General features: G+C 44.8%; 2 pseudogenes; one reads left to right on the top strand and one right to left on the bottom strand.

Annotated features, from left to right (window-relative positions):
- Nucleotides 1-10,497: 10,497 nt before the first annotated feature.
- On the bottom strand, nt 10,498-110,821 carry LOC148474238 (uncharacterized; annotated as a pseudogene).
- On the top strand, nt 36,559-36,677 carry LOC148474239 (5S ribosomal RNA; annotated as a pseudogene).
- Nucleotides 110,822-111,054: the final 233 nt, after the last annotated feature.

Genomic DNA, 111,054 nt, shown 5'->3' with positions numbered 1-111,054 from the left:
AATGTACAAACTGTACATGTGTAAGGATAATTCCAGCAGTTTTCATATTTCCCAAAATTCTCAGTGGAATGAAAAAATAAGCAGAAATAGGAAAATGAAACATACAAATCCATAGCTCCTATTAGTATTAAAAAATAAGTTTTTATAATTACAAAGAGTGTCAATTATAGATAGCTAGATAGATAGATGTTTATTAAACATAATAATTTTCTAATCTGAATTTATTTTACTTATTTTATTTTTCTCCTGAATGAACTTTTGCAAGTAATATAGCATGTTGTAGTCCAAATTCACTGTTTACTAAGAGAGAAACTCTAGAGGTCAATAGAAAAAATATGTCAGTTTCTTAAAGTATTGATCAACTTATACATTTATTCAACAGTTATATTGATAGAACTGCCCGAAGTAGTGTATCTGGTCTTTATATTATTGCTTTTCCATCATTTTTGTATATTCATTTAAATGTGCTGTGCTACTGTTTACTGTTTATGTTACAGGAGTACAGAGAAACCTAATTACCTTGTTGTTTAATTGATTCTTTTTATTGTATTCTTTAACGATATGCTTTAAAACATGTGCTTATTTCCCAGCATTTAAAAAAAAACATAATAAAATAAATTATATATATACATAATGTATGTGTTGTTGATTGACTGTTTAGAAGCACAGCTAATGTTTTTACATAAGAACACTTTTATATCTCCAGAGCGGTATACTTCTCTGCTAAACGTAATAATGAGAACATTCATAGGTGTGCAGACTGCATGGCTCATAGAAAGTAGTCATCTTTTTATTCCTACACCCGCTGTGAAATCAGATCTGCATTGTTTATTTTGTAGCCCGCCACATTCAGTTAATGTACTGTACACAGTTAATGTCTTTTTTTTTAAGTCAGCAATTTGTATACTATACCTCTAGGTTATATTGTCCATAATATGCCAAGTCTAGTAGCCTAAAAGCAAAGTATTATGATAATAGCCACAAAAAAATACTGAATATTATAATAGTAATACCGAATATAATAATAATATGCAGCTACAGTCAGGTGCATAAATATTGGGACATTTACAGAATTTTCATATTTTGGCCTCTATTCTCCACCACAATGGTTTTGAAATGAAACAAACAAGATGTGCTTTAACTGCAGACTTTCAGATTTCATTTGAGGGTAATTACATCCAAATCATGTGAACGGTGTAGGAATTACAACGGTTTCTATATGTGCCTCCCACTTTTTAAGGAGCCAAAAGTAATGGGACTATCAACTCAAAAGCTATTTCATGGACAGGTGTGGGCTATTCCCTCATTATTTAATTATCAATTAAGCAGGTAAAGGGTCTGGAGTTGATTCTAGGTGTGACATTTGCATTTGGAATCAGTTGCTGTCGACTCTCAATATGAGATCCAAAGAGCTGTCACTATCAGTGCAGCAAGCCATCATTAGGCTGAAAAATCAAAACAAACCCATCAGAGAGATAGCAAAAACATTAGGTGTGGCCAAATCAACTGTTTGGAACATTCTTAAAAAGAAAGCACGCACCAGAGAGCTCAGCAACACCAAAAGACCCAGATGACCACGGATGACAGAAGAATTATTTCCCTGGTGAAGAAAAACCCCTTCACAACAGTTGGCCAAACCAAGAACACTCTCCAGGAGGTAGGTGTATATGTGTCAAAGTCAACAATCAAGAGAAGACTTCACAAGAGTGAATATAGAGGGTTCACTACAAGATGTAAACCATTGGTGAGCCACAAAAACAGGAAGACCAGATTAGAGTTTGCCAAACAACATCTAAAAAAGCCATTACAGTTCTGGAACAACATCCTATGGACAGATGAGACAAAGATCAACTTGTGCCAGAGTGATGGGAAGAGAATGGAGAAGGAAAGGAACTGCTCATGATCCAAAACATACCACCTCATCAGTAAAGGATGGTGGTGGTAATGTCATGGCGTGGGCATGTATGGCTGCCAATGGAACTGGTTCCCTTGTATTTATTGATGATGTGACTGCTGACAAAAGCAGCAGAATGAATTCTGAAGTATTTCAGGCAATATTATATGCTCATATTCAGTCAAATGCTTCAGAACTCATTGGACGGCACTTCACAGTGCAGATGGACAATGACCCGAAGCATACTGCAAAAGCAACCAAAGAGTTTTTTAAGGCTAAAAAGTGGAATGTTATGCAATGGCCAAGTCAATCCCCTGACCTGAAACCGATTGAGCATGCATTTCACTTGATGAAGACAAAACTGAAGGGAAAATGCCCCAAGAACAAGCAGGAACTGAAGACATTTGCAGTAGAGGCCTGGCAGAGCATCACCAGGGATGAAACCCAGTGTCTGGTGATGTCTATGTGTTCCAGACTTCAGGCTGTAATTGCCTGCAAAGGATTTGGAACAAAGTATTAAAAAGTGAAAGTTAGATTTAGGATTGTTTAGTTTGTCCCATTACTTTTGACCCCTTAAAAAGTGGGAGGCACATATAGAAACCATTGTAATTCCTACACCATTCATCTGATTTGGATGTAATTACCCTCAAATTAAATCTGAAAGTCTGCAGTTTGTTTCATTTCAAAGCCATTGTGGTGGTGAGTAGAGGCCAAAATATGAAAATTATGTCCCAATATTTATGCACCTGACTGTATAACAGGGAATATAACATTTTATGCTGTGCAGAATATTTTCCAAATTACACAATTCTGCATATTAGATTGAAAATACAATCATTCAGGTATACAGTAGCGGCCTATTCATCATAACTAAAATGGCCTTTTAACCATGTGGAAGCGCTAGTTTCCGCATATTTAAGTTAACGGGCCATTCATCATCATATTCAGCAAACTCCAAAAACTTAACGTTTTCGGAGTTTGCCTGCGAGGACAAGCGTCAGATGGCGTTTCCTATGGGAAGGGGTTCTGGGGATGCGAAGAGGGATCTGAGCAGAGCCCTCCTCCTCCTCAGGTGACCTCAGGTCACACATGCGCAGAAGCCGGTGACGGGCACAGGTAAGTACCGCTGCTACTTCTTTAGTTCTTTAGCTGTGCTGGTAAAGCTGCTTTTCAAAATGGCTGTCCCTGCATTATGAATTGATCTGGTGATAACTATCTGTCAGATTGCAGCCTAGGATCAGCTGTTACCTCAGCACCGGCTTTCCCTGACCTCTTGAGCGGTTAGACGCCATGTACAGCTGCGAGTGACGCACTGAGGATCTGGGATCTGCTAGGATGTCCATGTGCTCGCTCCATGATTTGGTTCCTGCAGTTACCGTCATGGGTGCAACCATGACAGTCTACATCACCTGATTGCCTTTTACCCAACAGTAGCATTGGTTGCTGTCAGCTGACCCTATCCTCCAATGGACTGCAACCGTAGGAAATTGCCTGTACAACATTGTTACTTCCAGTGTATACTTGCTGTTGTAGCATTCCAGGTTCCCTTCTTCCAGTGATACTCTCCTAGTGTTACCAGGGCCGGCCCAAGCCTAATTTTTTTGGCAAGCGGATATAGATTTTGGCGCCCCTTGTTGAAATAAAGCCTCATATTTCGGTGTGTGATATATCGGGAGTGCATGTAATAATGTAACAATGACAAAATGGAAACTATACATCAAAATACCAGCTTTATATACACATGGCTATAAGTTAATACTATACTCAGTGGCATCACTAAGAGTGGTGTAACCAAGTGTTGTAACTAATGGTGTCAGCCCACATGGACCTCCTCCTGCATCAGAAAATACAGAGGGCCTGATTCAGAGCCGCTCGTAAGCGGCCGCTCGTTCGCTCTGAGCGATGTTCGCACAACTGCGCATGCGTATGGGTCGTAATGCGCATGCGCAAACCAGTCATTGTGGTCGGAAATCATGCACTCGCAAAACAGCGAGGGGCTGCTAATGTGATTGACAGAATGTAACGTTTGTGGGTGGTAACAGGGAAGGTGCTTGAAAACTGGGGAGTGGAGATCCGAATGCAGGCGTGCCAAACGGTCAAAAGGGCGTTTAATGAGAGTGCATAATTAGTAAAGGAGTGTCATCGACCACGTCACTGTTAGCCTGAACTTCTCGCAGTGATAGCGGTAAGAAAAACCTACCACAAGCACTGCGAGCAGTTCAGATGCCTTTCGATGTACCCGATTAATCTAATAAATACCGGAGATGACGTGTGTTGCGAACGGCAAAGGGGCGTCTTTACAAAATAGCGAGCGCATTTTTCGTTCACTCGCTCAGATATAGAGGCGTCAACAAACCGCAAAGAGCGAGCGCTCAATTTAAATAGCCGGCCCCTATTTTGGAACGACCATCCGCAAATAGCGTCCGGCTCAGAATCAGGCCCAGAATCCTTAGTGATAATATACAATAGACCCAAAAGAGGGAAAAAAAACACACACATTAACCTCCACTGTGTGGGGCCCCACGTGATAAATAAAAAACACATACATAGGCTTTGCATGATAAAAACACATACATAGGCCCCCACATGAAATTAATAAAGCGCATAGGCTCCACATTAAAAAAAAATCAAAACACATTCTGCCCCACGTAAAAATAAAACAGATATCGCTTTGCAGAAAAAAAACGCACATAAATCCCCACATGAGAAAACACCACACACATTAGCATCCACATAAAAGTAATAAAACATTTAGGATTTGCATGAAAAAAAACACACATAGGCCCCAACATGAAAATAATTAAACACACACATAGACACACACACACATAGACCGCCAGATAAAAAAAAACACACACATAGGCCCCTACATGAAAATAATTAAACACACACATAGACACATACACAGACCGCCACATAAAAATGTATGAAGTGTTAAAGGGCCCCTATACAGCAGGGCCATCCTGGATGTTAAGCTACAAATACACTCTAAGAAACATATTCAGGGAGAGGGAGACAGCCAGTGAGTGACAGGGAGAGGGTGATAGCACTAGGTGACAGGGAGAGGGTGACAGGAAGAAGGTGACAGGGAGAGAATGATGACAGGGTGAGGGTGACGGAGAGAATGACGACAGGGTGAGGGGGCGACAGCACTAGGTGACAGACAGAGGGTGACAGGGAAAAAGTGATGACAGGGAGAGAGTAAAAGCACTAGGTGACAGGGAGAGGGTGACAACAGGGAAAGAGTGACGACAGGGAAAGAGTGACAGCACTGGGTGACGGAGAGAGGGTGACAAACGGTGACAGGGAGAGGGTGACAGCAATGGGTGATGCCAAGAGACAGTGAAAGCAGTGGGTGACAGGAAGAAAATGAACAATGGGTGAAAGCACTAGGTGACAGAGGGTGATGACAGAGAGGGTGACAGCACTAGGTGACAGGGGGAGGGTGACAGCACTAGGTGACAGAGGGTGACAGCACTATATGACAGAGGGTGACGACAGGGAGAGGGTGACAGGGAGAGGGTGACGACAGGGAGAGGGTGGCAGTACTAGGTGACAGGGAGAGGGTGACGCCAGGAGACAGTGACAGCTGTTGGTGACAGGGAAAGAAAGAATGACCAATGGGTGACAGTGACAGGGTGATGACAGGAAGAGGGTGACGGCCAGTGCATGATAAATACCAAAGAAATTAAATTGTCTTACCTGGGACTGCAGCACCTGGATGGCTCCTCCTAACCTTGGAATTCACGCCGGGGATGGTCACGAGTTTGTGACATCAGATCCCCAGCGTCCAAGCAGCATCACAGCCAGAGGAAGCTGGGGTTGGAGGGGAGGAGCGGGGAGGAGAGGGGAGAGCGTGGCCCCTTCTTCTCTTCCAGCCGGGCACAGACTCTTAAGCTGTGTCACTCTGAGGGGGAGGAGCTCTGGAGAGGGGAGGAGAAGAGAACGGCCACTCCTCCCCCTCCAGCCGTGCCCTCCCTGCCTGCTGTCAATCACAAAGTATGGGCCGATGTTCCGGCAGCGGCTGTGGCTGGCTGCCGCTGCGCAGTGGTATATGAGTCAGTGTGACTCATTGTAACTCCGGCGGCTTTGGGGGACAACAGGACAGCGGCAGGACAGATGATGCCCTTACAACTTGGCGCCGTACGCGGCTGCGTACTTGGCATAATGGGCCGGCCGGCCCTGAGTGTTACCCACGGTGTGTGTGTACTCAGTACGTCATCCGAGTACTATCTCCGAAGTGTCATCATCCTGTGCCAGTTCTGCATCTGGAACCACAGTGTTTGTACTTAGTACGTCATCTGAGTACAAACTCCTAGTGCCATTCTCCTGTGCCAGTTCTGCTTCTGAAGCCAAAGCGTGTGTACTTAATACATCATCCAAGTACAATCTCCTAGTGCCATTCTCCTGCGTCACCCCTGTGCCTGGATCAACAAGTTGTTTACCAAGTACATTACCCAAGTGCACCAGTATCATTCTCCTGTGCTTTCCCTGTGATAGTGTTCTTCCATCTCCCACTTGTGCAGAATACCTGACCAAAGGGCCGCAAACTGCTTGTTGGGTGCATTTTAAGCCCAAATCCCACTTGGAGGGATCACTGATGAACACCTCCCAGTAAGTTAGACTCCGTGCCTTTGGTCAGGTCTAGCCAACATTCGGTACTTGTAGATTTGAAAGGCATTTATCCAGGCCCCTCGCTTCAGATTATTTTCTCAACCAGGGTCCACATCTTCTAATCCCTCTACAGGGGACCACCATAGCCCGAACGTGACAGTATCCCCCGCTACGAGGTGGTTACTTAATACGGCCCCCGATGATGAATAAGCCCCAAAATCATCTGAGAAGTTTTGGGCAATCTGATAGCTTTCAGGAGTTTCACAAGCAGCCCCTGACGCCTCCAAAGTTTTCCACAGCTTACATTTTACTAAACACAACATTAGTGTTAACTGATTCTCTTGGTGTCCAATAGAGATCACAATCACTTGGGAAATGCTTGCCCTAAAATAATATGCATACAGGAAAATCCCATCTTTTATAACTGGAATTGGACTGGATTTAGCCCCACTCCATAATCTAAAGGTGCCCACACACATAGTGATATTTTACCCGATCTGGCCGATTCCGACGCATTGGAACGACAGATTGTGTAAAATATGCCAAAATCGTGAGGAAATCGTGAGTCCCCACTCACAGTCACGATGTGATGCGTGTCCCTGCTGGTCGCACATCGCATCGTCAGATCTGCCATGCTGTAGGGCAGATATGACAATCTAGGATACAATACACAGTGAAAAGTCTGCATGCAGGAGAGATCGTTTGAAGACTGGACACCAAATTGTGTGCAGATCGTGTGCAGATCGTGTGCAGATCGTGTGCAGAGCTTCCGGGGAGAGTTTCAAGGAAATCGTTCATAAATCGTACACATCGGCTGATCGTGTGAACATCGGTATGTGTGTGGGCACCTTTAATGGTGCATACGCACGGTCAGATATGTCAGATGAACGACTGAATGACTGAATGATTTGCAAACGATTTGCAAACGACTGAACGATTTTTGACTGCATTAAAATTAATGGAAATCGTCCAAAACTGACTGCAAACACATCAGATGTCAGATATTGTTATCTGACAAACCGGAACGCGCATCGTTCATCGTTGCACAAATGTCAGATTTTTTTTTTCAGATACGAATGATTGAACGATTTTTAAAATCATTATCGTTCAGATCTGAAGAAAAATTTGATCGTGTGTATACACCATAAAAGTAGCACATGTTCTCAATCATTTAACCCCTGCATGCCACTACTCAATTCCACCTCCTGCAACCTCTCCTGGGGTCATTTCATAATGTCAATTATCGGGGACCCTGATAATTAACATTTCATCTCAAGCGCCTGAGCAATTTATCATTGCTCTGGTGCGGTGACAGCTGATCTGAAAATAATCTGTTTCCACTGATCTTTTCACTGCTCCTTTCAGGTCACGCATGCACACAAGAGCCCCGATGTCCGGCAGAAGGAGCCGGACAGGGGCGTAAGGATCCAAAAGGATCCCTCTTCGCAACCCTGATATACTTCCCATTGGGAAGAAACGGGTTGCTCACAGCGAGCAGGAACAAACGCCATCTGAAGATGGTGAATGTTCCCGCAGTCAAGCTCCAAAAATATTGTATTTTCGGAGCTTGATGAATTTCTGTCCCCATACCAGTGTATGGGGACAACAGGCCATTCTGCTAGAGAAAGGTAAGCAGGAGATATCTGTGATATCTCCTGTTTTACTTTCTTGATGAATGGTCCGATAACTTAATTTCTACAACTGCAGGTGAAAATGTTTATTTTCACCTGCTTTTGTAGAAATTAAGTGATGATGAATAGGCCCCCAGGTGCTTGATACATGGTTTCCACATGGACTATTATTATTATTACTGCATTCTGTCTTCACACATTGTGAATCCATTATATTAATCCATTTTACCTTGTACTTCTATGCGCAATCTGGAATATAGCAAATAGACCGGCGGACACAATGCCACCGGTCTAAATCCCGACACTACCTGCCCGACACGGGACTTAAGATAGGCGTCGAAGTACTGATGCCTATCTTAATCTCGACACCATCCCGATCGCCGTGTGCCGGGTAAGTATAACACTTAGCCTGGGGATTGGGGGGGGTTAGAGTTAGGCACCCACCCGGGGAAAGTTAGGGTTAGGCTAGGGGAAGGGGGGGTTAGGGTCAGGCACCAATGGTGGGGGGAGGGGGAGATTAGGTTTAGGCACCCTCCGGGAGGGTTACATTTAGGGTTCGGTGGAGAAGGGGTTAGGTTCAGGCACCCCTGGGGGAGGTTAGAGTTAGGCACTAGGGGGAAGATTAGGGTTAGGCACCCCTAAGGAATGGTTAGGAAAATTATTAGCGGGCGTCTGGATCTCCTACTGTTGGCCTTCCACTGTCGACCAGGGTTTCGCAGCGTGGAGGTTTGCGGTTCTTACCGGTGAGGGTGCTGTGGTGCGGTCCTTCTGGCAAGGGAGCTAGCGCATGGAGATGGGAAGTGGGTATGTGCAGGTGTCTGCCAGCATTGGGGCATCTCGCAAGGGTAAGTCTAGCTGCGTCTCAGCACCACAGGTACATGGGCGCGGCCATCTTGCCTCAGGTCATGTGACATAGTGGGCCTATCTGGATGCGTCAAGTGATCTCTCAAGCCACTTACGTTCTGCTGCTGGGTACTTAAGGGGGTTTAGAGTAGAGATGTGCGCCGACTCCTGTGTTTTGGTTTTGGATCTGGATCTCACCTGGTTTTGGATCTGGATTGGTTTTGCCAAAACCTCACCTCCGTGTTTTGTTTTCGTGTTTTGGTTTTGGATTTGGACTTTTTCTTAAAAAATAAAAAAACAGCTAAAATCACATAAAATGGGCCTTTTTTGTTTCTACAGTATTAATAACCTCAATAACATTTATTTCCACTCGTTTCCAGTCAATTTTGACCACCTCACAGCTCACAATTTTGATTTGTTCATCTAGATTAGGCCCAAAATTTGCACCAAGATAGCTGGCTGACTAAACTAAGCTGCAGCAGTGGCACAACCAGATGGCAGTTCAACTTCAAACATGGCACATCAGGAAACACTTTTATTATTCAAGAGAGGCCTGAGGGAGTTGGAGTATATATGTAGTTGAAGGTAAGGCAGGGACAGGAAGGGTTTATTGGTAGTAAATTTAATTTTGTTTTTTGATTCCAAAGAAAATTTATGAGGGATAAGGGGAGGGGAGGAGGCATTTACAAAAAAATGTGATACAGTACATTTACAGTTACATCAGTCCTTGCCACAGAAGAATCCTTGAGCATGGCTGCTGCTGCTGGGATTTGGATTTTCTCATTCCAGAAGGGGACCAGGAAGAGTGCTTTCCAAAAAAAACTAAACAATTGACTTAAATAATGCTTTGCAAACCTTCTATAAAGGAATTTCCCAATCTGTACAGGGACATAAAAAAAACATAGTTAGTGGCTTTGAAGTGCCACTTAACCAGCAGAGACATATGGACAAGCATAAGATCTATGATTTAAGGGCAGGGGTAGCAAACCCTGGACCTCGAGAGCTACTAACAGTGCATGTTTTCCAGATCTCCTCGCAGAATCAAAACTATAGTTATTAACTCCACCTGTGGATCTTTCTAAATGTTTTGGTGAGTAATGAATACACGTGTGCACCAGCTCGGTCATCTGGAAAACGTGAGCTCTCGAGGACCAAGGATGGCTACCCCTGATTTAAGGCCTTATGTTGTGTCTTTCTTGAGAATCCTGTGCCTGATTCTGCGGCTAGGAGTGGATTTTCATCCCAGAAGGGGAACATTAAGAGTGCTTCCAAAAAACAATTGACTTAAATACATCTTTGCAAACCTTCTGTAAAGGCAATTTCCAACCTATACAGGGACATTAAAAAAAACAGATTTAGTTAGTGGCCTTCAAATTGACATTGTTCCCACTGTCAACTTCTTAGATATGTGAATATGATGTTAGAAATGAATGTAGAAGGCCACAAATTGGGTGAACCACACATGGCTGATTGATCAACCATTGCGACTGGATTAGTGTCATAAGGAAGAGGAGGCTACAAACTGGGTGACATGTTATGAGTTGGCCATATGGGGTATGTTGCTGTTAAGTTATCAGGCTGGTTATCATTATCAGTGTACACATTAATATTGTTATAGTTGTTGTTGTTTTGGGTTGCCATCTTCTGAAGGGTGTTTACCAACAGACAGAGACTACCTATCAGCTCAGGCATAGACACTTCCTGAGGAACAGAGCTCTGTTCTCTGGATGGAAGCTAAATAGGTGGGAGCCCCTGTTCCAACATCTGAAGCTCTTATCTCTCCACATCATCTATTATAGATGAAAAAATATGTCATCGGGGACATCTAGCTCCTCTTTCTGTACCCTCTCACACTTTTGTACAGGAAGTCCAGGATGGATGGTTTGGAAGAAGAAGGCCTAGCAACAGATGGGGATGGTCATTATCAAGACCTGGTCCCCCCAGTGGGTGTAGTCTGGGAGGTATTGGTTGGCATGCAGGCAGCGGAATAACAAAGGCCTCCATGTTGTCTGTGCTTACTATTCCGTTTTTCAGTTTGCGATTCAGGTAGGAATAAAGTTGGCTACAGAACACAGTGACAGAATCACTGGATGTATTAGTGCATTCAGGCCAAATACGATCCATGAATTCCCAGACAGATTCCGGACAGATGAATCCTTTGCTTGTAATAATCTTTGGTAATACCTGGCAAAGGTGGGTGTTATAGCCAGACACTTTGAAGGGTGTAACTTTGAACTGCTTTATAGAAAACATGTGAATAAAACCTTTCCACACTGCAGAACATGATGGAGAAATCCCTTGAAGTTAAGCACCTAGAGCATCTTTTTTCATGTTCTCTGAGGCCTCTCCCAACTGTGAAGAAAGATTATCCACACTGTAGTCTTCCATTGTGACTTTTTAATGGTGATTTCAATGTTGTCCACTGGCTGAGATTCATCTCATCTGAGGGTTGGATTTTCCCCATGCAAAAGAGACAATTCACATCCAGAAGGTGACTCTTATGTTTAGCCAAGGTGTCAGTCTCTTTTTTGGCAGAATTTGCACAATCTTGGTTTTGGGGCCACCATGATGAATCAGACAGATCCTCCAGGGTAAACATCTGATCTGGTGTTGTATCTATTTGTATTAAACCTTTGTGTGTGAGTTTAGTCATCTGCCGCTTGTGGTGGAGATCTTTTTCTGCTTTCTAAATGATCTCCAGACACAACGTAAAACTTAAACCTTAAAATGAAATGTTGCATTTAATGCTGTGCCCGCTTGCTCTAATAACACACTATAACACACTAGACTTATAATATTTGCTTTTGTTTACATTTTTGAATAGAACAGTTTTAGTATTTAGGATGTCTACTCTATATAGGTTTGTAAATAAATATAGGCTTTAGTTTTTTAGAGCATATAACATTATAAGCTGTTAGGATAGCATTTCTGCTATGTTTAAGATTAAATAAAAAAGTTTTTGTAACCCAATAACTTAAAAAAAGTGTTCATTGCAATATTCATTTAGCCCCTTGACAGAGAGCAGCACAACCCCCCTGCACAGCTACGCTGATGACAGGTGTGGCTAACATGCACACAATAAAAATTGTTTATTTATTATTTTGGGCAGCAGCCCCTCAACAGACAGGAGCACAGCACCCCTGCGCACCTATGCCGATGACAGTGACAGCCAGGTGTTACTGACATGCACACAATAAAAATTGTTTACTCATTATTTTGGGCAGCAGCCCCTCGACAGATAGGAGCACAGCACCCCTGCGCAACTACGCTGATGGCAGTGACAGCCAGGTGTAGTTGACACGCTTTCAATAAAAATTGATTATTATTTTGGGCAACAGCCCCTTGACAGACAGGAGCACTGCACCCCTGCGCACCTATGCCGAAGACAGTGACAGCCAGATGTGGCTGACATGCACACAATAAAAATTTGACAAAAAAAAGACAATTGATTTTTTTTTTCAGCTCCAGAACTTGGGCCCAGAGCACAGATTGATCACGACTGGAGCTGGGCAGCACTAGGTTGCCACTTGCATTGCTGGCTGGATCTTGAGCGGTTAAGCCTAAACGCATGCACACACACATACAGTAAAAGATTAAAAAAAAGACAATTGATTTTAATTTTTTCAGCTCCAGAACTTGAGCCCAGAGCACAGATTGATCACGACTGGAGTTGGGCAGCACTAGGTTGCCACTTGCATTGCTGGCTGGATCTTGAGCGGTTAAGCCTAAACGCATGCACACACACAGACAGCAAAAGATCAAAACAAAGACAATTCATTTTTATTTTTTTTCAGCTCCAGAACTTGAGCCCAGAGCACCGATTGATCACGACTGGAGTCGGGCAGCACTAGGTTGCAACTTGCATTGCTGGCTGGATCTTGTGTGGTTAAGCCTAAACACAGAAAATAATTACACAAAAAGACACTTTTATTGTTTTGTTTTGACTATTTTTTTTTGTGTTTGTTTGAGTCCAGAACTTGGACCCAGATGGATGCAGCAGAGCCCAGATGTATTCTGCACGAGCCCAGATGGACACAGTAAACAGCACAGCAGCACTACCAGCCCAGAACACAGCAGACAGCACCAGCCCAGAATGGATCAGCAGTGCACCAGCCCAGGACACAGCACAACACCAAACAACACCAGCAACTCTCCCAACCCTACACTACCCACCCTCCCTGTTCAGTCTCCACAACTGGAGTGAAATGGCGTCCGCCGCGTGGTCCCTATATAGTACATTGATCATAGAGACATAAGCTCGCGAACTGCAAGATTTTCAACTCTATGGTTTTGCCTCGGTTTTGAGATCTGAGTCAGGCGGGAAACTCTGAGTCGGCTTGGATCCGACTCGGATCTGCTAAATTCGGGTGGGTTCGGATCTCTGACATCCGAACCCGCTCATCTCTAGTTTAGAGCTCCCTGTAATTGCCAGTGCAACGTGTTTCAGCATCAGCTATGAGAGAGTTCTCTGCACTCCTGAACCAGACATTAGCTCCGGTGTTGCCTCAGCTCCTTGTCGGTCCCTGGCTCCCTGCAAACCTGCACGACTCTTTCCTGCCTTGCTCCCTGCTGTGGATCAAGTCCTGCTCCTTCTACCTACTCCTCCCTGAACCTGAAGTTCCCAAACCTACCCATTCCTTCCTGAACCTGTAGTTCCATTTACCTACTCCAGCCTGCACCTGAGTTTTCAGCAACTATTACAGCATTTCCGGATTACCCTATTTAGCCAACATCTCAGCATTACCTGCTTTCCCTTTCAGCAACTATTACAGCACTTCTGGATAACCCTGTTCAGCCATCGTCTCAGCATTACCCAATTTCCCTTTCAACTATTATAACAGTATTCCCGGATTCCCTACCCTGCTATTACCACTGACTTACTGGACTTTTCCTTCAGCTCCACAGTTACCTTAGTTAACCAAGACTTTATTTTAGTTCTGTCACGATCTGGACATTCATTCATTGCATCACTATTGTTCCTTCTGTCACAGATGTTAATCAGTATTATTCTTGTACATGTCTACTAGTACTTACATTAAACAACCTACTTTTCACTTTAAATCTGTTCTGGTGTCTGCTCCTGTCACCTCCCTGGGTCCACAACAAACACAGATTCTTACACTACACCTATTGTGCTAAACTTATTGCATTATTAGTTGTTGCATGAATTGCTGGATTTGAGGGATTGGGAGTCCCTACAGTATGTCTATATTTTGGATGGAGTCCGATGTTGTAGTCGGTACAGTATATGTATGTTTGTATATACTGTACAGCGGCCAGAAGGTGCAAAGCTTACCGCATTTGATATATATATTTTTTTACAATATATTTATTTGATATGATGTTTTTCTTGTTTTATACCTACCGAATATATGCAGTTTAGTGTGTGTGTACAGTGCAGGTAATAGCAGGGAGCATACACTGTGATGGGTATGGGATGCCAGTGCTTGGGATCCCGGCGGTCAGAATCCTGATGTCGGCATCCTGACAGGGTTAGGATACCGACACGTACCCTAACCCTCCCTTCCTGGTACCTGAACCTAACCTCCCAATGCAGTGCCTAAAACTAACCTCCCCCTTCCCATACCCTAAACCTAACTCTAACCCTCTTCCTAGTGCCTAACCCCTCCCCTGACCCCGCTACTTACCCTCGGGATACTGGCAGTTGGGATGCTGGATGTTAGGTGTCTTTCTGATAGCCGGAATCGTCACAATTAGGATCCTGCGAGCCATTCTCATGGCGAATTCATGATGGTCTCTGTAGTCCTAGAGCGTGGTTTAGAGTACTGAGCAATAAGCTCCTAAGCCTACGCCAAACTACAACTCCCGGCAGCACGCGGGTAACTGTCCTCATCCTCTTCTGGTGCTGGTTTGATAAATTGTCTGCACAGGGACGTGCTTTTGGCTGCATGTGTTCCTGGATCTGCGCGGTAGTGCTGTGTTGGTGTTGTGTCTGTGAGTGAGGAGACTGTGGGGCCTATTCATCAACACTAAAATAACAGTTTTAAGGACATTTTTCCTTAATTACTGTTATTTTAGTATTCATTAACACACACTTAACACAGGAGATATCACTGATATCTCCTGGTTAAGTGCATCTGAATTATTAGGCTATTCATCAAATTCCGAAAATTATGTATTTTCGGTATTTGATGGTGTTACTAGACGCCACTCTCAGGTGGCGTACAGCGGGATATACTTACCTGTTTTCAGCTGGGCAGGTCCTCATCCGGGTCGCTCCTGGTCCCTTCTCAGGCTCCGGCTATGTGTTCTCCCTGTAATGCTGTTTCTGCTGCCAGTTAGCATCTCCCCTCTGTTCCCAGGTGACACTGGTAAGTGCTTCTTCAATTAACTGCACCTACAAGTGCCACCGGGGAATGGAGGGGAGACGCTTCCCGGCAGCGGCAACAGCATTGCGGCAGGGAGTACAAAGTTTTTGTAAAGTTTACATTTAAAAAAAAAAAAATCTACAACCCCCCCTGCCTGGCCGTCCTGTCTCCTTGTAGCCGCTGCAGACCGAGGTGCAGCGTTTGACAGCTGGCCAGGTAGGTCGGGGCAGGGGGGGATCTAAGATTTTTTCTATATTCAATTACCGCAGTTGTAATAAGTGCTACGCATGTTCCGCTTCTGTGAAAGGGACGGTGCATGCACAGCACTGATTCCAGCTGCGATAAGGTAGGAATAGAAATGGAATAGTATCTATGTCCTGAAAAGCTGTCATCGCAAAAATGACAGCTTTTCGGAATAGATACTTATTGAGAGGAGGAATGATGAATTCCTCCAGTAATTAGGTAGAACTCCATGCGAGTTCTACACCTAATTACCTCCAATGATATTTAAGTATTAATGAATAGGCCCCTGGGCATACTTGCCGACTATCTGGCTGCTCCTTCCGGGAGGGAGCAGCCAGATCGTCATGGTAGGGGGTGTGGCCGGCAAAAGGGGGAGAGACCTGGCAGGTGTCATTTTGCAGGCGTGGCGGGGCATGGCGGGGCGCGGCCACGCAATTGCATCATTTTGGCCCCACCCCCGCAACACAATGCCAATAAAACAGGTATTGTGAAGCAGGGGACGGGGCCAAATGACGTGATTCAGCATGAATCACGTCACCTCCCCCCCGCTGTGGGGGTTTAACAGGTATTTGCGGCGGGGGGGCGTGGGGACCGGTGGCAGTTGGGAGGCTTGCCTGCCTTTCTGGGGAGGCCGGGAGCTGCACCCATTTATCGGGAGGTTCCCGGCCGAATCGGGAGAGTAGGCAACGCTGCCTCTGGGAGAGAGCAGTGATGTCCACATACAGAGGCCAAATCATCAGAAGTAAGACATCTCAGACTTATGGGGCCTATCCATTAGCAGATCTTTTCAAAAGATGAAAGACAAAAGATTTATCTTTTGAAAATTCCTTGGTCTGCTGTAACCCTGGTTAGGGTTATGAAGATATATTACATATAAATATAATTCATATATACAATTGAAACAGGTATATATTTTCATTCATCTATTTACAGCAAAATGCCATTTATGAGGTAAATGTTAAATATACTATAGGGATATATGTGATGTGATGTAAATATAAGTAAATATGTGGAAATGTATGTACCCTGTGCATGTTAGATATCTATGATGTCAGTGGACTTTAGTGCTTCATGCTGCAGATATACATTTCACAGACATTGGTGATAGTTGCAGAGGGGGGCGGAGTAATATAGATGGGAGTGAATCGATTCCTGCCAGGAAAATAGGATCCGGTGAGGGGGAGGATATATAACAGCTGTTAGCAGCAGCTGAGAGGCAGTCTGCTGATCCCTCCCTCCAGTGCCTGCCCTCCTGTGACCTGGGCAGCCGGTGAGCAGCGATGAACTGCCAGGCGCAGGGGGGCAGAGCCGGAGAGGGAGCCCAGCTGGAGCTGGGGAAGCAGGTACTCACCCTGCCTTATTGGTGAAGCGGAAGAAGCTTACCGCTGATAAGAGGCAGTGGAGCAGCAGGGGTGGTCCCGGCAGCGGAGCAGAGCAGCAGTTACCATAGGCATTTCCTGTGGGAGGAGGTAACTGCAGTGAGTAACTAACCCACTCTGTACCACCACACAATAACTGGTCAGCTACTACAGTACATAGAAAACAGGAGGGCACATAGAGCTCTAAGGGATCTGTCAGTTGGGACGGATATAAAATACCCCTGCATTACAATGTACTGTCATCAGGATACAGCTATAATTGAAGCTTGGGAGAGCATGTTCTATATTTTTTGTAGTAACAGAGGAGCAAAAGCTAAAAAGTAACTTATGTCAGCTGCAGCCAGATAGGGAATATTCTATGCTATGTCAAAGTTTACAGCCTTATACTCTGGCTTCTGCGTGGCTGAACATAAGAGGCATCGTTAGCGTCCAGCTCTTAGGCTATTAATCCTTAATGAACTTTTAGCTACATAAGTGGTAACCTATATGAGAGGGATACTTTGAGTGTTCACCTTGGACACTATTCATACAGGAGATACAGCGAATTGACGACTTGGACCAAATGTATTTAAGTTGTTAGGAGTGGTATATTCCAGCACAGTTGAAGGCATATTTACCACCATATAGTATAACGGAAAAAGAACATTTTATTCTTCCGGATTCCAAGCATAACTTAATTTATGGCGATAAACTGTGCATCTGCTTAAAACTGTACAATTTGCTACAATGTTCAGTTAATATTTATGTATACTTATATGTATATGAAACTGTGTATGATTTCATCTCTGAGTGTAAAGGAAGTATTTATTGCCATATTATATTGTTGACACATAAAGATGTTAAAGCTATAATTATAGTGAATTTTATTCCTGGAGGAGTCTGTCAGTCCATGGGTCTACGTGAACGAAGAAGAACAGGTCATATATATAGATATGTATGTGATGTTACACTGTAATATTATATGTCATTTCAATCTTCATACACAAACATCACATTACACTATCAGGACCTTATTAATACTATAGTGTATCACATAGCTTACCCAGGCAAGCCTTATTTAATTAGCTTGGGTGGAGGCACTGGATTAATGATAATATAAAAGGTACACCACCTAGAGAGGTTAAGGGTGGGTGCATTATACAACATAGGAGTAACAAAGGTGCTAGTAACCTGGTGACCCTTTAATGGTAAAAAGGGGGGTTACAGCTGCTGTGACAGATATCTGTCATGTACATGACAGATTTTTTCAAATGATGAACGATTTTGCATGACATCATTCTGGGAGTGGATTTTTTTTTCTGTTTCTATTCATTTGCATTAAAAAATCGTTCGTCGTTCGTCATTCATCGTTTACCGCGACAGATATTTCCAATATCTATCAACGATAAACGATAATTGACCAACATGTTGGAGAGACAAAAGACCAAATTTGTTGGCCCACGGTACTGCGCATTTTGATTGCTCAGAGCCTATCCATTAGCAGATAAATTGAATGACTGAATGATAAATTGTTAATCGTTCAAATTTATCTGCTAATGGATAGGCCCCTTTAATGATCTCTGTCATCAGCTAGATAGTGTGGAGGTTTACTCCAGATGCCCATGAGGGCATGATTTAGGGGCTCCAAAATTAAATTATTTCTTGTCCCCCCCAGCCTACAAATGTTGTGGCGCCCCTGATTTCAGGCATTGCATATTCTCCCCACTGTAATCTTATGTAGTGCACTTAAAATGGCTGCCCACATGGATCCTTCATGGGTAAGATGAATAATCCTTGGAACTGTTGACCCAAAATGGCTGCCAGACCTTTGTATTATATTGATGGTTTCTGTATGTCATGCAAATCTAAACCCCTGTATTATGCTCATGGTTTCTGTAATCTAAACCTCTGTATTGTGCTCATAAGATCTAAAAAGATTCTAAAAATCATAGCAATAATTCTGTTGAAATTCTTATTCAGTGTCCACACTGACAATTTTGAAATTCTGTAAACTTTAATTGAGTAAACAGCAGGACTGATACCATATTAAAAATAAAATATATTTTTTTTCTTCTTTTCGTGATCTTTCCAAGTGCAAAAAAAACCTCAAATCCTGAAAAAATCAGCGTAAAAAAGCATCCACGTGCACACTGACTTTGTGTCAACATGGACAATACATGAAGGCATTATTTAATTGCTAGGATTGAAGGAAGCTTTTCAATCATTTAATGAAACCAATACTTCAGCTTGTTCCATGGAACATTTTAACATGATTAAGTTTCTCCTCATTTATCTCATCCTGGTGAAGTTGTTTTCTGCTCCAATTGCCCAAAGTACAAGTACAACAGCTACATCGTATTGAAATTGATTGCTTAAATATTAGATGATTACTTTTCTTGACAGTCATGTTTTGGGTATACATTTATAACACCCTTTTCCCCCTGTTTCAGCATAATTTTGTATTATAGTTAATATCTATATAATAATTGTCTATAAACGTTTTCTCATCTCTGTCGTTTGTGGTGGGAGCTGGAGATGTGCATCCCCACCTTTCCCCCCTTACCAATGGCCAGGCCCGAAGAGAGCTTTTTGAGGGGTGGCATAACTGTGGGAGGCGTGGCCACATCACCCTTAAATTAAAAAAAGGGGGGTGCTGTGAGCCCCTCAGTCAGGGGCAAATCCGGGGGGGGCGCAATCAGTGTGATTGCTCCTCCCCGTACAGGCAGAGGAGACTGTGTCTCAGGGGCAACAGTCTCTCTGGCCCCACTGCAGCTCAGCACACAGCAGCATGTAATGGGCTGGGGAGAGAAGCTGCTGCTGACAGGTAAGAGGAAGGGGGGAAGGTGGTGGACCCGGGTCTCTTCAACAAGGCAGGACTTGGGTAATTGGTACCCGCTCCCCCCCTCTCCTCAGAGACCTTGTCAATAATGTCTCCCACTGCAGTGATGGGATGGGACAGGCCACGCTATCATCATTGTTCATCTGAAAAAACAAAAACAAAGCCACCCGTACACACAGGGGGGGTTTCTGAGTACCCAGAAGTGCCCCCTGATGGACCAAATTTGTTTTTCAGAGATGGAGACAGTCTTGTCTCCATGTCTGCACTGGATGCGGGTGCAACGCAGCTGTCGCGGCTCCACAGACAGTGGCAGTGCGGCTCTGCTCTCCCATCCTGACCTGCTCCTGGTCTGCCTCTGATTGGTTCCAGCCGGCAACATGATCCTGCCTCCTTCTCCAGCAGCTCAGACTGCCCTCCTGAGCTACCCTACCGGTACTTACCTTAAGGTCCTGCACTGCCTCTGCTGTCTCCAATGGTCACTGCTGCCTCCCTCTGGCTCTGCTCCTGGGGCTGGAGCTGTTAAAGTGCTGGGAGTCCGAGACCTCCTGCTCCTCCCCCGGGTCCTCTGTCTGCCGGAGTCGGGCTGACCCTGGGGTGTGAGTCCTCTCATTGATATCTGTTGTGAACTTGGCCCTCTCCACCGACCACCTCACAACTGTTCCCTTTATGAGGTATCTTCACACAGACTCCCTGGGCCTCTCCCGGTAACAGTAAAATATGTCTGTTAAGCTCTGGACAAATTGTACTCTGTGTGTGTGTATGCTGTACAGTATATGTGTGTATCTATCTATCCTGTGTGTATATTTATATGTATGCTGTTTGCAAGTATTTATATATGTATGTATGCTGTGTGTGTATGTAAAGTATGAATGTATGCTGTGTGTAAGTAATCTTGAGTGTGTATGAACCTATGTATGTATGCATGCCATGTGTAAGTACAGTATGATTATGTGTGTATGTAAGTATGCCTGTGTGTCTGGGTGTGTCTGTGTGTATGCTATGCATAAGCATGCTTATAAATTATGTTTGTGTGCATATATGTGTATGTTTATAACCCCCCCCCTCCCCCCTTAAAAATCCCCCAGCACTCAGAATGTTATCAGCAAAGAGATTTGAAAAACTATATGGTGGTAGATAATACAGATCTTAGTTGCATATATTTGCAAAAATATGTGTAAACCTCCAGGCCACGTCACGGCATCTCTGAAACTGGAGGTTTGTAATTCTGAGTCAAAGTCTGGGGTGCGGAACCCCAAAAAGCCAACAAAGGCCAGCCACCCCAGGTTGTACTGCAGAGACAGTGAAAAGTTGTACTGCAGAGACAGTGAATACTGCAGAGACAGTGAATAGTTGTACTGCAGAGACAGTGAATAGTTGTACTGCAGAGACAGTGAATAGTTGTACTGCAGAGACAGTGAATAGTTGTACTGCAGAGTCAGTGAATAGTTGTACTGCAGAGACAGTGAATAGTTGTACTGCAGAGTCAGTGAATAGTTGTACTGCAGAGACAGTGAAGGCTGGGACTATGGGCCTGATTCAGCAAGGATCACAACTGTGATTACGCACGCAGTCGGCTGATTGTTGCGTTTGGGGCATGCGTATGCTTTGCAGTGCGCGTGGACACGGCCTTCTGCACATGCGCAGAGGGACTTCTGGGTGTTAAACCTGGAAGTCCCTCTGACCGGAGCCATCCCAAAGGACAGCTCTTATCGGGAGAGCTGTCCTTTGCGATATCCTAGGTACATACCGCGGTAATGGACACCAGTATGTACCCGAAGTCAGGTGGGATGTACCGGATCGCGGATACGATGCTTAGCACTTCCCACCCAGAATCTTATTGGTTGGAACTTTATCTTTCTCCACTTTATCTCTCTCCAAGATTTAATAAATATTCTCCTATTACTATTATATTAGAATGACTATTATTATTATATTATACTGCACACTGGGGGCCTTGTTTAGAGGTGCAGGCTAAAGCCACCGTGGTTATGATATTTTAGGGGGGTCACAGCAGTGGTAATACTGTATGTAAATGCTGACTTTCCCCTTGTGTACTAGTGGGTGCCGGACAGTGCAAACCCTGAAATGCTTTCAGTGCTCGTGGACAGTGCAAATTGCCAGTGGTTCCAAACACTACACCATCGGTGCGCCATCTCATCCACTATCAACACTTGTATCAATTTATGGCTGAGCAGTGCCTCAACTCCGGCTAAACATGGCTCTAAGGCTGCAGCTCTGCTTTTGGGAACATGGTCGCAGTCTCTGATACGCCCGAGACATTCACATAACATGTCCATAAGATGCACTTTTTTTCTGCACACTTCAGGCCACCTCCCAGAAATCGCCTAGGAACGCCCATGGCTTTGTCTCACCGGTTCTAATGCCAGCGCCTCCGTACGCAATAGCAAACTATGCATACACTTAGAGGACGCATGCGCCATAGAGCTCTTCAGGATTTTATGAGCATGAGCAGTAGCAAATAATCACTCAGCTGCACAAACACCGGCATTGCGTCCAGTTCTGAATCAGGCCCTGTGTGAGCAATATAGAAAAAGTAAGAAGTTCATTATCCTATACAATATGCATTACTGCATAGTATAGTTATGGGCTTAGCATTACTGCATAGTATAGTTATGGGCCCAGCATTACTGCATAGTATAGTTATGGGCCCAGCATTACTGCATAGTATAGTTATGGGCCCAGCATTACTGCATAGTATAGCTATGGGCCCAGCATTACTGCATAGTATAGTTATGGGCTCAGCATTACTGCATAGTATAGTTATGGGCTCAGCATTACTGCATAGTATAGTAATGGGCTCAGCATTACTGCATAGTATAGTAATGGGCTCAGCATTACTGCATAGTATAGTTATGGGCTCAGCATTGCTGCATAGTATAGTAATGGACTCAGCATTGCTGCATAACTGCATAGTACAGTTATGGGCTCAGCATTACTGCATAGTATAGTAATGGGCTCAGCATTACTGCATAGTATAGTAATGGGCTCAGCATTACTGCATAGTATAGTAATGGGCTCAGCATTACTGCATAGTATAGTAATGGGCTCAGCATTACTGCATAGTATAGTTATGGGCCCAGCTTTACTGCATAGTATAGTTATGGGCTCAGCATTACTGCATAGTATAGTTATGGGCTCAGCATTACTGCATAGTATAGTTATGGGCTCAGCATTACTGCATAGTATAGTAATGGGCTCAGCATTACTGCATAGTATAGTTATGGGCTCAGCATTACTGCATAGTATAGTAATGGGCTCAGCATTACTGCATAGTATAGTTATGGGCTCAGCATTACTGCATAGTATAGTTATGGGCCCAGCATTACTGCATAGTATAGTAATGGGCCCAGCATTGCTGCATAGTATAGTTATGGGCCCAGCATTGCTGCATAGTATAGTAATGGGCCCAGCATTGCTGCATAGTATAGTAATGGGCCCAGCATTGCTGCATAGTATAGTAATGGGCCCAGCATTGCTGCATAGTATAGTAATGGGCCCAGCATTGCTGCATAGTATAGTTATGGGCTCAGCATTGCTGCATAGTATAGTTATGGGCTCAGCATTGCTGCATAGTATAGTTATGGGCCCAGCATTGCTGCATAGTATAGTTATGGGCTCAGCATTGCTGCATAGTATAGTAATGGGCTCAGCATTGCTGCATAGTATAGTTATGGGCTCAGCATTGCTGCATAGTATAGTTATGGGCTCAGCATTACTGCATAGTATAGTAATGGGCTCAGCATTACTGCATAGTATAGTTATGGGCTCAGCATTACTGCATAGTATAGTTATGGGCTCAGCATTACTGCATAGTATAGTTATGGGCTCAGCATTACTGCATAGTATAGTAATGGGCTCAGCATTACTGCATAGTATAGTTATGGGCTCAGCATTACTGCATAGTATAGTTATGGGCTCAGCATTACTGCATAGTATAGTTATGGGCCCGGCATTACTGCATAGTATAGTTATGGGCTCGGCATTACTGCATAGTATAGTTATGGGCTCGGCATTACTGCATAGTATAGTTATGGGCTCAGCATTACTGCATAGTATAGTTATGGGCTCAGCATTACTGCATAGTATAGTAATGGGCTCAGCATTACTGCATAGTATAGTAATGGGCTCAGCATTACTGCATAGTATAGTAATGGGCTCAGCATTACTGCATAGTATAGTTATGGGCTCAGCATTACTGCATAGTATAGTAATGCGCTCAGCATTACTGCATAGTATAGTTATGGGTTCAGCATTACTGCATAGTATAGTAATGGGCTCAGCATTACTGCATAGTATAGTTATGGGCTTAGCATTACTGCATAGTATAGTTATGGGCTCAGCATTACTGCATAGTATAGTTATGGGCTCAGCATTACTGCATAGTATAGTAATGGGCTCAGCATTACTGCATAGTATAGTAATGGGCTCAGCATTGCTGCATAGTATAGTTATGGGGTCAGCATTACTGCATAGTATAGTAATGGGCTCAGCATTGCTGCATAGTATAGTTATGGGCTCAGCATGTGTATATTTGAAATATAAACTTGTCATTTTCCATTATTAATGTATCTGTTACAAATGTTGTTTGATTACTATTTATTATGATGGTAGTGATAGCATTTACAAAACGTATCAGTTTGATTCAGCTAATATAAAGATGACTTTAAAAGCAGTAAACGTAATCAGGTATTTCTATTTGGAGTCATTTAGCTTGAGAAATTGAGAAAACTGTTTGACCAATGAAATCTAGATACTGCAGGAGCAAGACAGTGGGTATATAAAGGCTCTGTGACTGGCTTCTAACTACTCTTTGAAAAAGCTCCCACTACATACTGTATGAGCAAAACGCTTTCGTAAGGAGCCTGTTACCCATATATTGCCAGTGGAGGACCCCATATGTTCTCCAATTTCCGATTGAGAGCTATTTGCCATTTGGAGGAGACTGGACCCCAGCTGCGCAGTGAATACTCCATCAGCCAGGAGAGTGGTGAATTAGTCTGCTAACAGTAGACGGCGCACACTTTGCTAGCGGTGTGCAGTGGGAAAGCGATCAGTGGTGTGTTGCCGCAGCTGCCTAACAGACCTCATTTGGCACTGGCACATTGGAAAAAAAAGGTGCCTAGTCATCCGGGAGCATAAAAAATATATGGTCACACACAGAGTTAACACCATTCAAGTTGGGCATTTCACAAAGGAGGGGTAAGACACCCATATGAAAGACACATGCATGTGTAATATTAAAGGTGACTTTACTTCTCTCTACGGTGTTAATACACTAATACCCCCTTTACACCAGAGCAAAAACCTGGCTTTTTGCTGGGTCTACCCAGGTCGCAGCTCAGTGTAAAAGGGTCCCTGAAAAATAACCCAGGTCAAGCGAAACCAGGTAGCTACTAGGGTCGGACCCAGGATGGACCTGGGTAATAGTGCAGTGTAAACGGCGCAACCTGGGTTATCCGACCTGGTCATGCCTAAAATTAGCTGATTGGTGGGTGTGGAGCAGTCACCTCCCACTTTTTATGACCTCACAAGTTTAGCAGGACAGACCCAGGTTCAGTGAACGGGGCTGACCTGAGAATAACCCAAATCGATGGTGCTGTATAAACGGTGTCTGATCTGGGTTGGAACCATGTCTGAAAACCCAGGTCGGACTGGGGTTTTTGGTGGAAAAGAGGTATAAGTAACGTTGTAACACAATACATAGAAATACCGGAAGGAGTGGTGTGGTTTTAAGCATTGGTTCAACTAATACCCCCTTTCCACCCAAATTCCGGGTCTGACCCGAAGTTGGAACATGGTTCCTATCCGGATCAGACCCGGAATTTAGCCGGCGCCGACTCGGGATATTCCCAAGTCGGCGCCGCTCACACCCCAGTCGGGTCTGCATAGACCCGGCTTTTCCGGCGTGAAAGTGGACGCTTGGAGATGACGTCATCTCCAAGCGCCACTGAAGCAGGACCAATCGGCCGGCTTGTGGCGCACTGCAGGTCATCAAGACCCAGAGTGAGCCGTACACACAGCAGGGTTTCACGGGCTATGCCTGTGTTAAACCCTGCTATTTACCTGTGTTGGATTGCCGGGTCACTCGACCCGGCGATCCAACCCTCACCCCTTTTACACCAAGGAGCTTCCCGGGTTAACCCTGCAATAACCCAGGTTTTAGCTCCGGTGTAAAAGGGGTATAACTATAGATCACAGGTTCTCAAAATCGGTCGTCAGGACCCCAAACAGTGCATGTTTTCCAAGTCTCCTCACAGAGTCACACCTGCTGGGTGACCTGGAAAAAGTGAACTGTGTGGGGTCCTGAGGACCGAGTTTGAGAACCTCTGCTATAGATTGTAAGCATGGCCTTCCTACCTTCAGTATATATCTATCTGCTGTTACCAAGTTTTGTTCTATTAATGTCTCCAATTGTAAAGTGCAACGGAATATGCTGTGCTATATAAGAAACTGTTAATAAATAAACTAACAGATATTTACAGCATTTTAGCATTATCTGTTATGTATGTTGTATAATTGATTTTGGTTAATTATATTCATATACATTTTTATTGTGTCTATATACAGCAACTGGTTGCTATGTAGTATGAGGAATCAATAAATTGTAATTCACATATCAGACTCGGTTGTATATTAGCGCACAATCAAATAGCTTTTTATATTTGAAATCTGACTAAAATGACTAGTGTTGTTAAACATAAAAAAACCACTGTTGAATATTGCTGCAGTTATTACAAAAAAAAGAATAATAAAAATAATCTGGCCCTTTAAATGTATCAGCCTTCAGTACTCAGCCCCTGAGCTGCTGCACAGTATATGGCTCTGTGCACAGTAACCTGCATATCTCACTTCTATTCCCCCCACAGAGAGGGAGGAAGGCAAAGCGATGGGTCCTACATAGACGTACACTGTCTGCTGCGGTCGTCACCAGCATCCTGCATTAATTGCTGCATTACTACTCATCCCTCTCAACTCTCTCCTGTGCTCTCTGCTCATTCTCCCGGAGTGCTACATTTATCAACTTCTATTCAGGACACCCTAGAGCCAGAGCACATGAAATAATATCCATTCATACAGAGCATAAAAAATAACAAGGAAGGAAAAAGCATCCAGGAAGAAGACATCCATCCAGGGCATTGAAGCACCTTTAAAGGGAATATCACAGATTGCTAGAAATTTGGATCTGTGCAGCCCAAGAGGAAGGTCATCCGCATTGTTCTGCAATCTGAGTACTTTCCTCTGTACATAAAAGTTTTGCTGGCTCCGGCTTCTGGAAGATCCAGGACTGCAGGGATCATGAGTGGCAGCTGCTCTAGGAGGTGTAAGCATGGGCTCTTCCGTTGTTTCCAGACCCTTTATAAGCTCCTGACAGGTACTCTCCATAAAGGTAAGACAACGTGTCTTCTATTCTAGTTTGCTGGTTTTGGAGCTATACAGAAAGCAGGTACTGTTGCTGTGATTGGGTATTCAGGAGACTACTATTGTATATGTACAGTATATGTATGTATATATGTGTGTGTGCATGTGTATACACTATATATGGGCACGTGGTGCAGTCCAGGATCTGTGGCAGTGAACGTTGTGATATGTATCAGTTTTGTCATATCTGGTGCAATGTTGCCCTGCACCAACCATGCTTTGATGAAGAATTACTCAGGTGTGTACTATTGTAAGACATAAATCTCTGAGGCTGTTACTATTGAATTTTAAGTCACAGAAAGCAGATGCACAGCCTGTGCTGTGGGCTATAACATTTGTGCTGAAATTAATGGTTGGAGTGCTGTTAGAAGCATTGGGACATCTTTGCATCTATCACTGATACAGTATTTATTTTACAAGGAATACAGAGACATTGTATCGGATAGTGATTGAAGTTGTGCCTGTCCTTGCTGACCTGTGATTTTATGGTTAGCTCTGACTTCAGTTTTTGGGTCCTTCTTGTGATGGCTGTTTAAGGTTAACGATTAGTTTGCTGCTGTGTCTAGTTAATTGCATTTTATAGGTACTGTGGTGTCTAGTGTACTGTACAGCATGAGAAAGTGCACATAATTTATGGAATTGTTCTACAGACTGTGTAATGAGTAGCATTCTGCAATAATTCTGATTGCACATTATTGGTTTTATTATTATATTAATAATATAATATGTCTCTTATCTGCTTCGCTTTGTCTTGTATGTTGAAATGAATTATATGGCACTACACCACCAATAACTATGCTAACCAGATTAATTGTACTGTATATGAATAGTATACTGTTATAAATTGTCACAACATCCGGTTCAATCTTATAGCTTAATGTCATTTAAAGCATAATCATAATTGAAACAAAGTACATGTTCATTTACACTGATAGCTTATTAAAGTCTGCTAGCAGAGGTATAAAGTGATAACTATGTGCAGGGGAAGACTATTGTTTTGAAAATAGTTTTCAAGTTTTAGAGAAGTTTTCCTTTCCTATTACACACCAGTGTCATCATTTTATGTTTTAGTGTTTTTTTTTCTGTAGAGCAATCCAAGGCAGTTCTGACTACACATAATAAATGAGTACAGTTGAATTTTCCCCATCAAGATTATTCTTGTCTTGAAATTGAGCTCCACTTTGGTGTTCATCCCCTTAATAATCAATATTTATCAATTGGCTTCAGATTCCGTCTAGACAGTATACTTCTATATAATACAAAATGAGACATACTTGCTGAATAATCTTGGGCCTCATAACCACTGGGTTTTAAGTTTTTTTTTTCAAATGTGTTTTACATTTTATTTTTACATTTGGCCACAGGCATTTGGCCTGCATTTTTGTTAATGCTAATACAAGTAAAATGCATCTAAAACCTAAACATGCTGAATATCTATTTGATATGGATTTTACTAGCATTAAACTTTCCAATGTCTTGAGATGCTGCAGCACATGGAAATGGAACAAGTAGCATTCCAAAAAATGTTATCCCGGAGCAATGTACTGTATAGCAACAGTATGCAATGCAAGCATAACTGCCATTGGGTATAAGCAAAACACATTTACATGCCTTTTACACATGCTGAAAATGCAACTTAGCACAGTGGTTAGCATTGCAACCGTACAGCACTGGGGACAATTTGATAACAACCTGTGGCTTATTCCAACCAGGTCCCTCTCTGTGTGGAGTTTGTATGTGCTCCATGTGCTTGTGTGGGTTTCTTCCGGCTGTTCTGGTTTTCTCCCACAATGCAAAAACCGGTAGGAATGTTGGCTTCTGGTAAATAGTGTGTCTGTGTCTATGTGGTAGGGAATATAGATTGTAAGCTCCACTGGAGCAGGGACTGAAGTGAACAACTAATATTCTCAGTAAAGTGCTGTTTGTAGTGTTATAATAACCATTAGCGGTTTCACTTGCATTGTCATTGTGCCCCAATGGAATGCTACTTTGTCCATTTCTGTGCCCTCTGGTGCTCTAAGTAAAAGGAAAGTCTACTAACACTAGTTAAAATGCATTTCAAATGCAAACTAAATGCATTTGTATTTCAGATGGGTTTATTTAAAAATACCAATTCTTTATTTACTGTATTTATGAGAGGATCAGTAAACCTAAAAATAGACATGAAAAGCAATTTAATAAAATTCATAAATGTAGTAAATTAAAAGTGTCTTTGATATTGACAGCTCTATCTTTGATATCAGTCATTTTGGGATAATATATACATATGTGTCCACATAAAGTTAGCTTAAATTGCGCTAAATACCTCCGTTTGGTACGCCACGGAAAATATGATTTAAGCTGGGAAAACACTAGACCAGTGGTTCCCAAACTTTTTTGAATCACGGCGCCCTAGTGTATCAGCACTGTTTTCACGGCACCCCTAAGCCAAAAGTTTGTTATAGAGAAATTCTGATAAAATGTAGTAAAGTGAAATAAATTGGACTTACCTGTCATCCTTAGGTTCAGTTATGTGGTGGAGGACAGGTTTGTTCGACAGTTTGTCCACATTTTTACATTACATTGACCATAGATAATTTGATTTGGTGCTGGACCACCAGCCTGAGGCACCCCTGCAAGTGTCCCAAGGCACCCCAGGGTGCCACAGTGCATAGTTTGGGAACCACTGCGCTAGACAATATATTCAACGCAGGCCAATCTGAAAATCCAGTGGCTGACATCATGGTTCTGGTTGTGGCGGGGGAGTGACATACTGGGTGGTCGTACACCAAATCGTGCAGTGTGTACGGACCACCGATATCTGCCGTCACTGGGTACACATATCGTGTACCCAGCATAAGCTGCGCCATGTGTCTTTTTTGGTCAATATTTCACTCAATTACGGCGGGATTTACTATGCATCGCATTGTGTATGCGGTACATCCCACCCCTTATTGGGTACATAGCGGCATTGTTAACACCGGTATGTACCTAGAATTGCGATTAAAATCACAAAGCACATCTCTACCGAAAAGAGCCGTCCTTTACGAAGGGGGGATTTCTGGGCTTATGACCCAGAAGCCCCTCTGCACATGCGTCAAATGATGCACATGCTGCAGAGGATATTGGGAGGGATCTGATTGGGTCTCTCTTTAGCATAATACGAAAAGAAGACCATAAATTTCAACTGGGAGCGTTTCCCACAGGGTTCAAGCTCCAGAAATTAACAAATTCCGGAGTTTGGTACATATGGGAATGTAGTCAAACTCAGAATACTGCAATGTTCTGAGTTCTGGCGCATTTTCCCCTTAGTACATCCCTTCCTTTGGGGTATATTTACTAAAGTGAGAGTTTTTGAAGTGGAGATGTTGCCCATAGCAACCAATCAGATTCTAGCAATTATCTTCTAGAAGGTGCTAGTTAAATATTAAGTAGAATCTGATTGGTTGCTATGGGCAACATCTCCATTTCTAAACACTCTTACTTTAGTAAATATACCCCTTAGTGACTATTAAGAACTACTAATGAGATGTACCAACCAGTCAGCTTCTGTCATGTTAGAGACTGTGCTTGAAAAAAGCACAAGATATAGGTTCCCTGTACACTAGTAGTGGATTTGCGTGCTATAACAGTACAAAAAAGATGCTAATCTGAGAAAAAAGACAAGAGATTGGGGACCAATATGACTGAGCCGCCACATGCATCTCGCCATACAGTACATGCTTTTATATTCGTGCAAATCTGAAGTCTCCAGTACACTACAAGTCTGCTGGAACGCGACTGCGGTGGGAAAAGGATGCTATGTGGTGTGAAAAAGATACAAATGTGCAAAAGTACAATGTTGGATATCCGTTACACGCCGTCTAAGTCATGCCAAGCATCTTACGCCTTGTAGCACAAAAAGGCTAAGTGAATGTGTACCCATCTGCAGGTTGAGAGCAATGCCCTTCAATGGACATCCGGTGCAGTGCCTAGGTAAACGTCTGTACCATGATGAAGGGTGTACCTCAAATGTCATTTGACATTTCCAAGTTTTATGATATAAATAAACTTTCATTATAGTAAACATCTGTTATGTGGATACCTTTCATTCCAAAATTGTAGGCTATTGCCAAGAGTCAATTAATACTGTACCACAATGTTTAATTGTTCCTACTCTGGCACTTTGTGATTGATGCAGTACAAAAACACAGGGAATTTGTAGACTATTTAGAACGTGTGAGTGGTAACTCAGACACGCAGGCCATTACTGTTCAGTAGTGAGTAAATGTTGAGTTTAAAACAAACCTATATTAATTAATTGTCTAATACTAAGCTTAACTGATTTTGATATAGGGAAAATCTCATTTTTTAGAGTATATCTGCAGTGTGTAATCTAGGCTTCCTTCAGTAGGACGTCTCTAGGATAATCAATATGCCCCATTATGAGTTTGCTGAAACAGGACTATGGCACATCGGAGTCAGCTGTAATGATAGGTTTCTATAATACGTATTAGTCAGCAGTGATGACAGGGTTCTGTAGTGTAGTAGACCAGAGGTAAGTGCTTACATTGCACACAGAACCATTGTGCAGATAATGGAGAAACAGTGCTGATATCAATGAACCATCTATCCTTATCACAATACAACCCATGGCTAGGAACGGAAGTCAATGTGATGGACAGAAGATTTATTTATTTATTTTTAATTAATGCAGTAGGAAAATACTGCAAATACATCTTTCATTTCTGTAGATCAATTGCAAAGACATTTTGTAGTTATTGATATACAGGGGTCTATTCAGCAAGAGTAACGATGTTGCCCAGAATATTATAGGGCGACATCGTCACAAGTTTTTATCAATTATGATAAAATATGGCTGCTATTCAGCAATATTTTGTGCAGGGACAGCGGTTGCGGTAACACGCTGTCCATGCGATGTCACAGAAGGCATTGTTTACGGGTTGGTAACATGCTGTCCATGCGATGTCACAGAAGGCATTGTTTTCGGGATGGTAACATGCTGTCCCTGCGATGTCACAGAAGGCATTGTTTTCGGGATGGTAACATGCTGTCCCTGCGATGTCACAGAAGGCATTGTTTTCGGGATGGTAACACGCTGTCCCTGCGATGTCACAGAAGGCATTGTTTTCGGGATGGTAACATGCTGTCCCTGCGATGTCACAGAAGCAGTGTCGGACTGGAGCATGAGGGGCCCACTGGGATAATCAGTGGTAAGGGCCCATGCTTAAGGGGTATGGTCATCCACCAGAGGGAGTGTGGCCTGCCACCACAGATGCTTGGCTAACCATTAGGCAAAACTTGGTGTAGTTTCTATAGAAGTGAACCAAGCCCCCTTGTTAATCAGTGGTCCTGCTCCACCAGGTAAATGACTGTCTAATAGTGTAACAATTTAAAATTTGGGGTCTGAAACCTGACACCTAGAGGAGGGGATGGACCCACAGGCAGTGGGGCCCACTGGGGATTCCCCTATTCCCCTGTGGGCCAGTCCAACTTTGCACAGAAGGCATTGTTTTCGGGATGGTAACATGCTGTCCCTGCGATGTCACAGAAGGCATTGTTTTCGGGATGGTAACATGCTGTCCCTGCGATGTCACAGAAGGCATTGTTTTCGGGTTGGTAACATGCTGTCCCTGCGATGTCACAGAAGGCATTGTTTTCTGGTTGGTAACATGCTGTCCCTGCGATGTCACAGAAGGCATTGTTTTCGGGATGGTAACATGCTGTCCCTGCGATGTCACAGAAGGCATTGTTTTCGGGTTGGTAACATGCTGTCCCTGCGATGTCACAGAAGGAATTGTTTTCGGGATGGTAACATGCTGTCCCTGCGATGTCACAGAAGGAATTGTTTTCGGGATGGTAACATGCTGTCCCTGCGATGTCACAGTAGGCATTGTTTTCAGGATGGTAACATGCTGTCCCTGCGATGTCACAGAAGGCATTGTTTTCGGGATGGTAACATGCTGTCCCTGCGATGTCACAGAAAGCATTGTTTTTGGGATGGTAACATGCTGTCCCTGCGATGTCACAGAAGGTATTTGTTTTCGGGATTCTGGAAACAATCCCTTCTGTTTGTTCCTCTGCGCCTGCTCAGTCATGCGCTCGGGAACAGTCTCCGTCCCTGCTTGCGGTGACCGCCGGCAGGGTAAGTACAGCTCTAGCTTGCCAAAATTGATTGAGATGTGTATACAGGCTTTATACTAGCTTGTATACATGTATACAATATAGCTATTGTGGTCATGATTTCTTCCGCTGGCCTCGAGGTGGGTTTCTGCTGGGCAACTGGAAACTCCCCTGCATTTGCCTATTTTAGGGGCTGCAAGGATAATATTTTAACTTTGTGTTCCAAGCCTACACATGTCCTTCTAATAATTCTCTGAAAGAAAGTAAATTAATGCTCAGGGAACAACATAGGTCTATGGGGGTATGGATTAACAGATAGACAGTAAAAAGGTGGACAATGTCTAGATAGACACCATACTGTATGTTAGACAGTCAATAGGTCGACTGGGACAAAAGGTCGACAGGGTCAAAATGTTGACACACTGAAGGTCAACATGTTAGAAGGTACAAATCGCTGACATGGTCAAAGGTTGACATGAAAATTTTTGACACAAAATGGTTGACACATGTTATGTTTTTTAGCCCTAACACTCCCTCCTGGTGCCTAACCTTAACCATCGGGTAGGTGCCTGACCCTCCGATAAGTACCTATCCTTCTCTCTAACCCTAATAAACAAAAAATAATAATCTTGACTATGTGTCGACCATTTTCACATCAACCTTTTGACCCTTTCCACCATTTGTACCTGTTGACCTTTAGTGTGTCGACCTTTTGTCCTTGTCAACCTTTTGTCCAATTTGACATATTGACTGTCTAACATCTGGTGTCTACCTTTCTCCTGTATATCTATAGTCCGACACCCGGTCTATGGATGGTGAGCAGTGAGAAAGCAATCATGAGTGCTTCCTCCAGCAGTTAATGTACTAACAGGGAAGTGACTGGCAGGCAGAGTAAGGAGCTAGAGTGATGGGAGGATAATTCCTTTCACCCTCTCTGTTACCTTTACTGATCAATGCTAACAGCTACAAGGGGACCAATAGTAAAAATAATTCCTATTGGGTAAGGTCAGTACTGCAAATGCTTAGGTGGCAAAAGGAGAAGGAAATGCCCCTGACAGCAGTTATTGGTCTGTGTCAGCCATTTTGCTGGCTGAATATGTATTAAAGAAAATGAAGGCTATTCATTCCCTAGGATCCAGTCAGCACTGAGAGATCTCTTTATGAATATATATGAGATATGAATGAATAACAAATACTATTTTACATATCTAAATATAATATATATATACTCAATACATCTTAAACCTGGTTGTATTCTGCTGCTATATCTATTTCTAGGTAGTGCAATTCCATACAACAGTCATTTTAATAGTGTGATTTGCAAAGGAGAAGATCACCTCATTTTATTTCTTTATTACTACTCTTCATAACTGTGTTATTTTGTGAAACTAAAAATCGCGTAGTCAGTGGGCATTTTATAACACACTGCTGATTTGTTGACAAGTTCCTCCACATTTCCTGCAGGAAAAAAAAAAACATTTCCAGTTGAGCTGGCAGCTGACTGCAATGATCAATCGGTCGCAAATTAATGACCCGTTGGCTAAGTCTACTCTTCAGAGAAACAGTGCATTGCATCATTTCACATGATTCTAATTTAGGGATATGGGATGGAGTTTTGTGATGTTCTAGAACGCGGTTGGGAACCTTTTGTTTCTGCCGAGGGCCATTTTGATATATATAATATTATTTGTGAACCTGGTGCAGGCCACGCCCCCTCCTTGTGATGTCACAAAGGGGTGGGGCACAATCGCCGGCGATTGCAGCAATGCCTGTAGCACACTGAGGATGCTCCAGGGAGCTGTAAGTACAGCGATGTGACCATCCGAAATGTCCTAAGGACGCTCCAGACGGCACTGCTGCAAAGATTCTAGCTGCAGGGTGCCATTCTAGGCACCCTGCTAGCCAGATGAGGCTAGCAGAAAAAAGCTCAGAGGGCCAGAACAAATTATTCCTGGTGCCTTATACGGCCCCTGGGCCTGAGGTTCCCCATCCCTGTTCTAGAAGAACCCAAGAATAACTATCTAACATCTGGTGTCTAGAAGAACCTGCTATACCTATTTTTTAGCCATCAAAATTACTTTTGTTTTTCAGTACTTTATTTTTTGCAGTAATATGCACTTGTGCATAAGCGTTTTGGATAAGGGATCTCCTGAGGCAGCAGCTGTCAGTTCTTGCCTATGGCTGACAATTCTACATGTACCAGTAGTGTTACTATGGAATTAATTACTTTTATCTGGAAAATGAAAAATTAAAGACTCAGGGGTCTATTCATAAACACTAAAATAAAGTTTTTAAGGCCATTTTCCTTAATTAACGTTATTTTAGTATTCATGAAGAGACTTAACACAGGAGATATCACTGATATCTCCTGGTTAAGTCCCCCTGCGTTAATTTCCACACTCCTCATACATTAGTATGGGGATATGGAAATTATGGTATTCATCAAATTCCGAAAATTGTGTATTTTCGGAATTTGATTGAGTTACTACTCACCACTGTGAGGTGGCGAATAGCAGGTCACACTTACTTGTTTCCAGCGTGTGCAGGTCCCCCGGCATCTCCCTCCGGCGCTCTGGTCCGTCCTCTGGCTCCGGGAGGCTGGTCTGACAAGTGTTCTCCCAGCAGAACACAATAAAGTTTAGAAAAAAAAAACTTTTTTTTTTCTAAACTACTGTGGTCAGCTGGGAGAACACGTGTCAGACCAGCCTCAGGAGCTAGAGGCGCTGCAGCAGGGGGTTTAGTGTGAATGGTCTCGGCGACTGGTTTTGACAAGGCTTCCTTATTTGACTTATAACAAAATAAGAAAATGCAAAACACTAAATTACACATATAAGTGTCTGCTCTGACCACAGTAAGTTGGTAATGGCTAATTACCACATAAAAACACATGAATCAGTGAAGATGGTAGGTGAGCAACAATAGTGCTTATACACTGTATCAAAAAAAGGTGTATATAAAATTGGTATATAAAGTGTCTAGTGCATATGTGCAAAATAAATGTGAAATAGATAGTATTCAATACAATTTTAGAATAACTATTCTTGGAGTACTGGATGGACCTGACTAGTACTCGGAAGGGAAAATTCCGGGGAAGCTCAGGTTATGTAGTCTAGCTACAGCGAATAATATTCATCTAAATATTAAGAACTTTCTAACAAGAAATACAAGGGACACTGGAATTAAAAACTTTACCAAGATTCAAGATCTTTTGAAAGTTTCCACTAAGGGTTAAATAGCCTGGAGGTGAAACAGTGTCTAATATGATATCTACATTCATACCATCCGTAAAAGACCCAATCTCGTCTGATCTTGGAACTAAAGTTTGGATGAGCTTGGTTAGTACCTGGATGGGAGACCTCCTGGGAATACCAGGTTCTGTAGATTAATATTTGAGATACACTGAATATAACCCCTTTGTGGAACATTGGTGAAAAGATGGACTATTTCTATTTTTGATCAGAGGACAAATATCTATTTCCAGTGGAACCCCTCTTAACCTTTCCCTTTCCTTTTTGGCATACAAAAAATAAGAGACTGAGACTGGACATTTAACATTAAAAACAACGAATTAAAGATCTATTGTCCAACTTGTGACAAGAAATATACCATGTATACATGGTTGTAGGAGCATTAAACAAAATCCCCATTAGATGATTTTGTTGGAGCACCAAGATGGCGACCATAACAGAAAACCTATGACTATTTGGATCATATGGGAGTACCAAGTTGGCCACCGGCACATACAAAGATGACGTAATCCATAACACGGAGTGAAAATGTGGAAGTACAGTCGCCGAGTCCATTCACACTACATATATATATATATATATATATATATACTCAACATCCTAAAGCTATATATATATATATATATATATATATATATAATAAACTACACATTAGGCAAGCAACACACACCTTAGATACAAAGGGTAGGAATGCCATAAATGTTGAATGTGTATACACATAAGAAGCAGTCAGCACATCCAAAATAGAAAAGAGTTTATATCCAATAAGTGTCCATAATAGTAAACATGATCATGTCTCAATCCACAATGCAAGGGAGGCATTCAATAGCTCATCAAAAGAAGCAGAGTAAAGGTGCCCACACACATACCGACTTTTCATCCAATTTGGCCGATTTCGACGAATCGTGACGACAGATCATGTAAAAAATGGCCAAATCATGAGTTTCTACTCTTGATCACGATGCCGATGCGCGTCCCCGCTCGTCGTACCTCGCATCTTCAGATCTGCTGTGCTGTAGGGCAGATTAGCCAATCTGGGATACAATGCATTGGCTGCAAGATAGATCTTTAGTCAGATTGGACATTTTTAACTCCAAATCGTGACCAAGACTGCCTGGGGAGAGTTCAGGGGAAATCGTGTACATCGGCTGATTGGGAGCAAGTCGGTATGTGTGTGGGCACCTTAAGCATGATAGGTATACTCATCGTGACTGCTTAGCAGCAGGCTTCTTCCCTTGTAGTAGCCAGCCCAACAGCCGTTTCAGTGGTCAGTTACCACCTTCATCAGGAGCACAGCTGTACTGCCGGCTGGACAACATATATATATACCCCAAGACCCTAAGAGGCAATCCCGCTCACCTGAAAGAAGTCAGCCCGAGTGTGCCATCACACACACGCTCGTGGAAACCGAAGGTGACGCGACGACCATCCCGTGCTGCCGGAAGTGGTTTGCGAGTCACCACGGAAACCAGGGGCGTGAACAAGCCAATCTACATAGATCACCATAGGACACACAGTCGCCGCCAAGCAGCGGCAGACTCGCGTAGCCATAGCAACCATACAGACGCTGTTCCGGGCAACATACCCAGAACACCATGACAACTATATACAATAGCCCTACCTAAAACTAATGTTGCCCAGGGAATAGTGCTAAGCACATGATAGAGTATAAAAGCTATCATAGTCATATACATGGTGTCTCGAGATAAAAACAAAAGGATATAATAGACTGGATCAGGTATATAAATGCACCGGCCCAAAAGTAAAAAAGAAATAAACCTAACTGAAAAGAAAAATGTCAAAACCAATAACAGACATAGAACGATAATCAGATATACAAAAAGACATTATAGGTATATCAAGCTCATATGTCCTTATTTAAATAATCCAAACAAGGACAGAAGGCTACACCCTTATATATTATATATGCTCAACATCATAAAGGTTGTTTACATCAAGTTCTGACCCTACCATCTGTAGGTCACAGCAGAAATCAAGTTTCGTTATACCAGGTGACTTTTTCCAGTCTGCAGCTGCCCAGATTTGGTGATCCTGTGCCCACTGTAGCTGACAGGAGTGTAACCTGGTGCGGTCTTCTACTGTTGCAGAGCTTCCACATCAAGGGGACGACATGCTGTCTAATCACAGATGATCTTCTGCCTTCCAGTCAGAACCATTCTGGAAAGTCTTCTCTGACCTTTCTCAATAACAAGGCATTTTTCGCCCAGACACTGACACTCACAAGCCCTTTTTTGTTCTGTTTACCATTCCCTATAAATTCTAGAGACTGTTGTGTCTGAAAATCCCATGTACTCAGCTGACCCAGTCGACCATTTGTACCTGTCGCCCTTCTTACATGTCGACCTTTAGGGTGTCGATGTTTCGTCCCAGTCATCCTATTGACTATCTAGACATTGTCAATCTTTTTACTGTCTATCTATAGTCCGGAACCTTACTTCTTATACCTCCATGTCTATATTAACATTATTTCATAATTGTGAAACTAAATCTTAAAAATTTAAATGGGTTTTCCTTTAATGTATATGATAACCAAAGAAAGCGAGCAGATAATATTCCGTCCATACACACCGTGCAGGCATCCATGTTGTATGCAGCGCAGCCTATCTAACATTCATGAGGCCTGACTTACATTTATAAGGTATAAGGGTAAAGTTACTAACAAACGTGTTGGTTTGAATTTGCCTGTACGGGTGTGTTTAGTAATTTTTTCCTACACTGGATTTACTATGCCAAAAACAGGAGTATTTCCGAGCTAATCACAGCTGATTTCACAGTTAAAATTTACCCGAAAATACAAATAGAAATGAATACAAAATCGTCGCAACACAGCAGTACAGGTTGAGTCTCCCATATCCAAAATGCTTGGGACCAGGGGTATTTTGGATAACGGAATATTCCGTATTTTGGAATATTTGCATTTCATAATGAAATATCTTGGGAATAGGACCCAAATATACACACAGAATGCATTTATGTGTTATATACACCTTATACACACAGCCTGCAGGTCATTTTATACATTATTTTCAATAATTTTGTGGCGCAAGCAAAGTTTGTGTACAGAAATGAAATTCACTTATGTTTCATATACACCTTATACACACAGCCTGAACGTAATTTTATACAATATTTTTAATAATTTGTGCCTTAGACAAAGTTTGTGTACATTGAACCATCAAAAATCAAAGGTTTCATTATGGTTTCATTATCTCAGTCATGCCAAAATAATTCCGTATTGCAGAGTATTTGGATATGAGAGACTCAAATTTACTGTATTTTCCCTAGACAGGAATACAACACAGGAACTTACCACAAATCGTGATTATAATCACGGGTGTAATAGAAGCAAACATGGTATCCAAATAGAACTTTCAAATAGCCCCCCCCCCACCCCCCTGAGCAGCGTGTCTAGCAGAAACATACACAGATCCATGCGATCTGTGCATATTTCTGCCTTTTGTGTATTAAATAAGTGGTTAATTCAGAGGTTCCAAAACATTTTTGAATCATGGTGCCCTAGAGTATCAGCATTGTTATCACGGCACCCCCAAGAAAAAAATTTAGTGAAGTAGTACAGTGAAGTAAATTGTGCTTAACTGGCCGGTGGGTGGGTGCGTACAGGGGAAATAGTGGGAAAATGATTGTTTTTTACAGTGGAACTACAGGTGCCTGCGTGCCTGCCCTTTGGCACTTGTGGAACTACACCCAGCACCCATACCCCCACTGTAAAAAAAAAAATTGTAAAAAAAACACAATACACACACACCGTAGATTTTACAAATTTATAACGCACCTAACACACTCACACATATTTACCTACTGCCGGATATTCACGTCACCTTCTCCAGATAGAAATCCCATGGTTTATCTGTGAAAAAAAAATCCAATACTCACCTACAGTACCTCCTGGCGTAGAGTCTGTCCTTTTTTCCTGTAGTGTCCATGGGCCTTGGCAAAACAAAAAAATAACTACCCCGTACCAGCTCGAACATGTATAGGTGTATGTCTGATAACATACACCTATACATCGCGGAATGACAGAAAACGCGAGTCTTCTGAATTCTCACAATCTGCCAGCTAATCAGAGGCCGCTCTACATTTAGCAGCCGCTGATTGGCTGTGACCCTCATGCCTGTCACCAAACAGCACTAGGGTCACAGCCAATCAGCGGCCGATAAATGTAGAGCGGACTCTTGATTGGCTTTTTCTGATTTATTTTATCTTACTTGTTACTTGTGAGTATTTTTTAACAATGTTTAAGATCTTTTTTTCACCCCAAGGATTGATTGAATGTATGTATAGTTAAGTATTTTCCTTCACGTAATCTTAAAATAGTTCATAGTAAATATATCACTTTACTTTTATTCTGCTTAACATATACTGTAGGTACTACTGTGTATTGACCTCTGCAGCGTTTAACTCAATTCCCAACAATGTGTCTTCATTTTAGTACCATTTATCTTTTTAACTAGAATGAGTATTGATTTTCTAGTCATACAAACACTGAGGTGTTAGAAATTATATTGTCTTGTTTAAAATAAAACTCACATCATAGTTAGCCATAAAAATGGATAGCTACAATCAATTTTGCTCTCCCAGAGCTACATTCGACCTTATAAAAGAAATTTGCAATGATGCAATGATCACAATATTGTAAATAAATAACACATCTATCTATCTATCTAGTATGCAGTCGGGAAGCCGGCTGACGTAAGCCCGACAGCCGGCTTCCCGACTGCTTTATCCCGGAGAGGGTTAAATGACAGGCGCCCGGCAACCCGATCGAAGTGATGCCGGGAGCCGCTGCAGACAGCCGCGATGGGGGGGAGGGTTAGGTTTAGGGCTACCGGGGGGGACTTGGGGTTAGGCATCACCCCGGGAGGTTAGGGTTAGGTTACGGGGGAGGGAGGGTTAGGGTTAGGCACCCCCGGGGGGGAACTTAGGGTTAGGCACCCCCCTGGGGGACTTAGGTTTAGGCATCGGGGAAGGGGGGATTAGGGTTAGGCACTGGGGGGAAGGTTAGGGTTAGGCACCCCTAAGGAGAGAGAGGGTTAGGGGGGGTTAGGTTAGTTTATACTTACCTGGGGACGATCGGGATTTTCAGCCGTGTCGGCCAGCCGCTGTCAGGATTTGAACCGCCGGGCTTGTGTCCGACGGTAATTCGTATGTATTCCATCTATCTATCTCATATCTATCTATCTTATATCTATCTATCGTACGAGCGAACTCCTCTACCGAGCGGGTCTGAATCAGGTCCTATGTCTGTTGTGGTTGTGCCATCGAACAGGGCACCACAGGTCAGGGGGCGCTGTTTGGGCCTGTCTGAAGTCTGAACCACCCCACCAGGGGCAGCACCACACCTTTCCAGGTAATTTTGTTATGTTGCAAGGTTGAGTTGAATACCCCTTTTTAGTTGTGTGTTGTAAGCACCCATATGGCGGACTCCGCTTACAATTCATGTTTTGTGTTTGCGTTGGTGCATTGCAGGACTGCGTTGATAATTGCCCGTCCTTTCTTGTCACCATGCACTCTGTTATTTGTGATCTCTTCAATAAATAGATAACCTTTTTTTTTTGCCATTCCTGTCTCTGTGTCATTATATTATATAAGCACAAAACATACGTCACTGTTAGGGGGTTTAATAAAAGCAGGTAAAAATTAACATTTTCACCTTTTGTAGAAATGTAAGTTTTGGGGCCATTCTGAAAAAAGATAATGCAGGAGATATCTGTGATATCTCCTGCTTAACTTTCTCTTGCGATGTGGCCTGCTCTCCCCATACACTAGTATGGGGACAGAAATTCATCAAGCTCCAAAAATACAATATTTTCGGAGCTTGACTGTGGGAGCATCTTCACTGGTGTGGTGCTTGCTTTCGGTCACGGTGCACACCCCGATCCTTCCATATGGGAAGGATTCCCGGGTTGTAAAGAGAATTCTTTCGGATCCCTCCGCCCCTGTCCAGCTCCTTACGCTGGACGCTGGGGCTTTTGTGCCTGCGTGAACGCAGGTGCACTAGCACTGCCGAGTCAGACTCAGCAGTGCTAACTTTCACTGCTCTGAAAGGAGCAGTGAGATTGTTCGGGGAGACAGCTAGTTTTCGGATCAGCTGTCTCTGCGCTGAAGTATTCTTTTAGAGACGTACTATATTTATTAACTTTTACTGTCCAGTCATGAAAATGAACCTTCCTTATCTCAACATGTCGCAGTGATTTGGAATGTTTTTTATTCCTACTGTGCCTATGAAAGGCTAGATAATGGCACATGATCACTTGAGTAGATAATCTGCATGCCACTTACGGGTCAGAATTTTGAACCATGTCTAAAATTTTCAAAAGTAAAAATAGCCCCTTAAGTACTGTCTAATATCCCATTTGGACCAAACCTTTTATTCATTTAAATGATTGCTTTTTTTTCCTCCAAAAGACCTCAAATTTTACCACCTTTGTTTATTGCAATGGATCAAGGTACCTTTATTTATGTTTATAATTACACTGGTTTATGTGCATGCTCTTTTTTTCGGAATGTACCTTATTGTACCTGAGAAAACTAGAGAAGGCACAATAATATGTGGCCTAGCAAAATTACATCTTGTGCATTATCACATCACTTCACACGTGTTATATCACCAATACAGAGCATTCTGACATGACATGTTCAACAGATCATCCACCTTCAGCCCATGTTGTAGCGCTAATCAGTGCATAACTATGTAATAACAGACAAATGATAGGAACATGTCAGAAAGCAGGAACAGCTTTACCACTACAACACACATTTTTCCCCACAATTGTTAATGACTAAGTACTCACGGCGCTTAATTACACACAAAGTACAAATTTGTGTTTAATTCTTAAGTATAGCATATAATTATGATAAGTAATGTCTGTACAAACTAATGCTTTTTTGTAATCACTTACATATTTACTGTCATTTTGGTACGGTGTTAGTGCTTGCCTGATGCAAGGATACATAAATGGAATGTGATTACTACACTGCTGATTAACACTCCCAGTGTGCGATGCAAGGCAGCACAGCAGAGCAGCATCGCTGAATTAATTATGTTCGGTGCACAAAAAGGAATCCTGCATATGTACAATCTTGTTCTTCTACCTTCATTTTAAGATGCTGTTGGGATAGTTAGGAGGGCTGGAGTAAGAGGAAAAGGGAAGTTTTGATAAAATACAATTCGACTCAGATTACACAGAAGCTAGAGGGGGAGGGGATATAGTCACCATCACGTCGGTCGGGATGCCGGCGCTCAGAATACAGGCGCCAAAATCACTACTACAGTAGGAATCCCGGCTCCAGAGTCCCGACAGCAGGTATGCCGATGGTAAGTATTAGAGTTAGGATTAGGAACCAGGGGGAGGTTTAGGGTTAGCCTGCAGGGGGGGAGGGTTGGGGCTATGCAGTGGGTGGGGAGGGATATGGTTAGGCTGCGGGAAAGGTGGGTTAGGGTTAGGTGGATGGTTAGAGTTAAACAAAAAATGTATAGATGTAGTCGTTAGTGTCTAACGACTACTATCCTTGCGCTAGGTTCATCTACCTAGGCTGCTGAAAGCCCAAATGGTCAGCTACCAGCTGACCCAAATAGGAGCACACCCAAAAAATTAAAACACATATGTACATGGATAAACATATACACACATGTACACATATACACCTGTACATATATATAGGACTGAGCCAAGGTGGTGAATATATACATCAAAAAAATGTTTGCGTGGATGTAAAGGTATAGGTTGACTGATAACTTAATATAACAAGACTTCCCTCAATAAGAGAATAATATATTTAATATCAACATAATACATATATAAAAAACACACACAAAAAAATAATACAATCCAATTGTTAAATATATGCAATGGGATAAAAATTATTGCTGGTACCACTTGTGGTTCAGTGTGCATAAGTGGAATGATAATCCTTATTAGTCCAAGAAACCTTTTGATCCTTTAATTATGAGAGTCTCTCATAATTAAAGATATAAAAGTAACACAAAGTTTCCAATCTGCTCATCAGACGAGGTAGCCAAACAGTATTGTTCTCTTACCCGTAAGTATACTTGTGAGTCTGTTGTATGGTGGGCTGATGCAGCCTGTGTGTACTCCGCACTGGGTAACCCGAGCTGGCTTTATATCATATGCTCCGTGCTCCCGTGGGCTGTGCGTCCTCTGACTATGTCAAAAACCTCTTGCACCCAGTCGCCTTGCTACAGACCTTGTATATCCTATTGGCATGCAGACACCAGGCAAGAATACCGCTTCTAGCTTAACACTGCACAGGGCCTCACCAACTCAGCTCCATCGAAGAAGGTATGCAGCATGCAAGGGAGGGGTATGTGGGACTCTTTCCGTAATCTTTACCTGGCCCCGCTCATTGGTCTTGCAGCTGCGATCACAAGCCACAGCTCACACCCATTGCCTGGGGGCCCGCCCCACATCACTATTGGAGACATGTGATGGAGCTGTCCTTAACCTCTAGCAGCTCCACTTTACTTGGAAGGAGAAGTTTGAGGAAGGGGAGGAATGGTCATGGTGGTCGGCTGATCCGCATGGCTCAAGAAGATGGCCGGCCACTAATAGACTACAGCCGGGGCCGGTGAGCATACAGGCGCACAGCTATGGTGAATGCCAGCTGTCCCAAACCATTCAATTCTGGACCGGTCTAGCCCGTCCCTTGTCAGCAACCCTCAAATCTGGCACCTGTGGCATGTGCCCCCTAGTGCCCAAAAGTTGCAGCCCTGCCTAAAGGGTTACAGTAATATGTGCATGTGTGGATGAGGGCTGCGAATGCTCATAGAGATTTAACCCAGGGGCAGTCCAGTGTAACGCACCATTCTGAGATGGGATTAGCTAGTGGCACAAAGTTAGGCTTTTAAGTTGACTAATGCCCCAGTCTCAATATGCACTTTCATCTGAAGGGTAGGTTATTGTGCCTTCTCGGTAAGGCAATGCTGGAAAGCGCTATAAATAAAATAGTGAAGTTTTTTTTTATAAAATAGGTTGGAACTGTGCGGCTGTGAGTTCTTAACGTGCAGGTGGTCCCAGGGGATGTAGCTGTCCCTGGAGTAGGACCGAAGGAGCCTGGGGTGGAGCACATAGGGGAACCAGCTGACCTATGCACACCATCTACTCAGATGTCCCCTCCAGATAAATGTAAGAGAGAGGGGCGGGCGCACTTGTCTTCTCAGTGTGTGCGGTACCTAATAAAAGAATGGAATGGATCTCAGAGATCAGTTCCTGCCGTCACTTGGTGCCACCCGAAATAGACCCTTATGGTACAGGTTCCTAACATCTGGTCTAGAAGAAGGATGTCTCTTTCAGAAAAATCCTTAATTCTTCTCCAAGGCATCCTCATAGGGCCGCTCCCTCAGGTGCTGGTGCCCTTAGGCAGCTGCCTAAATCTGCCTAATGGAATTGTCGGCCCTGCCTTAGTTAGACAGTAATAGGAATCTTGCAAGTATCTGCTTCTCCTCCTCTTGTTTTTCATTGTATCTGCTCTAGCCCAGGTGAGACCTGTTTGTATGGGTGTAACTAAGGCAACACGTTTCACGCAAAACTCTTTTTCAAGCTCAACACTTGCACGTAATTTACTCAATTTAGAGATTAAACTGGAATGGGAACAACTATGTAACATTTCTCCTTGCAACCTTAAGGCTCATACACACTAGACGATATGCTCCATGAGCGATATCGTCAGTGTTTGCCCCTGAACTGCCGGTCAAACAACATAGTGCATATACACAAAGGTTATCGCTAACGATAATGTTCAGTGATGTCATCCTGCCATATCACCGAACAGCCAGTTCCTGACGATATCAGCAGACTGACCTGCATGTTCGGACGACAGAAAACATCGTTATCATCCTGCAGGAGCGCGCAGTGTTGGTCGTTATCGTTTATATCGTTCACTTTTATCATCTAATGTGTACACGGCATTCGAGTAACTAAATGAACAGTAATAACATCTCAGGTTCTTGTATACTGCAAATCCAACCCCAGGTCATACTTGAAACACGGAAGTTACAGGTGAAATGTCTGGAGCCTTCTAGCTATGGGTCCTGGGCTACCATCGCAAACAACCCTAGTTTAATCCACTACTGGGTATGGACATGTTACAACATGGTGCTTTCTGCAATATGTCATTACATGATAACATCTCTCCTGTCTGACGCTGTATGCTCGCCCTTCACTGGGTACAATCTCAGGGCAGGATGCATCAATGCCAAAAATGCGGTCAAACTTCCAAACATGCAGTTTTGGGGGTTTGACCGTACTTCACTTTCCGGAGCTTGGACCCAATGCCTAGTAGAAGCATATGGCCTTCTTTTTGGGAGACCTCCCAGAGAGGTATCCAAAAGGATCTCTCCCAGGGTCACCCGCGGCTCGCCCATGCACTGGCCGATGACTGCACATGAGCAGAGGGACTCCTGGGTTATGAACACGGAAGCCCCCACACCGCAAAGGACAAACCCTTATTGAAGGAGCTTTGCTTAAATATTCATGGATACAGTGTTGCTAATCACCAGTATGCATCCGAAGATTGGCAGGATGTATTGCATCCAAAATGCAATGTGCTTGATCCATCCCGCCCTCAGGGTGCTGAGCTGCTATCTCTCTTTCTCCCCAAAACTCACCTCCACTTGCACTCCAAGATATGTACAGCGAGTTACCCTTGTCTGTGTCCTCCCCAGTTTTTCCATTTATTACCCATTGGTGTTCCAAAGATACTATATGTTAGCCTATATTTACTGCACCATTTGATATGTCAGTTTCTCTGCTACATGCATATTCACTATATGGCAATGCAGAAACTATATGGCACTTTAAAAATAAAAGGTAATAATAATAATAATAATCTCAGTACTCCGACAAAGAGACAAAGGGTTGTAGAGCAGCCAGTAGAAAGCTGCCTTTGACATAGGAAATCATATTGGCTGTAATACTCTTCTCAAAGTTGTCATTGAAGTTACTGGTATAAGTCTCAGCTACACATTCAAGTTGATTTGAAACATACTTGCTGACAATCTGGCTGCCCCCCTCCGGGAGAAGACAGCAAGTTCGGCACAGCGGGAGACGTGGCAAGGGGCGTTCTGCGAGTTTGAGGACGGAACTGGGGCGTGACTGCATGATAGCTTCATCGGGGGCCCACTACAAAATGCAGAGATTACTTCATTGTGCAGCACGCGGTGAGGGCGTCATGATCCTCTGCTTCTCCCTGAACCCCTCACTGGTATTGTATAAGTGGGCAGCTCTGCTGGTGTATGCAGGCAGGTGGCAGCCGACCGGGAGACTTGCCCACTGTTCTGGGTGGCCAGGAGCGTCACCTGATTTCCGGGACCCTCCCGGGCCATCCTAGGACAGTAGGCAAGTATGACTGAAAACAGAAAGACATATAGGGGAGTTATGTAATAGTTTCTAAGATTATAGAACAGGCGTGATTTCGGCACATTCGCCAATTTATAGTGGCCAACGGTTAAAGGCTGGTTTTACCTGATTGGCACTTTAAATTTAGCAGCAAACTCATCAAACCAGAGGCGTTTCTAGAGAGGAGGGGGCCCGTGTGCAGGCTCCGACACGGGCCCCCTCCTCTCTGTCCGGCAGCCGGCAGCTCACTGAGCTGTGCGCAGTCAGCGTTGGAGTTATAGATTCTGGGCACTAGAGTGCACCCAAATTCTATAGAGTATGCGCAGGTCACCGGGAAAATGGCCGCGCGGCCATTTTCCCATTACTGCGCATGCACAAATGATGGGAAAATGGCAGCGGCTGCCATTTTCCTGTCGTTTTTTTTCAGCGCCGGACCCCCGCACCGACGTGGGACTCCGGAGAGGTAAGTAATACTATTCGTGTAGGGTGTGCAGCGCGGGGCTCCCCTGGACCCAGGGGCCCGTGTGCCCCGCACACCCTGCACCAATTATAGATACGCCCCTGCATCAAACTCACGTCCGTGATCTTGTAATCATCTATACATAACCCACGATAATTTGTCTGCGGATCAAGTCTTAAGAGGTTGTGTCAAAAATAATTCTACATGCTATAAGCCTCATATGTTTAAAAATGATAAAATAAAATATAATACAAAAATAAATGTAAAATGTTGATAGACCTGCACATATACACTGACTGCTATCTGAGCAAATCTTTGCCTTTAAACCTTTGCAACTTGCCAGTAAAGCTAGCTGTGTTTAAAACCTTGTAGGTGTATTTCAACGTCTTTCAAGTCTGTTGGAAAACATTAATTATACATGATTTTCACAACTGGTTGTCTTCCAAGCTTTACTGCATTAAATGTTGCTAAACTTTGAGCATATAATACACATGGAATAATTACTACTGTTGATGTAATCGCATAAGGTTCAGAAATAAAATGAATGAGAAGAAATGTTTCCACTACACAGGAGATGATTAGTGACTTTTACTTTATGCAAACTGCAAGCAATTTATGTGGTTTCCTTAGTGAACGCAACAGTGCCTCATGCTGCGTTAATTCAATTTAAATTTATATCAAAGCAAAGTTTACAAAGTCTTTTAAAAGTGGATAATTGTACCCCATGCTTTACACATCAGCATACTGTTAAGTTCAATAGTAATGCAAACTTTTTTCATTTCAGTTACTCCAATTTATTTACTAATACCGATTTTATACCAAAGTCCCGGGTCTGACCCGGAATTCCTAACACGTTTTCCAACCCGGATCAGACCCGGGACAGACCCCTTTTACATCACGGGCACCGTTCACACCAGAGCCGGGTCAGCACTGATCCTGCTCTCCGGCACAGGGGAGCAGCGCTTCTTCCCCTCCCTCCCCTTCCGCGACCCTCTTACCTCTCTCCGCAGCAATCCGGATGCAGGGAGGGTGGGTGAGGTGCGCTGCTCTATTCTGGTCAGTCATCTCCAAGCGGCACTGAAGCAGGCCAATCGTGCGACAGGCCGATGACCCAGGTCGCACCATCTACACTGCAGGATGACACGGGAACAACCCGTGCTCGACCCTGCAAGCTAGGGTTGATCAGTTTACACTGACAAAAATCCCGGGTTCACGTATGTGGTCACAATGATTCTATACCAGAGATTACCACACTCTGGCCCTCATTCAGAGCCGTACGCTCTGAGCAGAGCGCACGATCTGAATGAGTGCCGCCCTCCATGAAAATGGAGCGTCCTCCTGGTCGCTCGTATAGCTGTGGGTCACCACCCACAGGCTATACGAGCGTGCAGTTTGATGGCCGCGATGGTCTTGACCATCGCGACCATCGAAACTGCGTACAAAAGCCTGTGGTTGAGTTTTTCAACCACAAGGCTCGGAGTGATTTTGGCTCTATCAGTGGGCCGGCTTCTGACGAGAGGCATTCCCGTGGGAACGCCCCCATCAGGGAGGCACGCCCACCAAAGGGGGCGTGCTGTCAGTCCACATCGACAGCACGCCACCTTTGAAGAGACACTACGAGCGAAGGAAAATCCTTTGCTCGTTGCGTCTGGCGCATGTGCACGACGGAGCTCCCTCCGTCGTGCGCATGCTCAGTGCAGAACATCGACCCACTTGCGAGCGAACAGCCGCTCGCGAGTGGGTCTGAATCAGGCCCTCTGTCCCTAAAGCACCCTAACGGTCCAGGTTTTCAGGACAGGGCTGTCTTAACAGCAGTGCAGGCCCCTAGGCAAAGCACTGCAATGGGCCCCTTATTAAACAATCTTCTGCCGGGGATGGGATGCTATTGGTGGAGGCTGTGCTAGAGGAGGAGTGGGATTTTCTATCCGTAGAAATACAGAAGTCATTTACAGGGAAAAAACACAAGTCACAGTCTGAACATGTACAGTACAACAAATTTCCTATGCAGTGCCCCCAGAAGTGGTCCCCCTTATGCAGTGCCCCCAGAAGTGGTCCCCCCCTATGCAGTGACCCCAGTAGTAGTCCCCCCTATGCAGTGACCCCAGTAGTAGTCCCCCCTATGCATTGCCCCCAGTAGTAGTCCCCCCTATGCATTGCCCCCAGTAGTAGTCCCCCCTATGCAGTGCCCCCAGTACTAGTCCCCATATGCATTGCCTCCAGTAGTAGTCCCCCCTATGCAGTGGCCCCAGTAGTAGTCCTCCCAATGCAGTGGCCTCAGTAGTAATCCCCATATGCATTGCCCCCAGTAGTAGTCCCACTATGCAGAGCCCCCAGTAGTAATCCCTCCTATGCATTGCCCCCAGTAGTAGTCCCCTCCATACAGTGCCCCCAGTAGCGGCCACCCTCCCCATACAGTGCCCGCAGTAGCGGCCCCTTATATAGTGCCCCTAGTAGCACCTCCCCCTATACAATGCCCCCAGTAGCGGCCACCATCCCCATACAGTGCCCCCAGTAGTGGCCCACCCTATGCTCTGCGAGTCCCTGTGCCCCCTTACACACACACACACATAAAACTTACCTGATCTCCGCTCCTCACGACGACTGCCCCTGTCCACTCCTTCAGGCCCGCTCTCGCTCTGCACTGTGGGATGGGAGTGACGCCATGACGTCTCTCCCATTACCCGCTGCGGGGGGAGCCGGAAAGGCGGAGCTCATGACTGGGCTCCAGCCGGCTCTCTCCGTGGACGACGCAGCAGCCAATGAGTCTGTCTGACTCTCATTCTCTGCTATAACAAACACACAGCCGCCGCTGGCGGCTGTTTGTAAACTGTGTAGGGCAGACTGCTCTCACTGCGGTGTGCCCTACACTTGGGGCCCGGGAGACACTAGCGGGGGTGCAGCGGCGTCTATGGGCCCCTGCACCACAACAGGCCCCGGTGCAATGCACCAGCTGCACCGCTGCTAGTTCCCCCTGAGCCGGTAGCTGCCTCTGTCTCCTCCCCATGCAGGACTATCAGCGGTGGCAGCTACGCGATGGGTGGTAGGGGTGCTATCGACCATGGGCCCTTGGAATCCTGGGGCCCTTGGGCAACTGCCCATTTAGCCTATAGGTAGAGATGGGCCCTGCTTCAGGATATCCATGGTTGAGCACATATGGTTAAATCAAATTGACTGAGGTTCCCAAGCATGGTCATCCTTCAGACCTGAACCATTAGGGTGCCTTGATGATAATTTGGAAACCTCTGTACTATACAATACTAAATATATGTATGTTTTATACATAGTGCATAGGTTCCCAAACTCTGGCCCTGATTCAGAGCCGGACGCTCTGACAGAGCGCTCGCTCTGAATCAGGGCCTCCTTCTTCATTTTTAGAGCGGCCTCCTGGCCGCTTGTATAGCTGTGAGTGATCACCCACAGCTATAGCGAGCAGCTAGGAAGATGGTCACGATTGGCAAGACCATCCTGACCATCGGGCTTGCGACGAGACCCTTGTGGTAGGGTCTTGTTGCCGCAAGCCCTAGAGTGCTTTCGGCTCTATCAGAGCCGAGAGCACTCCTACCGACATCACTTGTGATATCAGTGGGGACGGCCCCAGACGGTAGGCGTTCCCATGGGAACGCCTCCGTCTGGGCAGCCACTCCCCGGGCACGCCCACCAAAGGGGGCGTGCTGTCACTCAACATTGACAGCACGCCCCCTTTGTAGTGAGACCTGGAGCGACGGCTTGCCCGTCGCTATACGGGTCTCGCGCATGCGCACGTTGGAGCCGCCTCCGTCGTGCACATACGCACTGGGCCAACATCGACCCGCTTGCAAGCGGGTCTGAATTAGGCCCTCTGTCCTCAAGGCATCCTAACAGTCCAGGTATTAAGAATATCCATGTTTGACCACAGGTGACTTAGGGCCTTATTCAGAGCCGGACGCTCTGACCAGAGCGCTCGCTCTGAATCAGGGCCCTCCTCCATTAAAATGGAGCGTCCTCCTGGACGCTCGTATAGCTGTGGGTGACACCCACAGCATATACGAGCGTCCAAAAAGATGGTCGCGATGGTCTTGACCATCGCGACCATCGGACTTGCGACGGAAACCCTACGGTAGGGTTTCCCAGCCACAAGCCCTAGAGTTATTTTGGCTCTATCAGAGCCAAAATCACTCCCACTGATATCACTAGTGATGTCAGTGGGGCCGGCTTCAGACGGTAGGCGTTCCCATGGGAACGCCTCCGTCTGGAAGGCACGCCCCCAGCACGCCCACCAAAAGGGGCGTGCTGTCAGTCACCATCGACAGCACGCCCCCTTTGGTGCGAGACCCGGAGCGACAACTTGGCTGTCGCAGTCCGGGTCTCGCGCATGCGCACGACGGAGCTCCCTCCCCTTAATTGGTACCTTAGTTAATTTGATTTAAGCACCTGTACTCAATCATGGATAGCGCTAAAATCTGAAATTACCCCAACATTTCAGGTTTTAGAGCTATCCATGATTGAGCACAGGTGCTTAAATCACCAGCACCAGCAATTAGGTGCTGAAATGTTGGGGTGCTTTGAGGACTGAGATAGTGTATATTTTAGTAACAATTTAAAGGCAACATGGGTGTCAGAATCCATTCATTGGGTGTCAAACAGTTTTGCTTACTCCCAAAATTATTTCTAATTTGATATGTTATCTTATTTATTCACATTACTAATTTATTTACAGAGAGCATTATACTGTATTTGTGGAGTATTGCATGTTTTTATTTTTATGGTTCTGCACATATATACTCCATAGATGAAGTTTCTGATCCATATGTGAATTTAACATGTACTGTATGATTATTACAGTTTGGACATTAGAGGATATATTTACAAATGAGCTGCATGAAATAGTCTGGAAAAAATCCAGGACCCCAAGTGACAACTTCGATAGCATAAGGAAAGTACTGGAGGTCTTTAAACAGTGTCAAATGACTGATTTGTGCATTATTTTAAAAAAATACAAGTGATAAAAAGCAAACTTTTTTCTTTTGATCACCAATGAATTAAGAGCTTGATTAAGAGCCGAATGCAAATGTCATTGCAGTTGCTATTTCTCACAGAATGCAATTGCGAAAATATGCTAATGACCCACTCACCATCCAGGACTTAAAGACGCCCACTGAGTGCATCTGACATACGCCACTCAGGCACCAAACCGGAAACCTCGTAAGCACTGAACGCAGATCATGCAGCCATCAGATTTCTGAGTAATACTGCTTTTACACCTATATCCTGAGTCTGACCCGAGATTTGGAACACAGTTCCGAAACGGGTCAGACCCAGGACAGACCTTTTCTACTGCAGCGCCGATCCGGATTATTCCCGGATCAGCACCATTCACACTGCACACGGGTGTAGTGGAATACTTCTCCCGGCGCTTGGAGATGACATCATCTCCAAGCGCCGAGAAACCCAGAAGTCTCCATCCTGTAAACGGGACCCGGGTCGAATGTCCCGGGGTACTTGTTTACACTGCAGGGTTTCACGGGTTGTTCCCATGTAAAACCCTGCAAGTTACCTGGGTTGTATTGCTGGGTCACTCCACCCGGGAATCCAACCCTGGCCCCTTTTACACCTAGGAGCAACCCGGATTAACCCTTCAATAAGTCAGGTTTTAGCTCTGGTGTAAAAGGGGTAAAAGTCTAACATTCCGCAGACACAGTGTGTCTCTAGATATGCCGAGGGCTCTCCTGCTGCGAGCAAGAATGCAGTGGCTAAATTATGAGCACCATGAAAACCGTATTTAAATGGTCTAACATGCCTAACCACCCCTCGTTATTTCCCCAAAACGATAACTGCCTGTCACTCACTTTGCGCAAGTGATTCTTATTTGTGGACGTGATCGCAAAACAATTGCATGTGTGCAGTGCAACTTACACACATGCACAATGGCTAACAATCACTCAAACTGTGTAAATACTGTATTAACATTGCGTGAAAATCTAAATCAGGCCATAAATTAAAAAAGAAAAAAAAATTGTAAAAAATTACATTTTATAGTAATTTGAGGCCACTTGAAGTCTTTTCAAATTTTTTTTTTTTAAATGATAAAAAGCAAAAAAAAGCAATTATGTTTAATTTTTAAAAAATACTTTAATTACATTTGGGATTCCTAAACAAACAAAAAAGTTAATTTTGGGGTAATTTAAAAAAACTTTTTTTAACACCCAAAAATGACATGGAATTATTGGGCCAATTAAGCGAACTGAAAACTTCCAAATGCCTAATTAGTCATTAGGAACAGGGCTGTCCAAGGGGTTCTGCACTGTGTCCCACATTTTTAACTTAAAATAAAGCTTTTCTCTACCCTTTTAGACACTCAGGGGGGTGCGCACAAGAAAAATGCAAATTTCCTCTGGAAAAGCAATACGAGTTCAGATTTGGATTGGAACTGTAATTTTGCAGTGCGAGTTTGCCGTTAAAACAGTTGGCAAAAGCCAACTAGCACCTACTGTAATTGGATTGATCACTTAGGCCCCTATTTACTACAATCCGCATTTCAAATGTGAATTGTAGTGTAATCATTTCACCTAAATTCGCATTGAGAATTTAGGAAATATTAAGACAATGGGGGATATGCATCAACAGTTTTTTGCATTAAAAAAGTGATAAAAATGGTTTTCGTGTGTTTTTCACTAGAGATAAGTAATAGTTGAGGAAATGTATCAATGTCTTTCGCATATTTTTTCGAACTTTTTTTTCACCAAAATATGCTTTTCATATTTTTATGTTATCGTTATTTTTGTTGTAAATGAAATCAATAAGAGCCTTATGTATCATCATTTTATCGTTTTTTTTAAGTGAAAATTATCACATACTTTGGCTGGCGATGATTGTATTCCAGTACCACTGATGTTGAAATAAGCTATGTTAGTTATTGCTATTTAGATGAAACTTATGAAATTTAAATAATCAGTATTGCTTGTAATATATATATACATATATATATATATATATATATATATATATATATTAACATTTGTTAAATCTTCTAAAGGTGTTACAGTCCTGATTGGTTGCATGTATTTACAGGCAGTTTCCATCTTGTCAGCCCAGGGTCTGGATCTAGTCAGCCATGTAGGAAAACGTGCCCAATTTTTCTTAGTGAATAATTACTTAAACATTTTGTTACACAATACAGTATATAGCACTTTCTGGGGGTCCAAACAGGATCTCCTGGCTGGCTCGCCAAATGTTTCAGGTGGGTTCAAACTAAGAGATCCCAGATGGGTGGATTCCCAGAAATGATACTTAAACAAACAAATTGAATATAAAAGTGTAAATTTATTATAATACTTAGCTACAATTGTCGATTAATTCAGTAGATACAGCAATCACATCAGCAAATCCAGGAACCCTTCTCTCAGCAGCTAGAGACTGGATTATGTTCAAACGTCTTAGCACTTCTGCAGTCAGTGCTGTTCCAGGAATAAGGCTAATTCTATACTGACACATTACAGCTTATATAGGATGTTTCTGAGAGAAAAACTCCTGAGTAGGCATTTTAACAGGTATAAAGGTCATTTATTAAAACATACATAAATATTAACAGACAGTAGGGGGCACTGTTGCCTCAATTATGAATATTGGAATTAATCTCAATAACAACATTTATGGTGTTTATTTTGTATTAGTTGAAGATAACACAATGTTTACTTAGGTGATAAGGTGCCAGCAAATCCGCTCCTAACTGTCATCTCACAGGCTATGTTTGAAAAATGACAGTAGGGAGCTGACTGGCTCACACCTTATCACTTTTCACTCTGTCTTCTAACACTGCTTAGTAAATAGACTCCTAAGTATGTCTGGTCACATACCTATACATTTGCAATAGCTAACTAGTAAGCATTCTAAAACATATTGACATATACTGGACTTTGTCACTATCTGTATATGATGCAAAACCGACTGAGAGCACCGAAGATCAAAAATGGCTTGAAACTCCATTTTGGTCACTCCTGATACATAAATATTATAATTATCATTTTTTTTTATGCTTTCAGAAATAACATTTTATTTTCAGAAATAACAAGCAACTACCCACCAGTGAGCCCTACATCAGTAGTAGGGAAATTGATGGAAACACTTTAAAAAGAAAGAGTCAAATTTATCTCAAATCCAGCAATTTGCAGGATCCCAAACAGCATGGATTACTGGGGGGACATCATGTCAAACAAATCTTATTTACTTTTTTGACTGGGTGACTAAGGAAATAGATAAAGGGGGTTCCATAGATATAGCTTATCTAGATTTTAGTCAGGCTTTTGACACTGTTCTACATCGCAGACTGTTAAATAAACTGGAAAGCATGGGATTGGATACAAAGATAGTTGAATGGATAAAATCATGGTTGCAGGATAGGAAACAGAGAGTTGTAGTAAACGGAGTGCAGTCTCAAGAGGGAAATGTTACTAGTGGAGTACCTCAGGGATCTGTGCTTGGACCAGTGCTTTTTAATATCTTTATTTGTGACATTGCAAATGGTATTGAAGGGAAACTAAGCCTTTTTGCAGATGACACAAAGGTATGCAACAGGTTAGACACACCAGGAGGGGTAAAACAAATGATTGATGATCTATGTATACTAGAGGAATGGTCAAGAACATGGCAACTACAGTTTAATCCCAAAAAATATCATGCACTTGGGTCTCTAAAATCCAAAGGCTAAATATAGTATTAATTAGGGGTGAGCGGGTTCGGATTTCTGAAATCCGAACCCCCCCGAGCCCACCCGATCCGAGGCCGATCGGAGTCAGGCTTGACTTTTCCCGCCTGACTCGGATCTGAAATCAAGGCAAAACGTCATCATCCCGCCTTCCGGGTCTCGCGGGTTTTGGATTCTATATAAGGTACCCGCGTCGGCACCATTTTCTCACTCGGCTGTGGACAGTGAAGAGGGAGGGTGGGAGTTAGGGCTGGCTGGGCTGTGTAGTGTAGTACAGTGTAGTGTTGTGCTGTGCTGCGCTGTGCTGCTGTTGTCCATAGGGGCTGTGTCCACTTCTCCAAAGTCCATAGGGGCTGGATGTGTTGTGTTGTGCTGCTGTTGTCCATAGGGGCTGTGTCCACTCCTCCAAAGTCCATAGGGGCTGGCTGTACTGTGTTGTGCAGTCAGTTGTCCATAGGAGCTGTGTCCACTCCAAAGTCCTGTGCAGTGTCCCAGTCCTAAAGAGGTGCTGTAGTGTTGTCCAGTGGGTGCTCTGTCCATCAGGGGTGCTCCCCCAGAGTGCAAAAAAATAAATATTTTTTCTGTGTTTGTGAATTGTGTGCGCAGTAGCCGCACGTGCATCAACAAAGTAGCGCCAAGCATGCGCCTGTGTCATAAGTAAAGGGTCAGCTGGCTTGACCATTAAAGGGTGCTGTAACCCCCAAAGTGCACTCCAAACCAAATAAAAAAATATTTTCTGTGTTTGTGATTTGTGTGCACTGTGGCTGCACGTGCATCAACAAAGGAGCAGCGCCAAGCGTTTGCCTGTATCCCATAAGTAAAGGTCCGGCTGGCTTGTCCGTTAAAGGGTGGTGTAACCCTCAAAGTGCCCTCCACAAAAAATAAAAATTCTCCATTTTTTTCTGTCTTTGTGAATTGTGTGGGCTGTAGCTGCACCTGCATCCTCAAAGCAGCAGCGACAAGCGTGCGTCTGTCTGTTAAAGGGTGGTGTACCCCTCGAAGTGCACTCCAACAAAAATAAAATATTTTCTTCTGTGTTTGTGAATTGTCTGCACTGTACGTGCATCCTCAAAGTAGCAGCGCCAAGCGTGCGTCTGTCTGTTAAAGGGTGGTGTAACCCTCAAAGTGCACTCCACAAAGAATTAAAAATTCTTCTTTTTTTTTCTGTCTTTGTGAATTGTGTGCACTGTGGCTGCACGTGCATCAACAAAGGAGCAGCGCCAAGCGTGCGCCTGTGTCCCATAACTAAAGAGCCGGCTGGCTCATTTCTTAAAGGGTGGTGTAACCCACAAAATGCACTAGTCTCCAACAAAAAAAAATATATATTTTCTGTGTTTGTGTGCGCCTTAGCCGCACGTATATATCAATATAACATAAATGGAGGTCCAAACTTTCTCCGATAAAAATAAAATAGGGAAAGATCAAGAACCACTTCCTCCTAGTGCTGTAGCTGCTGCCACTAGTCATGACATAGATGATAACATGCCATCAGCGTCGTCTGCCAAGGCCGATGCCCAATGTCATAGTAGAGGGCACATACAATCCCAAATGACAAAGTTCAGGAAAATTACCTTAAAAAAACCAATTAAATCATGTGAGGAGAAACGTAAACTTGCCAATATGCCATTTACGACACGGAGTGGCAAGGAACGGCTAAGGTCTTTCCCTATGTTCATGATTAGTGGTTCAGCTTCACATGACGATGGAAGCCCTCCTCCCGCTAAAAAAATCAAACGAGTTAAGCTGGCAAAAGCACAGCAAAGAACTGTGCGTTCTAAGAAGATATCACAAATCCCCAAGGAGAGTCCAAGTGTGGTGGCGGTTGCGATGCCTGACCTTCCCAGCACTGGACGGGAAGAGGTGGCTCTTTCCACCATTTGCACGCCCCCTGCAAGTGCTGAAAGGAGCACCCACAGTCCACTTGCTGATATGCAAATTGAAGATATCACTGTTGAAGTACAACAGGATGAGGATACTGGTGTAGCTGGCGCTGAGGAGGAAGTTGGCGAGGAGGATTCTGATGGTGATGTGGTTTGTTTAAATCAGGCTCCTGGGGAGACAGTTGTTGTCCGTGGGATGAAAAAGCCCATCACGGTCATGCCTGGACAGAAGACCAAACATTCGACCTCTTTGGTCTGGCAATATTTCTATCCAAATCCGGACAACAACTGTCTTGCCATATGTACCATATGTAAAGGTGAAATAAGTAGGGGTAGGGACGATAACCACCTAGGAACATCCTCCCTTATACGGCAACTGCAGCGCGTTCATAAAAAGTTACTGTCAAGTTCAGAAACTTTGGCTAAGACCGTAAGCAGTCCAGGGACACCTAAATCCCGTTGTCCTGTTGTATCCAAGCGCCTGCAAACCACACCGTCAACTCCCTCCTCGTCAATTTCCTCCTTAGTCAGGATCTTGCCTCCGTAGAGCCAGTTTGTGCAGGGACAGATTAATTGCCAGCTTGTTTTTTGGGGGCCCAAACGAACCAATCATTTCAGCCACATTTGTGTGGCAGACCCTGGCGCTGAAATGATTGGTTTGTTAAAGTGTGCATGTCCTGTTTATACAACATAAGGGTGGGTGGGAGGGCCCAAGGACAATTCCATTTTGCGCCTCTTTTATTTCTTTGCATTATGTACACTTTGGGGCCTAGTTTTTCCAGCTGCCATCCTGTCTGCCACTGCAGTATCACTCCTAGATGGGTCACCTGTTTGTGCCGCCCACTCGTGTCGCTTAGCATAGTCATCCAGCTACCTCGGTGCAACCTTTTGGACATAAAAACACTATTGTGAGGTGTGAGGTGTTCAGAATAGACTGGAAATGAGTGGAAATTAAGGTTATTGAGGTTACTAATAGCATAGGAGCAGAAAAACTCACAAATTCTGTGATTTTAGCTGTTTTTATGCTTTTTTAAAAAAAAATACAGATCCAAAACACAAAACCCAGAGCCCAAAACACGGAAGGGTGCTTTTGGCAAAACCAATCCAGATCCAAAACACGAAGAAAGATCCAGATCCAAAACCAAAACGCAAAACACAAAAAGTGGCCGGTGCACACCCCTAATTACTATAAATAAGTGATAATTAGGGGTTGGAGTACAATTTTACGAATTCTACTCCAATTGCCCTATAGTAACTGTAGGTGATACTAAAATAATGTGAAAAGGGTGTGAAAACAACCTTTTTCACTTTATTTTAGTAAAAATAATGTTAATAAATAGAGCACCTCTGTCCCTTTTACCAAGGTGTGCTTCTCCCCATGTTTGCCTCTGCCTCCATGCCATGTCCGTGCTGTATTCCACACCACATACAGGGCTCTATTTACTACAATCCGCATTGGTAATGAAGATTGTAGTGTGATATTACCGAGTGAATTCGCATTGCGAATTCAGGCAATATCACAGGGATTTACTACAAATCCCTTGCAGGGACAGAGCTTGCGATAAAGCTCTGTCCCTGCTAATCCCCTTCGGAGCCTTATCACGATATTTTCGCAAAAAATACCGTGATTAAGTGCCCGCGCATGTGCCGACCGTTCGCCGCAGCTACCCCCTCCGGTGCAAAGCCCCGACCCCGGCGCTAAGCCCCTCTCCCCGCGATCGCGAACCCCCCGCAACCCCCCCTCCCTTACTTACACTTACCTGCATGCTCCAGGCCTCCGGTGATGTTCTCCATTCCTCCGGTCAGGTATTCTCCCATACTGCACTGGGGCCCGATCACCTGATGACCGGGCAGCAGTGCAATGTGGGAGACCAGCTGACCGGAGGGGAGTCATCACCGGAGGCCCGATCACCGGTCCCTGGAGTCAGGTAAGTAATTTTTCTTTTTTACTTTTTTTTTTTTTCTTTTTTTTTACAGTAATCAGCTTGCTGTCTGTTTAGACCACACAGCTGATCACTGGGACCGACTCCCGGGTCTGATCTCCCCGTTAGAGCAGGGCAGGAGTCCGGTAACCGGGGGAGACCCTGGATAATGCCACCTCCAGGTGGCGTTATTATCACAGGGCTTTCCCCGGTATTTTTTTCACATTTATTTTTAGTAACTATGGTCAGATCACATTTCCCATTACAGTTATGGGAAATGCGCTCTGCTTACTAAAAATAAGTGATACTTAGGAGTTGGAGTAGAATTTTACGAATTCTACTCCAATTGCCCTGTAATAACTATAGGTGATACAAAAATAATGTGAAAAGGGTGTGAAAACACCCTTTTTCACATTATTTTAGTAAAAATACTGTTGATAAATATAGCCCGCTGTAACAACCTCTGGATGGCAGGTAACTACAGTTTTCTATTGTAAATAATTAGGCTTTTCTCATTTAAAAAAAAAATAAAAAATAATTTATTCCTTTTCAATCTTTAAAGGCAAATACTCAAATTTTTTTTAAAATCTACTGATATATATATATGTATATACACACACGTGTACCCCCCCCCCAGGGCTCATCCCCACACCTTTACATCCACAAGGCCTTTGGGGGGGGTGGTAAGAACCAAGGGGGTGGGTAAGAACCAAGGAGGTGGGGGGCCCTGCTTTTTCATTGGGCCCCATGATTTTTGATGGCAGCCCTGATTATCTGGGTCCATTCAGACCCCGATAATTAACATAATAAATAGAGCCCTTAGTGTTTAATAAGGGAGTTGAACATATCATAATAAAACCTGCATCTGGTTCACCTTTTATGATCCATACTTAGTTACATTTTGCAAATATTAATTTCAAACCTTTAAAGAATTAAGGTAACTTTTATCAAAAAGACAATTAATCCCTTGTAAAGTGGGTTCTGAATGCTGATGGCAAAGACATTTATATAACAATACAATAAAAAATTGTTGTCCTGACTGGGTATTTGAAAAAAAATGGAAAGATATTAAGTACTCAAGTGAAAATAGTACAGTATCTTAATATATAGGTCTACTCTACCAATCATCGGAGCAGGCCATGTACTCACACTGGGCCTCATGTAGAGTTAAGAGAAAATCCAACTAAAGGGAGCACATTAGCATTCTGACAAACCATAGTGTGATGTACGGGGTTCATTTCTCATTGCTTTTCCATGAAGTGAAAAAACTACTTTACATGCGGTTTACATACCTGTATATATACTCTAGGCAGTTTTACTTTTATCAATGTTCTGGTGCTGACACAACACTTTAACACACATAATAAAAATACAGGTTGAGTCTCCCATATCCAAATATTCCGAAATACGCAATATTCCGAAATACGGAATAATTTTGGCATGACTGAGATAATGAAACTTTTGATGGTTAAATGTACACAAATTTTGTCTAAGGCACAAATTGATAAAAATATTCTATAAAATTACCTTCAGGCAGTGTGTATAAGGTGTATATGAAACAAATTAATTTCATATATGTACACAAACTTTGCTTGAGCCATAAAATTATTCAATATATTGTATAAAATGACCTACAGGCTGTGTGTATAAGGTGTATATAGAACATAAATGCATTCTGTGTGTATATTGGGGTCCCATTCCCAAGATATTTCATAATGATATGCAAATATTCCAAAATATGGAATATTCCGTTATCCAAAATACCCCTGGTCCCAAGAATTTTGGCTATGGGAGACTCAACCTGTAACATAGATACAAATTATATATATATATATATATATATATATACTATGGGTGAGCGTGTTCGGATTTCTGAAATCCGAACCCCCCCGAGCCCCCCCGATCCGAGGCAGATCCGAGTCAGGCTCGACTTTTCCCACCTGACTCGGATCTGAAATCGAGGCAAAACGTCATCATCCCGCCTTCCGAGTCTCGCGGGTTTTGGAACCTATATAATGTACGCGCGTCGGCGCCATTTTCTCATTCGGCTGTGGACAGTGAAGAGGGAGGGTGGGAGTTAGGGCTTGCTGGGCTGTGTAGTGTAGTGTAGTGTAGTGCAGAGTAGTGTTGTGCTGTGCTGTGCTGCGCTGTGCTGCTGTTGTCCACTACTTCAAAGTCCATAGGGCCTGGCTGTGTTGTGCTGTGCTGCTGTTGTCCATACTAGCTATGTCCACTCCTCCAAAGTCCATAGGGGCTGGCTGGACTGTGTTGTGCAGTCAGTTGTCCATAGGGGCTGTGTCCACTCCAAAGTCCTGTGCAGAGTCCCAGTCCTAAAGGAGTGCTGTAGTGTTGCCCAGGGGATGCTCTGTCCATCAGGGGTGCTCCCCCCAAGTGCTAAAAAAATTATATTTTTTGTGTGTTTGTGAATTGTGTGCGCAGTAGCCGCACGTGCATCAACAAAGTAGTGCCAAGCGTGCGCCTGTGTCATAAGTAAAGGGCCGGCTGGCTTGACCGTTAAAGGGTGCTGTAACCCCCAAAGTACACTCCAGTCCAAACAAAAAAAAAAATTATTTTCTGTGTTTGTGAATTGTATGCGCAGTAGCCGCACGTGCATCAACAAAGTAGTGCCAAGCGTGCACCTGTGTCATAAGTAAAGGGCCGGCTGGCTTGACCGTTAAAGGGTGCTGTAACCCCCAAAGTACACTCCAGTCCAAACCAAAAAAAAAATATTTTCTGTGTTTGTGAATTGTGTGCGCAGTAGCCACACATGCATCAACAAAGTAGTGCCAAGCGTGCGCCTGTGTCATAAGTAAAGGGCCGGCTGGCTTGACCGTTAAAGGGTGCTGTAACCCCCAAAGTACACTCCAGTCCAAACCAAAAAAAAATTATTTTCTGTGTTTATGAATTGTATGCGCAGTAGCCGCACGTGCATCAACAAAGTAGTGCCAAGCGTGCGGCTGTGTCATAAGTAAAGGGCCGGCTGGCTTGACCGTTAAAGGGTGCTGTAACCCCCAAAGTACACTCCAGTCCAAATCAAAAAAAAAATTATTTTCTGTGTTTGTGAATTGTGTGCGCAGTAGCCGCACGTGCATCAACAAAGTAGTGCCAAGCGTGCGCCTGTGTCATAAGTAAAGGGCCGGCTGGCTTGACCATTAAAGGGTACTGTAACCCCCAAAGTACACTCCAGTCCAAACCAAAAAAATATATATTTTCTGTGTTTGTGAATTGTGTGCGCAGTAGCCGCACTTGCATCAACAAAGTAGTGCCAAGCGTGCGCCTGTGTCATAAGTAAAGGGCCGGCTGGCTTGACCGTTAAAGGGTGCTGTAACCCCCAAAGTACACTCCAAACCAAATAAAAATATATTTTCTGTGTTTGTGAATTGTGTGCGCAGTAGCCGCACGTGCATCAACAAAGTAGTGCCAAGCGTGCGCCTGTGTCATAAGTAAAGGGCCGGCTGGCTTGACCGTTAAAGGGTGCTGTAACCCCCAAAGTACACTCCAGTCCAAACCAAAAAAAAAAATATTTTCTGTGTTTGTGAATTGTGTGCGCAGTAGCCACACGTGCATCAACAAAGTAGTGCCAAGCGTGCGCCTGTGTCATAAGTAAAGGGCCAGCTGGCTTGAGCGTTAAAGGGTGCTGTAACCCCCAAAGTACACTCCAAACCAAAAAAATAATATTTTCTGTGTTTGTGACTTGTGTGCACTGTGGCTGCACGTGCATCAACAAAGGAGCAGCGCCAAGCGTGCACCTGTGTCCCATAAGTAAAGAGCCGGCTGGCTCATTTCTTAAAGGGTGGTGTAACCCACAAAGTGCACTACTCTCCAGCATATTTTCTGTGTTTGTGTGCGCTTTAGCCGCACGTATATATCAATATAACATAAATGGAGGACCAAACTTTCTCCGATAAAAATAAAATAGGGAAAGATCAAGAACCACTTCCTCCTAGTGCTATTGCTGCTGCTGCTGGGAGTTGTTCATCATCCCAGAGAGGAAGTAGGAACATCACTACTTTAACTAAACAATTGACCCTCCAATAGTTCCTAGCGATGAGGATGAAGTACGACAGCAGTCATCCTGAAGCAAAACGTATAACTGAGGCCTTGACTGCTATGTTGGTGTTAGACGTGTGTCCGGTATCCACCATTAGTGCAGTGGGATTTAGACAATTGATGGAGGTAGTGTGTCCCCGGTTCCAAATCCCGTCTAGATTCCACCTGCATCCTCAAAGCAGCAGCGACAAGCGTGCATCTGTCTGTTAAAGGGTGGTGACACCCTCAAAGTGTGCTACACAAACAATAAAAATATTGTTCTTTTTTTTTCTGTCTTTGTGAATTGTGTGGGCTGTAGCCGCACTTGCATCCTCAAAGCAGCAGCGACAAGCGTGCGTCTGTCTGTTAAAGGGTGGTGACACCCTCAAAGTGTGCTACACAAACAATAAAAATATTGTTCTTTTTTTTTCTGTCTTTGTGAATTGTGTGGGCAGTAGCCGCACTTGCATCCTCAAAGCAGCAGCGACAAGCGTGCGTCTGTCTGTTAAAGGGTGGTGACACCCTCAAAGTGTGCTACACAAACAATAAAAATATTGTTCTTTTTTTTCTGTCTTTGTGAATTGTGTGGGCTGTAGCCGCACTTGCATCCTCAAAGCAGCAGCGACAAGCATGTTTGTTAAAGGGTGGTGTAACCCTCAAAGTGCTCCAAAAAATAAAAAGCTATTTTTTTAATGTGTTTGTGACTTGTGTGCGATGTAGCCGCACGTGCATCAACATAGTAGCAGCGCCAAGCGTGCGCCTGTGTCATAAGTCAAGTGCTGGTTTGGACATCTGGTCCGGACTGAAGGACGTGCCAACAATTTCTGACAAGTCTACTGTCACTGCATATGATACTGTCCTCAAAGCAGCAGCGACAAGCGTGCGTCTGTCTGTTAAAGGGTGGTGACACCCTCAAAGTGTGCTACACAAACAATAAAAATATTGTTCTTTTTTTTTCTGTCTTTGTGAATTGTGTGGGCTGTAGCCGCACTTGCATCCTCAAAGCAGCAGCGACAAGCGTGCGTCTGTCTGTTAAAGGGTGGTGTAACTCTCAGAGTGCTCCAAAAAATAAAAAACTATTTTTTTTATGTGTTTGTGACTTGTGTGCGATGTAGCCGCACTTGCATCCTCAAAGCAGCAGCGACAAGCGTGCGTCTGTCTGTTAAAGGGTGGTGACACCCTCAAAGTGTGCTACACAAACAATAAAAATATTCTTCTTCTTTTTTCTGTCTTTGTGAATTGTGTGGGCTGTAGCCGCACCTGCATCCTTAAAGCAGCAGCGACAAGCGTGCGTCAGTCTGTAAAAAGGGTGGTGACACCCTCAAAGTGTGCTACACAAACAATTAAAATATTGTTCTTTTTTTTCGGTCTTTGTGAAATGTGTGGGCTGTAGCCGCACTTGCATCCATAAAGCAGCAGCGACAAGCGTGCGTCTGTCTGTTAAAGGGTGGTGACACCCTCAAAGTGTGCTACACAAACAATAGAAATATTCTTCTTCTTTTTTCTGTCTTTGTGAATTGTGTGGGCTGTAGCCACACTTGCATCCTCAAAGCAGCAGCGACAAGCGTGCGTCTGTCTGTTAAAGGGTGGTGTAACCCTCAAAGTGCGCTCCACAAACAATAAAAATATTCTTTTTTTTTTTTCTGTCTTTGTGAATTGTGTGGGCTGTAGCCGCACTTGCATCCTCAAAGCAGCAGCGACAAGCGTGCGTCTGTCTGTTAAAGGATTACATCGGTGACAGCATCCAAGTAGGCATGTCAGACAGTCCGTACCTGTACTGGCAGGAAAAAGAAGCAATTTGGAGGTCCCTGTACAAACTGGCTCTATTTTACCTGAGTTGCCCCCCCTCCAGTGTGTACTCCGAAAGAGTGTTTAGTGCAGCCGGGAACCTTGTCAGCGAAAGGCGTAGGAGGTTGCTTCCACAAAATGTGGAGAAGATGATATTCATAAAATTAATTATCAACTCTTCCAGGGAGACCAGCCTCCATAACGTACAGAGGGACCTGTGGTTGTGGATTCCAGCGGGGAATTAATACTCTGTGAGGATGAAGATGTACACACTGAAGAGGGTGAGGAATCGGTGGATGAGGAGGATGAGGATGACATCTTGCCTCCGTAGAGCCAGTTTCCATCTTGCACCTCTTTTTTTTCTTTGCATTATGTACAGTTTGGGGCCTAGTTTTTCAAACTGCCATCCTGTCTGCCACTGCAGTTTCACGCCTAGATGGGTCACGTGTTTGTGCCGCCCACTCGTGTCGCTTAGCATAGTCATCCAGCTACCTCGGTGCAACCTTTTGGACATAAAACACTATTGTGAGGTGTGAGGTGTTCAAAATAGACTGGAAATGAGTGGAAATTAAGGTTATTGAGGTTAATAATAGCATAGGAGCAGAAAAACCTACACATTCTGTGATTTTAGCTGTTTTTATGCTTTTTTTAAAAAAAATACAGATCCAAAACACAAAACCCAGAACCCAAAACACGGAAGGGTGGTTTTGGCAAAACCAATCCAGATCCAAAACACGAAGAAAGATCCAAAACCAAAACACAAAACACGAAAAGTGGCCGGTGCACACTCCTAATATATATGTATATATATATATATATATATATATATATATATATATATATATATATATTTGGCACAGATGGACCGGTACTCCCAAAAACTTATTGAAGCTGCTCCTTTGCCCTCAGTGGTGTTGTAAACAAGCTTGCGATGAGTGGCAGAACTGAGAGTCTTAAATATATCCAAAAAAGCTTTTACTCCAACATTTCAGGGCTACTACACCCTTTTGTCAAGGTTACACTAAGTCTCAGTGCTGCAGCTCATCATCGCGCATATATATATGTATATATATATATATATATATATATATATAAAATAAAATTTATATCTATCCACATAGGTCCTGCACTCACATTTCCAAAGAATCAACTTGGGAGTGCTTGCCAAGATCAGTTCATGATCCCTATTATATCATCCTGGTATCCAGAAGTGTGGAAGGAAGCACTCACCACATTTTTTATTTGTTTAAATATTCATTCAATAATTATAATCATCCAAAGTCGGCGTTTCGGTTCTGCATGATAACCTTTCTCAAGACAGGTGTGTTAAGCAATCATAAAAGACAATAGATAACATCTGGTCAGCAAGTCAGAAAGCCATAAGGAGTACGTCCATGCTAGCCGCACCAGGCTAACATGGACGTACACACTTTGTCAGTTTATTCCCAGGTGCTTATTAAATGATATGCCTGGGTGTGGTTCTGGTTCTTTAAGCCAGGATCAAGCATAATTTGTATTTAAAACCTGTGTGCTCATATTTTTGAGAGTAAGTGTAGGGAGTGGGACTGGCCAAATGGGAAGACCTTGAGGTGGTTGACCAGCTGGACAAATTATTGCAGTATTTTGGAACGAACAGTCCCTGTATTTAAAGGAATTACAGTTTGAAAAGTAAGTGTGCCAAGCTTATATATATATATATATATATATATATATGTATATATGTATGTATATGTGTGTGTATGTATGTATGTATGTGTATATGTATATATATATATATATATATATATATATATATATATATATTAGGGGTGTGCATCGGCCACTTTTCGTGTTTTGGTTTTGGATCTGGATCTTTCTTCGTGTTTTGGATCTGGATTGGTTTTGCCAAAACCACCCTTCCGTGTTTTGGGTTCTGGGTTTTGGATCTGTATTTTTTTGAAAAAAAGCATAAAAACAGCTTAAATCACAGAATTTGTGGGTTTTTCTGCTCCTATGCAATTAATAACCTCAATAACCTTCATTTCCACTCATTTCCAGTCTATTCTGAACACCTCACACCTCCCAATATTGTTTTTATGGCCAAAAGATTGCACCGAGGTAGCTGGATGACTATGCTAAGCGACACGAGTGGGCGGCACAAACACGTGGCCCATCTAGGAGTGACACTGCAGTGGCAGACAGGATGGCAGTTTGAAAAACTAGGCCCCAAACTGTACATACTGCAAAGAAAAAAAAGAGGTGCAAGATGGAATTGTCCTTAGGCCCTCCCACCCACCCTTATTTTGTATAAACAGGACATGCACACTTTAACAAACCAATGATTTCAGCGCCAGGGTCTGCCACACAACTGTGGCTGAAATAATTGGTTCGTTTGGGCCCCCACAAAACAAGCTGGCAATTAATGTGTCCCTGCACAAACTGGCTCTACGGAGGCAAGATGTCGTCCTCATCCTCCTCATCCACCGATTCCTTGGATAAAACAGGAAAAAGGGATTTAGGTGTCCCTGGACTGCTTACGGTCTTAGCCAAAGTTTTTGAACTTGACAGTAACTTTTTATGAACGCGCTGCAGGTGCCGTATAAGGGAGGATGTTCCTAGGTGGTTAACGTCCCTGCCCCTACTTATTTCACCTTTACATATGGTACATATGGCAAGACAGTTGTTGTCCGGATTTGGATAGAAATATTGCCAGACCAAAGAGGTGGAATGTTTGGTCTTCTGCCCAGGCATGACCGCAATGGGCTTTTTCATCCCACGGACAACAACTGTCTCCCCCGGAGCCTGATTTAAACAAACCACATCACCATCAGAATCCTCCTCGCCAACTTCCTCCTCAGCGCCAGCTACACCAGTATCCTCATCCTGTTGTACTTCAACAGTGACATCTTCAATTTGCATATCAGCAAGTGGACTGTGGGTGCTCCTTTCAGCACTTGCAGGGGGCGTGCAAATGGTGGAAAGAGCCACCTCTTCTCGTCCAGTGCTGGGAAGGTCAGGCATCGCAACCGCCACCACACTTGGACTCTCCTTGGGGATTCGTGATATCTTCTTAGAACGCACAGTTCTTTGCTGTGCTTTTGCCAGCTTAACTCGTTTGATTTTTTTAGTGGGAGGAGGGCTTCCATCGTCATGTGAAGCTGAACCACTAGTCATGAACATAGGGAAAGACCTTAGCCATTCCTTGCCACTCCGTGTCGTAAATGGCATATTGGCAAGTTTACATTTCTCTTCAGATGATTTCAATGTTTTTTTCAAGGTCATTTTCCTGAACTTTGTCATTTGGGATTGTATGTGCCCTCTACTATGACATTGGGCATCGGCCTTGGCAGACGACGTTGATGGCATGTTATCGTCTATGTCATGACTAGTGGCAGCAGCTTCAGCACTAGGAGGAAGTGGTTCTTGATCTTTCCCTATTTTATTTTTATCGGAGAAAGTTTGGTCCTCCATTTATGTTATATTGATATATACGTGCGGCTAAGGCGCACACAAACACAGAAAATAATTTTTTATTTTTGTTGGAGACTAGTGCACTTTGTGGGTTACACCACCCTTTAAGAAATGAGCCAGCCGGCCCTTTACTTATGGGACACAGGCGCACGCTTGGTGCTGCTCCTTTGTTGATGCACGTGCAGCCACAGTGCACATAATTCACAAACACAGAAAATTTATTTTATTTTGTTTGGAGTGCCCTTTGGGGGTTACAGCACCCTTTAGCAGTCAATCCAGCCGGACCTTTATTTATGGGACACAGGCGTACGCTTGGCACTACTTTGTTGATGCACGTGCGGCTACTGCGCACACAATTCACAAACACAAAAAAATATATATTTTTATTTTGTTTGGAGTGCCCTTTGGGGGTTACAGCACCCTTTAATGGACAAGCCAGCCGGCCTTTTACTTATGGGACACAGGCGCATGCTTGGCGCTGCTCCTTCGTTGATGCACGTGCAGCCACAGTACACACAATTCACAAACACAGAAAATATATATTTTTTTTTAGCACTTCGGGGGAGCACCCCTGATGGACAGAGCACACCCTGGACAACACTACAGCACCCCTTTAGGACTGGGACACTGCACAGGACTTTGGAGTGGACAATGCAGTATCCTATGGGGTAAGTGTGTGTACCAATGCAGTATCCTATGGGGTAAGTGTGTGTACTAATGCAGTATCCTTTGGGGTAAGTGTGTGTACCAATGCAGTATCCTATAGGGTAAGTACCAATGCAGTATCCTATGGGGTTAGTGTGTGTGTACCTATGCAGTATCCTATGGGGTTAGTGTGTGTGTGTGTGTGTGTACCAATACAGTATCCTATGGGGTTAGTGTGTGTGTACCAATACAGTATCCTATGGGGTTAGTGTGTGTGTGTACCAATGCAGTATCCTATGGGGTTAGTGTGTGTGTGTGTGTGTGTGTGTGTGTGTGTGTGTGTGTGTGTGTGTGTGTGTGTGTGTACCAATGCAGTATCCTATGGGGTAAGTGTGTGTACCAATGCAGTATCCTATGGGGTAAGTGTGTGTACTAATGCAGTATCCTATGGGGTAAGTGTGTACAATGCAGTATCCTATGGGGTAAGTGTGTGTACCAGTTCAGTATCCTATCTGGTAAGTGTGTGTACAAATTTAAAACAGGCAAAAATCCAGAGAAGGAGTAAGTTTCTCATGGGAAACAAATGCTTCAGTTCTCTGAAAGTCTGACTTGCTGTATCTTTATCCTAGGAATCCTATTGAGAAAGACCGTTGTTGCTGGGAGACGATCGCTGTTAAGAACAGATTGCAGCCATTCCATTAGTGGATCAATGTGAAAATCTCTCCCTCAGGCGGCCACGTTACCTGTAACTACCTCCTTCCATCCACCAGAGGACAGCGGGACGTTTACTATCTGCATAGAAAACAGTTATACCTGTGGATATGTAACTGCAGGAGCTATTTTGTAAGGAACATTGATGCCGGATATTTGAGTTCCAGATTAAATATTGTGCATTTTGAGATATTCGCCCTACCTCAGCTGTCTTTTTTTATACTTTGCTGCTGGATCCATAATTATTAAGAGGATCCCAATATTGTACTTTGCTGCTGCAGTGAGTGACTGCTTTTATCTTATTCTTTTTAAATGAGATTTTATAGATTTACAATACATTTACATACCTCCCAACATTCTGCATATGACAGTTTAGACCCCCGCGCGCCTATGGTGGTCTTATGGTGAAAGGGGCATGGCCTTGTGGCACGCTCCCATTTTCATCACTCTGGGGGCGAGCCCAGCAATCCCGGAGATGCTGGGCTGCCCCCTGTCTCTCCCTGCAGTGCTCACACATGGGAGGGGGTATTTATCAAAGCTGGGAGAGCGATAAAATTGTGAGAGATAAAGTAGTAACCAATCAGCTTCCAATTTACATTTTGCAGGCTGTTTCTAAAATGACAGTTAGGAGCTGATTGGTTGGTTATTTTCTTTTACAAATATATCTCTCTCCCAGCTTTAATAAATACGCCCCATGAAGAGATGTTGTGCACATTCACAGTGATTTTCTCCGACTTCCCCCACAGTGGGTGGGGCGGTCCCTGAATAGCAGGACAGTTGGGAGGTATGCATTCATACTATTTCAGATGTGTGGCTACTATATTTTCCATATTGGAATATATGATTGTATAACGCAGATTAATTAGTTCTTTATAACTGTGGAGTAATGTGATGCCTTATGGATCGCTAACAATAATCATAATTTTAATGATGATTTTATATTATATATATTTGCAATATATTTCAGTATTTTAAATCAGTGTTTTAAGAATAGCAATACTGCTTGTTTGTTACATGCATATTTATATAATCTCACTATAATTCTTCTAATTGTAATTTGTCCTTTCAGTATTCCTCAACACATACTTGCCTACTTTTGCATGTTCCTCTCCGGAAGAAGCTTAGAGGGGAGATGCAGCTAAATACTTTGGGGGCAGAGCTGTACACAAACCATAAAATGGTTTGGAATGGAAATTTTAGCCCTGCTCACTCCCTACAGACTAGCAAATCCTGATATTAACTCCTCATCCTGCCTACTTTACTAGGAAGTGGGCAAGATAAGGCAGATCCACCCACTCTTCTGGAGGTCCGGGCGACTACCTGAAAGATTGGGAGTCTCCCGCACCTTCTGGGAGAGTGGGTAAGTAACCCTAAATTTAAAGTGTGTCCCCATGTTCTGAAAATTCGCTTATTTAAATTTCTCCTGCCTTCACGAACTCTATTAATAGGTTTAGCATAATGCATATATACCATACTCCAATATTTTGCTAAAGATCTCTGGGAGATTTTGTAGAATGGGCATAGGTAGGAATGTGGAGGGTATAGAGTGGTGAAGTATATCACCAAGCTCTTAAGCCGCCCTCTTCCCATGGATGAATTAAGATTCATTAGGTGACCCTATCAGGAGTCCAGGAGAGATACCAGAAATGTGGGAGTCTTCTGGACATACCTGGAGAGTAGACAATTATAATATATACTGTACTGTAAATCAATCAAATACATACTCTCTGTATTAAATACTGCTAACTAAAATGAATTCTGTGTGTACTGTTTAGATGTCTCGAGTGGTCTCTGCATTGCATATAGGTCAGTAGAATAGGCTCTGCATTGCATATAGGTCAGTAGAATAGGCTTTGCATTGCATATAGGTCAGTAGAATAGGCTCTGCATTGCATAGATTTTATGATTGTCGAAGATCCTGTCCATTAGACACACAAGAAGGTCTGGTGCTACCAATAGGCAACTTTATGCAGTTGCCTAGGGCACTGGGATCTTTATTTAGCAGCAAAAGTTTATATTGACAGGCAGTGAATTAATTTCACACAAACACACAGATAATGCCGGAGGAGGTGAGGGATCCGAACTGACCCATCTTTGCATTCCAGACCCCCTTACAAGTGGAAGAAGCTGGGCTGCAGGCTCTGACAGCATTCATAATGAATGTTGGGCAGCCACAACAAGACTCCAATAATGAATGGGCTGCTCACATAAAACAACCTTTTACTAATGTATACCATACCGAATAACTTTAATTAATAGTCCCCTTTATGAAATATTCTTTCTCCATTTCATGTTGAAATAGCATGACACTTAGGGCCCTATTTACTATAATCCGCATTTCAAATGCGGTTGTAGATATCACAGGAATTTATAAAAAAATCCCTTGCAGGGACAGAGCTTGCGATAAAGCTCTGTCCCTGTGAATCACCTCCGCAGTCTTTTCACTGAATTTTTAGCAAAATATACAGTTAGAAGGTGTCCGCGCATGCACCACCAGTTCACCAACCCCCCCCCCCGTGACCGCTCACCTGCGACCGTAGATGTCCAGCGCGCCCCCCTAAGCCAGCCACGCCCCCTGCTTTGCTGATCCGGCTGCTCCCTCTTGGAAGGGGCAGCCAGAATATCAACAAGCATGATTAAGTTATATATATTTAAATTAGGGGTGAGCGGGTTCGGATTTCTGAAATCCGAGCCCCCCCGATCCGAATTCAGATCCGAGTCAGGCGGGAAAAGTCGAGCCTGACTCTGATCTGAAATCGAGGCAAAATGTCATCATCCCGCCTTCTGGGTCTCGTGGGTTTTGGATCCTATATAAGGTACCCGCGTCGGCGCCATTTTCTCACTCGGCTGTGGACAGTGAAGAGGGAGGGTGGGAGTTAGGGCTGGCTGGGCTGTGTAGTGTAGTGTAGTGCAGAGTAGTGTTGTGCTGTGCTGTGCTGCGCTGTGCTGCTGTTGTCCATAGGGGCTGTGTCCACTACTTCAAAGTCCATAGGGGCTGGCTGTGTTGTGCTGTGCTGCTGTTGTCAACAGGGGCTATGTCCACTACTTCAAAGTCCATAGGGGCTGGCTGGACTGTGTTGTGCAGTCAGTTGTCCATAGGGGCTGTGTCCACTCCAAAGTTCTGTGCAGTGTCCCAGTCCTAAAGGGGTGCTGTAGTGTTGTCCAGGGGGTGCTATGTCCGTCAGGGGTGCTCCCCCCAAGTGCTAAAAAAAAAAATATATTTTCTGTGTTTGTGAATTGTGTGCGCAGTAGCCGCACGTGCATCAACAAAGTAGTGCCAAGCGTGCGCCTGTGTCATAAGTAAAGGGCCGGCTGGCTTGACCGTTAAAGGGTGCTGTAACCCCCAAAGTACACTCCAAACCAAATAAAAAAATATTTTCTGTGTTTGTGAATTGTGTGCGCAGTAGCCGCACGTGCATCAACAAAGAAGCAGCACCAAGCGTGCGCCTGTGTCCCATAAGTAAAGGGCCGGCTGGCTTGTCCATTAAAGGGTGCTGTAACCCCCAAAGGGCACTCCAAACAAAATAAAAAAATATATTTTTTTGTGTTTTGTGAATTGTGTGCGCAGTAGCCGCACGTGCATCAACAAAGGAGCAGAGCCAAGCGTGCGCCTGTGTCCCATAAGTAAAGGGCCAGCTGGCTCATTTCTTAAAGGGTGGTGTAATCCACAAAGTGCACTAGTCTCCAACAAAAATAAAAAATTATTTTTTGTGTTTGTGTGTTCTTTAGCCGCACGTATATATCATATCGATATAACATAAATGGAGGACCAAACTTTCTCCGATAAAAATAAAATAGGGAAAGATCAAGAACCACTTCCTCCTAGTGCTGAAGCTGCTGCCACTAGTCATGACATAGACGATAACATGCCATCAACGTCGTCTGCCAAGGCCGATGCCCAATGTCATAGTAGAGGGCACATACAATCCCAAATGACAAAGTTCAGGAAAATGACCTTGAAAAAAACATTTAAATCATCTGAAGAGAAACGTAAACTTGCCAATATGCCATGTACGACACGGAGTGGCAAGGAACGGCTAAGGTCTTTCCCTATGTTCATGACTAGTGGTTCAGCTTCACATGACGATGGAAGCCCTCCTCCCGCTAAAAAAATCATACGAGTTAAGCTGGCAAAAGCACAGCGAAGAACTGTGCATTCTAAGAAGATATCACAAATCCCCAAGGAGAGTCCAAGTGTGGTGGCGGTTGCGATGCCTGACCTTCCCAGCACTGGACGGGAAGAGGTGGCTCTTTCCACCATTTGCACGCCCCCTGCAAGTGCTGAAAGGAGCACCCACAGTCCACTTGTTGATATGCAAATTGAAGATGTCACTGTTGAAGTACAACAGGATGAGGATACTGGTGTAGCTGGCACTGAGGAGGAAGTTGGCGAGGAGGATTCTGATGGTGATGTGGTTTGTTTAAATCAGGCTCCGGGGGAGACAGTTGTTGTCCGTGGGATGAAAAAGCCCATCACGGTCATGCCTGGGCAGAAGACCAAACATTCCACCTCTTTGGTCTGGCAATATTTCTATCCAAATCCGGACAACAACTGTCTTGCCATATGTACCATATGTAAAGGTGAAATAAGTAGGGGTAGGGACGTTAACCACCTAACAACATCCTCCCTTATACGACACCTGCAGCGCGTTCATAAAAAGTTACTGTCAAGTTCAGAAACTTTGGCTAAGACCGTAAGCAGTCCAGGGACACCTAAATCCCTTTTTCCTGTTTTATCCAAGGAATCGGTGGATGAGGAGGATGAGGACGACATCTTGCCTCCGTAGAGCCAGTTTGTGCAGGGACACATTAATTGCCAGCTTGTTTTGTGGGGGCCCAAACGAACCAATCATTTCAGCCACAGTCATGTGGCAGACCCTGGCGCTGAAATGATTGGTTTGTTAAAGTGTGCATGTCCTATTTATACAACATAAGGGTGGGTGGGAGGGCCCAAGGACAATTCCATCTTGCACCTCTTTTTTTTCTTTGCAGTATGTACTGTTTGGGGCCTAGTTTTTCAAACTGCCATCCTGTCTGCCACTGCAGTGTCACTCCTAGATGGGCCACGTGTTTGTGCCGCCCACTCGTGTCGCTTAGCATAGTCATCCAGCTACCTCGGTGCAATCTTTTGGCCATAAAAACAATATTGTGAGGTGTGAGGTGTTCAGAATAGATTGGAAATGAGTGGTAATGAAGGTTATTGAGGTTAATAATTGCATAGGAGCAGAAAAACCCACAAATTCTGTGATTTAAGCTGTTTTTATGCTTTTTTAAAAATATATACAGATCCAAAACACAAAACCCAGAACCCAAAACACGGAAGGGTGGTTTTGGCAAAATCAATCCAGATCCAAAACACGAAGAAAGATCCAGAACCAAAACCAAAACACGAAAAGTGTCCGGTGCACACCCCTAATTTAAATATAACTATGTATGTACTGTTATCATGTGGCACAACAGTATGCAATTATATGAGTGCATGCTATTATCATGTAGCGTTAGGGATGCTGGTACAGATCATCCTTGCCGTGTCCTGGCGCGGATTCCATGAATTTGCAGATGTATGCAACAAAGATCTCTGAATCTCTGTTATCATGTAGTGTTCAAGACTTTTTGCAGTGTGCTGGAGGGAACATTTTTTTCATCTTTTTCTAGCCTTGAGTAAACTCCTCCCCTTACAAGCACCTGTGAAAAACTATTAAGTTGATCACGAGCAAGCACTATTTTTGTATAGTAGCACCACACTTGCAAGCTTTTAATTTTTCCTCTCCAGGATAGGAGAAATGCAGCTGCGCCAGTGCAGATCGAGCTCCAGACGCCTGCTCCGGCCAGGGGCGCCGTCCGGGTAAAATTATTATTTTTTTTCCCATCACCAGTGGTATAATTAGGGCGGGGCATGTGCTCTGTGCGCCAGCAAATTGGGGACGCTGGTGCGGGGGCATGGTTTGGCGGGACATTGCAGCAGGAGCAATAACGTGCCCACCAGCAGAGCAACAGGGAGATCTCTGGTAGAACATGTTGAAGACTGACAGCCGGACAATCAGGTTAGTAGTAGCCAGGTGCAGGAGGGTGGGGACAGGGTTGAGGCAGGGAGTTGCTTCTCCTCAGTGTACTATCCCTTAACTGGACAGACCAGTCAGTATGAAAGGTGGCGTGGCCATATGTGTTGGACCAGCTCTTGATGGGTGTTCGGTGCGGGTAGGAAATGACAGTGGGGACCAGAACATGTGAGGGACGCTCTAGGCAGTGAGCAAGGGACACCTGCCCCTCGGGTCAGTATAATTTTGGGGTGTGTGTATGTACATGCTGGGAGACAGAGGATGGTTTTGGATGCTCCCGATTGTGTTATAACCACAATGAGGGCAGCCAGGCAGCATCCTCTTGCTGTCTCCCAGTTGCCAGTCAAAATGCCACCTCCATACATCATGCAGCCAGTGAGCACTGTCACAGGATATGACAACCCCTAGTTATGGCTACTAGAATCTTGATAGGTGAATGGTTCTGGCCATTCACTAATCAGAGTGGTGGGAAGTTTCCACACACTGATTGCTGGATGGCTCGAGCTTTCCACTACTCAGAACTGTCTGTAAGGGCTCTGTTTACTACAATCCGCATTTGTAATGCAGATTGTAGTGTGATATTATCGACTGAATTCACATTGAGAATTCAGGCAATATCACAGGGATCTACTACAAATCCCTTGCAGGGACAGAGCTTGCGAGAAAGCTCTGTCTCTGCGAATCCCGTCTGCACTCTAGTCATGAAATTTTCGCAAAAAAATACCGTGACTAGTGCCCCGCGCATGTGCCGACCGGCCGCCACTGCTACCCCCCGGGGCTCAGCCCCGCCCCGACTCTAAGCACCGCCCCACGCGAACGCGGACCCCCCCTCCCTTAAAAGCACTTACCTGCAGTCATCGGTGCTCCGTTGATGTCTTCCATGCCCCCGGTCAGCTGATATCCCATACTGCACTGGGACCCGATCACCTGATGACCGGGCCGCAGTGCAGCATGGGAGACCAGCTGACCAGAGGGGAGTCATCACCGGAACCCCGATCACCGGTCCCTGGAGTCAGGTAAGTGAATTTTCTTTTGAATATTTTTTTTTTGCAGTGTATCAGCTTGCGGTCTGTTTAGACTACACAGCTGATCACTAGGACCGGCTTCGGGCTCTGCTCTGCCTTTTAGAGCAGAGTAGGAGTCCGGTAACCGGGGGAGACCCTGGATAATGCCACCACCAGGTGGCGTTATTATCACAGAGCTTTCCCCGGTATTTTTTTACAGTTTATTTTAGTAACTTTGGCCAGATCACATTTCCCATTACAATTATGGGAAATGCGATCTGCTTACTAAAAATAAGTGATACTTAGGGGTTGGAGTCGAATTTTACGAATTCTACTCCAATTGCCCTGTAATAACTATAGGTGATACTAAAATAATGTGAAAAGGGTGTGAAAACACCCTTTTTCACTTTATTTTAGTAAAAATAATGTTAATAAATAGAGCCCTGTGTATCTGTCGCCAACCTTGTTAGTCTTTCTGTCACTAACCTGTATGTGATGTGAATCTGTCTCTCTGACCCCCATGTGAGCGTCTCCATGTCCCCCTCTTTTTTTTTTTTCTACCCACTCTCCACTTGCCACACACCTTCTTCTCTTCCCTCGACTTCCACTAGATGCCTAGGTGGCCACTGGTCCCCGTCCATTCACTTAAAATTTCCATTCAACAACAGTGTGAATGTTGTGTGCATTGCTGTCCTATAGATGCTTCCCTAATTTGTGTTTCCAGTGTGTATTTATTTGAATAAAAATATATAGTTTTAAAGAAAAGCTTCCCTAGTTACACCTCTGCCTCTCCCAGCCACTACAGACCATCATGGACTATTTCCTCCTAACTCCATCCCTCCTCCTTCTGCTCCATTCTGCCTTTCCCCTGGCTCCATCCTTCCTCCCCTCTGCTCTGTTCCACTGTCCCCCTGGCTTCATACTTCCTCCCTTCTGCTCTGTTCCACTGTCCCACTGGCTCTATCACTCCTTCTGCTCCGTCCCTCCTTTTTTTGCTCCTTTCCGTCTTTCCCCTAGCTTTGTCCCTCCTCCCTTCTGCTCTGTTCCGCCTCCCCCTGCCAGCCAGTAGCAGGCAATGGCTGGACTGGTGAATGGAGAGTAGAATGGAGAGTAGAATAGAATGGACAGAATTGATGTCCATATTGTGCAGCAGTTCTGTGTGGCTCGCAGGAGGCAGCGGGACCCCGGAAGAAATGCATTCATGGTAATTGTTTGTAGTGATACCCTAGCAGTGGGTACATGGGAGTTGGGGGTGTACTGCATGCTCAGTGGAGGAGGACTGGGCTGACTGTGCTCAGTAAAGGAGGGGTGCCTCTCCAGTGTGCATACCACAGGTTGCAGCACACACATGGGGGATGGGGTGTAAGTGTGCCTGGTACACATGCACAGTGATGGACGGGTGTGCACAGTAGAGGGGGGTGACGTTGTGTGTACAGTAGGAGTGAGAAATAAGTGTGCCCGGTAGGAGTGGGAAGTAAGTGTGACCAGTGTGGGGGAGGGGGGGTGCCGTAGCAAGTGCTTGCCCTGGGCACCATGGATCCACGCTACACCTCTGAGCTGATCACTACTGATTAGTCCATGCAGTGGGTCCATGAAGAAGGGTCAATTCTGAGAATAGTATCATCCACCTGTCCCGCCCATTTTACTAGGAGGGTGAATTAATCTCCAGGAGTCTGTGGGACTCCCCAATATTCCAGAAACCCTTGGATGTTCCAGGAGAGTTGGCAAGTATGAGCAGCAGCTGGAGGTCATGGAGTCCTGGGCAGACTGGAAGCACAAGCAGCTGTACAACGTGGAGAGAATTGATTTGCATAAGCTTGTGTGGAGATTGGATGCAGAATGGGCATCATGTGTAGCTGGAGGCCAGTACAGACCGACCTGGAGTCAGCAGTGAGGTTGAGAATATATTTGGGATATGAACCCAAAGTATGGAGAGCAGTGGGAGAAGGATCTGGAGAGCCCTGAGCCCTCAGACAGTCATGCTGCTGAAGTCTGAGAACAGGCTTCTCCAGGGATCTCCTCTTCAGGATCTGGGGACACCAGCTGTGGTCAACATAAAGATCGCACCATTAGGCCTGCTCCTGAAGAGTTAATGGAAGGCTGCAGGCTCACTGGCTGTGAATCTGATATCTCACTGTTAAGTGATTACACAGTGCAGGTGGCTGTTGCATATCCTGCAAATAATTTTGGGGCAAGTTTGAAGAAAAGTGGTGGGAAACAGAGGCATGTATGACAAAAGCTGTTGGACAGTGTAGGGACGTGTACAAAATACTGGTGCACAGGGATATATAAGAGAAAAACTGCTGGGGAGAAGGCAATGTGAGAGAAAAGCTGGTGAGGAGAGGGACATGTGAGAGAAAAACTGGTAAGGAGAAGGACATGTGAGGGAAAAGCTTGTGAGGAGAGGGGCATGTGACAGAAAATAAGGAGAAGGGCATGTGAGGGAAAAGCTTGTGAGAAGAGGGGCATATGAGATTCAATTTACGCCACACAATAGCACAATCTTATTCACATTACACAGCACATAGTGCCTCTGATTCACATAACACTACATAGTAGTGTCCCTTATTCATGTTATGAAACACAGCAGTGCCCCTTATACACAATGCCCACAGTACTAGTGCCCCAATGCACATATTGCCCACAGTAGTGCCCCTTATACATGCCCACAGCAGCAGTGCCCCTTACACATAATGCTACAGCAGTAGTGCCCATTATGCAGTGCCCCCAGTAGTGGTGCCCCTTTTGCAGTGCCCCCAGTAGTGGTGCCCCATTTGCAGTGCCCCCAGCAGTGGTGCCCCTTTTGCAGTGCCCAAAGCAGTGCCCCTTACACATAATGCTACAGCAGTAGTGCCCCTTATGCAGTGCCCCCAGTAGTGGTGCCCCTTTTGCAGTGCCCCCAGCAGTGGTGCCCCTTATGCAGTGCCCACAATGGTAGTGCCCTTTATACAGTGCCCACAGTAGTGCCCCTTATGCAGAGCCCACAGTAGTGGTGCCCCTTATGTGGTGCCCTCTATGCAATGCCGCCTGTAGTAGTACCCCCTACTACAATGCCCCCTGTAGTAGTGCCCTATGTAGTAAGGCCCCCAATAGAAATGTCCCCTGCAGTAATGCCTCCAGTAGTAGTGCCCCCAATGGTAATGCCCCCTTTAGAAGTAATGTCTCCTGTAGTAATGCCACAAGTAGTAATGCCCCTTGTAGAAGTAATGCCCCATAGAAGTAATGCCCTCTGTAGCAGAAATGCCCACAATAGTAATTCCCCCTTGTAGAATTAATGCCCCCAATAGTAATGCCCCCTGTAGAAGTAATTTCCCCTGAAGCAATGCCCCTGTTGAACTAATGCCCCCTGCAGTAATGCCCCTTGTAAAAGTGCCGTACAAACACAAAGGAAAAATAAAAAAACACAATACTTACCTTAGGCCCCACTTCTGGATCCAGTCTGCGTGGTTGCTCCTCTGAACTATGGGAGAGACGTTATGATGTCTCTCCCTAGGGCACACTGCGGGAGCTGGAAGCCGGAGCTCAGGACCTCCAGCCAGAGCCGTAACTAGACTTTTTGGTGCCCTGTGCCAGAAAGAGCATTAGCGCCCCCTCATTTTTCAAAGGGACATAATGCACCCAAAAAAGGGGAATGGCCTTATGGGGAAGGGCCAGGGAAGAGATAGTGGAGGCCAGGAGATGCTGGGGATGAAAAAAGAGGAAGCTACAAGCAGGGCAGTTTCTAGGGTCTGAGGCTCCCAGTGCGAGCAGTCAAAATGCGCCCCCCTCCTCAAAACAGTAATATTGTGGAGTGGGCGTGGCGTCATCGTGAGGGGGTGTGGTATCACAGTAAGGGAGCGTGATCTAGAAAGACCACAGAATGTCAGCCACCGTGACTGCTGAGTACAGGGGTGTCTAACCTGTCAGAGGCAAAGTGCTGAAAAATATACATAGCTAAACAAAAGATAGACAGCATGCGCGCGCCAGAGGCGCGCGCTCAAAAAATGGGGTATGGCCTAGCTGTCACAAGCCCACGCCGCATTTCTGTGTGCATGCCTTTGGTGTGACATTTGCAGAAGTATGACCTTGCATCACACCCGGTTTTAGTCGCGTTGGGAGCGAGCCCAGCCAGATCCACATAAAATACACTGCAACAAACCACTTCCACATAAAATATATTGGAAAAGCCAGAGGCACATAAACTACGTTTTAAAACCACATCCACCTCAAATACATTATTAAATCCAGAACCACATAAAACACATTGAAAAAACATGATTCACATAATACACACTTCATTCCAGCCCCCTCCCTTTTAGAAGTGCCCCCCGAGTAATGTCCCCAGTAGTAGTGCCCGGGTGCCCCCAGTAGTGGGGTCTCCCCCAGCAGAAGTGCCCCCAGAGTAATGTCCCCAGTAGTAGTGCCCAGGTGCCCCCAGTGGGTAGTGCCTCTGCCAGTAGAAGTTCCCCCCTTATAATGTCCCTAGTAGTAGTGCCCGGTTGCCCCCAGTAGTAGTGTCTCCCCAGTAGAAGTGCCACCCTTGTAATTACTAGGGGTGTGCACCGGCCACTTTTCGTGTTTTGTATTTTGGTTTTGGATCTGGATCTTTCTTCGTGTTTTGGATCTGGATTGGTTTTGCCAAAACCACCCTTCCGTGTTTTGGGTTCTGGGTTTTGTGTTTTGGATCTGTATTTTTTTTTAAAAAAGCATAAAAACAGCTAAAATCACAGAATTTGTTGGTTTCTCTGCTCCTATGCTATTATTAACCTCAATAACCTTAATTTCCACTCATTTCCAGTCTATTCTGAACACCTCACACCTCACAATAGTGTTTTCATGTCCAAAAGGTTGCACCGAGGTAGCTGGATGACTATGCTAAGCGACACGAGTGGGCGGCACAAACACGTGACCCATCTAGGAGTGACACTGCAGTGGCAGACAGGATGGCAGTTAGAAAAACTAGGCCCCAAACTGTACATAATGCAAAGAAAAAAAAGAAGTGCAAGATGGAATTGTCCTTGGGCCCTCCCACCCACCCTTATGTTGTATAAACAGGACATGCACACTTTAACAAATCAATCATTTCAGCGCCAGGGTCTGCCACACAACTGTGGCTGAAATGATTGGTTCGTTTGGGCCCCCACAAAACAAGCTGGCAATTAATGTGTCCCTGCACAAACTGGCTCTACGGAGGCAAGATGTCATCCTCATCCTCCTCATCCACCGATTCCTCACCCTCTTCAGTGTGTACATCCTCATCCTCACAAAGTATTAACTCGTCCCCACTTGAATCCACCACCACAGGTCCCTCTGTACCTTCTGGAGGCTGGTCTCCCTGGAAGAGCTGATAATTCATTTTGATGAACATCATCTTCTCCACATTCTGTGGAAGCAACCTCCTACGCCTTTCGCTGACAAGGTTCCCGGCTGCACTAAACACTCTTTCGGAGTACACACTGGAGGGGGGGCAACTCAGGTAAAATAGAGCCAGCTTGTACAGGGGCCTCCAAATTGCCTCTTTTTCCTGCCAGTACAGGTATGGACTGTCTGACATGCCTACTTGGATGCTGTCACCGATGTAATCCTCCACCATTCTGTCAATGGTGACAGTATCATATGCAGTGACAGTAGACATGTCAGAAATTGTTGCCAGGTCCTTCAGTCCGGACCAGATGTCCAAACTTGGTCCTGCCTGCCCTGCATCACCGCCAGCGGGTTGCTTAGGATATCTAAGTTTTTTCCTGGCAGCCCCAGTTGCGGGAGAAAATGAAGAAGGAGCCGTTGACGTGTCACGTTCCGCTTCAGCTGACAGTGTGTTCACCAGCAGGTCTTTGCACCTCTGCAGGCTTGTGTCGGCCGGAAAGAGAGACACCACATAGGCTTTAAACCTAGGATCGAGCACGGTGGCCAAAATGTAGTGGTCTGATTTCAACAGATTGACCACCCTGGAATCCTGGCAAAGCGAATGAAGGGCTTCATCCACAAGTCCCACATGCCGAGCGGAATCGCTCCGTCTTAGCTCCTCCTTCACTTTCTCCAGCTGCTTCTGCAAAAGCCTGATGAGGGGAATGACCTGACTCAAGCTGGCTGTGTCTGAACTGACTTCACGTGTGGCAAGTTCGAAGGGCTGGAGAACCTTGCACAACACGGAAATCATTCTCCACTGCGCTTGAGTCAGGTGCATACCCCCTCCTTTGCCTATGTCATAGGTGGATGTATAGGCTTGTATGGCCTTTTGCTGCTCCTCCATCCTCTGAAGCATATAGAGGGTTGAGTTCCACCGCGTCACAACCTCTTGCTTCAGGTGATGGCGGGGCAGGTTCAAGAGTGTTTGCTGGTGCTCCAGTCTTCGGCACGCAGTCGCTGAATGGCGAAAGTGGCCAGAAATTTTTCGGGCCACCCAAAGCGTCTCCTGCACGCCCCTGTCGCTTTTCAGAAAATTCTGCACCACCAAGTTTATTATGTGAGCAAAACATGGGACGTGCTGGAATTTGCCCAGATGTAATGCCCGCACAATATTGGTGGCGTTGTCAGATATCACAAATCCCCAGGAGAGTCTAAGTGGGGTAAGCCACTGGGCGATGATTTCCCTCAGTTTCTCTAAGAGGTTGTCGGCGGTGTGCCTCTTACTGAAACCGGTGATACACAGCGTAGCCTGCCTTGTAACGAGCTGGCGTTTCTGAGATGCTGCTACTGGTGACGCTGCTGCTGTTGCTGCGTAAGGTGATACATCTACCCAGTGGGCTGTCACAGTCATATAGTCCTTAGTCTGCCCTGTTCCACTTGTCCACATGTCCGTGGTTAAGTGGACATTGTGTACAACGGCATTTTTCAGGACATTTGAGGACACTTTTTCTGACGTTTCTGTACAGTCTTGGTATCGCCTGCCTAGTGAAGTGGAATCTAGACGGGATTTGGAACCGGGGACACACTACCTCCATCAATTGTCTAAATCCCACTGCACTAATGGCGGATACCGGACGCACGTCTAACACCAACATAGCAGTCAAGGCCTCAGTTATACGTTTTGCTTCAGGATGACTGCTGTCGTACTTCATCCTCCTCGCTAAGGACTGTTGGAGGGTCAATTGTTTAGTAAAAGTAGTGGTGTTCCTACTTCCTCTCTGGGATGATGAACGACTCCCAGCAGCAGCAACAGCAGCAGCGGCAGCAGTAGGCGTAGCAATGCAGGATCCTCCAGAGGAATCCCGGATAGGAGAGTCAGTCATGCCAGTGACATGGCCTGCAGGACTACTTCCGATCCTGACTAAGGAGGAAATTGACGAGGAGGGAGTTGACGGTGTGGTTTGCAGGCGCTTGGATACAACAGGACAACGGGATTTAGGTGTCCCTGGACTGCTTACGGTCTTAGCCAAAGTTTCTGAACTTGACAGTAACTTTTTATGAACGCGCTGCAGGTGCCGTATAAGGGAGGATGTTCCTAGGTGGTTAACGTCCCTACCCCTACTTATTTCACCTTTACATATGGTACATATGGCAAGACAGTTGTTGTCCGGATTTGGATAGAAATATTGCCAGACCAAAGAGGTGGAATGTTTGGTCTTCTGCCCAGGCATGACCGTGATGGGCTTTTTCATCCCACGGACAACAACTGTCTCCCCCGGAGCCTGATTTAAACAAACCACATCACCATCAGAATCCTCCTCGCCAACTTCCTCCTCAGCGCCAGCTACACCAGTATCCTCATCCTGTTGTACTTCAACAGTGACATCTTCAATTTGCATATCAGCAAGTGGACTGTGGGTGCTCCTTTCAGCACTTGCAGGGGGCGTGCAAATGGTGGAAAGAGCCACCTCTTCCCGTCCAGTGCTGGAAAGGTCAGGCATCGCAACCACCACCACACTTGGACTCTCCTTGGGGATTTGTGATATCTTCTTAGAAAGCACAGTTCTTCGCTGTGCTTTTGCCAGCTTAACTCTTTTGATTTTTTTAGTGGGAGGAGGGCTTCCATCGTCATGTGAAGCTGAACCACTAGTCATGAACATACTAGGGATCGACCTTAGCCGTTCCTTGCCACTCCGTGTCGTAAATGGCATATTGGCAAGTTTACGTTTCTCTTCAGCTGATTTAAATGTCTTTTTCAAGGTCATTTTCCTGAACTTTGCCATTTGGGATTGTATGTGCCCTCTACTATGACATTGGGCATCGGCCTTGGCAGACGACGTTGATGGCATGTTATCGTCTATGTCATGACTAGTGGCAGCAGCTTCAGCACTAGGAGGAAGTGGTTCTTGATCTTTCTCTATTTTATTTTTATCGGAGAAAGTTTGGTCCTCCATTTATGTTATATCGATTTGATATATACGTGCGGCTAAACACAGAAAATAATTTTTTTTTTGGTTTGGACTGGAGTGTACTTTCAGGGGTTACAGCACCCTTTAACGGTCAAGCCAGCCGGCCCTTTACTTATGACACAGGCGCACGCTTGGCACTACTTTGTTGATGCACGTGCGGCTACTGTGCACACAATTCACAAACACAGAAAATAATTTTTTTTTTGGTTTGGACTGGAGTGTACTTTGGGGGTTACAGCACCCTTTAACGGTCAAGCCAGCCGGCCCTTTACTTATGACACAGGCGCACTCTTGGCACTACTTTGTTGATGCATGTGCGGCTACTGCGCACACAATTCACAAACACAGAAAATAATTTTTTTTTTGGTTTGGACTGGAGTGTACTTTCGGGGGTTACAGCACCCTTTAACGGTCAAGCCAGCCGGCCCTTTACTTATGACACAGGCGCACGCTTGGCACTACTTTGTTGATGCACGTGCGGCTACTGCGCACACAATTCACAAACACAGAAAATAATTTTTTTTTTGGTTTGGACTGGAGTGTACTTTCGGGGGTTACAGCACCCTTAACGGTCAAGCCAGCCGGCCCTTTACTTATGACACAGGCGCACGCTTGGCACTACTTTGTTGATGCACGTGCGGCTACTGCGCACACAATTCACAAACACAGAAAATAATTTTTTTTTTGGTTTGGACTGGAGTGTACTTTCGGGGGTTACAGCACCCTTAACGGTCAAGCCAGCCGGCCCTTTACTTATGACACAGGCGCACGCTTGGCACTACTTTGTTGATGCACGTGCGGCTACTGCGCACACAATTCACAAACACAGAAAATAATTTTTTTTTTGGTTTGGACTGGAGTGTACTTTCGGGGGTTACAGCACCCTTAACGGTCAAGCCAGCCGGCCCTTTACTTATGACACAGGCGCACGCTTGGCACTACTTTGTTGATGCACGTGCGGCTACTGCGCACACAATTCACAAACACAGAAAATAATTTTTTTTTTGGTTTGGACTGGAGTGTACTTTCGGGGGTTACAGCACCCTTAACGGTCAAGCCAGCCGGCCCTTTACTTATGACACAGGCGCACGCTTGGCACTACTTTGTTGATGCACGTGCGGCTACTGCGCACACAATTCACAAACACAGAAAATAATTTTTTTTTTGGTTTGGACTGGAGTGTACTCTCGGGGGTTACAGCACCCTTAACGGTCAAGCCAGCCGGCCCTTTACTTATGACACAGGCGCACGCTTGGCACTACTTTGTTGATGCACGTGCGGCTACTGCGCACACAATTCACAAACACAGAAAATAATTTTTTTTTTGGTTTGGACTGGAGTGTACTTTCGGGGGTTACAGCACCCTTAACGGTCAAGCCAGCCGGCCCTTTACTTATGACACAGGCGCACGCTTGGCACTACTTTGTTGATGCACGTGCGGCTACTGCGCACACAATTCACAAACACAGAAAATAATTTTTTTTTTGGTTTGGACTGGAGTGTACTTTCGGGGGTTACAGCACCCTTAACGGTCAAGCCAGCCGGCCCTTTACTTATGACACAGGCGCACGCTTGGCACTACTTTGTTGATGCACGTGCGGCTACTGCGCACACAATTTACAAACACAGAAAATAATTTTTTTTTTGGTTTGGACTGGAGTGTACTTTGGGGGTTACAGCACCCTTTAACGGTCAAGCCAGCCGGCCCTTTACTTATGACACAGGCGCACGCTTGGCACTACTTTGTTGATGCACGTGCGGCTACTGCGCACACAATTCACAAACACAGAAAATAATTTTTTTTTTGGTTTGGACTGGAGTGTACTTTCGGGGGTTACAGCACCCTTAACGGTCAAGCCAGCCGGCCCTTTACTTATGACACAGGCGCATGCTTGGCACTACTTTGTTGATGCACGTGCGGCTACTGCGCACACAATTCACAAACACAGAAAATATTTTTTTTTTTGGTTTGGACTGGAGTGTACTTTCGAGGGTTACAGCACCCTTAACGGTCAAGCCAGCCGGCCCTTTACTTATGACACAGGCGCACGCTTGGCACTACTTTGTTGATGCACGTGCGGCTACTGCGCACACAATTCACAAACACAGAAAATAATTTTTTTTTGGTTTGGACTGGAGTGTACTTTCGGGGGTTACAGCACCCTTTAACGGTCAAGCCAGCCGGCCCTTTACTTATGACACAGGCGCACGCTTGGCACTACTTTGTTGATGCACGTGCGGCTACTGCGCACACAATTCACAAACACAGAAAATATATTATTTTTTTAGCACTTGGGGGGAGCACCCCTGATGGACAGAGCACCCCCTGGACAACACTACAGCACTCCTTTAGGACTGGGACACTGCACAGGACTTTGGAGTGGACACAGCCCCTATGGAGAACTGACTGCACAGCACAGTCCAGCCAGCCCCTATGGACTTTGAAGTAGTGGACACAGCCCCTATTAACAACAGCAGCACAGCACAACACAGCCAGCCCCTATGGACTTTGAAGTAGTGGACAACAGCAGCACTACACTACACTACACTACACAGCCCTAACTCCCACCCTCCCTCTTCACTGTCCACAGCCGAGTGAGAAAATGGCGCCGACGCGGGTACCTTATATAGGATCCAAAACCCGCGAGACTCGGAAGGCGGGATGATGACGTTTTGCCTCGATTTCAGATCCGAGTCAGGCGGGAAAAGTCGAGCCTGACTCGGATCAGACTCGGATCGGGGGGGCTCGGGGGGGTTCGGATTTCAGAAATCCGAACCCGCTCACCCCTAGTAATTACCCTAGTAGTAGTGCCCGGGTGCCCCCAGTAGTGGTGGCTCCCCCAGTAGAAGTGCCCCCAGAGTAATGTCCCTAGTAGCTGTGCCCAGGTGCCCCCAGTAGTGGTGGCTCCCCCAGCAGAAGTGCCCCCAGTAGTAGTGCCCGGGTGCCCCCAGTGGTAGTGCCTCCCCCCAAGTATTGTCCAGGCTGCCTGCACACAAAAGAAAAAAAAAACAGTAATACTTACCTTTAGCCCCGCTCTGGCGTCCGCTCCGCTCAGCTGCTCCTCTCTCTGCACTATGGGAAAGACGTCATGACGTCCTCCCATAGTGCACATTGTGGGAGTCGGAGCCGGAAGCAGGAGCCTCCGTCTCTGTCTCCATCTCCGGCTGCTCTGCCGGGCGCCCACTGGTAATTGAATCTCAGCAGGCGCCCGGCAGTTAACAGGCTGTTAATGCAGCAGGGGTAGGAGGCAGCGCACCCCGTGCGATTGCACGGGTCGCCTGCCCTTAGAAACGGCCCTGGCTACAAATGAGAATGATAATAAACAGACATTTGACAGGCCCAAACAGCGCCCCCTGACCTGTGGTGCCCTGTGCGATGGCACAGGCCACACTACCCTAGCTACGGCCCTGCCTCCAGGCTCCGGGTGCCACTGGCGCTGCGAGGAAGGAGCCGGGTGCCCGCTGGTAACAAGAGCTCAGCGTGTGCTCGGCAAATAGAGCCTCCGTGCGGCGCGCTGCTGAGATGGGCCAGAGGAGGCGGAACTGGTTCCGTCTCCAAATAGAAGTGAGGGAACGCAATTCCGCCCTGTTCCAACTACTTTAATCTCTGCACTTATACATTGAGCAGGGTACAAATGTGTCCTGCTACATCTTTGCTGCGTACACAGCAAATTGCGCCACGTATGGTGTGAGGCGTGCGTCTGTGAGCAGATACGCACACTGCGTTCACACTCACCACTCCATAGGATTGCATGGTGCGATCGCAGAGCGTGCCATAGCGTACGCTGCTGCTGATAATCGCATGGCACAATGCATGCGCACAATTGTAGCGTGATCGGCAAGTATGTAAGAGGACACATCTGTATACAGGTATTTCACAGTTATGTGAGTGGTGACTCGTACCATATATCAATTTGTGAGCAGGTCGTATGCAGCCAAGGATCTTAAATCTGCTTAACAAAGTTAGTTGTAAGGTAGTGAATATGTCAGTGTGATAGTGTGTTACCAGTGCTCCACTCTGCGGATTACATCTAGAGAGTGCCATATTTTGTGTTTTTTCTTCTTGTATTTAGACTGTTGCTGCCAATGGTGGTGCCTGAGGCTCAGCTTCTTGCCCCTGGCTCTCTCTTCTGTGACATCATGACATGAAAACGTGCTGGGAGCTAGAGGTAGCCCTGAACGCCAGACACACAGGGATTTATCAATGACTATTTTCCCTTGTGTTGTGCTGCTGGAAAAGCCACTTATTTGTGTTTACCATCTCAAGCCAAAAAGCATGATACCTTCAACTGCAACTCAAAATATTTATGGCCTTCAGGGAGTTGAGGAATTATAGTTAAAGTTTTTTTTTCTAATCTCAAATGACACTTTAAGAGTACATTGGATCCAGAATCATGGACGGAAGCAGCTTTTAATTACTTACATAACACCCTTCTTGGTAATTCTATTTTCTTTCTTATGTGTAAGGGCCAGGGAACGGATAACCTTTCAAAATCCTGCTTTCGATGCGCTTTGACAAATAAATATATTTGTGACCAGCAGAACCACACAGTGCTAAATTACTGTGCAGACACGATAAGATTTGAAAGCTCCTCTAACCCACGCCTTAACCCTCATTTGTGCTCTCTGAGAAATCTTTGAACTGGAAATGCAGCTTAATGAAGCTATGTAGAATTATAAGAAATCTCTCAGACAAGTAATGTCCTGAGAAACACTTAAAAGAGAATAAAAATAATCCAGTAATTAAACTCTATTTGTCTTATTATCTATCCATTCCGATTAGAATAAATGTATAACAATGAGCATTCTATATAAAGGGAAATTAGTAGACAGTCAATTTATGATCATGTGCCGCAGCAGTTTAACAGCAAAGACCTTTATTCTCTTTTGTGACCTATCCATTGCAATCTTGTTGCATTGTACTGTATGTAGATATGGACAGTTCTGATTCAACCCAGTGGTTGGATCTAAAAACGAGGCAATGGTCATTTTCCTGGAAAGCTCGGATCTTGCGTACTTTGGATCACATATAATGTATTTGTGGTCCAAATCACGAGATTCAAGTTGTCTGGGAAAATTCTGTTTTGCCTCGTTTCAGATCCAAACTTGTCCTTCAAAGAACCGAGTTGAACCTGAACAGCTCCTTATTTAATTTTAAGGGCCTTATTCAATTAGCTGCGATAATGTCGCAGCCGTCGGCGGAATGTACTTTTCGCAGATTTTGCGTGTCTTGCAGGCGAAAACTTTTCGCGCGGGGCACCGCTTTTCGCCCTATTCAGTTTCAAAGGACGTGAAAACGGGACCCGGCGAAACGCACACAGGCGAAAAGTGCTGTCAGATGTGAAGAAATCAGCCTGGCACCCCCCAAAAGATGCACTAACATTGGGGATCAATCTAGATGCCCCTGAATAGCCCTGCTTGAAGGTATTTGGGGTACTTAAATGCTCTCAATAGCTGCTAATTAGCGTCTTTGCACAAGTGGTGAAGAATAGCATTTTGCAGTTTTTTGGGGAGAAAACAATTAGTCTCAGCATATTTGGGGTACATGAAACTGGGTGCAAGCATGGTTAAAAATCACAAAAGTGAAGTTTTAAAAAACGCACCTTCAGCAAGCACCTGCAATCAAAAAAACACTGCCCCCATTCTTGCAAACCCCCCCAAAAACTGTTATTTTGCTAGTTTTTAAGTTTGTACCTCGACTTTGAATTTTTATTTACCCCCTTTTTTTAAAGTAATTTTTTGGGGTGTTGTTCATTTTATTTTAGGATTTTTTGACGCAATTATGCTTTGGGGGGTTGTCCCAAGGGTGTAGAGTGGTTTCCCGACATTTGCACCCCAAAACCGCAATTTGGCACTTTTTTCATCACCTATTCATAGGCAAATCTTTTTCGCGTATTACATTGCTTTGCGTTTTCGCATCTGAGAAAAGTATTTGGAATTAAATTCGCCGATACTTTTCCGCCTTGCGAAATGACGTCATCAGCGAAACTTTTTCGCCAAAAATAGCTTTTCGCGTCTAATTGAATACGGCCCTTAGTCTGTTAATTGCCCATATCATAGAATCAAGATAATGTTATACACATACTGGGGCTGGCTTATTACCTGCCCTGAGAGATTCAATTAGCGGGTTTACCCCGCGTGCTAAGCTAGAGGTGGACTTTTTCTTTGCTTCAGGAGCTGCAAGGAAAAAGTCAGCGAAAAAAAGCACCCGCGGCCGGAACGGGTGACTTTCCCTCTCTTGCGGGTGGCAGGTAGCGACGTAAATTTTCGTGAGCCTCCCAGTCATTGCGGGAGAGTCGGAAAGTATGTTTTAAACCTTACCAGGCCTAGATGGTATGTACCACTTTATGCAGGTTCTTGTGCTTCTCTTGGTGTGACGGACAGGTAAGGAGGACTGCTCTGGTTGCAAAGACCAATAGCCAACGTTCCCAAGTAAGTTTCACTTTATTCAAGAAAGCAGTTCTTAGTAGAAATTTGGATCACTACTTCTACAATAACAGTTTCAATAATACAATTAAATCCAACCAACAACATTTACAAGTACTTCACACTTATAACAAAATTACAATTTATTGTACTGGAAGTCTGCAATGCCGGAAACCTCCTTTAATCAGGAGCAATAGCATTTACCTGAATCTGGCAACCAGAAGTGGATAAATACAGAGTAATATGGTGCGGCGCTCAGTGGAGAGGTAAGTAGCCTCTATGGGTGCATGGTATATAGGGCCTGATTCAGACCCGCTCGCAAGCACTATCCACTCTCAAGCGGGTCGATGGTGGGGCATTGCGCACGTGCACAATGCGCGTGCAAAAGCCCCGGAGCAAGAGAGAGATTCTGTCGAAGTTGATCAACAGCTCGTCCCGTTTTGTAGGCGGGGTGGGGGGTGGCTGGACAAACGGAGGCATTCTTGAAGGGACGCCTGCCGTTTGTGGGCAGCCCTAGTGACATCACGAGTGATGTCAGTAGTGAGCTTTCAGCTCTATTAGAGCCGGAAGTTCACTGGGGCTTGCGGCAGATGAGACCCTACCACAAGGGTCTCGTCACGACCATCGCGACCATCACCTGGCCGCTCGCTAAAGCTGTGGGTGGTCACCCACATCTTAGCGAGCGGCCAGGAGGTCGGATTATTTAAAACTAAGCGGCCGCCCTGATTCAGAGCGAGCGCTCGCTTTTTGTGAGCGGCTCTGAATCAGGCCCATAGTGTGGGCCCCCCAGACCCAAGGGCCCGTGTGTACTAAGCCTTTGAGAAAGATAAAGTGGATGGAGATAAAGGGCCTCATTCAGAGGCAGTCGGAGGATGCAAGCGGTCGCTCAGAAACTGGGCGGCCGCTTGCATCCTGACCGTCCGCCTCTGTTGCGGTCGTTAGGCTGTGGGTTAACACCCACAGCTCTAACGACCGCTCCGGTGATGGTAGCGATGGTCAGAGACCAACGCGACCATCGGGGCTTACGACGAGACCCTAGGGTAGTGTCTCCCTTGTCGTAAGCCCCGGAGAGCTTCTGGCTCTGTCTGAGCCGGAAGCTCTCCACTGACATCACTAGTGATATCAGTGGGGCCTCCCCCAAACAGTAGGCGTTCCCATGGGAATGCCTCCGTTTGGGCTGCCACCCACCCGGCCCGCCTTCCAAATGGGGCCGGCGCTGTCGGTCGTAGCGGGTCTCACGCATGCTAACGACCGGGTCTGAATGACCCCCAAAGTACCAGCCAATCAGCTACTGCAATTTTTTTAAACAAAGCCTAAAGTGACAGTTAGTAGGAGCTGATAGACTGGTACGTTATCTCCACCTACTTTATCTCTCTCTATGGCTTAGTACATAGACCCCTTAAGGGGCATACACACTAGACAACACAATAAAAGTGAACGATGTGAACGATAACGATATCGTTCAATGATATATCGTTCATATCATCCAGTGTGTTTGCACCAAATGAACAGCGATGTGTGCTCCTGCGGGTCGTTAATGATGTTTGCTGTCGTGGAAACATGCAGGCTGATATTGTCAACGATTTTTTTCAGTGTGTGTACCCAATATCGTTTGTCCTGCACTATGGAAAGTTCAAGGGAAATCTTTCACCAATATCTTTTACAACACACATCTCCAAGTGAGTATGACTCTAAAGTAGGGGTGAGCGGATTCGGATTTCTGAAATCTGAACCCCCCCGAGCCCCCCGGATCCGAGGCCGATCCGAGTCAGGCTCACCTTTTCCCGCCTGACTCGGATCTGAAATCGAGGCAAAACGTCATCATCCCGCCTTCCGGGTCTCGCGGGTTTTGGATCCTATATAAGGTACCCGCGTCTGCGCCATTTTGTCACTCGGCTGTGGACAGTGAAGAGGGAGGGTGGGAGTTAGGGCTGGCTGGGCTGTGTAGTGTAGTGTAGTGCAGTGTAGTGTTGTGCTGTGCTGTGCTGCGCTGTGCTGTGCTGCTGTTGTCCATAGGGGCTGTGTCCACTACTTCAAAGTCCATAGGGGCTGGCTGGACTGTGTTGTGCAGTCAGTTGTCCATAGGGCCTGTGTCCACTCCAAAGTCCTGTGCAGTGTCCCAGTCCTAAAGGGGTGCTGTAGTGTTGTCCAGGGGGTGCTCTGTCCGTCAGGGGTGCTCCCCCCAAGTGCTAAAAAAAATATATATTTTTTCTGTGTTTGTGAATTGTGTGCACTGTGGCTGCACGTGCATCAACAAAGGAGCAGCGCCAAGTGTGCGCCTGTGTCCCATAAGTAAAAGGCCGGCTGGCTTGTCCGTTAAAGGGTGCTGTAACCCCCAAAGTACACTCCAAACAAAATAAAAAAATATTTTCTGTGTTTGTGAATTGTGTGTGCAGTAGCCGCACGTGCATCAACAAAGTAGTGCCAAGCGTGCGCCTGTGTCATAAGTAAAGGGCCGGCTGGCTTGACCGTTAAAGGGTGCTGTAACCCCCAAAGGGCACTCCAAACAAAATAAAAAAATATATTTTTTTGTTTGTGAATTGTGTGCGCAGTAGCCACACGTGCATCAACAAAGTAGTGCCAAGCGTGCGCCTGTGTCATAAGTAAAGGGCCGGCTGGCTTGACCGTTAAAGGGTGCTGTAACCCCCAAAGTACACTCCAAACAAAATAAAAAAATATTTTCTGTGTTTGTGAATTGTGTGCGCAGTAGCCGCACGTGCATCAACAAAGTAGTGCCAAGCGTGCGTCTGTGTCATAAGTAAAGGGCCGGCTGGCTTGACCGTTAAAGGGTGCTGTAACCCCCAAAGTACACTCCAAACAAAATAAAAAAATATTTTCTGTGTTTGTGAATTGTGTGCGCAGTAGCCGCACGTGCATCAACAAAGTAGTGCCAAGCGTTCGCCTGTGTCATAAGTAAAGGGCCGGCTGGCTTGACCGTTAAAGGGTGCTGTAACCTCCAAAGGGCACTCCAAACAAAATTAGAAAAAAAAATTCTGTGTTTGTGAATTGTGTGCACTGTGGCTGCACGTGCATCAACAAAGGAGCAGCACCAAGCGTGCGCCTGTGTCCCATAAGTAAAGGGCCGGCTGGCTCATTTCTTAAATGGTGGTGTAACCCACAAAGTGCACTAGTCTCCAACAAAAATAAAAAATTATTTTCTGTGTTTGTGTGCGCCTTAGCCGCACGTATATATCAATATAATATAAATGGAGGACCAAACTTTGTCCGATAAAAATAAAATAGGGAAAGATCAAGAACCACTTCCTCCTAGTGCTGAAGCTGCTGCCACTAGTCATGACATAGACGATAACATGCCATCAACGTCGTCTGCCAAGGCCGATGCCCAATGTCATAGTAGAGGGCACATACAATCCCAAATGACAAAGTTCAGGAAAATGACCTTGAAAAAAACATTTAAATCATCTGAAGAGAAACGTAAACTTGCCAATATGCCATTTACGACACGGAGTGGCAAGGAACGGCTAAGGTCTTTCCCTATGTTCATGACTAGTGGTTCAGCTTCACATGACGATGGAAGCCCTCCTCCCGCTAAAAAAATCAAACGAGTTAAGCTGGCAAAAGCACAGCGAAGAACAATGCGTTCTAAGAAGATATCACAAATCCCCAAGGAGAGTCCAAGTGTGGTGGCGGTTGCGATGCCTGACCTTCCCAGCACTGGACAGGAAGAGGTGGCTCTTTCCACCATTTGCATGCCCCCTGCAAGTGCTGAAAGGAGCACCCACAGTCCACTTGCTGATATGCAAATTGAAGATGTCACTGTTGAAGTACAAAAGGATGAGGATACTGGTGTAGCTGGCACTGAGGAGGAAGTTGGCGAGGAGGATTCTGATGGTGATGTGGTTTGTTTAAATCAGGCTCCGGGGGAGACAGTTGTTGTCCGTGGGATGAAAAAGCCCATCACGGTCATGCCTGGGCAGAAGACCAAACATTCCACCTCTTTGGTCTGGCAATATTTCTATCCAAATCCGGACAACAACTGTCTTGCCATATGTACCATATGTAAAGGTGAAATAAGTAGGGGTAGGGACGTTAACCACCTAGGAACATCCTCCCTTATACGGCACCTGCAGCGCGTTAATAAAAAGTTACTGTCAAGTTCAGAAACTTTGGCTAAGACCGTAAGCAGTCCAGGGACACCTAAATCCCTTTTTCCTGTTTTATCCAAGGATGAGGACGACATCTTGCCTCCGTAGAGCAAGTTTGTGCAGGGACACATTAATTGCCAGCTTGTTTTGTGGGGGCCCAAATGAACCAATCATTTCAGCCACAGTCATGTGGCAGACCCTGGCGCTGAAATGATTGGTTTGTTAAAGTGTGCATGTCCTATTTATACAACATAAGGGTGGGTGGGAGGGTCCCAAGGACAATTCCATCTTGCACCTCTTTTTTTTCTTTGCAGTATGTACTGTTTGGGGCCTAGTTTTTCAAACTGCCATCCTGTCTGCCACTGCAGTGTCACTCCTAGATCGGCCACGTGTTTGTGCCGCCCACTCGTGTCGCTTAGCATAGTCATCCAGCTACCTCGGTGCAATCTTTTGGCCATAAAAACAATATTGTGAGGTGTGAGGTGTTCAGAATAGACTGGAAATGAGTGGAAATGAAGGTTATTGAGGTTAATAATTGCATAGGAGCAGACAAACCCACAAATTCTGTGATTTAAGCTGTTTTTATGCTTTTTTTCAAAAAAATACAGATCCAAAACACAAAACCCAGAACCCAAAACACGGAATGGTGGTTCTGGCAAAACCAATCCAGATGCAAAACCAAAACACAAAACACGAAAAGTGGCCGGTGCACACCCCTACTCTAAAGATACCCTTCTTACGCCAGATCCATAAAAACATTTGATGATGCTTTTTTTATTTTATCAGGATCGGAACAAAAAAGAAAAATTCTCATTCACATCACAACACAACATTAGTTTCTACTAACATTTAAGTCATATAACAGTAGTAGAACTTTGTTTTCTAAATATCTAACTCAGCATTTATGCGCTGCTTGCCTTTGGGCCCCTTGTGGTGTATTTTATTATGTTTTCCATCATGTTCTGCCGTAGATTTATTTGAATGGCTCTACAGATCTCTGGCACATTAAGACTATAGTATCATAAAGGAGAATATCTAGTATTTTGAGCTTTGAATGTTTAATGTCAGGGCAAGTGCACATTCATATTGATTTAGGTCAGCGTGTATTGATGGCTCTTGTTTAGGAAATATACTGTGAGGAGTTTTGTGCATTTTTTCTTTTTTACCTTTTTTTGTTATGATACAATGCTTTGTTGATAATTTCTTTTGTTGTTAACTTGGTAGTAATTATACAAGATGCATGACTGTTTCTAATTAGACCTATAACGAGAGTCAAATGAAAAACGCATTAATTGGTCGATCCTATTAGCCGCTAGTCGGCTCACAGAACGAATAAGTGGGGCTATACGACGCACTTACGGTGGCTCTAAGCTCTCTGATTTTGTTTGCAGCCGCATAGGGCAACGTACAAAAATCCGCAAATGCCGAGAGTTGCGGTGCCGTTGCCGGCATTTCCACACCATTACGTCAACCCATCCCCTATGCTGATAATAGGATTGGACCCTAGTTCTTTATAAAAGAAGGTATTGTTAGGCTTGGAGTTATCATGGACTACTCCCTCTCCTTCAAACCACATATCCAGAATCTCTCGCAGTCTTGTCATTTCCATCTCAAAAATATTTCCAAGATCAGACCCTTTCTCACCCAGGATGCTACTAAAACTATCTTACACTCACTGGTCATCTTCAATTTAGACTACTGTAATCTCCTCCTATCTGGCCTCCCCAACTCCCTTCTCTCTCCTCTCCAGTCTGTCCTCAATGCTGCTGCTCGGCTCATCTTCCTCTCCAAACATTCTACACCTCCCTCCCCTCTCCTACAAGTCCTCCACTGGCTCCACTTCTCTTTCAGAACCCAATTCAAGGTTCTCACACCCACTTACAAAGCCCTCACCCATTCCTCTCCCATTTACATCTCTGACCTCATCTCCTTTCACTCTCCTGTCCGCCCTCTTCGTTCAGCAAATAAACACCGCCTCTCATGCCAACTGGTTACTTCCTCCCAAGATTTTGCCCATGCTGCTCCCCACCTTTGGAATCCTGCATGTATGAGTTAAAATCCCGACAGCGGCATCCCGGCAGCAGTGAAAATCCTGATCGTCCCAAGGTAAGTATTTCCTACCCTTTTCTACTCCCTAATCCTAACCCTACCTTGGCGGTGCCTAACCCTAACCCCCTATTCCCCGCCGCCTAAACCTAAGTCCCCCGGGGGGTGCCTAACCCTAACCCTCCCTTCCCCTAGCCTAACCCTAAACTCCCGGGGGAGTGCCTAAGCCTGAACCCTAAACCTAACACCCACCCCCCCGCGGTTGTCCGCACCCGGCTTACCTTCGATCGGTAAGACGGGTGTCGGGCTCTTGGCGAAGGTAAAATGACAGACGTTGGGATTTCACTGCCTGTCATTTAACCCCTTGCCAGGATTAGACAGTCAGGAAGCCAACGGTCGGGATTCTGTCCTTCAGCTTCCCGACTTCTTCCCCCCACTAGGGCAACTAACACTTGAGGATCTATTTACTAAGCAGTGTTAGGAGACAGAGGGCTCTATTTACTACAATCCGCATATTGAATGCAGATTGTAGTGTGATATTAACGACTGAATACGAATTGCGAATTCAGGCAATATCACAGGGATTTACTACAAATCCCTTGCAAGGACAGAGCTTGCGATAAAGCTTTGTCCCTTCGAATCCCCTCCGCACACTAGACACGGTATTTTCGGAAAAAATACCGTGACAAAGTGCCCGCGCATGCGCCGGCCGGCCGCCGCTGCTACCCACACTGGAGCTAAGCCACGCCCCTGGTGCTAAGCCGCGCCACCGTGATCGCAGGAAAACCCCCCTCACGATCCCCCCTCCCTTAATTACACTTACCTGCATGATCCGGGCCTCCGGCGATGTCCTCCATGCCTCCAATCAGGTGATCTCCCATACTTCACTGGGACCCGATTACCTGATGACTGGCCCGCAGTGCAGCATGGGAGACCAGCTGACCGGAGGGGAGTCAGCAGCGGAGCCCTGATCACCGCTCCATGGAGTTAGGTAAATGAATTTTTTTTTTTTACTTTTTTTTTTTTTTTTGCAGTGTATCAGCTTGCGGTCTGTTTAGACCACACAGCAGATCACTGGGACCGAGTCCCGGCTCTGCTCTCCCCGTTAGAGCAGAGTAGGAGTCCGGTAACCGGGGGAGACCCTGGATAACTCCACCTCCAGGTGGCGTTATTATCACAAGGCCTCCCTATGTATTTTTTTTCACAATTTATTTTTAGTAACTTTGGCCAGATCACATTTCCCATTACAATTATGGGAAATGCGATCTGATTACTAAAAATAAGTGATACTTAGGGGTTGGAGTAGAATTTTACGAATTCTACTCCAATTGCCCTGTAATAACTATAGTTGAAACTAAAATAATGTGAAAAGGGTATGAAAACACACTTTTTCACTTTATTTTAGTAAAAATAATGTTAATAAATAGAGCCCAGAGTGAAACGTGATAAGGTGCCATCCAATCAGCTCCCAACTGTCATTTTTCAAACACAGCCTGTGAGATGGCAGTTGGGAGCTGATTGACTGGCACCTTATCACTTTTCACTCTGTCTCCTAACACTGCTTAGTAAATAGACCCCTTAGTTGCTTATGCTCTGTTGCTTATGTGGGTATTATGGTTGCTAATGTAGCAATGTATATTATTCATGTCCTTGACCTGTATTGTATTGTACTGTAAGTCACTGGTCACCTATTTGTTTATGTACTTTGTAAGGCGCTGCGGAACACTTGTGGCACCATATAAATAAATTATGATGACAATAATAATAATCATTTTAAAATTGCATAGTAGCTGAATAGAGTCGAATGACAGAAAATGGTACATATAGGAATCAGTACAACATACGGTCATTATCACTACAGACTCAAATCTTTTTATATATATATATATATATATATATATATATAGTTATATACATATATATAGGAATGGTGAGTGCCGTGGATTAGTGCTTTTTGTTTATTATGATTCATTTTTATAATTAATCATTTTTGTGATCAGATTTTCTCATGCACCCCTTTTAACTAGTTATCTAACTTGTGTCAGCTGTTTTCCTAGGTGCTTTGCAACAGGTGTGCTTGGTAACTGTCTCACATTTAAAAGCAAAGTTGCTGTGAGCTTTAAACCTTGATAAACCTTGATAGCATTCCCTGAGTTTAACACTAATGTGATGGCTATATCCATGTTATGATTCTGAGCAATAGAGTAGGGACTTGCAGTAAAGTGGGGTCCCGGTACGGGGGCTGCAAGCTTAATTGCATTGATCAATTCATGAACCAAAACCCCACTGTTTATTATGTTTATCATTATTATTGTTAGTTATTATGGTGAGTGCAGAGCCCCTGTGATGTCATATATATATATATATATATATATATATATATATGTGTGTAACCCTTTGTCACTGTGTAGCTGGTATGATGTGCTGAGTAGATAGCTCACCTACTCGCTAATGCCTCTACCCTGGCAAGTTTATGGGTGCAGCCAGTTGGTGACTGTAACAGGGATGCAATCGGAGAAAACGGCTGACGAGATCCCGACAGCCGGCTTCCTGACTGCTTTATCCCGGCGTGGGTTAAATGACAGGCGTCTATATCTAGACGCCTGTCATTTTCCCGACACCGGGAGACAGGCGCCTGGTATCCCGATCGTAGTGATGCCGGGCGCCGTGAGCGGACAGCCGCAGGGGGGGGGGGGGTTAGGTTTAGGGCATCCGGGGGAAACTTAGGGTTAGGCACCCCCCCGGGAGGGTTGGGCTAGGGGCATGGAGGGTTAGGGTTAGGCACCCCTGGGGGGGACTTAGGGTTAGGCACCCCCCCCAAGGGAATTAGGTTTAAGCAGCAGGGAAGGGGGGGATTAGGGTTAGGCACTTAGAGGGGGGATTAGGGTTAGGCACCCCTAAGGACGGTTAGGGTTAGGGGGGTTAGGTTAGTTCTTACTTACCTCAGGACATTCGGGATTTCCAGTGCTGTCGGGCTTCCGCTGCCAGGATCTGTTCAGCTGTCGGGCTGCCGCTGCTGGGAATCGAACCGCCATGCGGCCGGCGGTATTTCATACTGATTCCCTGTAACATGCAGGGTTTAAAGAAAAGTGTTCCTTTGGACACAGGTGATATTACATGGTAACTGTGCAGTGCATGTACAATATATTGGACTCCAGACATCTCTATTTCAAAATATGTTCTCTTTATGATAAGAATTCTCCAGCACATTACTTGGTTGTAAAGCGATAAATGATAGAGGGAAAATATTTAAATAATAATAATTTATGTATATAGTGCTTTTTTCCAGCAGGACTCAAAGTTGCTTTACAAGCATCTAAAGCATAGTACAGAGGTTTAGTATTACAGCTAGGGGTGTGCACCGGCCACTTTTCGTGTTTTGTGTTTTGGTTTTGGATCTGGATCTTTCTTCGTGTTTTGGATCTGGATTGGTTTTGCCAAAACCACCCTTCCGTGTTTTGGGTTCTGGGTTTTGTGTTTTGGATCTGTATTTTTTTGAAAAAAAGCATAAAAACAGCTAAAATCACAGAATTTGTAGGTTTTTCTGCTCCTATGCTATTATTAACCTCAATAACCTTAATTTCCACTCATTTCCAGTCTATTCTGAATACCTCACACCTCACAATAGTGTTTTTATGTCCAAAAGGTTGCACCGAGGTAGCTGGATGACTATGCTAAGCGACACGAGTGGGCGGCACAAACACGTGACCCATCTAGGCGTGAAACTGCAGTGGCAGACAGGATGGCATTGAAAAACTAGGCCCCAAACTGTACATAATGCAAAGAAAAAAAAGAGGTGCAAGATGGAATTGTCCTTGGGCCCTCCCACCCACCCTTATGTTGTATAAACAGGACATGCACACTTTAACAAACCAATAATTTCAGCGCCAGGGTCTGCCACACAACTGTGGCTGAAATGATTGGTTCGTTTGGGCCCCCACAAAACAAGCTGGCAATTAATCTGTCCCTGCACAAACTGGCTCTACGGAGGCAAGAAGTCGTCCTCATCCTCCTCATCCACAGATTCCTCACCCTCTTCAGTGTTATGTACATCCTCATCCTCACAGAGTATTAATTCGTCCCTGCTGGAACCACAGGTCCCTCTGTACGTTCTGGAGGCTGGTCTCCCTGGAAGAGTTGATCATTCATTTTATGAACATCATCTTCTCCACATTTTGTGGAAGCAACCTCCTACGCCTTTCGCTAACAAGGTTCCCGGCTGCACTAAACACTCTTTCGGAGTACACACTGGAGGGGGGGCAACTCAGGTAAAATAGAGCCAGTTTGTACAGGGACCTCCAAATTGCTTCTTTTTCCTGCCAGTACAGGTACGGACTGTCTGACATGCCTACTTGGATGCTGTCACCGATGTAATCCTTTAACAGACAGACGCACGCTTGTCGCTGCTGCTTTGAGGATGCAAGTGCGGCTACAGCCCACACAATTCACAAAGACAGAAAAAAAAAAAGAATATTTTTATTGTTTGTGGAGCACACTTTGAGGGTTACACCACCCTCTAACAGACAGACGCACGCTTGTCGCTGCTGCTTTGAGGATGCAAGTGCGGCTACAGCCCACACAATTCACAAAGACAGAAAAAAGAAGAAGAATATTTTTATTCTTTGTGTAGCACACTTTGAGGGTGTCACCACCCTTTAACAGACAGACGCACGCTTGTCGCTGCTGCTTTAAGGATGCAGGTGCGGCTACAGCCCACACATTTCACAAAGACCGAAAAAAAAAGAACAATATTTTAATTGTTTGTGTAGCACACTTTGAGGGTGTCACCACCCTTTAACAGACAGACGCACGCTTGTCGCTGCTGCTTTAAGGATGCAGGTGCGGCTACAGCCCACACAATTCACAAAGACAGAAAAAAGAAGAATATTTTTATTGTTTGTGTAGCACACTTTGAGGGTGTCACCACCCTTTAACAGACAGACGCACGCTTGTCGCTGCTGCTTTGAGGATGCAAGTGCGGCTACATCGCACACAAGTCACAAACACATAAAAAAAATAGTTTTTTATTTTTTGGAGCACTTCGTGAGTTACACCACCCTTTAACAGACAGACGCACGCTTGTCGCTGCTGCTTTAAGGATGCAGGTGCGGCTACAGCCCACACAATTCACAAAGACAGAAAAAAGAAGAAGAATATTTTTATTGTTTGTGTAGCACACTTTGAGGGTGTCACCACCCTTTAACAGACAGACGCACGCTTGTCGCTGCTGCTTTGAGGATGCAAGTGTGGCTACATCGCACACAAGTCACAAACACATTAAAAAAAATTTTTTGATTTTTTGGAGCACTTTGAGAGTTACAACACCCTTTAACAGACAGACGCACGCTTGTCGCTGCTGCTTTGAGGATGCAAGTGCGGCTACAGCCCACACAATTCACAAAGACAGAAAAAAAAATAACAATATTTTAATTGTTTGTGTAGCACACTTTGAGGGTGTCACCACCCTTTAACAGACAGACGCACGCTTGTCGCTGCTGCTTTAAGGATGCAGGTGCGGCTACAGCCCACACATTTCACAAAGACAGAAAAAAAAAGAACAATATTTTAATTGTTTGTGTAGCACACTTTGAGGGTGTCACCACCCTTTAACAGACAGACGCACGCTTGTCGCTGCTGCTTTGAGGATGCAGGTGGAATCTAGACGGGATTTGGAACCGAGGACACACTACCTCCATCAATTGTCTAAATCCCACTGCACTAATGTCGGATACCGGACGCACGTCTAACACCAACATAGCAGTCAAGGCCTCAGTTATACGTTTTGCTTCAGGATGACTGCTGTCGTACTTCATCCTCATCGCTAGGGACTGTTGGAGGGTCAATTGTTTAGTAAAAGTAGTGATGTTCCTACTTCCTCTCTGGGATGATGAACAACTCCCAGCAGCAGCAACAGCACTAGTAGGAAGTGGTTCTTGATCTTTCCCTATTTTATTTTTATCAGAGAAAGTTTGGTCCTCCATTTATGTTATATTGATATATATACGTGCGGCTAAAGCGCACACAAACACAGAAAATATTTTTTTATTTTTGCTGGAGAGTAGTGCACTTTGTGGGTTACACCACCCTTTAAGAAATGAGCCAGCCGGCTCTTTACTTATGGGACACAGGCGCACGCTTGGCGCTGCTCCTTTGTTGATGCACGTGCAGCCACAGTGCACACAAGTCACAAACACAGAAAATATATATTTTTTTGGTTTGGAGTGTACTTTGGGGGTTACAGAACCCTTTAACGGTCAAGCCAGCCGGCCCTTTACTTATGACACAGGCGCACGCTTGGCACTACTTTGTTGATGCACGTGCGGCTACTGCGCACACAATTCACAAACACAGAAAATAATTTTTTTTTTGGTTTGGACTGGAGTGTACTTTCGGGGGTTACAGCACCCTTTAACGGTCAAGCCAGCCGGCCCTTTACTTATGACACAGGCGCACGCTTGGCACTACTTTGTTGATGCACGTGCGGCTACTGCGCACACAATTCACAAACACAGAAAATAAATTTTTTTTTGGTTTGGACTGGAGTGTACTTTGGGGGTTACAGCACCCTTTAACGGTCAAGCCAGCCGGCCCTTTACTTATGACACAGGCGCACGCTTGGCACTACTTTGTTGATGCACGTGCGGCTACTGCGCACACAATTCACAAACACAGAAAATAAATTTTTTTTTGGTTTGGACTGGAGTGTACTTTGGGGGTTACAGCACCCTTTAACGGTCAAGCCAGCCGGCCCTTTACTTATGACACAGGCGCACGCTTGGCACTACTTTGTTGATGCACGTGCGGCTACTGCGCACACAATTCACAAACACAGAAAATAATTTTTTTTTTGGTTTGGACTGGAGTGTACTTTCGGGGGTTACAGCACCCTTTAACGGTCAAGCCAGCCGGCCCTTTACTTATGACACAGGCGCACGCTTGGCACTACTTTGTTGATGCACGTGCGGCTACTGCGCACACAATTCACAAACACAGAAAATAAATTTTTTTTTGGTTTGGACTGGAGTGTACTTTGGGGGTTACAGCACCCTTTAACGGTCAAGCCAGCCGGCCCTTTACTTATGACACAGGCGCACGCTTGGCACTACTTTGTTGATGCACGTGCGGCTACTGCGCACACAATTCACAAACACAGAAAATAATTTTTTTTTTGGTTTGGACTGGAGTGTACTTTCGGGGGTTACAGCACCCTTAACGGTCAAGCCAGCCGGCCCTTTACTTATGACACAGGCGCACGCTTGGCACTACTTTGTTGATGCACGTGCGGCTACTGCGCACACAATTCACAAACACAGAAAATAATTTTTTTTTTGGTTTGGACTGGAGTGTACTTTCGGGGGTTACAGCACCCTTAACGGTCAAGCCAGCCGGCCCTTTACTTATGACACAGGCGCACGCTTGGCACTACTTTGTTGATGCACGTGCGGCTACTGCGCACACAATTCACAAACACAGAAAATAATTTTTTTTTGGTTTGGACTGGAGTGTACTTTCGGGGGTTACAGCACCCTTTAACGGTCAAGCCAGCCGGCCCTTTACTTATGACACAGGCGCACGCTTGGCACTACTTTGTTGATGCACTTGCGGCTACTGCGCACACAATTCACAAACACAGAAAATATATTATTTTTTTAGCACTTGGGGGGAGCACCCCTGATGGATAGAGCACCCCCTGGACAACACTACAGCACTCCTTTAGGACTGGGACACTGCACAGGACTTTGGAGTGGACACAGCCCCTATGGAGAACTGACTGCACAACACAGTCCAGCCAGCCCCTATGGACTTTGAAGTAGTGGACACAGCCCCTATTAACAACAGCAGCACAGCACAACACAGCCAGCCCCTATGGACTTTGAAGTAGTGGACAACAGCAGCACTACACTACACTACACTACACAGCCCTAACTCCCACCCTCCCTCTTCACTGTCCACAGCCGAGTGAGAAAATGGCGCCGACGCGGGTACCTTATATAGGATCCAAAACCCGCGAGACTCGGAAGGCGGGATGATGACGTTTTGCCTCGATTTCAGATCCGAGTCAGGCGGGAAAAGTCGAGCCTGACTCGGATCGGACTCGGATCGGGGGGGCTCGGGGGGGTTCGGATTTCAGAAATCCGAACCCGCTCACCCCTAATTACAGCCAGAAGAAAACAATCCGAAAAACAATGAACATAGTGAACGGGTACAATGAATTTAGGGCCTGATTCAGAGCCGGACGCTATTTGCGCTTGCTCGTTCAGAAAAAGGGGCGGCTATTTAAATTGAGCGCTCACTCTTTGCGGTCTGTTGACGCCTCTATGTCTGAGCGAGCAAACGAAACATGCGCTTGCTATTTTGTAAAGACTCCCCCTGGCTGTTCGCATCATACGTCATCTCCGCTATTTATTAGATTAATAGAGTACATCGAAAGGCATCTGAACTGCTCACAGTGCTTGTGGTAGGATTTTCCTACCACAATCATGCGAGCAGTTCAGGCTAAGAAACAACCAAGTGACGTGGTCGATGACGCTGCTTTGTTAATTATGCACACCCTTAAAACACCCGTTTTGACCGTTTGGCACGCCTGCGTTCGGATCTCCGCTCCCCGATTTCAAGCACCTTACCCTGTTACCACCCACAAACGCCTCATCCTGTCACTCAAATTAGCAGGCACTCACTATTTTGCGAACACACGATTTCCGACCGCACTGACTGGTTGGCGCATGCGCATTACGACCCATACACATGCGCAGATGTGCGAACATCGCTCGAAACGATCGAGCGGCCGCTTACGAGCGGCTCTGAATCAGGCCCTTAATGAAGATTTAATTCCAAAGGTTACATAACCCACTCATGAAAGGTACCAGACGAGGCAGCCATTTTGGGAACTACATAAGTTACCCTGAGTAGAATAAGCAACACCTAGAAGAGATGACACAAAATGTGGAAGTTGCAGTGTACTAAAGGTAGAAGCAGAGCCCTTACATAATCATCAGTTCCAAGTATTTTTCATCCCAGCATGGCCAACATTTGTGATCAGTGTAATCTATATCACCGCATACTGGTATGTGCTGTTCTACAGCAACAGATGATTGTACAGGAATCGAACAATACAAACAGCAAAGAAAAATATGCATGTACAAGTATGTAATATAAGTATTGTTATGTTACTCACCAATAGGGCCGGGTTTGGAGGTCTGTCTGTATCCTCAATGAGTCCCGGGTAGGATCTCTGGGGGAATGATTTGTTTGAGCTCTTGTTCATAAGATGTGTAGTGTATGGGGATCTGACGCCCACCACCAGTCTTGCAGGACTGCTTCACTTCATCCGCCATTTTGCCCTTTAACACACATTTTATATCGTTGAAACGCCTCACGTTGTAAATGTCCGGTTTGCAGCTACTGGCAGCATTAACAGCATCTGTGATGCCAAGCCATAGTGTGCGCGTTCTCCCAGGAGACGTGTGAACACTGGTACCATAGCATGTACCAGTGCTGATTTTTCTTCATAGATGAAGCGAATATTTCGGCAACAGCACATCTTCCCAGGCAAAGGACCAGCAGACTCAGCCTCCTCCACCTCCTCCTCTTCAGCATCCCCCTCTACTTCATTTTCCTCCTCCACCTCTGTGTCATCATCTCCTCCTGCGCTTCCTGGTCAGACAAAGTTGCCTCCTCCTGATTCTGCCTGACAATTACCTCGTGATCCTCCTCCAGCCTTTGCTGAGCTCCCCCAGCTCTCCTGCCTGCCATACTGCATCAAATTTGGCCAAAAACCTCCTGTCTCCTGTCATGCATCCAGCTCCTTACTCCCTATCAAAGCACAAAATGGTGCCTCAGGGGCTTATATAGTGTGTGATGCTTAAGTCATGGGTTTTTGCCCTGCCAATGGGTGAATCTGTTTGTGTCAGTATGCATGGAGAAATGCAAATTGCATTCTGGTTGGTCTAAAATTTGCGCCTTTTTCTGTGAGTTTCATCGTGACACGTCGCATGCAAACTGCGTAGATAGCTGAATTATCGCTACCTATTACATACGCGAGTTTAGAGTCATGCTCGCAACTTTTAAAGGCGCGAAGAGGTGCGATTCCATATGTGCGAAAATACTCACACCCTATTACATTTGGCCCCATATATCTTTATATATCACAGGTCTGCATATCTTTATTTATCACAACTCTGCATATCTTTATTAATTACAGCTCTACGGGGCTTATTTATTAATTATGAAGTTCTAGACCCAATAATTACTGAATAATTATATTTTTTATTTCCGCTATTCGCCAGTATGTATTTAAATATATATGCAGGAACTGGGGCTTCAAAAGGAATCCGTCCCTGTGATGTGTAAGACGCTGAAGTGATTGCATTATCGATCACTTCACTCCTCTATCGGGATGCCGCAGCGCTACTGTGCATACTGTATGTGGAAGCCATTACCGGGAGAGGGTTCCTATGGAACCCTCTCCTGATCATTTTTGCATTATGTAGTCAGGTCCAAGCTTGGTAAATCTGACAGTCTTGCAGCCCCTGTAGAAACCTATGGAGGCTGCTTCTGCTATCAGAAATGGAGGGACCACAGCAGATCAGTCACTCCATTTTACATCTAGGTGATACTTAATATTTGTTTTTTGAATATCCTGCAAATATTATTTAATAACTAGACATCTGGGGACCTAATTCTGAGTTGCAGGCAAACCACACATAATGCCAATGTTCACGTAGATGAGCATTTTCTTTGCAATTGTCCATGCTCAAACATTTCTGAAAACCACTACAGCGCATGCATTACACAGAGTGTACACACAGAGGCGCTGTTATGATCAGTACAGAGAGTATCAGCAATGGGATGAAAAAGTCATGGGCTCTACTTGGCGGTCACTGAGAGGCAGGTAGAAATACATGAAAAATTGTCCGTCTCATAGGCGTGTAATGGGAGTGTCACGGGAAGTTAGTGAAAGCTGCTACGTTCACAGACGCACAACCACAGCCATAGGAGGCCATGTTCAAATTGCTGGTACAAGTGGCAGTGGTGCGAGTGATGGAGCACTGATGGTGGTGTCTAAGGAAACACCGGTGTCAGAGCATGCAGCAATGCTGAAAGTGGGCATCTCAGTCCTTGCAAATTGAGACGTGGGGTACTACACCAGGAAGTACGCTGATACTAGCATTTTCATATAATGTCAGTCGCGACCGCAACAGACGCCACAGTGGACGCAGCAGGGTTCATATCTGATTCAGGTCCTAAGTCTCTTTATCTGCATCTCAGTATTTATCAGTGCTATGAATCTCTTTATCACTGCTCTCACTTAGCCTCCTCACTTAGGGCCTCACCCGTCTTTTGCTCTATTATGTTGTTCCCAAATTCCTACTTAGTTCAGTCATGTTGGCTCTGCAGTGACACTTCCCTTATTGGCTGCCGAGGGTTTCTGTATGTGGGGACTCTCCCCCTGCTTTATTCATAATGTGATTCTCTTCTCACTCCTTTTCACTTTTTCATGGACGATTCTTCCTTCTTTATATATGGGTTCTTTGCCCCTGCTCTGTGTGGTATTTTCCCCCCACAATACAATTGGAGGTGACCCAACTCCCACTGTCTTCAACAATTTAATGCAACA

This window comes from Taudactylus pleione, unplaced genomic scaffold, assembly GCF_031769625.1.
Source record: "Taudactylus pleione unplaced genomic scaffold, aTauple2 ptg000864l, whole genome shotgun sequence".
NCBI classification, from domain to species: Eukaryota; Metazoa; Chordata; class Amphibia; order Anura; family Myobatrachidae; genus Taudactylus; species Taudactylus pleione.
This window is presented reverse-complemented; position numbering and strand designations above follow the sequence as displayed.